We start from the raw sequence: 106,977 nt of genomic DNA on the forward strand, positions 1-106,977 counted from the left end.
AACCTGCAGGACACCCGCCCTTGAGGCCTGGAGTTCCCCACCCCTGTGTTAATGGGTAACTTGGGCTCCATTTGTTAAATATAAACCTAATTATCTGTTGACATCCCCGATAAACTGATTGTTAGCATTTAATAAATTCAAAGATCTGCAGGAACTCTGTGGAATAAAGTTTGTCAGGTTCCTTAAATGAGATGTGGAAACTCCAGTGAGAACATTTCAGTTTCAGATTTGCCTCTTTTTTGTAGTGAATCTCAGCTCTAATCTGCATGAAGCAGAGGAACTTGTTTCCTACTTAGTCACCACCACCAGTAAAAGTCTGCTTCAGATCCGAGGTCTGAGGTTTCACCTCACATCATCCAGGCTGCCCAGTGTTCGAGACATCAGCCTCATTTTCGACAAAAAACACTTTGTGGTGCTCAAAGAAATCAAGAGCCTCTAATCCCATTAAAATATCCAAAAACACTCGTGCTTTTTTCATGCAGGGACTATTTTCTTTCTGTTGTCTACATCCGCTCAGTGTGAAGCCTTCATCGCAGGTACAGTTCAGGTAAAACATTAAGAGCTGCAGTTCCTCCAACGGCCGCTTGGAGGCTCCATAAGTCTCCACCTTTATATGAACTTTATTTAATAACTCACCTGTTTGAAGCTTCAGGTTTGGTGGGAGACTCCAGGACATGTGCTGCAACTTCAGTGACGTGCAAATATTTTATTAACCTGTGTCTATGTGTAAACCTCTCCATCCAAATATGGTCATTTAATACCGTTACTCATGTAATACCGCTTTGAACCACAGGGTGGAGCAGCGAGTCAGTGCTGAATGCAATCTAAGGTGTGGGTAGTCATCTGTGCAAAATGCATGTTAGTCAGTGCAGACAGGTCATTTTTATGTGTGAGTGCATCATTTCTGTTTGAAATAGAAATCACTCCCAAGAAACCACACAGATCATCTCAGAGTTTAAATTTAATGACATCCCTTCCAGACGACCTGTTTGGCAGCAGTGTTCAAACTGAAGCCTGCAGCAGCCGACATGAGTGTAAGTGTGCGTCTGCAGACCCGTGTGTCACTCAGCCTGCAGATCCTCGGGGTGATGAATTAAAACCAGTTTTATCCAACAGCTTTAAAAATATTTATTTTAAGAATTTAAATAATTACATCATGCCAGAGGATTTTATTATGAATTTATTATTTAAAACAGACATTTTAAGGTTTTTAAATCAAAATATTAAATATATCCGACTGCACTGAAACTCAAACTGAACGACGTGCTGACTCGAACAAACTGTTTTAAACAGAAATGATGCACTGAGATGAAACACGGAGCTCAAAGCTCGAGCAGACGACTCCAAACCCGAGTGGAGCGTCGCCGCCTCCCTGTGGTCAAAGTGCTCGTTACATTTTTCAGTTGTTATAAAGCAGCAGTGAGTAAACTCAAACATTACTGATCCATGTCTCTCCAAGTAAAAAAATATCCCAGCAGCTGGTGGGCTGCAGCTCTCCGCCCTGCTTGAATGTGGCAGCAGTGGAGCTGAACTCTGAGCAACACGTTAACCATAAAACGGCGAGACGCCCGGCGAGCTTCGGCGAGCTGAAGAGGACATCAGAGACAAACACATTTAAATAAAATAAAACCCAATATGAGCTCATCAGGTGACCCTCACCTGTCCGTCCACTATTAACCCGAGCCCATCTGTGCAGAGGACCTGTGACCTCTGACCCAGAGCAGAAGCATGTGACTGTGATTTCAGGGTGTACCGGCCCTTTAAACACGGGTGAACAGAGTGTCGGGAGAGGCGGGCGTTAGAGAAATCTTTCCTTGTTTTTATTCATCACACATTTAGAAAATGAACCACACTATACAAATGTCCACCGTTCGGTACAGAGACTCCTGCTCGAACCCACCGACCTCGCTCTGACGCGACCTCAGCGGCGGCTCCTCCTCCTCCGATGCAGTGGCGGACTTTAAGTTACAGGACCGGCGTCGATCTGGTGGGCGTGCGGCAGCAGCGGCCCGGGCGACTCCGCTCTTTATGCTTACGTGAGAATCTTTTTCGTGGTCGCTGTGGCGCAGGTAGGCAGTAGCATGCAGAAACCTTTGGATGCGGCTCTCCTCTGATTGGCTGTAGGCTATTTCATCACGCTTATGTAAAGGGGATGGGGGTGGTGATTGGGGGCGGGGCTTGTTTATTCCTCTCAGTCTGTGGTTGGTTTTTTACAGTATGACAACAAGGAAGTGAGCGTTCGAGTCGCACGGATGAGGCGGGGACGGGCGAGCGTGAAGAAGGGGTTCCCCGGTTTCGACAGGAGGGGTGTTTTCGTTCCTTCATCTCTCGAGGCGAGAGGAGCGAGCTGCCCCTCCCCCCCCTCGGGTTTGGTGGCGGTCATCATCAGGGTGGTCACGCTCAGAGGGATCCACACTTTATTACTCAGACATAAAATAAAAAATAAAAAAACAAAACAAAAAAGATAACAAATTAAAATTAAACTAAGGAGAGCCGGCGGCGGCGACAGGCGGGCAGGTGGGAGGGGGGGAGGGCGGGTGGCACTCAGGCCAGGTAGCTGTACGTGTCCTTCTCGCCGTCCACTCGCTCCAGGTACTCCTTCTCGATCAGGATGTCGATGCATTTCTGTCCACGGAGACAAAACACTCGTCACACTCTGAGCTGAACACACACACACACACACACACACACACACACACACACACACACACACACAGGTGTGCGTACCTTGATGACGGGGACTCGCGGTTTGAACCGGGATGACAGCTGGTTCAGGACTTCAGCCAGGAGCTGCTGGTGCTTCAGGACCTTTCTCATCTTCATGATCCTCACTATGGCAGCCTGAAGGGGACACAGCAGCGACGCGTGAGAGCAGGAAGGCAAATCTGACAGCTGGCTCCATCACACCACCACCCTTCTTCGAGTGTGCGTGGAGCCTCGGAGAGTCAGACTGATTCATGCCCAGTCACAGCGCCTTTTACACGTTTACAACATCATCAGATCCCCAAAGACGCCCTTTAACCCATTTTTTAATTTACAGAGTGACCACAGCAGCCGTCTGCAGAGCAGCGGTACACGTCTACAGTTTTCCCGCCTTCACAGGGTCGACCGTCTAGTTTTATGTGTTTGAATCTAATCAGAAAATATTTTAACGTTCACTGTTCTAGTTTCAGATAAGCTCACCGTAGCTGGGATCATACACATCGTTACTTTAATGCAGATAATAAAAATCTTTAGCAAACTTATTTGTTTGGATCAGAGGTTTATGTGCTTCTGTCACACATTCAAACAAACGTTTCCTTGTTTGCTCTTGTTGAACTCTGATTCTGGTTCGGTAGATTCTTGTTGCGCGTTCCTGTCTGCACCTTATGTTTGTGGGTCTGTGACTTTTAGGGGAGCAGAAGCTGCCTTGTACCACTTTATGTCCCTTCACACCCTCATACAGCTCTGCTGGAGACGGAGGAAAAGCTCAGTGTTTTGGTTTTTGTTGCTCTCTGGTCTGTTTTAAACGTGATGCAGAGGGTGGAGTGGAGTGGAGTGGAGTGGGAGCTGCACCTGGATGAGGAGCTTTCGATCCTCCTCGATGTTCTTGTGAGTCGTCTCCTGCTCCTGTTTCTGCTCCGTCTTCATCGGCACGTTGATGTTCACCCTCAGCTTCTTACTGCGCAGCAAACAAGAGCAACAAGCTTCAGCATCCTCCTCAAACTCCAACATCACAGGCACATTTATTTAAGGTGGATTTAAGGTTGATTTAAGGTTGATTTAAGGTGGAGCGTGTCTCACTTCTTATATCCGAGGAAGAGTTTGATGACGGTGTCCGACTTGAACTCCACCTCGTCCACGTTGGCGTTCTCGTCCTCCAAAACCTGACGGACAAAAAGTTTGGATTCAGGATCAGGTCTGCCATTACTAAAGCGTTTCTATGGAAACTAAAGAGCAGTCACACGTGAAGATTTCACCTCCTGACAGAAAGCGCGACTCACCAGCAGCTTCGATTTTAACAGAATCTGAAGAACTTGAACCAAAATGTCCTGAAAACAGAGCAGAGGGGTCAGAGGCGCCTGCTCCGCGGTGACAGAGCAGCGTGAATGAAGGCGTCGATGTTTGTGCGCTTACAGTTTTGATCTGTGTGCTGTCGGTGAGCTGCTGCACCGTGTAGCTGTCCTCTGTGTTGTACTGCAGCAGGATGGCCATCTGGAAGGTGGAGGCCTGCAGCGTGTACCTGTCAACAAGCACAGCGACAGTAAGGAGCGGCGTGGGCTCGGCTCCTCGCGGCCGCCACACGTACCTCACGACGGTGCGCTCAGAGCTCTGCAGGTCTGCTACCAGCCTGAGAGCCACCACAGAAGAAGAATTCAGCACGAGCCTCAGATTCTGCTCCTCTGTGTCACAGATGTCTTAAAACCTTTCAGAGGCACCAAATACTCACTACAGTCCCACGTGTGTATTAATCCGCCTCTGAAAGTAGTCCCTAAAGTGGTGTTTCATTTACTCCAGTGTGAAATAAACTCGGTAAGATACAAAAACACATTTACTGCAAACAAACTCGCCGCGCAAGAATCTCAAATATATTTTTATGTAACTTTCACGGCTGATTTATGAAACTTTACAGATTCACCTGATCACCAGAGCTCACAGCGCCCCCTACCTGTGCGCTCACAGACCGCACGCGTACCTGTTCTTGAAGCAGTTGGTGACCAGCTCTCCTTTGGACAGGTGATACAGCCAGGTGAGCTTCCTGCCGCTGTGCCTGCTGGCGTAGAACGCCGTGAAGCGCTGATAGCTCCGCTCCAGCTGTGCAGGAGGAGAGGGAGAGTGTCAGAGCCGCGGTACTCAACCTGAGGTCTGTGGACCTATAAGGGATCTTCTTATTAACACCATTTGTCACCGATGCAAGCTCAGAGATCACGGCACAAAGCTGTGACCCACTTCCACTTCTGCAGTCGTCTGTCTGCACGTCTCTCCTGTAATCTCACCTCATCGTATTCTGCTTTTTTATTTCTCTGCACCTTCTGGCAGCAGCAGTTTTCTTACTGCAGCTTATAAAGCAGGAAAACAAATACCAGTGAAATGATTTAAACCCTCCATCCACACGTCCTTCAGCTGAAGTGTTGTTGATGTCTGATCACTCAAACGTCCACACTGAGCTTTAAATGTTTAACCCTTTAAGACCTACCACAGAACCAAGTCCACCAGAGCTTATATTATATTTTTACATGCTGTGGAGCCATTTTTGGGAGCATTTCAAGTTGCTATACATCAATACAACCATTACAGCCTAGATTTTAATAATATGTCTGCATTAAGTGCATAGTAATTACATAAATTGCAAAAAAGTGCAATAAACTACAAAAAAATTGAAAATCGTTTGTTTTTTTAACATATATTTCTAGTTAGAGAAAAACGAAAAGAAATATTATAATGCAAATTTGCAAAAAAGCAGCATATGCATCAAAATAAACTATTTCCAGCAGTGCAATATGAGTCCTAAGCATCCCAGAAACCACACAGAAAGTCATAAAGTCAAACATAACTTTTAAAAACACCAGTATAGGCTCATGAGGCCCTGATGGTAAAAAACTACATTTCCACGAAAATGACATCACTTCCGGTTTCGGGCAGGTCATGGCGGACATGCGATAGTTCGCGCTGATGGACGTAGGAAGTGTTACAAACAGCTGATCGGATCGGCAAAGCGTGTTTCTGGAATATTATGTTTTTGTTGTTGCAAGTGCTTTTTATGCAGTTTTTGCAAAGTTATATGTGGAAGGAAACTGTGACCGAGGACAAGCTGATGGCATAAGATGTAAGTACAACTCCTCCGGTTTCATATGCAAAAACAATTATTGCGCTAGCTCACGTGGTTGCAGAGCTACCGGGATTTAAAAATAGTTACGCAAAACGGAGCGTGCTGCTCTGACCGGCTTTAAAGGGTTAATGAGAAAATCAAACTGTCCTTGTTTTTAGAGGAGAGATTTACTGAACTAGAGCTTCAAAAATATACGTTTCAGACGCTGCCGGATCACAAAACCTACGACGTGTTAAATTTTCCAGACACCGAAACATTTATGAGGGAAAAACTTATTTTAAGTTGAGGAGCGATATCGCTTCACTTTCCAAGGTTTGGTTGGAAAAGACATTCATGGATCAATAACTCATAAGAAACATTATGAAAACACCTCCATCTCCTCCTTCATGCCACATCATTAAAGCCGTCGAGCCAGCAGCTCGTTTTCATCACCAGCAGCTGCTTGATCATGTTTTTATGACTTATTGATCCTGTGAGATGAAATGTGGGAATCCTTTTCCAATCGTACCCTGAAAAGGTGGAAGCTTGGAGGGAGGAGAGGTGTCTTTATAAAATCACGACTTTGATCTTCAGAAGTCAGAGTTTTATGTCTGAAATCAGCCAGAATGAAATTAGAAGAACGGATTTTAAAGCGTGCTGGGTTACCTCTGAGGGCAGAGCGAAGGTGCAGGACTGCTGGAAAGGCCACGAGCCGGAGCTCAGAACCTGGATGCTGAAGTCCACTGGAACACAAACACAAACTACGTCCATCTTCACAGACATGTGAGACTTTATTCTGAATGTCTATTTGACTTTAGACAGCTGTGTGTGTGTGTGTGTGTGTGCGCTTACAGTCCAGCGGCTCAGAGTTGGTCAGGTGCTTCTTGAACTGCTCGTTCAGGTCCTTACTGACTCCGATGTCCTGGAACATTCGCTGCAGTTTGGACGTGTACTCAAAGCCACACGCTTGCTGCAGGAGGAAGAAGAAGTCAAAACAACCCTGCAGACGACACACACACACACACACACACACACACACACACACACACACGCTGCCTGGAGTGTCTAACGAGTGCACACGCGTGTGATTCCGACCTTGAGTTTGGAGATCATGCTGGCCTCGGCGTCGTCGCTGGCGCTGTTCTGGTGGACCAGACGTTTGGCCAGCATCTTGGCGTAAAACTTCTGGAAAACGTCTTTGTCCTCGATGTACTTGAACACGACCATCTAAGAGAGGAAACACAGCGGAGTCTTTGGTTTCACTGCAAAACTAAGAGACACAACCTTACAGAGAAGCTCAGGTCACAGCCTCTCACCACTTGGTTCAGAGTGTCCTCCAGTTCAGCCTCCTCTGGGTTTTTGGAGCTGAAACAAAAACAAAATGTTGTTTTAAATCTCATTTGAAGGTTAAATTAAAGACGAGCCAGGCAGATGCTATAATCTTGTTCAGCCTCTGAAGCATGAAGCAGTTCAAAGCATCTTTCTGCTGCTTCTAAGCAGCTTCGTCCACCTCGCCGCGCTTTGAAAAGTGTCTTTTTGTTTTTGTCAGTCAGGATCCAGACGCCACTCAGAGTTACTGAGCCCACAGAGAGCGCAGTCCTGCTGGGGAGAGTCCCACAGTGGATCCACTGATCAGGAAACAACAGCTGCACAAACAAACCCTCCTGGTGCACTTCTGTTTGTCACAAAGCTTTTCATCGTTTGTTAATGTTTCACTTTTAGGACTGAAAGTGTCGACTCAGTTTGAAACAGATCAGATTCAGAGGAAGAACAAAGAGCTGACCAGAGCACATTTAACTTGATTTAAAAGAAAGCGGCAGAAGGAGGAGTCATGCTGAGCCGTGCGGCTCGCGTGTGTCGTGCGCGTCACCCACCTCTTCTTCAGTAAAGAGTCGCAGTATCTGGCCAGCAGCTCGGGAGACTTGCTGGACGACTGAGCCATCCTGGTGACGGCGTTGTTGTTGATGAACCGACCGCACGCCTTCAAAAGACAAATCCACGAGTCTAAACATTCACCTGCCTGTAGGAATCCAGTGGATGACATCACAGTGTCTGCTGCCATCTGTTATCTACAGTCTGTGGTTACTGACCTTGTCGAGTGCCGCCACGAAGCCGGCGTCGTTGTTGAAGGCGGACATGACCAAAGCGTTGTACTTCTTATGGACGTCCAGGGTGGTCTGCACGTACACTTTGGGGTCCTGGAAACACACAAACACACACACACACACACACACACACACACACACACACACACACACACACACACACACACACACACACACACAGGCCACACGTTCATCATCTCACTGCTGACAGACAATCGAAGCTGCAGAGCCTCCTCTCCAGTCGACTCGTTACATTAAACTAGTGAAACACTGAGGTGAAAAACAAAAGTCCTGCGTACGTTGAGCGCTGCCTCGCCGCACTTCTCAATGGCGGCCAGGCCCTGGTTGTGGATGTGGGTCTCTAGAAGCTTCTTCAGCTCACCCAGACCGTCTGTGATCCGCGACACCAGGTTGTACATCCTGCCCAGGTCTGAAACACAGAGACAAAGCTACATCTGTGAAACACCAGGTCATCGTTACTGCAGATAAAAGCTTCGAGTTATCAGGAAAAGTTCGAAAAGTTCACACACACCAGAGTCCAAACGGTTAAAGTTCCTTTTAAGCGTGCATTGGGGTTCAGAGCTGCAAAAATATTGGTGCCGTCTCTCCATCTAGCAGGTAAACCAACGACCCCAAAAAGCCCAAACCAGGTGGAGACAAACGGTTACCTTCGTTCTTGTCAGCGTCCAGGAGGTTCTGAAACTCCGTGTGGAAGATCTCCAGATGCTTCTCGATGAGGACTTGCTCGCACTTTCGGGCCAGTTCGTCCTGGGTGGATTCATGGAGGTAAACCTGCACGCGCCGCTGCTCCTCCAGGAGACGGGCCTCCGCCTGAGGAAACGCACACGCAGACACACTCTGGTCACGACTCTGCGTTAAAAGCTCCGCGTCTCTGCTCGTTCACCCGCAGCTGTTTGCAGCTGTTTGCAGCTGTTTGCAGCTGTTTGCAGCTGCGCGGCGCCTACCTTCTTCATGTACTCTGTGACGGGGTTCTGCTGCAGGAACTCGGTGCTCTCGCGCGTGTAGAAACGTTCTGTGTCAGTGAGGAACTGACATTCGAAGTACTCTTTGTACACGGACAGCGTGGGGCCTTTGGCGAAGGCGTCCTCCTCGTTCAGGCCCAGCTCGACTGCAGGAGGACAGAGGTGGGATTAATGAAAGCTGGTCGACACGGAAACATCCACATCCCTGTTAATACACCCAAAACAAAAGTGTCTACACATCGAATTTAGTCTGAAACGATCCTTTCATGTTAAATCTTAAACATAATGTACGTGTGACCTTTGCAGAACAGATGTTAGGTCACTAACTCTGAAATCATTCAACAAAAATCAGTCAGAAAAATCTCCAGCTGTGTTTAATTAGTCAGATTTTCAGCTCCTGTGAACACGTGTGCAGACTGCAGCATCTTCACAGCTGGTGCATGGCTACATTTCATTTATTCATATAAGTGAGACAGGTGAAACCACTGCACTGTTAAACCCAACACATGCTCAGAGTCTCCACAGCTTCTGTTCAGAGCTCCCACCAAACAAAGAATCTCACATTAGCCTGAAAGTTACCCACAGCTCTGCGTCTGATCATTGTTACTCCTCCGTTGCACTCGAGGACCTACCATAAGACTGGACAACACCGCTGATGAGCCGGGTGTTGATGGTCTCACCGTTCCTCTCTCTCTCTATCAGCTTCAGAACGGCGTTTGTTACCTGACAGGGACAGAGGTTCGCTTCAGTAAACATGCAGAATTCAGAATTTTAATCACTGCGCTGTTTCTTTAAGAAGGAAAACTGCACACCTGTTTGTTGAGGGGTCGGAATAAACACTCCCTCCAGGTCACGAGTGCCAGCTGAGAGGAGGCGGAGTGAAAGAGGAGAAGCACAAGTTTAATAAAACAGTTTGTTTGCGATGAAGCTGTTCCTGCTGCGACCTGGTCAAGTAAAGCTAAATTGGCTTCTCAAGGCCTTCTTCCTGCTGGAACTACATTTTTACTCTGTGGCCATAAAGGAGCTGTCAGACTTACCGAGTATATCTCGTAGATGCCCTTGCGTCCCTCGTCACACTCTCGTCTGACCCAGTGGCGGTTGAGGTAGGCGCAGATCCCGTTAAGGACCTTACTGGAGAAACGGTAGTCCTCCCACTGCTGGGTGTAAAACTTCAACACGCACTCGTCCATCAGATCCTCGCCATCCTGCGGACGATAACGCGGAAAGCAAAGGGAGGAGGAGTTGAAAGGTGTCCGTGGCGCGCTCGGCGAGGCTGCGACTTAACCGCGGACTCACCTTGAGTAGGCTCGTCAGGTAGTTCTTCAGGAACTCCTTGAGCCGCTTGTAGAGCTCCAGGCCTACGAACTGAGCCCCGCCCGGAGTGGTGGACTTTTTGGAGGGCTTCGCTGGAGGCACGGAGCCCCGGCCCTGGCTGGACTGGTGGACGCTGGTGCAATAGTTATATACATGTCTGATGGAAGGTTAAGGTGCACACGTCACATCAGGGTAACCGCTGCATTCCTCACATCTGGCTGCTCGTAACGTCAAGAGCAAGTATGCGAGGAATGTCCTCGGCTGTCGTTCTCTCGTTTATGCATGAAATCACAGCACGTTTGCACAGAGCCCAGTTTAAACCTGGACGTCTGCGGGGACGCCACCGCAGCTTTGAGCTTTCACGGCCGCGTGGATTTTATTTCATACTTCAGGGACACGTGCAACCTTTAGCAGGAAAGGTGCACGAGGGGATAATCGGCTCTACAGACTTTACGCTCACGTCACGTCTCCTGCAGACGCATTTTATGGAGTTAAACTTTTCTTTTACACAGACAAACTTCATTAAGCCTTTTGAAACCAATTTTTAAAACAAAGGTTGGAGAAAAGAATCTGTGGAGGTAAGATTACAGTGTGAACATCAAGCTCAGGGTCAGTGAGTAATCCAAACCCTGCAGCAGCACATCAAAGACAACCTCGTGTTGTCAAGCTCAGATATTCGTTTCCCTGAAGGTCTGTTTGGCTCCGCCCACCATGAACTTCTACTGAGAACAACGTGAACTTCATCCTACATGTTCCCTGTGCTCATGTGTTTGTACGAGAGTCACCAAACCTCCAAACAGTCTGTCACTCAGAACGCGGCACATCGTAACGAACGCTAACGTCAACATCTGATCATTGGACTCTTAAGAAATCTCCATGTTTTTCCCTTTAGTGTCCCTGAAAATGAAATGCAGGCTTATGAATATACTCCACCTATCTCAGCTGTTCAGGCACTCGTACAGCGTCTGCCTTGTTTATGGTTTGTTTCTTGGCTGCTTTGTAAGAAATTTCTAAACGTTTGGAAAAAAATAAACCAAATCTTCTTATTTTCTATTTATTCTTACAGTTCGTTGTAAGTCTGGATAACCGAGCGTCTAATCAAGAGTTAACGGAGCCAAACGTCTTCATCACAAAGTGAAACTCTTTCAAACACAGTTTCTTAAACCACACAAACAAACTGCTCTGAATCAGAGTTTGCTTCCTGTTTGCTCCGTGTGTGAAACTCATTAATGGAACAAACGACTAGAAAAAAAAGTTTGTGCTTCAGAGAACAGGAAGTAACACGTTAGTGAGATTAACCATCTGAAACAAACACACACGGAACATTTGCTGTTAGGTTGTTAACTTTTAGCACTATATTGCAGTTCTTCTTAAGGCAGCCACATTAATCATTAGAGGCATTAAAACAGAAGTTATGGCTGCTTGAATGAAGCAAAAATCCTAATCAGGCTGATTTTGGTTAATAATGTAATTCAATTTTTCATCTGCATTTTGTTTTTAAAGTGCCAAATCACAACAACAGCTGCCTCGAGGCGCTTTATAGTGTCAGGTAAAGACAGAAACCTGATTATTTAACACAATTATTGTTAAACATCACAGTTACTGGACCTGTGGCTTTGTACAGGCGATTTCCTCTAAATAAAACTAATAAATATTTATTTTAAAGAAAGAGGAGAGGATAGTGGGGGTTGGAGGGGAGTCAGAGACAGACTAGGAGGCGTTTCTGACCAAAAACTGCCGTCGAGCCTCCACCTGCAGCAAACACAGCACGGCAGCAAACTGGAGCGACTACAAGCTGACGGCCGCGTCCTGCCAAGAGAGGACCTAAGATCCTGAGCAGGCCAGAGCCAATCCGGAGCAGCTGAAGCCAACCATGAATAATCCTTCCACACCTACGGAAATCTCCAGCTTTGCTGCCTCTAGATAGATCCTGTTACGCCAGTGTCAGAGTGCTACTCCAAATGCTTACTGACTGTGCTGCTCCTAAACGCCCTTCCTGCCTTTTGCTCAGTAACACACTGGTTTATCACACTTCTGGTTTGATCGCACACACACTCAGCAGCAGTCACACAGGATACGTGTAGAGTTCCATGTAGCGTGACTTGGCCATGCTTTGCCGCGTGTACACCTGCTGGATGCCAGCCCGCAGGTCGTCCCATATCTGGTCCAGGCCTATCTGTTTCAGTCCGTGTGGGTTCTGGGTCCTATTTGACGACATCGTGGCGGAGCCCAGTGTCCTCTCCGCTCCCTACCAATGCCCTCCCTTTCCTGCTCCAGCGAGCGTGTGCTCCTCCCCCTGCGCCTCCTCTCCTTCGCTTGATTTCGGTCCCGACTGCCTCGCTCTTTTCTCAGAGTCTGAAGTCCATCTGGGGATGATGGCGGCGGCCTCGGGAAGCTGGTCGTCGGTTATGTGAGACGGGAAGGGGTCCCACTCTGCACGCCTGGGCGGCGCTGTCTGCCACTCCTCCACCTAAAAGCTTCGGGAGTCTTCACCAGATGACCTGCAAAGAAAACAAAGACACAAAAAGCCACCTGATTAACAATCTTTGACTTAAAAACAAATAAAAGCTTCACCAAAACGTCTGTTTTTAAGGATTCACCTCAAACACACGGCACTGAGAAATCACTGCAGCAGGCCCTGCTGGTGATTAGCCAGGTAGGTTACCTGGATTTACCTTGATGACACCTGGATCTGAGCCGGCAGACACACTGCTGACCGGACCCTGGCGTCAGTCAGCTAATGAGATTAGCCACTTCAGCGCCTGCCTAGTTTCCCTACCACAGCCTCACCGTACAAGAACTCCACCTCCACAGTCAATAGTTTTTTGGTTGCTAGGAGAAACACATAAACACAATAACCTACATTTCTAATCTGTGTTTACTTTGGGAATGAACTCTTGGAGATTCAAAATTAATCAGAAAACACTGAACTGTCATCTTGAAGGGCTAAAAACAATTAAACTGGTCTGTTTGGGAGTTTTTCAAACCATTGGCGTACTACTGGACGACTCCTCAGATCATAGTTTGAAAGTCTGGGAAGTCAACAGGCAATTTATAATTAAAAAAAAAGAAAAACAAACACATCAGATAAAAAATTCAGACTGACACATTTATGAGGGGAAACCTTGTAAAGTCTTGTCTTAATTATATGAGTAGAAAAAAGGTGTTGCTGGGTTTTGATCGCGCTTCGTGCGAGGTAGTGAATTTCTTTCCAGCTCAACTTTGGAAGGTGAAGCCGTGAGGTTCCTAGATTCAGGAAAGAGTTTAAAAACCCATCCTGCGGGAAAGACTGAGTCACGACTATCGCACCGCGAGGAGGGCAAACGTCGGCAGGACGGCGAGGCCGGATCATTGGGGATAACAGAGAGACCTACAGCTGTAATTTCATCCCTGCTGACAGGACACGAGCAGGAGGTAAACCAACGCCACGGTTTGCAGCGTCAACATCTCTGAAGCCACAGAGACGCAGAGAGACCGAGACGCCAGGAACAAAGCAACCAGAGGTCTGAACTACAATCCACTCGACTTACTGGCTCTTTGTTTTGATTTACAATCACAAACTGAAGAATATGTATGTTAGGAAATATGCACAGGTAGCAGTATGTAAGCTAATAAGCTTTTTGAGCATATGTTCTGTGTTCGCTGCCATCGTCCTGTCAGGAAACAAAGTCTTTCACCAACTGCAGCCCTTGCAGCTGCGATTGAGTCATCACTTGTAAGGACGTGGTCTAACAGAGACGTGTCGTGAGGGCTGAAAACTTAACTTATAAAGAAGATATGGTGGGACAGAAGGCAGAGTAGATAAAGCTGCTCTTAGTTACAGAGGCCTTCAGCTGAGAGCTGGACACAAAGACTGCACCAGCACATTTCTCTCCAATGTTGAAGTCCCAATTTAAACAATAAAATCTGTCCCTCAAACATCAAGTTCATCAAGTTTGAAGCCACATGAGGCTAATAAACCTATTAATAGTATTATTTTAGTATAAACAGCTCTATTAGTTGGTATAATTACACCAACTAAAGTAAACAAACAGTGTTTTTAACTTTTGTGAACATTAGCTGACCATCCAGGAATAAAAGGTCAGGAATAAATGACTCAATGGATTTTTGAAGCACAGAAGTGAAATAAAGAAAAGCTGCTCGGCACGAACTTTGTGAGTTATTAACATTTAATGTTACGTTTAAAAGAGAATTGTAATCATAAAAAGACGCGGCTCGCTGCTAGCCCATGTTTATAATTCGGATTATTTGAGAACAGACATGAAGAGGGAGAAAACAGACTGAAGCTGCTGCTGTGTGACTGGAGGAGGAAGAGGAGGGTGGACGGGCACAAACTGCTGCCTCGTGTAGGCAAGCGCTGCTATATTTAGCTGGAGCAGGCATGACCACTCACGGCTATCAGGGCCAGATATTCAGGACGTGACACGCGCGAAATCATCTGTTTACTTCCTTCCAACGACCAGTCTGGGTGATTGCAGGTCGTTTCAACTACAGCTCTGCTTCTGAAGCAAAATGAAACACTGGTCTTTAATTGAGACCTTAGGTGAGTGTCTAACAGGCAACTGCTCAGATATAATACGCCGAGCTCCAGAAGAAACAACCGACTCGTGTTGGCTTCTTTCTAGAGCGATAGGACCAAAAATATTTATCACGATATACATTTGAAAATTTGCGATAACGATATAACTGACGATATAATTGACACTAGACAAAATAGTTTACAACTCCACAACTTTATTAGTGCAAAAAAACCCACCATCAATGTATTTTCACTTAAACAAGCAGCTGTTTTTTATGTGCATTAAAGTTATAAAAATGTAACAGTGCAAATGCAAATTCCTCGCTGACAGTTTAACCAAAAGGCATTTCCAGTGGAAACTGGCCGACATATCCTCATCATAACCATGTATAATATCCACAAAACTTAAAAAGAGCTTAAACACACACAATACAGTAATATTATGTTGAAGCACAGTACGTATCACTCCGCGAGGCTCCGCCTACGATAGCCGTAATGCTCCAACAATCCATCAAGCGGTGCGGCTTCGTAGCTTAGCAAAGTCGTACTGAAACATTTGACAGATTTTCGAGCGCCGTGTACATAAAATCGTTTCGAGGTCAGTAAACACAACCAGAGTTCATACATAAGGCACACGGGATTATAAGGGGCTCTGTCGACTTTAAGAAAAATCAAAGGATTGATTTTAAGTGCGCCGTATTTTCTAAACAACACGGTAATAACGACGGCCCGCAAGCATGTGCTACCAAAAATAGTGCTTTGGTGTGTATCTGAGAGACGAAAGCTAAACCAGTTCCTCACCAGTGAAGCTGCAGCATTTTTACAAACCAGTTCTGGTTCATCTGTTTCATTCAACGATCCACTTTCACTCTTCTCATTCTGCGTCGCCGACATGCTTTTTCTGCCATGTGCATATGAAAACAAAAGCACTGTGCATGCGCGTTTTACCCAAATTCTATCGCCAATTTCATTTTCTTATGGTTGCCCAACATTACACCGGTACTACCGTGAACGGTATGATATGGCCCAGCCCTACTTTCTGACTGGAATCACAGTAAAACTCGCTTCTGCACCACCTGAGCTACACCACCTCCTTCACTGCTGCGGGCTTATCAAATTCTAAAACTCTACATCGCCTTCTTCTCAAGTTATCGTATTCACAAGATTTTCCGAAAACTTGTCCTCAGACCTTTTGACCTTGAGGTCGCGTTCACTGAAATTCATGCTCCTACTTGTTCACAAACTTGCACGTCCTCGCAGGTTGATGAAGATGAGCGCTGACGCCACTGAGGAAGATCCTAAACACAGCACTCAGCTCCAGCTCAGCTTGTTTCAGACAGGGGACGTACCCAAGGGGTTATTTTGATGTGTCAATCATGAAAAGCTGCTCTAGTATAACACTAAAAATAGAAATGAGTGTGAAGTCCACTTCACAGCAGCCTCGCGTGTTTGTTTTCCTCCCTGAACTTATCAGCAGTTTCATACAGAGTCAGGCTTTGTAACCTTTTGGCTCCTCTTCAGCAGATCCTCGCTTAAATGCAAAAGGTAGCCCCTACCTGAGCTGTTGCCGTGGCAACTGGGGCAGACAATACCTGTGAATACTCATTGGACCGCAGCAGGTAAGAGTGTAAGAGCGCTCAGTCTCCGCCGTTTCCTGTTCTTGCAGCGGTGAGAAAGGTGCCCTTCACGGCGGCGCTGCGATCAGCTTTCAGATTCCCACAGCAGCAGCTATCCAGTGCCTGACCTATAATCAGCCCCGCAGCCGCGTGACGGCGAGAAACAGGAAACGGAAGCTCGCAGAGAGCTTGTTGTGAAATGGGAATCCCAGCCCGCGGTTATCAACAACGCCTCTGTGTGCAGCAGGAAGGCAGCGGCGCTCAGAGGTCGTGACCCGTGTCAGCGGACAGCTGACCCAGATAAGTCTGAACCACAGACATCACAGGAGTCCACGTCTGTTTATGAAGACGCTTCATGATGAGGAGCAACAAAACGCCGCTCCTCTTCTTTGGACTTTAACTCTAAGGTCTCGATGCAGGAGAACGCCGAAGCGCCACCTGTGGCTTCCCAAGCGCTTTAAGTACATTATGCTACTGGCCGCTAGGCGCGCTAACAAGCACACTGACAGGTGCTGCTTTAACATATTCTTCTCACTTAAGGGCTCTAATCACACGGTTTATGTACAATAATAAGTTGATGTGGTTTATGCTTGCTCTGCCCCTCGCTAATAAGCCGTATGCACCAAAAGTGGCGTCACAGTTGCTGCAGCGCGCTGCAGTTTACTCTGCTTCCTGTTTCAGCTGCTTCTACTCCAATAAAAAAAGCTGAGGTGGACGTTTCTCACTGAGAAGAAACACGCATCATTAGGAGACTGCAGCGAGCGCTCGTGCACCAGAGTGGTCATCAGATGGCATCATGGCAAACTACGTATTTCTAAAATGGCCCTGCTGAACAGCATTCTGGGTAATGCTAACAGTGCGCTGCGGACTGGGCGGAGCTCAAACAGGAACAATGAAGAAATGAGCAGACTTCAAAGAGAGCCATCTCTGCCACTTAAACAGGCAGACTTGTTTCACTTCATTTCTTCTTCTGTCCTGATTTACATTGTGGGCGGGGCTTCAGCACCTCCAGGTAACCAGGTAAGTCAAGAACAACATGTCACTCAAAGTTTTAAACCAGGAGACAGAAAAATCTGTTCCACAAAGGTATTCATTCCTAAATGGAGCTTAATGAGCCAGATGTGAAGAAGTGTGGAAACAGCTGTCTGGGTTACGCCCAGTTTGTTCTCATGTCCACGTTTCTATAACTTTTAGACAACTTGGCTTTGAAATCCTATGTCAGTCCTGTTCATTAAAACCAGCCTTTCCAAAGTCAGAAGTGTATCACAAATACATGTTATTACCATTTACTACTTTGACAGTTGAAAGTCATTTTCAAAAAGTTTCTCCCAAAGTCAAGATTACAGTTACTTCTTATCAGAGACGACTGCAAACGGTTAAATGCTTTAAAGCAGCAGCACTATTAGAGCCGATGAACAAACCAAGAACTAAAGCAGAAAGTCTCGCCCCACAGCACTTACGGCTTCAGTTCTAGTTACACGTCAGCGTCTCACAGACTTTGTACTGAAGAGTTAACAGGTTTATGACACCTCTGTCGGGTCAAGTCCAGAAATATTTGCTGTAAGTTCTTACCCTGCTCGGCTGCTGCAGAATAACTTCAGCCTCTGTGAGCTTTCATATCAACCTCTCTACCTGATGATCACCTGTCCCACAGTGTGGCCGACAGGTAAAGCGACTCCCGAGGTTCACAGCTTACCTGCATTTTTCTGGTTTCTCAGCTCGAGCCGAGCGTGAGGGAGGTTTGCTGAACGGGAAGGAAGCAGGAAGAAAGAGCAGGGAACACGCAGTGCTCAGTAAATCAGATTAGCCCAGTATCAGTGTGTCTGGGACAGACTCCACAACCTATTACCCTACATTTACCAGGAAACAAACCACAGTAAACACACCAACACCTGCCAGCGCGCTTCACACACCACCTAGAGTTCACACAGGAGCTTTACCAACAGAAGCAAACATTAAAAATCAGCCGAATCTGAACCACTGTGACAAAAATCGGCTTCTGATGAGCAAGCAAACAAAACAACTTCACATCCAAGGATCTCAAACATCATGCAGACGAACCCTCAGAGTCCCAGATGACACAACAGGATCATCTTAACTCGTGTGACCAAGGGTACACATTACTATGTGCAGCTATACTTTTAAATCATAAAATGTTTCCTAAAATGAATTCATCATGTTTACAGTAAATGATCCACTGCTGTGGTGATTTTTTTTTCTTTTTTTTTTTTTTTTTTTTAAAGTGAGGACCACCCAAAGAAAATTCCTTGATTTAATTTACATAAGCATGTAAGCATAAGCAAGTTTAATAACCCGCTTGTTAAACGAGGTAAAACTTCAACTCCCAGAGGCCACCTGGGTCAGGAGAACCCTGTACAGATGGCGTTATTTTTGTGCCACTATTCTGAGCGCACGTAAAAAAGTTTCCAGGTGCAAGTGTTGTATTTTGAGGAGAAACTCTTTCTCTACACCGTTATCTTTGTGCCACAAAACCAGCCAATCACAGACTTGGATGCAAAACAATCTGATTGGCTGTTCTGGTCTCCAATCAGCTCGAAATGAAGAAATGCAATATCCCAGAATGCATTTCGTCCAAAACTCAAACGAGGCAGTGGCGGAGTTTGAAATATTTCTCTGTCTGTGTCACAAAATAAACTTTTCAGATATTTTCAGAGGAGAATGTTTCTGTGTAAACTTCAAATATCTGCTCGATTCATCAAGACATCACATAAGTGCTCTAACGTTTTCAGAGATGCCTGTTATCCACCAGCTGACCGCATAGCTGGACCTGCCGTTGGGCATACCGGACATTTGCCCGTTGGGCCGATGATGATTTTTCATGTTTTTGTTTGTTTGTTTTTGTAACGGTATAAACAATGAAAGGTGGTGGATTAGCCAATTGGTCATGATCAACTCTGGGCTGGACCAATTACAACACATCTGTATCGAGAGGAAAAGGAACGCCATTCGTCCCGTACTTCAGCTAGAATGAAAAAAAAGACACAAAGCTGGAGTTATTGTGTCTTTGCTGCACAGCTGCCTCTTCGCCCCCCCTCCCTCTCCTGTTGCTACTTCAATCATGAAACTGATCAATGATCAGCTGATCATCTCTCTTGTTTGTTTATCGCCCACTTTGCACCAGAAACAGGAAACCAGCGGATGTTGCACTAAACAACAACAACAGAAGCACGTTCAAGTTTGATCAGCTGTTGTTAGAATTTATTTAGAATTAATTTCTAGTATCAGCTGATGTTTGCTGGAGCCACAGAAAGCTGCTGCTCATGATGTCGGTTTGGAAACATGAAGGTGATACAAATCATACATATATACCAACAAGACATCACTGTCACAACAGCGTTTGTTTTAGTTCAAAGACTTTATGGTTTTTTCTATAATACCTGCTGGTGTAGTTGGTGATTTTATGTCAGTTCAGCCTTTTATATTATGTTTGACCCGAGTGACCCGGTCAGCTGGTGGATATTTGAAGTTTACACAGAAACATTCTCTCCTGAAAATATCTGAAAAGTTTATTTTGTGACACAGAGAGTAATACTTCAAACTCCACCACTGCCTCGTTTGAGTTTTGGACAAATGCATTCTGGGATATTGCATTTCTTCATTTCGAGCTGATTGGAGACCAGAACAGCCAATCAGATTTTTTTGCATCCAAGTCTGTGATTGGCTGGTTTTGTGGCACAAATATAACGGTGTAGAGAAAGAGCTGAGCGCGCACAGGCAGAAATGTTGAGAGCGCGAGCAACATGTTGTGAGCGAACGCAAATACAAGAATTGAGCGAGAGGGGCTGCTGTTGTGTGTGTGTGTATAACAGCAAACACTAAAATACATTTTTTGCACGCAGAAAAGAATTTTGTTCACTCAAATTCATCTTTTCTTCGCTCAAAATAAATTCCTCAAAATACAACACTTGCACCTGCAAACTTTTTGTGCGTGCGCTCAGAATAGTGGCACAAAGATAACGCCATCTGTACAGATCTATATATAGTTTGGTGACACTGACTGAACTGTGTCACAGACCTGGACAGAAACTATCACCGATTCCTGTCAGTGATGCAGGGTGAGGTTTATTATAGACAAAAGGTATTTCCATCTCTTCTGGTTATTATTATCATCAAGGACATTTTACAGACATTATGAATCAGACTAATTTAGGAAATAATCAGCACATCAGCCAATAATGGAAACATTTGTTCCTTTGTGCTCTCTGCACCGATGCACAGCCTGGATCAGCTTCTACGCTGACACCAACCTAATCACACTGATTATGGCCTTTATTAAATCTATGCTCAGTTCACTTATGTCAGCTCCTCTCAGTTTGAGCTCATGAAACTTTATATTAATATCCTTTGAAGTATGTGGAAAAACACTGATATCAGGCTGGTACACTCATATCTGTGTATGTTCACATGCTGTAAATTTCCAGCACTGATATTAATGTGAACATCACAAATAGCAGGTTCAGTAAATTTAACCAAACATCAGAAATACACGTTTTCTCTTTCCCACCTTTAAATCTCTTTATTAGCCATTTCCAAGTATTCCTAATGACAGCGTCCTGTTTACAAACCGCGTCATGTCCACAGAGATCACGAGTCATCTTTACGCTGCTTTAACAGGCAGATTTCAGGCGTCCATGCTGAGCAGAGAAAGGATGAGACATCTGAACTCAGCATGAGGCAGCGAGCTGTTGTGAAAGAGCCCATCATGAGGAGCAGAGGGCAGCCAGAAGAAATAAATAAATAAATTTACATGCATATTTCCCATCATGTTACACACGGAAAAGCAACATAAGTCTGAAAGCCACCGATCGAGGGATATCCAAGTGCCACAAACAGCTCCACAGCATCGATAAACGTGTCAGGAGGAAGGCACACAGGCTGTGTTTTGGGGTTATTTCAAGCTATAAAGAGGCTGACGGAGCTCAAAATATGACTGAGCATTTTCTTTGTTGTGTTTTGCCCTGTGGCAAATCCACCAAATAACCACGCAAGTGAGGAAGGATGGGTCTGCAGCTTTCATCGTGGTTACTATACAAACCTACGACCTACAATACACCTTTTATGCTGAGTTCTTCCTGTGTGTTCACTCTCAGCACAGCCTGTAACAGCAGGTCTGCAGGTCAAGGTCAGCATCAATATTCAGCACTTGTTAAGTTATTCATCAGTGTCCAGCATTACATTTTCCATATTTCCAGAACATGTTCCATTACACCATATACTCTTAGCTGGCTCCATCTACAAAACACAGCATATTAGTAGATTTTGATGACTAATATAAATAAAACTAATTAGCTACTAAAGCTTTAAGATAAATGTCGTTTAGCACCTTGTGCACCTTTTACACTCGCTAGAAATACAGAGCCGAGGCTTCACGTTGCTTAAAACTGAGCCCAGTTTATTGTTTCTTTTATCTGTGTCGAGCTCCACGGAGTCGATGAAGAGGACAGGAAGTCAGACGCAGAATCAGCAGAGAGAACGAGCTCAATTTTCAAAATAAAAGACCCCAAGCAGACTAAGTTCTTCTGAAACAGCTGGAACATGATTACAAAGCTGGAACAAAACGGCATCAGTCATGACACCAAAGACACACACCTGGTGTGTTTTGGGGGTAAATCTGCCAAATTTACAGATGGAAGCCAAACAAGACGTCTGTGTTTACGGGCAGATTTCATTTCATCTTCCTTTCCAATCCCACAGCTTTGTCACTGTAAAACAAACAGCAGTGGATGGGAACAGCTGAGGAAGAAAAACACTGAACTTCACGTTCAAGCTTGCTGATCAGGTAACACCTGCTGTAAAGGTTTAGATTGTGATCGGTTTCAAGTCAAACCTTGTTCTTTAATGTACGTCTGCGTTCATTTGAACCCTTCTGAAAGCCCACGCCACGTCTCTGAGAGACCGATGGATCAGCTCAGAGAGAAAAAGCCCACCGCCATCAAAACTGCAGAGCAGGACACAAGTGAATAAATGCTGACATCGTCGTCAGGCACTTGCAGAGGCGAGGCCATAGCTCTTAGATTCAACACAAACTTACAGAATTAAACTTTAGCACCATCTTCAGCGATGTAACAAGACTTTTCAGGCTGCTCTTATAAAAGTGAGCCCTGCTCCGGTTTACAGTTCATGCAGATCTACAGTCAGTCACAAATGTGAAACAAACTCTTCGTCTTCTCGCGCTATTTTTCACAACTCTAATAAACATTTCCTTATTTCAGTACCTCAAACACTTCATTTAATGGTAAACCAGCTGATACCGGTTGAAAAAAAAAAAAGGTTTGATTCACAGGTGAACTCAACTGCAAGGAGCCAGCCAATCAGTGAGCTCGACGTCATTTTTAAACTCAGGCCGTCGAGTTTTGTTGAACCTGCACGTGCTGAACAAACAGTGTTAGAAACAAGATGACCTGAACTATCAGACACATTTCAGCTTTAAGCTTTTGCATTTGAGCAAAAGGGTCAGTAAAATCATCAGGACAGTAACAGGTTCAACAAAAGTGTAAATATAACTGCTCTGTTTAGACTCTGAAGATGGTAAAAAGCTTTAATGTCTTTAGTCCACTATAATAAAGGCCTTTTGTCACCTGTTGGTCTAATAATCTGTTTTCTTTTTTAATAAGATTAGGTGACGCCTCACTTATGAGGACAAACTGTACATCAAAATACAATAATTAACACTATTCTTCAAAATAAAAGCCCTGATAAAGAAAACTAGCAGGCCATAAACCCAGGGAAGAAACATCTTTAAAATCAATATAAAGACAAACTCAAAGGAGGAGAAAGCACAGGTAATACGGTGATTCTGATTACACAATTTTAGTCAAACTGAGTCAATTATTTCACAATTACATACTGCCGAAGACGCAGATTTATGGAACAAAGTTTAAAACTTGGACTTTACCATAACTTGAGTCTATTTCGACATCTTAAAACACATATTTAAACACTTCGTGCCATTGTGGGGGGAAAGTGCCATACAGCGCTTCATTTAAACAAATATTTATACAGCAATGCCCTCACTTCTTTATGTTTTTCTCCCTGAGGAGCAAAACAAGGAAAAGGAAAAAAGCATCACTTTTTCTGATTTGTTTAGCTGAATATGTTTAATTTAAAGAATGCAGAAGACATTCCTTCCACTATTTGCCAAAGTCTTGGCATTTCTTGACATGTTGTACAGTGAGCCCTCAAAGAAAGAAATGGATCAATCCAAATTTAAAATTTCTGTTTGCCAACATGTACTGAGGTGAGGAGAGGGCACAACAGTGAGTGTCCACAGCCACTGGGGGCTCCGTCAAGCTCTCAGGATGGACTTCATCCACTGGTGCATCAATGGTCAGAATTATAAACAGAGACGTTTAGGTTACAAGTCACCATGCAATCCCACAGTTACTCATGAAAGCAATGAGCCCACACACACTGTCCATGTAGCAAAGACATATATGATAGAAAAACAGACATTTGACGACTCAGCTGTGGATTCACCTCCACAGAGACACTGAAGCACTGTGGGGTCATGTTGACGGACCAGAACAAAAGACAAACATCCAAAGAAAAGCTCTGAATGTCTGAAGCCTGGAGGACTTTTTAAAAAGTGCTCAGATAACATGATTCAAACTCCTTAGACTTGTAAAAACTCGGATTTTGCCTTATTTATATTTTTATTTTGAATAAATCGCTGCACACATTTCTCATTACTCCAGAAACACACAAAGGAGTGAGGTCTAATATTGTCCTGGATCCTGACAAATTCTAGGACTCCATAAAAGGGAAGAAATAATAAGTGAACTAAACTAAAGAGTTAGAATCCGGTACAATTGTCATCGACTCTTAATATCTCGTTTTAATGATCAGTGTCTAAAATAAGTGCACTATTTAAATGAGGGAGAACTGTGAGGACGTATATCCAGGAATCTCGATTAGTATGAAAACAGAGCTTTTCCAACAGCTGCTTCGCTCCGGCAGCTCAGTGTCAGCACTACCTCTGACTTCGAGCTTCTCCTAATATCTCAGGAAATGAGCGACCGTATCGCTGCTCCGCTTCACCAGTTGTTCCAGGAGTGTGTCCTGTTCGAAGGACCAAACCGCACCGCACCGTCCACAGGGCTGTGCTCGAAAAAAGCCTACCCCCAACGGATACTTGGGTATATTTGGAATATAATGATCCCCGGTGTCTGTTAATTTGGAAAATATTCGCTGTGATTATTCCCCAGAATGGAGTCAGGCGCTGCTACGCAATACTGCTAGCTCCCATTAGCCTCTGAGGCTCGATTAGCCTGGTAGCTTCGTCTGCTGCCCGAACGATGGATGGACCAGCTTCAAATCAAAGCACAGCCTCTATGTGACCCACACTTATCAATCGCTTACACACATGTGTGGTACTGGGACTGTATTCAACATAAAGGCTGTCTTCTTACAGTCAAAGGCAGAGGCCAGGACAGACCAACAGCCTGGTGTAAAATGGCAGCCTAGCTCCTCGAGCTTCTCAATAATGAGTCAGGAAAACAGTTCGCTAACCGCCTAGCATTAGCCTGCTGGCTCTCCGCTTAGCAAGCTGAGAGAGAAAAAATCTCCCCCGGCCCAGCTCTAAAATGTCACCTTACCATTTTAAGGCAGTCCCAGTCACTTTGTAATCGCCGGATGAGTTGTTTTTCAGTCCCAAAATCGGTGTCCCGCCGCCGTCTCCGAGTGTGTTTGCTGTCGGTTGCTAACTACGACTGCTGCGCTGCTTCGTTCGCACAAAGATCAGCTCACAGCGCCGCGGCCACTGACTGCAGTTGCTTTCAGGCTCCCTCGGAAATACGCATACACTCTTTATTATAAAAGAATACGAGGGCTATGAAATACGGACGTTTGTTTCTGCCACTGAAAAAAATATGCCAGATAGAGGTTAGTCAAAATGTCAACTAACCGACTCAAAGTTGAACTTTTAAAATAATAACTTACATTTTTAACTTAACTCTGCCTGGCATTTTTTTCTGTAACTGAAGAAATACGTCATAAATGACACTGTGAAAATAATATTGGAAGGTTTTTTTTCCAGAATATTCCAAAATGAAGTGAAAATACTATTCCAGATGAAATACTAATAATGCAGTCTAAATAAAATCCAAATGCTGACAGTAAAGTTGAAATGCTTATGATTTACCCCCTGATTATTTGGATAGATGTGTATCAGTGGTTTGGTATGAAATACTAGTTAAATTGTGAAATACTTCTCTCTATCTGCAGTTATAACATCTGGAGTTCCACAAGGATCTATGTTGGGGGACTGTTGTTGTTGTTTTTGTTGAACATTCATCCTTCCAGTCAGTTAGCCTGGTGAACTCAAACCCAGGACCCTCTTGCTGCAAGGCAATACTGCTAACTACTTTTAACCAATTTTAAATTTGACAAACAAATAGTTGCACACTTTGTTCTAACTCTAACATTCCCCAAAGATGTGGGGAAAACATGCTTGTTACAGGCTGAACACCTGTTTTGTCAAACATTTACCACCTGCTGATCTCTGAAACTGTGGCTCATGGACAGTTTGTTGTTGTGTGTTTTTTAATGCAAGTATCGATACCATGCTGGTCCATACTTTGTTTCTGTCCTTTAAGTTCAGCATTCATGCACTGAATTGTGTTCATTTGTGTTAAATAAATCAGTAATCAGCAATACTGGCTCTGTATTTATTTGGTATCATATCAATACCATAATCTGCAGCATAGCCCAGCAGCGTGTGTGTAGACGGACCCTGAGAAACATTCTGTTTTTCTCTCTCTATTTAATATAAAATACATTAATTTACATTTATTATGTAAATAACATTTACTTACTTACTAAGAATAAAGTCAAGACATAATTATGAGATTCAGATTTGCAAAAGAACAAACAAAGAATAAAACCTAAACTATTCACCAGGTCGGTGTTTTTCAGGAGATATCTTCATCTTTATAAAACCCATAACAATAAAAACAGAACAGAGGTCAATCGCAGGTCAGGTCTTTTTCAACAATATCAAAGATTACAAATCGTTTGTTAAAGACCCTTCATTGATTTGATGTAATACTCTTGTTAATTTATTACTTTAATTCATTCATTAAACAGCCGGAACAAATGACACAAAATGACATAACTGAATATGCATTGTTTAAATTTAATGAAATACTCAATAAGCCTGTTCTGAGAACCAAAACTTGCTCAGACTTTGTGTTTACAGTCTATTAATGGTACTTATTGTAAATAACTGTGTTTAATGTAAAGAGACGACTGATTTTAGTTTATGCTGAACTTCAGTTAGAGACCCTCCTCACCCTTTTCTTCTTCTTCTTTGGTGCAACCCTATAAATACAGTGTACCCCTGTGGCCTCTCCCCTTTCCTACAATTCCCCTGTGGGAGAGGTTTGTGTCCTTTCTTTTCCAACACTGTACAACACACATATACAGTATGTTTAGCCACCCTGATGTTTCTGATTGTGTTTTTAGTTCTATTATTGTCGTCACTGTGTAAATGTGTAGTTCGTGTGTGCCGCACAGTCAGTGCTAGCATGATTAGATAATTCTTGCTAGCTTGGAGGTTGTGGTGGGTGGAGCTAACCCTCTTCCCTGCTGTTTGTATTTGGTTGTAGGAGCTGGAGCGAGCAGGTTAATGACTTGCTCGTCTTTGTTTCTTTTTACCTTTCATTGTCAGACACAACATAACAAACCTTCATACCGTGTACATTGTAACATACCTATAGATCCATATTTTGTAATATATCTATATTACTGCCAAAGCACTTTCTGGATGGATGCAAACTGCATTTCGTTGCCTTGTACTTGTAACTTGTGCAATGACAATAAAGTTGAATTCTAATTCTAACAACGCAGGAACACACCGGTCACATATACACATGATTTTACAATGTTTTGGGTTTTTAAAACCTTTTTTGCATGCATGTTTGATTTATACTACTGTTCCCACAGCTTGTATCTTGGCTGTGTTTTTGTATTTTATAGCTTAGTCAATATGGTGCATACCTGCCAAAGAGATTACAGATGGAGATTAGCTGGGAGCTAAATCTGGTACAAGGCATTTCCCTGTTGTGTGATCAGTGATTTTGTGCAGGCTCTGTAACATGCAAAAGAATAAAGAATAAAGTTATCCACCAGGCTGCTGTCAGCCTGGTTAAGCTTAACATTGAGTCTTTTTTCAAATTAAACATTAATCTGTGCTCTGCAGCAGAAAACACAGAAAAGACAGCAGAGCTGCGAGTGCTAAAATACACGTACGATACTTTATTTGCAGTTTGTTCAGCATGTGGCTCAAATATAACGAAGATCCAAACCCTAAATGACTTCAAACATGCATGTGTAGGCTTATCATTCAAATCTGGTAAAAACCCGTTTGAAACTCTGGTGTTTTTATCCAAAAATCAAGTTTACAAAGATTTTATTGGTTTAAAGTTCATATTGTTTGTCTTGTCTTTATATAATAGTTTTTACTTTAATTACATTTCTTATATTTTCTCATTAAATGACCAGAAATTTGAATTTTTTAACACTGGAAAAACAAACACAAACAAAAACATTCTAACACTGAAATGTCTGAGCTTCCCCGGATCCCCTGAATGCCGCACCTGCTTCACAAAGTCGCCTCCCTATAAGGACTACAATCATGGCCTCACAAAACAATTACAGCTGCTTCCCTACAGCTGTCACGCATGCGCAAAGGTGGGTTTTAGTTGCCATATGACACATTTTAATTATGCATTCGTGATACAGAAGAATAATGCTGACATTTAGCTTCCTGCCCGTTAATGTGTGTATGTGAAGGTTATGCAAAGAATTCAAAGGGCTCCTCTGACTTGCATTTGACTCATTAATGAAACATTATAAAAATAACCACAGTCCTCAGGTTCACTGTGTCTGTGCTTCTCACTGTGTCTGTGCTGTGATCGTTCTTCATGATGGTGTTTTCCTACTGGAAGCTGAATGCTATCCAGTCACCTTTCCACTGTGTGCAGTGTGGTGGTCAGTCACCGTTTACCCACCCTCAGCTCCGCCACAGCCTCTGAAACAGCCAGAACACGACCTCTGCTGGCATGGGAGGAAACACAAGCTTGGATTCTAGCAAGGAAGCATCCTCATCAGAGTCAGAGGGAAGGTGAATCCTCCCCGGCCATGTCCGCTGATGCTCCTGCTTCACTTTTATCAGTAAATCCTGAGACGCAGGAGGTCAATTAAAGCTTCAGGCGTCACTGATTCTTCACATGTGTGCATACACAGATATATAAAGTTTTACAAAATCTAAAGAAACAATCTCCCTCTCACCTCCAGGTGGTGTTGTGTGTGTCTTCTCCAAGCTTGTATCATCTACCACCTGACAAGTTTTTTATGTTTCTATAGCAGCCAGATGTTGGAGGTTTCTACTGCAGCTGGGCTGCAGGTAACTCAAACTGTTTGTTTATAAAAGAGTTAAAAAATTCTAAATAGAAATCAACACTGGCCAGATTCAGACCGCTGCCTGATCCACAAAGCACCAAAGCCCTACGACCTCTCCTGTGGGTAGAAATCAGAAATCCGGACATGCCTCAAACACCTCGTAGGTGAGTAATAAAAAGAATAAAGAATAACACCGGAAAAACTTTACGATCTTCATCTTGAAGATGAGTTTTTCTAAATGTCAAAGCGCACGAGCGCTGCTTTGCACACTGAGCTGTGATGCAGAGAGAAACTAGCTGCTTTAACATTTATTGTAAATATTAAGTGAACATATTTTTATTGTTATTGCGTCACAACTTGTGACTTCCTGTCCTCTGTGCTGCGGTGTGGCCACAGCCCGTTTATGTCAGTTCTGCTCTGTTGTGTTTGAATTACGTAAGAGTGGAGAGTGGCGTGATGCGTTCACAGGCCACACCTCGCAGTCGGTCAGAAGTGTTACCTGAGTCTGCTTGTTGCAGCAAACTTTTTTATTTCCGGTGTTTGCAGCTTGAACACACGGACTCGGTCTGTTGGACACGTGGCTGCAGATTTAATGAAAACTTCAAACAAAATAAAAACAAAGGTAAAGAAAATACATCAAAATCCTACATAGAAAAATGAATCTAACCAAACACATTGAACAGGTGAAAGACTGGAGTAGCTGTGAGCAGTGAACCAGCTTCTCTCTGTTTATGTTTATCACATTCAGGCCAGAGATGGTTGCATAGTTTGAGCTGCACATATAAGATTCCCCTGATGTTACCGACGTGATGGCTGAAACCTCGGAGGAAGACGTTTGAATCATCGACCTGTTAATAAAGTTATTTCCTATTTAAACTTGGATAAAAAGTACGTTTACATTTGACCACGAAGCTACTCACAGAACTTTGAAACAACCTCTACATGACAACAACGATGACATACGTGAGCTCTGACATTTGTTTGTTCATCTGTAAATATTTCACTAAAAATGCTTATTTAAAGTTTGCTCCTTGAATATGTGATTTGTATGTTTCAGCTGCAGCGAGGAGTCGAGGCAGGAGGAGACGCTCAGCTCGTCAGGACGGACGTTTCCTCCAACACCGGCTTCTTCATCTGAAACGACATCGAGAGAAAAGTAACAGATTTTCTCTCTGAAATCTTCAGTTTAAACGAGCTCAGGCAGAGTTTTAACTTTCACTGGTGGAAGCAGCAAAGAGCTGCGTTCACTGACGACAGTTTTCAGAAGTGTTTCTGATCTCTGAGCGAGCTCCACCACAGAATCAGCTGCACCACCGACAGAGAATCGTCAAAGTATTTTAATGATATTATGAACCGCAGATGATAATTAACTACACTCACTGCTTCATTAGGAGGCAGCTCAGTGTTTATTTCCACTCAACTGCTTGTTGCCAATCACATGAGAACTTCAGTGGATTTAAATTCAAACTGAGCATCAGAACGAGGAAGAGAGATCTTCCCATACAACAGGGGTGTCCAACTCCAGGCCTCAAGGGCCGGTGTCCTCCATCGCTGAGGTTTACTGAGAATGATGGTCCAACAAACCATCTGGGCTCTCTGGGTGAAAATGCCATGATAGTAACTCAAACAATCACTCTGCAGGTCTGCAGAGGAGCATCTTTGGATGCTCAACAGGTCGAACGTTGAAGCAGCTTACCAGATGCTAACCTTGTCCATCCCCGTACGACTCAGTCTACTCGTCTTCCCGCAGGATAATGCACCACGTCACAAAGCTCAGATCACCTCTAAAGACTGGTTTCTTGCCTGTAATCTGGACTAGACTTCACATCATGGACGTCCAGATAACAAATCTGTGTGTTGCTTTCACATCAATAAGGACAGATGAATGTTTCCTTCTCATTGTTAAATCTGTGCTGCAAAGAACTGAAGCAGCTCTGAAGGCAAACAGACGTCTAAGCTGATAAAATGAGCGAGTGTATCAATCAGGGAGCGTTTGTTCACACTTTTAAACACGTTACTGGTGTCTAGGGATGGGTACCGGTATCTGGTGCCATGATGGCACCGGTTCTGTCATAAACGGTAGTAACCAGACCGAAAAGCAGCGCACATTTCGGTGCTTTTTTTCCTGAGCTGTGATACACTTTAGATTCTAGCCAATCATTTTACGTTTCCGAGGATAGTAGGCGGGTCCAGGTACGTACGTTCTTTTAGAGCAGAGCTACAGATTAAAATGCTCAAGGCGAAGCGGTCAAAGTCTGGCTGTACTTCACAGCAAAAGATGCAAACTCAGCAGCTGCAACAAGTGCTTTAAGCTGATACTGTGATACTGTCAAAGGAGGTAACACCTCAAATCTGATGAAACACCTGGCGACGCATAGCGGTTTTTTTAAAAGCTGAGAAATGCGCCGTATTTGATAGCTTGCTGCAAGACCTCACACCGAGCACATCTACTGCGGGTGTGGTGCCTGTTATCGACCCGGAGTTAGCAACATCCCCCAAAAACCCGAAGAGGAGAGTCCTGGCCCCTAGCCCTGCCAGTGTAGCAGAAATGATGAGGATGATGATGCAGCAGCAGCCGTTCTTCTCTGCGTGAGTAGCTTAATGTTGTTCGTGTGTAATTTACGTTGAGTAGGCTAACCACGTTATTACATTAATGCATGTAAGGTGAACTAGCAAACACCATCATAGCTACATGCGGCTGTCTTCTTGTTTGATGGCAGATACTCCCTTCACCCTGGACAAAAAGGCTAAAATGACCAAAGAAAAAGTGGAAAACAGTTAAACATGAGAGGTTTTTGGACAAAGTTTGTGTTTTTTCCATTGTTTAAGCACTGCTTCCAGCCAAGAGTGATACCATATATGCCCCATAGCTGCAGAAAAGGCTAACATTGTTATCTTTTTACAAAAAATAGCTGAACATGAGAGGTTTTTGGACCAATTTTGTGTTCTCCATTCTTTAAGCACCGGTTTGAGCACCGTTTAAGCACCGGCACCGTTTCAAAAGTACCGGTTTGGCACCGGTATCGGATAAAACCTAAACGATACCCATCCCTACTGGTGTCGAAGTCAAAAGATTAAAAAACAAAATCATTTTAAAGATCGTTGAGATCACATCTTACAGACGTCTCAGTGTCAGCAGAGTAGTTTGCTCTCTGATCGCAGGCTTAGTCCCAGTACTTGGTTTCTATAAGTAAACTGGGAAGCCGCGCCTTTCTGAGTTTAATGTGCTTTACTGCTGTTGTTTCCAGTTAAACACGAGCTTTGACTACTTTGCAAATCCACTTCAAAGCTTTTATTAGAATTGAAGCGGATCGCCAAGTAGTTTAACTTGAATGTTTTAGTTTGTTTTTCTTCTCTGCGTTTCAGGAAGTTTCCTGTTTTGTGAGAAGGCGGAGCCTTTGAATCCCACGTGGGATGGGCCAGCTGTTCAACATGACAAACAAATAAGACAATCAGCCGTCAGACCGGTTTCTGCTTCTTCTTTGCCAGCATCATTTCCTGCTGCTGCTTCGAGCGTACTTCCTCCAGACTCATGCAGCCGCCTGTCAGCGCACAAACAAACAGTCAGCGAAAAAAACTACTTTAAATATAACAATTAGATCCGCAGGCTCCGCCTCCTCACCAACAGTGCTGGGGTTGATGGAAACGTACGCCATCGCTCGGCTCAGACGCAGCTCCTCTAAAGCGGCGAGCTCCGCCTCCGCCTCTGCTCGGCCAATCAGACGTCACAAAACAATTATCAACAGCGAAAATGACGATTTAAACAGCTGTGAGACAACGCTGAGGAAATACGACTCACTTTTCTGGATCTCTCTTCTCTTCTTGGGATTTGGGGGGATGACGGTGAAAGCTTTGCTACTGGACAGGAAACACAAACTGTGGTTTACGCTCTTTACTTCACTTTCCACGACTTTTTAAACACAAACACAGAATGTGAGAAGAAAAAGTGGATCTCTAATCTGCTGATCAAGTAATAACACTTCAGAAATCTCTTATCAAACATAAACTCTGATAAAACCACAGAAACAAATCTGCTTCTCTTCTGATGGATGGGCGGGTTCACGCCACACTTCTGGCTGTGTTGGATTGTGGTCAGGTTGTTTATGTCGTCGCAGCCACAACCAGGCCGAGCATGAAGGCTCGAGTTCTCTCAGCCGCCGAAACATTTCAACAGGATGCCACCCGACATTCACGGTTATTTATTTAAGCAGAAAAAAACGAAAGTGTGGAGGAGCCACGCAGACGCACCTGCTCAGGGCGGTGAGAGGACTAAACAAACCACCAGGACCTTCATCCTGAAAGGAAAGAAAACTAAAGCCCCGCTGAGGAGGAGCAGGAATCAGAAGATGCTACAGCCCAGCCTCCTTTAAGCAGGGGCAGGACTACCATCCATTACTCCACCAGCCGCACCAGAGAGCGACGGAGGAGAGGGTGGAGGGGAAAGGAAATCAATGATCTGCTTCTTCATCCACCTACTATTCTTTCCTCCCTCCTCACTGAAGGAGGGAGAAAGCCGGATGGTCTTTGTTAGTGATTTGATTACATTTAAACTCATATTTCATCATTTAACTGGGATATTTTAAGGTCCATTTATGTATTTGTGCACACATTTTTATCACGTGCAGGATATGGACCCAAATTCAGGAGTGAAGGTAAAACGTAGCTTTGATCTGACAGACTCTAGGACCTGAGGGCGAGGAGACACACAACCACAAGGGACGACTCAACAAAGGACGAGAGGACACTGAGACGGTTTCTACAAACACAGGATAACGAGGGGATGAGTAAGAGAAGGACGGTGTGGGAGGTTAAACTAACCTATAGAGACAAAGGACATTACCCGCCAAATTAAAACAGGAAGAGCAACAACAACAGGAAAAAACATGAGTGATTCAACACAAAGAGACAAACAGCCAGACACGGAAACACGACGGAGGCGAGAACAAAACATAAGTCAAAGTGAAACCAAGAGCAGAACGAGAGCTGAAACTAAAAGCAAACACCCGACTGAAGTGATCCCAATGAGACAACCTGTTCAAATAAAGCATTAAATAATCAAAAGAATCTATAAAACATCAGCTGCAGCTCTAATCTGAGGAAGCTCATTTCCTTCCTCTCTGTGTCCTGCTCTCTGTTCGCTGTCTTGATGGATTTTTTTAATTCCTAAATTGCCTCTAAAGGAAAGAGAAATGAGGAGCCAGAGGAGGCTGCAGGAGGTGCTACAATCAAAGATGCACAGATGTGGTGCGCAGCTGGAAAACAGCGGGAGGAAGACCCTACAAATGAGGTGTTACCTTGGATTAGAAGCTCTTTTATTTAAGCTGATGGGAGAAAAAGATGAAAACAATTTTTTTAATCCAGAAAGAAAAGCAACAAACTCCTGTGGAGATGTCGGGAACGTTTCCTGGAGCCTGCCAGGTGTAAAAATAGCATATTTGAACAACTCGAGTCTTCTTTGTGCTTCAAATCGAAACCCCAAATCTGACACTGTGCGCTGCTGCGACTCTGACATGCAGCAGCTCACCTGCAGCACTGTCGTGCCAGTTGGTGGTAAAACATGCAGGGATTAACCTGCTGCACCAGATGGCTACGTGAAACTTTACACTGCAGGACTACACGTGAACGTCTCCCCCTCCAAACACTGACCTGCACCTCGGAGAGAGACTCAAACATTCGGCGTACACAAGCAGCTTAAATCTGAGGGGAGATTCATTGTCCTGATTCAATAAATAAAAACTTCCAGATTCATACTGAATTATTTCTACTATCTCAGAATTTAAAAAAAGAAAAAGTAGAACTGTTAAACAAAAGTTATGCAAACATCCAAATGTTTTTGCAAAGACAGCAGATATCTCTAAAAATCTATGTTTCTATCTTTAACATGAAACAGTCATAAAACAGAAAAAATGGCATTAAAAACAAAACAATATGAATTCACTCATATCACATCATTCACAGTCCCTCCTCTTCAAGTCTCAGTTTTCACCCCATCTTAGTCCCGCCCACCATAGATGCGAGAGAAGTCGTCAAGGTAACAGAATAAAATGATACTTCCTGCCTTCAGAGTCTCAGTGTGAAGCAGTTAAATACAACATGTTTGGCGCAGCTGTGCTACAGATGGAGGATGGAGCCATCCTGACATATTTCTATTAAATTTACAGCATCGCTCAGTGTGACGAGATAATCTCCACTGAAGGCTCTCACAGCGAGTCGCTGTCCGCCACGTCCAGCTTTACAGCAGAGAGAAGCCTCGATGGATAACTTCCTCCTTCATTCACACTGAACTGGATCTGTGGGCTGTGTTGCTGTTGTCTCTTAAAGCATAAATAAACACAATTACCTCACAAATAATCTGCTTTTGTTTGGTTCAGACCATCATCTGACTTTTAATGAATGATAAGTATTCTGCTTGGATATATTTGGCTGATGTCAGTGTTTACGCATTTCTATTACAAATATGTTTGTTTCTCAAAAGTCCAACAGCTTCAAATATAATAAAAGAAAAAAATCAGGCTTCCCAACTTCCTGTCGCTTCCTGCATGCAAATAATTTTCTTAATGTTTTTAACAGGAGACGCTAAAATATCAAATACGATCGTTCCATTTTTTGATGTTTACAGTTTCTGATGCTGCTTTTCTGTGAGCGTTGGTGATGTCACAGACACACAACCAGCTGCTTCTTGTTTCAGCTTTAACTTCACTCCAAACATGATGTTTGGAAGTGCCTGCTTACATCTTTTCTATACAGTCTACGTGTAAATCTGCAGCATCGCTCTGTGGAGGCATTGAACATTATTTTGAGCATAAAAACATTTTTCCTGTTTTTACTACAGTCAGGAGGATATTTTAAATAGTGTTTCGTTTGTCTTTATTGTAGTCTATTAAATTTTACTGAGCTACTTCTATCTGTGTTTGTTGTGTTTAACTTTATTTTAGATGCTGTGATGGGTATTACAGTATAATAAAGGTGTTTCTCCCTTCACTGCTGTTTGTGAGTGGTGTTACAGATGGATTCACGTGGTCTGGGTGTCCACGAGGCCCCTCTGACGTGTCTCACCTGTGGCTTGTCGCGTACTTGGCCTCAGCTCGCACTGTCCGCTCCTCTCTTTGATATTTGGGCTCCACGGCGGCATGATTGGCCCTCCTGCAGTCCCGGTTCGCTGTGGAGCAGTTCTGTGGAGGTTTGGGGGCAGTGGAGGTGGACCTGGTTCTCCTCTCGCTCCCTGGTTTGGAGGGTGACCCCTGCGGCCCGCCGGTCGGTCTTTGGCACCGCTCAGGCTGCGGGTTTCTCGGACAGCTGGAGGCGCGGCTTTTGCGCACAGCGGGGACTCGGAGCTCACTCTGCGCCTCTTTGGCCGCTTTGGGTCTCTCCTGGGTTTTCCTCGTTGTATCGACTGGTTTGATGACTTTAGTTCCTGGCATTTTTACCTCATTGGGATGTTTCTGTATCCGGTCTCGAAGGTTGGAAGGGACCCTTCATCATCATCCTTTTCTTCTTCCTCGTGTGTTTAAACAACACGAACATTAAAATATCAACTTTTCCTTCACTGGCGAGCCGGTTGCTATGGCGCGCATGCCTTAGCAACCCCCGAGTCAAGGCTGACAGACTGAAGGAAAAATTCTAGTTCATTATTTCAAAATAAAAGCGCCGCAAAAACGCTCCTAACGGGAAAAAATGTCTTGGAGAGAAAAGAAGTCTAAATAATAAAATCTCTTTTACATATACAAGATATATTTTATTTATTTCACGGCATAAATAACAGAAAGTGACTGAAAATAAACGAGTAAAAATGAAGATTGCACAGGGCTGTTGCTAATTACAGAAAGTAAAATATGGTGCTTTCAAATCAGATTATCTATTCAGGAGCTATTCTTAATCAGATTTATCAGATATATTCTTCAAAATCTGCTGCTTTAAAGATTAAATAAAAGGTTCCAAGTAGAAGACACCGAATAAGCAACCAAGTCACATAAAATCAATAGACATACGGGGCAATTTACAAAGTTGAGCTTCTCAAATAAATGTCGAAAATGTATTCAAGAAACATTCTTGATTTGTGGTTTAAAGAAACAGGTGTGTCTGCATTTGTAACATGTCAGAGGGATACTGATGTGTTTTATTATAGGTTGGTTAAACAAGGTTTTGCAAACTGCATCTGTTTTATTTTTGCCTTTTTTCTCCTCCAACATAAAAAATATCATCAAGAAGCAAATGTCAAACATAAAGTTACAGTTTCTAATTTTATTTTGAAATCTGGATGGATTTCCGGTTTTACTCCCTTTCTGCTTTCGCTCGAGGCAGGTGCGGATTAAAGTCAGTGACGCAGCAGAGTATTTGTTGTCAGGTCCATCATCCGATTACTGACACGCGACGCTCCCAGGTCACATGACCACACACACTGGGAGCTTACAGGACACGCAGAGTCACTGGGAAGTTTTTTTCCCGGCTGAATAAATGCAGACAGCTAAATATCTGATCAGGATTACCGTGGATCCCTCCGTCCACGCACCGATGCGTTACATGAAGAACGTGGTTTGTGTGTTGAATAAACAAAGTGGTGCAATCGGAAGTCATAATCCAGCTAACAAAAGTTTTCATGAATGGTCATGATGCAGAAACATGATCATAATTATTCACGGTTAATCTGGGAACAGCTTAGAAAGAGAGTGAGAGCGATTTTATCACTGTGAACAGCTTCTGTCCTCCTGTGTGCTTCATGCAAAGTGTCTGTCAGTGACTCTGATGTCTGTGGCTAAACAAGTGCATGTCGTGGGTGACTCACTGAAACTTTTGGGCGCCTGTTGGGAAAGCACACTTCGGCCCCCTCAGCTGAGCGTTTAAACACCACAGCCCACCTGAGCTGCTGCTGACTGTGTCTGTCTGTTTATAACCACAGTGTACATCTCCTCATGGCTGCTGCTATGAAAGCAGGGTCCAACCCTGGTAGCAGAAAGGTGCACATAATGATCCTGTGAGCGTATATTAGCAGATAAGAAGCAACTAAAGCTTTCAAATCAATGGCATGAAGGAGAAAGCAGCTGTATGCAGAGTGTAGCGGACTTTAAACTGTACTTCAGTAAATGTGCTGAGTTCATACGACTGGTCCAACTCACGATCTCGTCCACCGGCCGCTGCAGGGTTAACTGTAGTGGTGTAAGGTTGTGTGTGAATGGCGGTGCAGCTATCCTTCAGCTGTGGAGCTGTTTCTTTTGCACTCTGCACAGATTCCAGCTGCTGTCATAAATCCTCTCCTCGGCCTGATGTGGGATGGATTCCTGCATCATTAAAATGAGCAGAAAATAAGGCAAACAGGAAAACGTCGTCTTTTTCTGAGTGAATCTGAGTTCGTCATGCTTCACAGAGCTTCCTGCTAATTCTGAGGAAGTCAGAGTCCGTGAACATGACTCATTTACTGTACAAGAAGAAGAAGTTAGCTGATGGTCACACGGCTGAAAGGTATTTGGTTAAACTTGCAAACACACATTCAAATGAAGCCAAACTGAAGTTCTGAATCTGATGCTTTTGTGAACTTGACAAAAAGGTCAAAGGTGAATCCTGTGAACAGGAAGTCTTAATCTTGACTTTGAACTTGACGCATTAAAAACATCAGATGGCAGGCTGTGTAAGTTATTACTGTTCTACTTTCTTCTTCCTTATTATAGCTCATTAAAAATGTCGTAGAGCAGTAGTAGATCAGAAGAACTTGTGTACATTTTGATCATATCAAGGCCAAACGTCTTTGTTGCAGACACAAAGCTCATATTCTTTAGTAAAGAGCAGTTAAATGAACTCTGTGCAGAGAGTCGGTGTTTACAGTGTTCACACTTCTTCTCTGTGGCTACAGGACATCAGCTTCTGCAAGTCCTAAATGCCACAATGACCAAATGAGTGGCCTGAAAGAAACTACACTGTAAAAAAAAATCCTAATATTAAAGTATTTTACAGTTTTGTACTGTTCTTCTAGAATATCATTAAATTTACACCAATAGACTGATTTCACATTTCAAATGTAAATTAACGTAAAATCACTGTAATGTGATAAAACATAATTTCTTGTTTTTTAAATGTATTTGTCTGTACATGAGCATATTTAGATTCCCAAATGTGTCATGATTTCACAAATATTTGTCCGTTATTTGAAAGATTGAACTGTTAAATTCAAATGTAATGCTATGGAAAAATATATGAAATGATTTATATAAACTTTTTCTACGTCAAATAATTATTATCATTGTTGTTATTTAGGGCGATTGTGGCTCAAGAGTTGGGAGTTCGCCTTGTGATCAGAAGGTTGCCGGTTCGAGCCCCGGCTTGGACAGTCTCGGTCGTTGTGTCCTTGGGCAAGACACTTCACCTACTGGTGATGGCCAGAGGGGAATTATAAAGCGCTATATGAATGCAATCCATTGTTATTTAAACTAACTGTATATTTAAGTATTATTATTCATATTGCTGCACTCATTGACCTTGTTTATAGGTGATTTCATTGTTTAATCACATTAAATTGTTCCTAATTTAATGTTTAAAAGCACTTGAAAAAGGTAAAATTAGGGCAACAAATTGTATTTTCATTACTGGAAATAACCGTATTTTTATGAGTAAGTTATTTTCTGTTATTTTACGGTATTATTTTGGCGCCCCAGCTGCTGGAATATTACTGTTTTTTAAGATGTTTTTTCTAACAGTGTAGCAACAGTTCTAAAAGGTTTATTTAACAGGTTTTTAGAAGCTAACGACACTGGAAACAGCAGCAGGAGATTGTGCAGGTAACTCTCTGATTACAGGAAGGTTTCAGCCAGAGGGGGTCCAGAATCAAACTTAGTTTCAAGAAGAGGTGGAGCTGGTATTATCTTTATCTAGAGGCTGTGGAGGATGTCCTGACTGGCCGGAGGAATCCAGAGGAGACTGGGAGAAGGAGCTGCTGAAAGCGGGCAGGCAGGTGAGGATTCCTCGGATAGCTGGTAGCTACTGTGATAACGATTTATGATAACGAATTGAAGTAACAGAAGGTTTGGACTGAGGAATGTCCACAACAGAGGAAGGTCATTAGAAAAATTACTGGAGGCAGATAAGAGCAAAAGGTTAAGCAGGACATGACACAAAAACTTGCCGATTAGCACGATTGTAGTGACACCAATCTGACAGAGATTGAAGACCCAACCCAATCTTTAAACTGTGCTCACTGCTGAGAAAGGCATGTGTGATCAGCAAAGCCTGGGAAACAGAGACTCCTCCAGCCGGCGGCCACAGCGAGGGCAGCCGGCCCACAACTGCACCTGAGAGGAGAGAAACCTGCAGACAGTAATCAGACAGTAATCGGTGCTCCGAGTTCTTCACAGTCTGTCGACGTCTGCTCGTCTACATGCTTTCAAGAACGGATCATTTACCACGGTTTGGTTTCCTGACCATGGATCCAACATGCTGATGTAATGATCTCTGAGCCACTTTTCACTTATGCTCCGTGTTTGAGGCAGGCTAGCACACCTGTAAACGTGCCTCACAAATCTTAGGATTTCCCACAGACGAATGATTTTTCCAGATTTCCAGAACAGTCAGAAGTTGGCTTCATCAGAGAAAATACCTGTGCACCAACCCTCTGCTACCCCTTCAACTTCCTGCAGATTTCCTTTGAGGCTTCCCTGTTGTCCCTCGATGCCTCGCCGTGCCCGCAGACGCACTTGTGCCTGCTCACTTCTGGAACGATGACTCAACCTCACTCTGGAGGAGGCGGTGATCCTGGTGATCCTGGTGATCCTGGTGATCCTGGCGCTCCGTCGTGCTGAAGCCTTCGCAGCAGCTCGACGGCTCTCAGTGAAGCCTGTGATGATTCAGGGAGATTCAGTTTGTCTCAGGTGGAAAATTCACAGAAGTAATTTCTTTGCATGTGAGGCCGTTTTAGAGCTGGATGAGTTTCTTTTGAAGTAACGTTGCTAAAACTGGAAGTTGCTGTGACATCAGCTAACTCACACACTCTTTAATGTCAGGGCCAAAACTTTCTGATAAAGTGAACTTTCATACTGACAAAGCTGCTGCTTGTCACACCCAGAGGACAGTAATATATGAACATAACAACTGAGGCAGCAAAGTTTGCAAAACACAGTGTTGGCTTGACTGTAGTCACAGTTTGTGGGATAGCTGACTGTGAAACAGGCCTGTTCCTGGACATATCACATGGATCAAACAAGTTCAGGTTCTGAAATCCTTGAAGGATCACAGGATCAGTTTTTACACTTTACACTAAACTTTAGGCTGAAACATCCTGAACACCACAGAAGGGAAAATAGTTAAAAATCACCAGATTTCAGCCCAAATCTATGAACTCTGAAAGTATTAATAATATGAAGGCAAAATATTATAACTGTACCGTCAGTATTTTTGCATGGCTTCATAAAAAATACTGAATGTAACGTAAAAAGGAAAATATCAGCGGTGGTCAGATGGGAACATTCTGGATTAAATCAGCGACAACGCTCGGGCTGCGTGAGCAGATGTAACAGAGAGTTTCTGCGTCTTTACCTGTTCTGCAGTTTTTCTAATGCGAAATGTTGAATTCGCAGCATTTTCAGCACCTCGTGCCCCTCAATGACGTCTCTGATCGCGTCTTTGCTCCCGGTGTTGCTCTCATCGCGCTGCTGCGCTGGTATAAACCGTGTTACAGTGTGCAGCGTGCATGCACGGCTGTGTATCGGCGTCTTTGCGGTCCTCCTGAGCTCTGAGTGGTGCTGTCTCGCATCTGTCGCCCTGCAACGACTGCGCTTCCATTGCATTTCTCCAGCAGCGGACTAACCAGGCCCCTCGCAGCCGCTACACGGTGCCCCCGAGCCGGGCTGATTCCCACCGCAGACCCGGGAGGTGAGACGGTGGTGGCACAGCGGAGGACGACGGACTCCATAACCGCTGCGAAGGCCGGATCTACGGCGAGGAAAAGCCCAGGATGTGATGAAATCCTAAACAAAGTGCGACACACACACAGAGACACACACGAGCCCCTGCACATCATAAACGGGCCCGTGTTGCGCTGCAACTTTGCGTTTTTGGCTCTCGGTGGGCGCAGAAGGCGGATAATCATAGAGGTGAGGTCGGGGGAATTATTGTCTGGGGAAGGGTGACGCGCACTTCTCAGCAGCCCCTGCGCTGTCAGACGAGGAAGTGAAGCTTCACACACGCCCATTCGAGCCTGTCGACCCTGCTGAAAAAGCCCGGAGCCGCTCATCAGATAACAGCAACGGACTTTCCAAACATGCGCCCACTTTCGGATGGACGGCAGCGGGAATAACCTGCAGGACGTCGAGCATTTCAGCAGGTAGGCGAGCGAAGCGCTTTGCGCGCAACGTGGACATGACAATTCTTCAAAATGTTATTATCGTGAGATTTCTCCCCTGTGAAGGCCTGTCTCCATCTTTCTTTTTTCTTTTTTATAGTCACATGTATGATCTCTGGCCTAACTGTCACTGTGACTCGTTGCTATCGCCACCATCGTCTGAGGCGGACGCGTTCAGTTAACAGGCTGCGGGCCAGATGTCAGCATCTGCCCGCTGTGCGTGGACGAGCACCTGCCTGCGTGGTGGTTTTGCGTGAATTTAGCTTACTTCTGGCCGCACGCTCAGCTCCCATTTTAACCAGAAAACCGACTTCCCAGAAGATCTCGGCCCTTATTGCGCCCTGATCTCCACATTTTGAACTTCAAACAATGAGCAGAGGCTCCTCGTGTATACTGTCCACAGTGTACACAGATAAATTACACGCGCTGGTTCTAAATGGAGACTAATCGGTTTCAGGGTAATATCAGAGTTATTCATGTGATTTTAAGAAGAAATTTGTCGGTTTGAGTTGATAAAAGAAGTAAACTGAGCTCTGGATGATTCATATAATAAAACGTGGAGTTTACAGACTTTAAACCAAGTTCTGCGAGTTCTTGATGGATTTTTGAGGCTGAAGCAGACTGAAGATAAACAAAGTGATAGACTGAAGAAATTATCTACATATCTTACATATCTTTCCATTTTCCAAACAACAGAGTGCACAAGAGTGCAGATTGTGATCTACGAGGAAATATATTTTGCAGGGAGACCTCCTGGACTTATCCTGGGGCTCCTGTGGTTCAGCAGGCCACAGCACAGGGTTTTTGATCTTGTTGGCTGGTAGTTTTTGTACATTGTGTTAATTAGAGAGCTGGACAAATGGTCAGTTTAGCTTAATCACATCAGTCATTTAAATCCTTCTTCAAACACGTGACTGAAATTTGTTGGTTTCAGCTGAAGGTGATGGTTTAGTTGATTGTCTTGATATTAATCTTTGAGTTCTGTACTGTTGGTCAGACAACAAAAAACAGATTTTCAATTCATATATTCCATAATAATAATGGATTGCATTAATATAGCGCTTTTCAAGGCACCCAAAGTGCTTTACAATTCCACTATTCATTCACTCTCACATTCACACACTGGTGGAGGCAGCTACAGTTGTAGCCACAGCTGCCCTGGGGCAGACTGACAGAAGCGAGGCTGCCATATCGCACCATCAGCCCCTCTGGCCAACACCAGTAGGCGTTAGGTGAAGTGTCTTGCCCAAGGACACAACGACCAGGACAGAGAGCCCAGGCTGGTCGCCCTAATATTGTGTTTATATTGAGTACAGATGCTAGAAAATAAATATCTTACAGGGGAACCTCCTGGACCTCCTCATGTGGTTCTTCGTGTCACTTTTTTGGATAACAACTTAATAACATGGCAAACCACGTAACGTGTCCGTCGTAACTCACTGATGAATCGATAAAATGAAAACCTCAAGAGGAAATTATTTAGAAATCTGACAGAAACTCTTACGTAGTTTAGTGGATGTGTTGTTGGATTCCTACACACTTACACACTTTGAACAGCAAAACAAAATAAAAACGTAGACAAACCTGTTAGTTATCGAGTTGTGTTTGCAAAGGTGGCACAAAGTTGTTGGTGAAATGTTTTTATTCCTCTGTTAGGTCGGGCTTGTTAGTTTTACAAATCAGACTTTTTTTTTGTGAAAAGTGATGGTAAATAAATCAATAAATGTTCGATTTTCATCCAACATGATCAGTTCTCACAGGTTTTATTGCACTAGAAGAAAAAAGGGGGCCTCATGGACCCACACTGGGGCCCCTGTGGTTTCCACACCTGGACAACAAAACGAAAGCACAAAGCCATGTGACACGTTTGCACTGTTATTGGCAGTAAATGTTATTGTTCCTGCATGTGTTGATTTATATTGTTCTTATAAGTTCATTTTTTAACTGTTTCCAGTAGCTGACTTAATATCAAGTCTTTGACTTGCTTTGAATTAGAGATGTTTCCATGTACGCTGGGTTTGTGGGCCTCACAGCCATCAGTCAGTCAGGAAGTAGTAAGGGTGGAACTTGGTCATGTTATAGCTAGCTGTGATCAATATAAACACAATAGTGTGCATCTTTAATATTAATATGAACGTGAAGGGAGGATGCTTTTAAAATGACTGAATTTTAATCATCAGCTAAATGCAGGAAGAGAAAACTGCTGCTGGACTCTGTGTCTACCAGAGAACTCAGCTGCTGCGCTTAAAGGAGTATTCAAACCCCTTATAGGGGACCCGACCTCCTCATTATTTCCTCTCACATGTCTACTGTTCCCGAGGTGGATGTGCAGATTGAATACGGCCAAGTCGATGTAAAGCTCGGGCTTCAAGCTCCTCTAAGCACTCGGTTTTTACCATTTTTTATGGCTACAATAGATATTCATGATGTAATAGAGACAGGATATTTCTAATATAGTCATCTCACACAGAGCAGTCCCTCCTGCCCCGTGCTGACAACGGACGGCCAATCAGAAGAAAGCCTTAACCCTTTAAGGAGGAGCTAAAATGTTTTGTTTTTTCTAAAACGACTTATTTCAGACAGGCGGTGACTGAGGGACCACACCAAGGCCACAGTGAGACAAAGAAGGATTATTCTGAAATTGAAAGACGCTCATTATGGACGTTGATGTCGTGGTCATTTTGAGCAGCAGGAATTATGCCAGAAGCTTGTTGATGCTCACCCGAAGCACCTGGTTAAAGTAAAACTAGCTAATAGGCATTTAATTATATGTTTAAGCCGCTTAGATGAGAGAAAATCTGAAATAAATTCAAACTTATTTTTAAAGTCCTTAGAGATGTTCCACCAAACAACAGCTCAAACAATCATCAAACACCTAAAATGACCATGAAATTCATGACTGTGAACATCTGAGCACAGCTGTGTGCTGCAGAGTCCAAGTATAAAAACAAAGAGGTGCATTTGTCATCTTTTAGTTGTGAAATTATTTATTTTCTACGTTTGTTTTTCTGGTAGAATCTTATCTTTACATTAATCAAGTTTCAGTTCTTGTCATCTAATGAGGTGTTTGCGTTCTGCTCAACTGCCAGCTCACAGTTTACTTCCACGTTCACCTCCTATGTGTCGTAGCCCTCTGTGTCTCTGGCTTACAGAGAAAAAACAATTCAGTGTTACAAAAGTAAAAACTGTAAAACAACAACAACCCAAAACGTGTCTGCTGGAGGCTGGGGAACAGTCTTTAATGTGTGGAATTATATAAAACAAGTAAAACTGTGTTAAAGCTGGGTTTAAGATTAAATTGTGCACTATTAACAGTTACTGCGCTGAACACTAGGAATAACATCACAGGTACAATAAGGGCTCCCAGCCAGAGAGCTGGAAAATAGCACAATATGAATATAAAACTATCATTCTTGTTACACTAATAGATAGAGGTGGGAATCACCATACATCCCACGATACGATATTGTTGCAATTTTTAAAAATATTTTGCGATATTCAGATTCTGTACATAAAGGTAAACTTTATCAATATTCATTTTATCTAATATCAAAGTCTCACACTCAGTCTTTCTCTCATTTCAGTTTTATTGTTGACAAACTGAACGGTTTGTATTACAGTCTAGTCCAACTTAACTGAATCAACCATCTGGTACAATTATAGCTATTCTGAACTATGCAGTTTATGAAAACTATGCAGCCCCTTCAGCAACTGAAGAATTTGAAAGTAAATTAAAACAAAATATAATTTTACATTAAATAAAAAAGTTTTAAACTTAATTAAAATAAAACATGTCTTAAATTAAAATAAGTAAACTGTCATGTTTATTGCTGCCAAAAACAAGTTAAACACATTTGGACAGTGAAGGAATGTCAGGATTCTTGCTCAGAAAAAGGATCAACATGCTCTGAAGTCAGAGCACAAAAACCTTTTTTGTAACAAAATATCGATTTCTGCTGTCCCTGTATCCATACATTATTAGCAAACAAAATATCACGACGCTACACAGTATCAATTTTTTCCCCCACCCCTACTAATAGAAAGCTATTTGTTTTGCTGGGGGACCTCCTGGAACCGCACCGGGACCTCTGTGGTTTTTCAGGCCACACTTCGGACAGTAAAGGAAGTAAGAAAAACATGCAGAGTGTTTGCACTCCTGCTGCATGAAAAGTTACCTACGAGAAACCGAGGGGGCATTCAACAACAACAATGTCAATTTAGCAGTGTTACTGCACACTCGAGTGTTTTATTTAAGGGGAAAAATCCCACCAGCAAACAAAAACAAAGAAATAAAAAGACTAATTTAAAAAATTGAACTGAGTAAAACAAAGCTGACAAAGTCACAGCTAAACTGTGATCATAGCATGTGCGCTGCTCTGTAACATATATGTGGCCCACTTTATAGCACATTTATAGGAAATGTGAAAGATTGTCTTTAAAAGTCGGTGACAGACATCAAGGTCGGAAAACGTGGCTCTGGGATTTTGAGACCTGCTGTGGGTAAAAGTACATATTTATGTAAGATATGACATGTTTTGTTACCTGACTATAACCGCTATCACAGGTGTGGCTTTCTTTAGCACTTATCTACTCTAACTGAGCACTCAAAGCACCTTTTTTGTTACTACAAATGACTGTAATGTGACTATAAATGAAGCCAGGTGGATCCTCCCGCGGGAACCTTTGAGATTCAGTCGTTTTCTGGGGACGTTTACAGCAGCAACAAAACTCAAAAATCCGGCACAATAACAATGCAACCTTCTGCTAAATAATTAACAACTTCTGTCATTTAAAACAATCTCTGCTGAATCAATGCTTTGGTTTTGTTTTAGGAAGTGACCTGTTTCACCAGCTGGTGAGGTCATTTATGACCTTTTTCAAAGGCTCTTTGGGTGTTTATCATTTCTGTGCCGTCTCCTTTATCTGTGGCAGAGGTTCTGAAATCTTCTAATGTAAAAGTGATTATGGACAAAAATGAGTCTATTTCATGGCATTTGGGGTATTAAATATTAGGGGTGCAACGATACTCGTATCGATATTGAACCGTTCGATACAGTGCCTTCAGTTCAGTACGCATATGTATCGAACAATACAACATTTTAAATTTATTTTATCAACTTTCCTTCTGACGGTGCTGTCTGTGTTGAGCGCTCAGTGGATCTGCGCTCGACAGTGCAGCCTAGGCGGAGTAGTCGAACGTAGATTCACTGAGCGCAGGGCAAGCTAGCGAGACAGAAGCTAAGCTCGTTGCAACATGGCAAATTGAACCTCCCCCACCCTCATTCAGATCTGGCCTTTGGAACTATTTTGGTTTTCATGTGACGTATGACCCTGAAGGTAAGCGCGTCATGGACTAAAGTAAAACATAGGGGTGCAACGATACAACAAAATTCACGGTTCGGTTCGGTTCGATACTTTGGTGTCACGGTTCGATATTTTTTCGATACAAAAAAAATGTTGATGCCTTTTTATTAATTTGTCATTTATTAAATTTTCACGGCACATTCTGCACCACATCTCTGTGCGTTCATCATTTGTTTGAAGCCAGCTCACCTCCTGCAACCACTTTTCCGAGAATACGTGCTTCTTTTGTGGTTCGGACTCCTTCTGACATTTCTTTGGAGGTGGAGGAACATCACAGTAATTGCTTAAAGGAGCTTCTTCGACATCTTTAAGAGTTCTAAACAAATGTCTGTCCTCCTCCTGGAAATCTTATGTACGCAAACACGCGTTGCAACTTCTTATCTTGTGCGGGTTTTTATTTTGACAGCGAATGCGCACCTGCGGACCACTTATGTGTAGACCTGGTTATTTAGCTCGTCATATTGCAGCCACAGAAATTCTTTTGTCCATGAAACCATAAAGCTGCACTTTCTTTTTGCCTTATAGTCTGATTTGTCATAACTTTTCCGTTTTGTCACTTCTTCACCCTGACCTGTCTTATTTGGCTCAGCAGAACTAAAATATATATCCTGCTGCTTTTACACACGCACTCACATAACGCTCAGCGATTCTCTGCGCGATCAACCTCTCACATGTTTAAGCTGCGGGAGATTTCACTTGTCATGTTTGCATAGTAAGCTAACGATTGATAAGACGATGTCAGAGGAATTGGTGCGCAAATTATCATCACTCACCAATCAGTGCTGTCGCTCTCTATACACAGTTCACGCGATTGCAAAGTGAAAGCAAAAAACAAGCGCAAATTCAAACGCGATTTCAATATGTCACATATTGACAGTGGCTCACCGATGCCAATGACATAATTACCCAGCTACATTTCCGAAAGAATGCAAAAGCATTGACATATATTTTTCCTTCCTACGATAGGCCGACGGGCAGGGCAGAGATAGATTTTGGTAGCCCGACTGGAAAAAAGCCCCAGGACGTCGGGCTAGCGATTTTGCGAGCCCTGTATCTGATTGAGGAATCACTCATCTTTGGAAAAGAGAGTTTATTATGGAGAAATGTCTCTTTCCAAAATAAAAGCTCTACTATACGCTTCTTCTGGGCTATATTCTCAGCAGCATATTAAACATATCAGGTCCCCATAAGGAGAATCATGTGCTAACAGCTGTCTAAATGACTCGGCTAAAGTTTGTAGCATGCGTGCTTGTTGTTTTTGTCTGCTTCCACTTGTCTTTGCACTAGGATGATGTCGGAGTAAATGTGCAGTCATATTGGTTGTGTTCCCACTAGTGCTGTCAGCGTTAATCTGAAATGACGTTAACGCCACAACACGGCAAATCTCCGTTAACGAGCTACCGCGGATCGCCTCATGAGTGGGGCTGGAAGACGTCAACACATTAACGAGCTAACTGCGCTAACACACTAGTTCCCACCAATTGAGCATTGCTGGCACATCCAACATACTGTTTTACTTTAGTCCATGACGCGCTTACCTTCAGGGTCATACGTCACATGAAAACCAAAATAGTTCCAAAGGCCAGATCTGAATGAGGGTGGGGGAGGTTCAATTTGCCATGTTGCAACGAGCTTAACTTCTGTCTCGCTAGCTTGCGCTGCGCTCAGTGAATCTGCGTTCGACTACTCCGCCTAGGCTGCACTGTCGAGCGCAGATCCACTGAGCGCTCAACACAGACAGCATCGTCAGAAGGAAAGTTGATAAAATAAATTAAAAATGTTGTATTGTTCATACATATGCGTACCGAACCGAAAGCACTGTATCAAACGGTTCAATATCGATACGAGTATCGTTGCACCCCTAGTAAAACAGTATGTTGGATGTGCCACGCAATGCTCAATTACATTGGTGGGAACTAGCGCGTTAGCGCAGTTAGCCGCGGTAGCTCGTTAACGGAGATTTGCCGTGTTGTGGCGTTAACCTCATTTCAGATTTACGCTGACAGCACTAGTGGGAACACAACGAATATGACTGCACATTTACTCCGACATCATCCTACTGCAAAGACAAGTGGAAGCAGACAGAAACAACAAGCAGCATGCTACAAACTTTACCCGAGTCATTTAGACAGCCGTTAGCACATGATTCTCCTTATGGGGACCTGATATGTTTAATATGCTGCTGAGAATATAGCCCAGAAGAAGCGTATAGTATAGCTTTTATTTTGGAAAGAGACATTTCTCTGTAATAAACTCTCTTTTCCAAAGATGAGGGATTTCTCCATCAGATAGATTTTTTTATTACTTTGTTGTTTCAGCAACATTAAATTTAAAAACTGTACTTTTGAGTTAAAATATATATTTATAATTTTAATAAATGACAAATTAAAAAGGCATGAAAATTGTTTTGTATCGAAAAAATATCGAACCGTGAATTTTGTGTAACGTTGCACCCCTATTAAATATGTGTCTCCAGTCTCTCAGCTGCAGTAAATCTTCACAGGCTTCACTACAAGACATCGTAGTGTGTAAAAGAGGAAAATAGCAATAAGTCAAAACGAATAATGTTCAAAAACTAAACTGACAAATATATTTCCACTCTACTTCCCATTCTCCTTGCCACACCAACACGCCAGTTCCTGTAAACACTGTGAAAAGTTGCGGAAGTTCATGATGGGAAACTCGTTTAAATATACAGCTGCTCCTCACTTGAAGCTGAAATGCGTCACATATTCACATCGATGATAAATTCATTCATTTTAATCTCTGTACACCCTGGGAGGTAACAGCTCTCAGCAGGAAACCATAGATTTATACGCCTATAAGCCATTTCATTAGGTACACTTAATTCTTTGTGACCCAGATTCAACAAGTTGCTGGAAACATCCCTCAAAGATTTTGGTCCACATTTCCTGTTCTTACCTGACAGCTTCTGCTGCTGAAGGTTCGGCCTGCTGTGCGTTCAAACCTGCTCTTCTGCATAACTTAGTTTTCATTCTCCTCTGACATAAACGAGCCATTTTCACCCAACAGAGTCTCTTCGCTGGATTTTTCTCTTTTCCTCTGTAAACCTTACAGAAGGCCGTGTGGCTAAATCCCAGCAGATGAGCAGCTTCTGAAACACTCAGACCAACGTCACTAAAATCACCAGAGTAAATGTTGTGATATCAGATGCCCTCCTCCTCCTTTTCCCTCACGGCTCCTTTGTGGTTATACACCTCCCTCTGCTCCTTTCATGTTGTCATTGAAACGAGATAATTGTGCTCTAAATAACTGTGGAGGGGGCACGTGTCCCACCTGTGCCCTGTAACGACTCCATACAGGAGCATTTCAACCTTGGATGAGAGCCAGAAGGCTTTAAGCAAACTGGGCAAGGTCATCATCTAAAATTACATTTAAATCATTTCAATATATGCAAACTCTCGTTTTGCAACATTTGCATGCAGTTTCGCTGCACTGACATGTGGAGGACTCGGGGCTCGGCTGGTGGGAGGACGTTTCTCTGCTATTTATTTATGATGGAAGGATAAGGCCCAGTTTAAAAAACAAACCGGTAATTTTTGTCTGCTTCTTTTGAAGACGTGTAGGGACGTTTGAGCGTCGACAGGATAAACAAACTTTGTTTATCTTCTTGTTCCTGTTTTCTTTTTGGGTGTGAAAGCGTCACGGATCCTGGGTCTGATGCATCAGTTGCAGGTACATGAGCTGCAGCACGGTTACTTTCATCGCTGATTAACATGTCGACCGTTTGCTCAGGTGGTTTTTTTCTATGTAATGTCAGAAAAGTCAAAAAGAAGAAAGAAAATTTTCATACTTGAGTCGTTCAAGCCAGAAGATATTTGGAACTTTTGGCTTAAAAGTGACAGAAATGAATCAGTTAACGGTGTTTTATCTGCGGTCAGATAATCCAATAATTACAGATTGCGGTTTGGAGATCAGGAGACACTTTTCTGTTTTCGTTTTGCAGCGGCGGTTCAGATTAACTGCTGCAGTGGCTCAAATCCAAAACACACAGCTGAAGTTGACACTAAGGGTGTCGTGTTTCACACAGCCGAGCGTTCGGCTTTAAAGAGGCATGAGCAGGTCCTCAGGGGCCAACTAACTCCATCCAAAAATTCAAAAAGGGTGAATCAGAGTCGCCTTTACTTTAAAAATAAAAGTGCAAAGTGGCCTAAACAAATGAAATAGTGTCAACATGAACAAAGTCACATGAACTTAATATATCAAAGCAGAAAAAAAGAGTTAAGTGGACTTTATACAACCTTTGTTTAGCAAATTTTATACTCAGAAAATGTCAGCAGCCTCGATTTTTAAAGACAGTTTTGAGTGCTTGTGTATATTTAATGCTTTAACGTCGGCTTTATTTACTCAAAGTACTTTTTAAACACTTATTTTAATAATTTTCTGCAGTTTTCTGTGTTTTTACTTCCCCAGTTTGTTTCAGTGTTACGCTCAGAACTCAAACTCTCTTTACTTTGTAACAAATGCATTACATGCATTACTTTGTTACAAAGTAATGCATTACTTTGTTACAAACTTTGTTACAAACTCTGTTACAAACACTCAGATTTCAGGCATTCCGTCCTAATATTGTGTTGGTCCCCCTCTTGCTGCCAAAACAACCCTGACCCGTAAAGGCACGCACTCCTCTAGACTCCTGAATGTGTGCTGTGCATCAGGATCCTCTAAACCAGGGCTGTCAAACTCAAATACACAGTGGGCCAAAATTCAAAACTGGATCAAAGTCGCGGGCTAACGTTAATATTCATTGAAAAAAAAATCTCCCTCCAAATATAAGAATGAATCTTTTCTTATGGACTCAAACAAGTTTTGCTGAAAAACTGAATATGGAACAAGCAAAGCTTAATACTAAACAATATATATAACTTATATAAACGTATATATAACTTAATATTGCACACATGCCTTCTGAATTAAATTTTATCATTTATCAGATTTTCATCATATTCTCCCACCTGTCCAGAAAGCTCCTGTTTTCTGCCTTTTTTTTTCCATGTTGGGATAGGTAGCATGGCAGTATTTGCATGGTTGCTATGACTATGGTCAACAGAGGAGAGGGTGCTAATGGGTCCTGTCATGACTGATGCGCCAAAACACCAACAGAGCATTCTGGGAATTGTAGTATTAGCAGTACATGCACTATAGTACTGGCAGGCCAGCTCTAATAGTAATTTGGTATGGCTTCGCGGGCCAAATGTAATTAGGCTGCGGGCCAAATTTGGCCCACGGGCCAGAGTTTGACACCTATGCTCTAAACCCTCTGAGGTGGGGCCTTAGAAACTCACTGCTGTGCTCCTCACACCGTCCCTGAACCACTTTCTTTGTGGCCAGGCTCATTTTCCTGCTGAAAGAGGCCACAGCCGTCAGGGAATACCATTTCCGTGAAAGTGTGTACATGTCCTGCATCAGTGCTTAGGAGGATGGTACGTGTCGATGTTTGGGCAGAACGTTGCTTAAAGCCTTACGCTGCCTCTGCTTCCTTGCCTCCTTCCCATAATGCATCCTGATGGCAGGTGTTCCCCAGATAAGCAACACACTCATCCGGCCATCTATGTGATGTAAAAGAAACGTGGCTCCTCAGACCAGAACACCTTCTGTTTCCTCGTGGTCCAGTCCTGATGCTCACCTGTCTGTTGTTGGTGGTTTTGGAGGTGGATGAGGTCAGCATGGGCGTCCTGACTGGACTGCACCAAACTGTGATGCTCTGTGATCCTCATGAACTTTGAGCTACATTAGCTCTCTGTTGGATCAGACCACACAGGCATCAATGAGCCTTGGCTGCTCATGACCGTGCCGCTGGTTCCCTGCTGGTCCACTTTTTGACAGATACTGACCCTGCAGACCGGGAACACCCCCACAGGACCTGCAGCTTCAGAGATGAAGGCGTCACAGTTTGGCCTTTTGTCAAACTCGCTCACATCTTCACGCTTGTCTGTTTTTCCTGCTTCACACACCAACTTTGGGGACAAAATGTTCACTTTCTCCCTGATGTACAACGATGAAGAGTCAGCGTTATTCACTTCACCTGGTGTCATGCTGATTGGTGTATTTATACTGCTTTAAAAGTCATTTATTACGCTACTAATTACAGCTTTAAGCAGCAGCATCACATTTGCATGTGCTGCTTAACAAAATATCAGAAGTACGTTGACGTGTCTGCTCGAATCTCTGTGTTAATCAGGAGAACACACGGACCGTCTTTCTTTCAGTAACATATTTAAATATAAGAATAAAGACTCTACTTTTGGACAGCCAGTTTTTTTGTTTTCCTGGAGACAAACCAGCAAATTTGTTTGTCCTTAAGCACAACTTTTAGTGTGTTTTGCATGTGCAGCGTGTAGCTTGTAGATCTTTGGGAGAACAGGGTGTATTTTAACCCAAACTGAGTGTTTTTATTGCTTAAACCTAACCAGGTGGCTTTTAATCATAACCCTTTGCAAGATTTTGCATGAACTTTTAAAGCCTGATTGCAAAAGGACCATCGGGTTAAAGAGCGTCTCTCAGGCAGGAGCAAACTTTGTCTTTGTTACGATGACAGTGACATTTGTAAAATTAAATTACGGGTCACAAAAGCAAAGTTTTTGCAAATAGATATTAATGACTTTCCTTCTGCCTCCGAGGCAAGAAGAACACTTCCTACCCAGGAACAAGAGACATGTCTGTGTTTTAAATCAAAAACAAATTTTAAACATCAAACTTGAACTTCAGTCAGGTCCAGATTTATTCCACCAACTGTTCCACCCTCAAAAAGCAGTTTTTCATCCTTTAAGACCAGAATATGTCGATGCAAATCGATACAAATGAGGTGGTGAAGGCAGATGACGTCAACCATCCAAAGCAGCAAGAGAGGTGAAGACGAGAGCGCAGCCAGGGTGGAGTGGGTGGAGACGAGTGTCAGGGGTGATGTGTGAAAGCATAAGAGTGAAAAGGAAGGTTTACAAGATGTAACAGGAGGCTGAAGATGGACAAATCCACCAGAGGGACAGCTCAAAGCTAGAGGCGAGGCTGAGATGGTTTGGACGCGTGCAGAGAGGGAAGACTGGACATGTTGAACAAAAGGGTTGAAGGTGGAGCTGCCAGGCAGGAGAAACAGGGTGTGACAGAGGAGGACAGCAGGGGTGGGATCAGGTCGAGAAGAAGAAGGAGAAAAAATGAGACAGATGAAACAGCCCGTTCTCACTCCCGAGGCGTAACATGCTGACGTTTTGTCACGTCCCGCGGCGTTCCTGAGGAACGCAAAAGGAGACCTTCGGCGTTATGGTACGCGGCGGGTTATGGCCGAAATCCAGTGCAATGACGCTCCCGCGGTAATAGACGTTCCAGCCCTGTATTCCAGCCCTAAACCTAACCTTATCCCTAGCCCTAACCATAACCTTTTTCCTGAGGTTAACCAGGACTTTAATGATGTTAAATAGCGTGTTTCTAAGCGATTTGAAGAAAAAGAGCGAACATGTGTAGATTGAGTCCATACGGTTCTCATATTTCCTCATTTTTCCGAGGTCGTCATTTAGGAACTTGGTGGGTAGCCGAAAACGTAATATGTTGATGATTTGTCACCTAGCGTAAAATGTTACGCTTTGGGAGTGAGAACGTGTTGGATGAAAACTTGTATCCAGAAACGTGACTGAAACTAGAGGCTTTTTTTTTTATTATCTCTTTTATTGGGACAGCTGTTGAACATAACAGTAGTTTGCCTTTTTACACTTTGTTTGCTGTCACATTTTAACTTATAATTGAAAAATAAAGAAGACAGAAAAAGAAGAGAAAAGAAAAGAAAAAAAACTAGGGTTAGGAGGCAGCAGGGCAGGTAGGTTTACGTAGTACTCAGGGTTGTAACATCATATACAAAATCACACCTCATATGTTTAACATAGTCTGTCCATTTAGACCATATTCCGTAGAAGGTATCTCTCTGAAGTTTTTCCATCGTATAGATCTCTTGTACAGAATGTATCCAGTCTTCCATCGTTGGTGGTTCAGGCTTAAACCATCTTCTCGTAAGAGGCTTTTTACTTGCGGCCAGAAGGATACACAGGAGAATTCAGTTTATCCACGGATACATTGCACAAAAATATGGTCTCAAAAGTTGAAGGAAAAACAAATGAAAAAACATTTTGTAAATGATCATGGATTAGAGACCAATACTGGCGAATAACTTTACAGTCCCAAAAGATGTGGAAATGGTTAGCTCCGTCTCCCCCACATCTCCAACATTTATCACCAAGTCCTCGATATCTTTGTTGAGCAGGGCTGATGAGAAACTAGAGGCTTTTTAATGTTGTGCAGGAATCCCCAAAAAGTTGGGGCTTTTGGGGATTTGCTTACCTGGATGACTGAGCGTGAATCAAGACGTTGTGCTGGAACTAATGTGGTTAGAAATGCACAAGTCTGCTTTTGTTACTTGAAAATCAAGCTTTGACTCTGCTTCAGCATCACTCTGGGGTGTCTCGCTGCTAGCTTTGTACAGAACAGGTTAACATGAGGTCGTGTTTGTGCAGATTGTTGGTTTTGGGCTCTTAACTGTTAGATTTGACCTCCAGCTCGTCTGTGGGGGCGCCGAGGCTCCCCCGGTGATCCTCATGAGGAACGTTAGGACTTATTTCCATGTTTTGTGAACAAATGTTCCAGCGAGTTTGTTTTCTCTGGAACTTGAAATGCAAAATATGCAAATTAACTCTGTTTGTGTGTCTGTTTGTGTGTCTGTCTGTGTGTCTGTCCGTGCGCCTCAGCGAGCTTCAGTGTTGAAGGATGGACAGGGAGCCGGTTCGGCAGAGCCAATCAGATCACGGCGAGGCCAATGGAACGAGCCCTGAGTCCTCCACCGCCCCTCCGACCCCCACGCCTCCTCGGCTGACCCCCAACCCCATGCTCCTGGACTCCCCCGCGCCCTCGCTGACGCCCACCACCTCCTCCCCTCCCCCGCCTCTCACCCCCGCTCCCTCCATCACCACAAACCACGGACCAAAGGCGGCAGCAGCAACGGCCAGCGCTCCGTCTCCTCACGTCCTCGTCCCGACTCCCCCTAAACTTACCTCCACCCCCGCCCCCGCCCTCCGCACATACTCCCGACACAACCATTCTTCCAAAATGTCTTCCTCCGTGCAAACCCCCCCTTCGTCCTCCCTTCTCCCTCCCCCTTCGTCCTCCTCCTCTCCTGTCGTAGCGACCGCTCCTTCACCGCTCCTCTCATCCTCTCCGACTTCTTCTGCGACGCACAACAACACCACCATGTCTACCAAGATCTCCACCAGCCTGACCAACGGGAGCGCAAGGGTCCTCTCTGCAACCTCAACGCCGATCACACCGTTTCACACACCGGCCAGTCCACCTGGCAGACAGGTAACGGTCACACACACCTGGAGTTTGTCCAGTTTGTCTTTGTTGGATTGTTGCTCTTTAAACCATATCTGTGTTCACACATTGCACCCATACAGAATAAGGACGCACGTCTCCACCCTCTCATGACCACATCCAAGAATCCCACCATGACAGTGGCTAAAACGTTAACTTTGAGGCTTCGAAAAGGAAACCTGTGGATGCCATCTTTTGTGCACAGTCTATGGGTTACATAAGGAGGAGGCTGTGTTCATAAGACTGACAGCAGTCATTCAACAGGCTGATAACATCAGGATCAAATATTTTTTAGCTTCGTCTAAAAAAGACGCAGTAATGATGCAGAGGACGGGTGTAAATAAAACAGCTTAAGCTCAAAGTTTTATCTAGCCTTCCTGCACTCATGATGTTTACTTGTACTGACGTTTTTACAGAACGCACAGCGAAGACTGAAATCACAGTTTTCCTTCTTTGGATTTGGTGCAAAGGTGCACAAAAAAAATCAACTGAGAAACTGTTTTTGCTTTTTCTTATACCAGCTGTAGCAGATCGGTGACAGTTATGTCTGATATGAAGCATCAGTATTGTGTTTGGATCCCAGACTGAGCCTCAGTGACGTCAGTTTGTGAAGCAGCCACAGGTTTTTTTAGGAACCAGAAGTGACGATCTGTTGGATGTAGTGCTGCTCGATTATGGCAAAAATGATAATCACGATTATTTTCACTGAGATCTCGATTATTTGACGATATTTATTTAACAATAACAATGTGTTGAATAATGACTTTAAAGATTGTCAAAAAATAATATAAAATAGTGCAAATACTGATAACAGTGCAAATGTTTGCAATATAAAAAATAAATGAAAAATGTAAACATCTATGTTTAGTGAACTTTGCAGTGTTGCTCTGTGGTGCAGCTACGACACTGCTCAGCTTTCCGAGCTTCCCTCGGGTCCTCTTAATCAGCGGTCCCCAACCCCCGGGCCTCGGACCGGTACCGGTACCGTGAGTCGTTTGGTACCGGGCCGCGAGAGTTGAGGCTCAGGTGTGAAATGTATAGTTTTCAGGGTTTTTATCGGTTTTCAGCGTTAATTTGTTATCGTTTTTATCGTTTACTCGGTTTTCCTGGGTCTTTTCACGTGTGTTATGAATAAATCTTCTTCTTTTCGGTACCGGTACTAGTTTTATTTTGTTGTATTTATCCGCGACACCTTAAAGGCCGGTCTGTGAAAATATTGTCGGGCATAAACCGGTCCGTGGCGCAAAAAAGGTTGGAGACCGCTGCTCTTAATTGTTGTGACACGTGTTCGAAATGCAGAGAGGTGCGCTCGATTTGCCACACGGAGCAGCGCGAGAGTAAAGCACGAGGGAGGGGCTAATAATCGGCTCAGTCATTTTTAATGATCGTTGATCGTAATCGAGATTAAAATTCGATTAATTGAGCAGCCCTAGCTGGATGTAAGGGTGGCGTGCTAAGTTGATAGCTTTGTTAGCAAGCTTCATCCATAAAGTCAAGCTACAGTAAATAAAAAAGCACGTACAGCACACGACAGTCAACCTGCTTAAATGACTGAATCTGTATTTTATTCATATTTCTGTAACACGTGGTGGTGAGAATACTTTAAGCTGTTTCATTAAATGTTGAAATAACTGTTGAAAGCGACAGCTGACCTTTCAGGACCCGAACAAACGGATCTGATTTAAAAAGAAAGATCAGGAATAATCTAAATATGAGAGTGACAGACAGCTCGTGAGACGACGCCTCCGACCTTTCACCTGTCGGGCTCCATCTGGGTCAGTGTTTGACTGTTTGGGGTTACAGTTTCCTCTTTGTTTGCTTTCATCTGAGTGCGTTTCACATCCTTACACTCGGGCCTCACTCTCTGTTAATTCAGTGAGTGAACAGGCTGAACTGTGAGCGAGCTGCAGAGACGCTGGCGTTCACACTCTGTATGCAGGCGTTGCTGCACAGTCTGCGCTTCCTCACGTTAGAGCTTTAAAAACACGAGCTTGAGATGAAATCATAAACTTCACTAGCTGGATGTCAGCAACAGAAAAGGACAGTCGCTGATACCTGATGGCCACCGCTGCGATTTTAAACGAAACAATCGACTGATTGTGATCGAAGTTCAGACTTTCCGCTTAATCCAAAGAGCTCAACAGAAGTAAGTTTGTGTCTTTCTTCCTTCAGTAACTGAAAAGCTGCTGTGTTGGGTTGAGATCAGGTGCCCGACGTGGCCATTGAAGAGGATCGCGTTTCTCTGCGCCGGGTCGCTTTTGTGGTTCGGCTCATTGTCCGTCTGCACTCCGACGCTCTGTCCGGTCAGTCCTGCAGCGTTTGTCTGAGTCTGAGCAGAGCTTACAGCCCCGCTGCTTCTCTCAGCGATCGCATCATCAGTAAACACTCGTGACCTGCTTCCTCTGTCAGCCGTGCGCGTTTTCTGCTAAAGTCTAATCTGGCTCCTGTTCTCGAGTGTAACCGGTGGTTTGCACCCTGTTGATCCTCCCTGAGAGCATGCTGTGGTCTTTAAAGTCTCGTAGTGTTGCTGAGCTGGCCGATGCACCAGAATGTGGATTTTTTCTTTCTGTCTGATGTTTTTATTTGTTTTATTTGGACTTTTCAGTCGAGTGACGGCCTGTTTGTCTTCACTGACATTTATCTGGACCTCGTGTTGAGAGTTGCTCTGAAAAAGCAAACAAATGAAAATGAAACACTTGCATTTGGTGGCCATGAAAACATATTAAACAGCTGTCTAATGAATTCTGAGCGACTGTGCATTAAAATGGCTGTAATTCCTGAATATTTGAGGGAATACTTTTATTAAACCCCTTTAATTCAAGTCTGAACTTCGGATTTAAAATCCACTCCTTTGCCTAAAAACATGCCAAACAGTTTCTGACAACAAATTTTACAAACCAGTTTTTCAAATCTTTAAATTAAACCTGACAGATGAGATTAAAAGAACTAAAAACAGATGAGCTGCCTGGTGGAGACAGTTTTAATCTGCTTGTGGATGAAGCTGTCCATTGTTAAAGTATTAATTTAGTGGGTTTTTTGTTGAAAAGAAGCATTAAAAACTCGACGTTTTCATTGTTTACTCTGTTGGTTTCCACCCAAACACACTCGTCACTGCTTTGCTATTCGAGGAAATATCACAAAAGTCATCCCTGCTCTGAAGCGCTGCCTTAATTGCTTCCCTTCTCCCCTCTCTTTGTTCCAGGTATCACAGACTCCTGTGGGCACACCTGGTCTTGTGCGAACCAATCAGAACCCCTCCCCTGTCAGGCATCCCAAGGTATCCCAGCAGACATTGCTCCTAGGAAAAGGTCTCAAAGGGTCGGGCCAAGACCAGGTGTTGCTTAGAGCTCAGATGGTAAACACACACACACACACACTCATATATTTCCACATGTATTCTGTTCTGCTGCTCACAGTGAACAGGAGTGTGCAGCTGCAGGATGACGAGTATTAAAATGAGCCAGTTGGCAGGAAAAGCTCTGAGTTTAATGCTGCAAGCAAATCTGAAAACAGACGTTTCAAAGCAGAAATTTCTCCGAATACTAAACAAACATCATGTAAATGATATTAAATGCACCAAAAACCTTGTGAGACGTGATTTGAAACAGTCTGAAAACACAGACGATGAAGCAGCGTTACCAGGTTAAGGCAGCTGTGTTACAGAGGTGCTAATCACCATGGTAACCGATGATGTACATACTACCTGTTTGGGAGAAGATTATGTGTTTGTCGTTTTAGTTTAAAATAATCTTGAAGCACCACATTTTCCTCAAATCTTTGATTTACAGCAGAGAGTACACATTATACACTCAGAGGCCACTTCATTAGGCACACGTTGCTAGTACGAGGTTGAGCCCCGTTGTCCTGCTGAAAGTGACCTTTGGAAGATGGATACAGTGTAGCGATAAGACGATGGACATGTTCAGCATCATTTAAACACCACAGCATAAGAGGCCCAAGCTGTGTGAAGAAAATATTCTTTCAGCACCAGCAGTATGAACAGTCGACACGAAGCTGAAGTCTTAATGTTGCAGAAGTCGAGACTCATCACACCAGGAAACATGTTTCCAGTCTTCTGTTGTCCAGTCTCGGTGAGCCTGTGTGAACTTTCTCTTCTTAGCTGAGAGAAAGGACACTCGTGTGGTTTGAGGTTGGACCAGCTGTTAGCTCAGAGATGCTCTTCTGCACTACGGTTGTAACCAGTGTGTAACAAACCCACAGCAGACCCAGGTGCATCTTTGCAGCATGCTTTATTCTTACAATATTCACACGGTTGCTGTCACAGCTGCCAGCCGTACACATCACCACCAACGACCACTAATGACAACAGCACAGGTGTGACTGCAGACGCTGCTGCAGGTGCGTCCATCTCACCTCGCCACACCGTGGTTATTTGAGTTGCTGATCTCTTGAAGCTATTCTCCTCCGACGTCTGACCTCAGCGAGTCACGTTTGCTGCTCACTGGATATTTTCTTTTTCGGTTATGCGGGAAAATCCCAGCAGATCCTGAAATATTCCGACCATCCCGTCTGGCACCAACAACCTCGTCACATTCAGAGTCACTTAAATCCCCCTTTTATCCACATGCTCAGCTTTTCTTTCATTTAATGAATATTTCTAAACTGCGACATGTGGTCTCCTCAGCTGAACTGGAAAAACTTGTCCATGCATTTGTGTCATCGCGTTTAGATTATTGTAATTCCCTGTTTACCAGCTTGGATAAATCATCTCTGTACTAAACGCAGCAGCCAGACTACGAACTCGCTCTAGCAAGCGAGCTCACATCTATTTTATGTTCTTTACAATAGATTTTAGAATTCGTTTTAAAATGATTGTTTTAACGTACAGAGCACTAAATGGCTCCAGATTATTTATCCAAGCTTCTCACAAAATACACGACTGCTCGCCGTCTCCGCTCACAGACTCAGAGTTTGCTGGTTGCTCCCAGAACACGTCTGACGAAAGGGGGCGGAGCCTTTCAGTCTGTGGCACCAAGGCTGTGGAACAGTTTACAACTGGTTGACTCTGTGGAGTCAACCTTTAAAAAACAGTTAAAAACTTTACTGTTTAAACAAGCTTTCTGTTGCTTTTTACATTTTTAATTGACATTTAAACTCTATATTGTGCATTTTGCTATTTATCGTACTGTTTATTTTAATCTCTGTGTGCAGCGCTTTGTGACTACCTGTCTATGAAAAGCGCTTAATAAATAAACTTTACTTACTTTAACTTCATCACGTCGTCTCGACCGTGTCTACATGCCTACATGCATAGAGACGCTGCCCTGTGATTGGCTGACTGTGTCTAGTTGCATGCATGTAGCTAGTACCTGACTCCCATCACTAAGTTCAGCAACACATATGTTTGTGTTTCATTGTCACTGACATTTGCAGGTCAGAAATACACAAATCTGTTTCCATCCTTGAGCTGAGCACTGCTGCAACTGCAGTTACTAAGAACAAGAGTGAAAACGGGGTCAAGTTTCAGAGCTCTGCTGTGCAGCCGCCACGGTAGAGATGAGTCAACGATAAGATAAATGAACTCATGAATTCACAGCTTTAATGATTTTCTGTCTTATTTGCATCATCAGTGTTCCACATGCTGAATCTTTGTAGATCTCTGTCTGCTCTGATCGTGTCTCTGATGGCAGACGGTGGTGCTCAGCTAAAGAAGAGTCAAACTGAGCCTGATGATGGTCCCCAAATATTACGAGTATTCATGTATAGAAAGAGCAAAGCGGCCTGATTGTGACTGATGAGCTCAAAACTACACATCTGTGAAAAACATCAAATTGTCATTTTTGACATCATTTGCAGAGTCTGATTATTTGCACAGAAACCTATTTTAGACTAAAGGTTATTTATCTGTTCATAAAAGTTCTTTTAACAGTGAAATATTAAACCATGGTTAATCTCACAAATCATTTCCATCATCTAGATCTGACACCTGGATTTAAAACACTTAAATGTGTTGTAAAAATGTCTGTTTAACATTGAAAAACATTGAATATGAAGCAGTTGTATTAATCCACCGCAGAAAATAGTCCCCAGGGTTAAAATCTGATGTTGAGCCGTTTTAAAAAGTAACCATCCTTCATGTTTATGGGTGTTTTATTAGGTCATTAAAAGGAAGCAAAGGGCAAGAAGATGCTTCAAGATCTGTGCTTGAGTCCTGCTCTCCTCTGTTCATCTCCTCCTTCACGTGTTTCCTCCTTTTTCTCCTGCAGCTAATTCTTACGTCTGCTATGCGGCCGCCCCAGCCGTGCTCCTCCTCTTCCTCCTCCTCTGTTTCCACTTCTCCTCCTTCCTCTAACCCCGCCTCGGCTCAGGTGAGCAGCCGAGCAAATGTCTTTATCTGCACGTGAATGCATCTGTTGAACTGACCTGCAACAAGCTGACTTCTTTACACAGTCGTCTGAAACACAGCTCAGACGTTTGAGACTAAATCTACTTCAGAGAGCTTTTCTTTCTGCGGCCTCTAACATACCCGCTCTCGCTGGTAACAGTTGCTAAGCTGTGACTGGATAGCCAACACCTTCGTGGGATCTAACTGAACATCTTTGTGTCCCTTCCAGCTCCAGAGTCTCACCTTGAGGCCTCCTCCCCCCGGGACTCTCGCCATCCCTCCTTCCCTACGCCTCAAGCCCAGCGCCACGGCCCCGCCTCCCCTCTTACGACCTCAAGCCCCCCTCTTCCCGATTCTCAAGCCGCGACCTCAGTCCAACATCACAGCAACGGAGTGTCCGACCACGCCCGGCCGACACCTCGCCGTGCCGCCTCCAAGTAGGTCCCTGAAGGGTGTGATGAGGCCGGATGAGTACGCTCCTCCATGTGAGGGTCTTACATCTAGTGACTAATATATTATCATTAAATTATTATAATGCTACACTCTCAGTCAGCTGATGCTGTGTTTGCAGCTTCCTAAATGTTTTATTTATATTTGATTCTGTTTGAGTTCATTGGTTGGATCCAGCTCTCACCCTGACAGTGACTAACCGGGGGGACTGGAGGGAGGTGTGTTTCAGATTTTCAAAATAAAAGCCATCAGTGGAAGACCAGTATGCTTTAAAAATGATAACAGTTGCTTCAAGGCCCTTTATATTGTAAGGTAGAGGTAAATGTTTTCAACACTCTGAACCTTTCAAAATAAAAGCCTCAAATTACATATTGGATGTTTTCAACACTCTGAACCTTTCAAAATAAAAGCCTCAAATTGCATATTGGATGTTAGCAACACTCTGAACCTTTCAAAATAAAAGCCTCAAATTACATATTGGATGTTATCAACACTCTGAACCTTTCAAAATAAAAGCCTCAAATTACATATTGGATGTTATCAACACTCTGAACCTTTCAAAATAAAAGCCTCAAATTACATATTGAATGTTTTCAACACTCTGAACCTTTCAAAATAAAAAGCCTCAAATTACATATTGGATGTTATCAACACTCTGAACCTTTCAAAATAAAAGCCTCAAATTACATAATGGATGTTTTCAACACTCTGAACCTTTCAAAATAAAAGCCTCAAATTACATATTGGATGTTTTCAACGCTCTGAACCTTTCAAAATAAAAGCCTCAAATTACATATTGGATGTTAGCGACACTCCGAACCTTTCGAAATAAAAGCCTGCAGTTTAAAGCCGTCTGACAACTCTCTCCAGCTGTTCTGGCAGCAAGCCACAGTCTGGTGTTAGCAACAATCACACTGACTTGTGGTGTGAAATTGCACGTTTAATTTTTTTTTCTACAAGCAGTGAGTAAAATAAAAACAATAATTTGTTTCAAAATTAGCGTTTTATATTTTCAATCATTTTTTGTCTTCAGTTTTTAAAGAATTACATTTTTTAAATAGATATTTTTCTTTTTTTACTATTTTAATTTTGGTTACTTTTAAAAAAAAGAAAGGACAAACTTGCTGCATTTAGCTGTTCAGAGCCTTCTTTAGCTGCACTGGTGTGGTCCTGTGTACGGTTTCATTTCAGTGACTTATGAACCAAATAATTCCCCTCTATTACCCGGAGACATCAGAGCTTCGGTTTACCCTCACAGAGCGCTGGAACAAGTCAATTTTCAGCATGTTTGCCGTCGTTGTCTGCAACTGAACTCATAAATCACTGTGAGAAAACTGCACTGTGCTGCAGAACAAAGTAAATTGAATCATGGGTCTTGATATATTTTCCAGCCTTGAGAGATGAAAATTAGAAAACAAAAACATAATAAAATTTGCATTTGATCATCTAAATAATTCAGACTTTTTGGAGCCACTGAAAGGAAATGTTTAAATCTTAGATGTGAGAAAGTTTGAATCCTCGAGCCTCCTGCGCATCAGCAGATTACAGTGAAGCACGTGAGAATTAAACAATCATAACATGCACGAGTGGCCAGTTATCAGATCATTTATTAGTCGTATCCCTCCCTCGTTGTTTAATGGTTTCCTCTTCATGCTCGTCTCCCACAGCTCTCTATTCTCCGGTTCGAGCCGTCCCTCTGAGACCCAGACTTCACTCTCCTAACGGTCACAGGGCGGTGTCACCTCGACAGACCTCGGCCCTCCAACCAATCGCTGCTGCTCCCTCCAGCCAGGCGTCTTCCATCAGCCGGCCGCTGGCGGGACTGAAGAGCTGTCCGTTAACTCACAGCCCGGTATCTGTCTCCAGCGCTCTGTCAGCTGTGCCGCATTTTGAGCGCTCGTTATCTGCAGCGAAGCAGCTTCAGATCATCGCCCTCTCTTCGGGTCGCCAGCCACAGCCGGGAACGTACACGCATGCTTCGGTGCAGCCGCCGCCTCCAGCTGCAGAGTCGCCTGAGGTTTCCGCCCAATCAAAGAGGACTTTGAGCACCGAAGACGTCCTTCCTCCTCCTCCTCCTCCTTTAAACCCCTCGTTGCCAAAAACCACCTCTCCTCTGCCCTCACCTCCGTCCCTTCTGAGTCCAGCCTCTCCGCAGAGTCAAGCTGAGCCGCAAAATCTGACCCAGAAGGTGGAGGTAAAGGAGGCTGAAGAGCAGAGAAAGAGAGCTGCAGCTGTGAGACAGGAAGTCAAAGATGAGGAAAGCATTGCTAAAGACCTGCGAGTGGAGAAAGATGACCAAAGAGAGAAGGTGAAGGAGGAGGAGCCCAGTGAGGAGCGAATCAGCCAGGAGGTGCAGGAAGTTAGCCGAGAGGAGGATCAAATGGAAGTGACAGAAGAAGGCCAAAGTGAGAGAGAGAGGAGAGAGGAAGGCAAGGACAAGAAGATGGAGGAGGAAGAGGAAGGAGAGACTCCAATGGACCAGTCTGAGAACCAGACTGCACAGCTTCCCCATCAGCACCACAACACGGACCCTCTCCCAGGACCCGAGTCTGTTAAAGACTCCACTGTGGACTCAAAACCCATCACGGGTCTCGTTTCAACTCCACTTCCAGTCCAAACTCCAGCACCAGTCCCGGTACCAGAGCCAGCTCCAGTCCCCGAAGCCTCCGCCCAGAGTCAGAGGCTGCCAGAGCCTCAGAAAGACCTTCAACCCGTCAGCCAGGAGGACTTCTGTGAGAACATGTCGACCCAGTCCGACAATCAGTCAGGTACCGTGAACAGCTCAGACTCAGCAACACTTAAAGCTCTGTGTGTTTACATGAGGCTTTACAGTAAAGCTGTCAGGTTGAAGGAGCATCTGTCCGAGCTGTGCTCCCTTAAAGGGGTCCAGGAGTAATTAATGCAGTGGCAGTGGTGCAATAAAGACTCGCTGGTACCTGCTGAACATTAGTGTTCTGCTTTGTTTTCCACTGTAACTTAAAGCAATTCATTTTAATTTCCAGTCAACCCTTTTTTCTTTCTCTGCTCCTCACAGCGTTGTCCAGCCTCTCCTCTCAGTCTCCCCCCTCCTCACCCATCACCACTCCTTCGGCAGAAAACCCTCCTCCTCTCCTCCCGGCGCAGACCGCCCTCCCGACCGACCTCAGCCTACCGCAGCACGAGCCGGCGAAGGTGGACAAAGCAGGTGGCGAGCAGCAGCCGCCCACGGAAACTGAGGCGGAGCCTCTCGGACAATTGGAGGACGAGTCAGAGAGCTTCGGCCAATCACTGAGCAGCCCCTGGGAGCCGAGGCCGTGGCCCGAGGGACGGCAGGTTCTCACCCACCTGGTGGAGGGATTTGTCATCCAGGAGGGGCTCCAACCGTTTCCTGTAAGAAAAAAGGAAGTTAGAATTTTAGGTTTTGATGCTTTTATTCTGAAATAAGTTGGTGTTTAATCTCCTCAGGCTTATTTAAGCATTTCCTAAATAAATTGTGGCTTAGCTGACAGTTTAATCTGGGTTTTACAGTTCATCACCTTTTCTTTCACATGTTAGAGACGTCAAATATTACAATTTTGTTCCTAAAGTGGGGAAAAAACTCAAAACCTTTCTCGTGTATAAACGTAGAATAAGTTCTGGGTGGATGTAAATGGATTCCCTCCTTACTGCGATTTTATACTCACCTTATTTCTGTGGTCCAGGTGAACCGCTCATCCCTGCTGGTTCCAGAGCAGGTGCCCAAACCGCAGGAAGTGAATGGGACCAATGGGAAAGCGGCGCTGCCTGTAACGGAAACGATAAAACAAACGGAGCACTCCACAGATTCGGACGAAGAGGAAGGAGGAGACACGGACGATCCTGGGAGCAGTAAGCAGCAGTTTAACTTTTAAACTTCACACCTGCTCGTTTATCTGCTCTGAGGTCTCGATGCATGAAATTACTGTTGGTAAGAGCTGCAGAACAGACCGGCCACACCCGCATCATACTGTCACCAAATCAACAACGAAGATTCATCCAAGAAAATCAAAACAGAAGCAGGTGACGCATTTTTTAAATGAGAGCAGGGCTTAAAACCTGATGAAATCAGGAATAAAAACATAACTCAGAGCAGAATTCTTGTAGTTTTTATATAAGATTAGTACGTTTAATATTAAAGGAAAATAAATTAGGCTTAAAGAAAATATATAAAAAGGGTTTCTCATGGCTGCACACCAAACAAGGACAGTAAGAGATCTTCTATTTCTTGTCCTGAACGCAGCGATCGGTCCGCTGTCATAACACGGAGGAAAACCGGAGTTTCTGCGTTATGGCGCAGCCTCTGCCCGCCACTGTAAACCTGTCCCGTCATGTTCTGGACCTGCGGGCCTAAACGAGAAAGCGAGTTCAACATACAGCATTTGGCTTCTGTTATTAAAGCTACGACGTCACATGGAAGTGGTTTTAACAGTCGAACCATTCACCTGCAGCTCTGGGGCTGATTTAACACATGAAGATGTGAAAGATAAACACTCAATACAAGCTGAGAGCAGCCCTGTGCAGTGAAAGTGTGGGGTCTAAGAAGTCAACCACTTTTAATACCCTGAAAACTCGGCGGTGAACCTGACGTTTGCCCCGAATCCTGCTCTGCTCACGTCTGTCGCTCTGCTGCTGATGTGGTGAATGTGGCAGCTGCTAATCTTCTAAACGAGCAGTGGAAACCATATTAGACTCTGTGTTTCTCAGCTTCTCTCATTGACTGTGTCCCTCTGCAGGGTCGGGCCACAGAGACCGAACGGTGCTGCACTGCCAGTTCTGCGGGAAGAGGGGCCACGCGCACAACTTCATGCGCTCCAAACGCTTCTGCTCCACTTCCTGTGCACGCGGGTAAGACCTCGCTTCATTGGCTTAAGCGCTAAAGAGGGTGGCTGTGATGTCTCGGGACCTTTAGACAGCGTGGGGGTGACAGGATGTGGTGCGTGCGGCCTGCGTGGAGGCGCGCAGGTGTCAGATGCAGATACGAGTGTGAATGAAAGCAGCAGAACGAGGAAACATCACCACCACGTGTCTCTGTGCTTCCTCCTCCCCCCTCAGGTTTAACGTTCGTCTGACGAAGCGTCTGCGAGCTCTCAGCGCAGGAAGCCGGTCAGAGAAGCCTCGTCCCGCCCTCAACCGGGCGGAGTCGGTCCCTGGGAAACCCCTGCTGCTGCGGCTGGTAGGGACGCTGAACTCACGAACAGCTTAAAAACAGCAAACAGAGACGTGTTGAGATGTTTTAAAGAGCTCCTAAAGTCCTTTTGTGAATGGACACACACACCGGCTGTATTACAGGAGGCTGATTGTCCAAATATTAAACACGTTTTTATGCTTTTATTGATCTTTGTGATGTTTATTTGATGAGTTACGTTCCTACAAAAACGCCACTCTGCGTTTGTAGTTTCATATCTTTTGTAAACTTTTTAAATTTTGTCCCTGACGAATGCTCTTAATCAGAAAAACTAAAAAACACTGAAACTAAACTGAAACAAACACATGCATTAAAAATACTTAGTAGTGTAAAACTACATTAGCTCAGTTAGTCGTGTGCAGTGGATTTTAGATTTGGTCTTATCTGTGGTTCAGTGACAGCCGATGGCCTTTAGAGGGCAGCAGAGAGCCGAGAGTCCAGTGAGACCAGTCAATACAGTTTGACTGATTCCTCACAGTTTACCACCTCTGAAATCAGGAAACTCCACCAACAGACAGAAAACAAACGCTCATTTTTAAGTTATATGCAGCCAGCAGCCACTTTATTCAGTTACACCTTCCTTGTACTGAGTTCAATTCAATTTTCAATTCAATTCAATTTTATTTATATAGCGCCAAATCACAACAAAAGTCGCCTCAAGGCGCTTCATAGATACAGAGAAAAACCCAACAATCATATGACCCCCTATGAGCAAGCACTTTGGCGACAGTGGGAAGGAAGAACTCCCTTTTAACAGGAAGAAACCTCCAGCAGAACCAGGCTCAGGGAGGGGCGGGGCCATCTGCTGTGATTGGTTGGGGTGAGAGAAGGAAGACAGGATAAAGACATGCTGTGGAAGAGAGACAGAGGTTAATAACAGATATGATTCAATACAGAGAGGTCTGTTAATACATAGTGAGTGAGAAAGGTGACTGGAAAGGAAAAACTCAATGCATCATGGGAATCCCCCGGCAGCCTACGTCTATTGCAGCATAACTAAGGGAGGATTCAGGGTCACCTGGTCCAGCCCTAACTATATGCTTTAGCAAAAAGGAAAGTTTGAAGCCTAATCTTGAAAGTTGGAACTCCGTTTGAGTCGAGAACTTTCTTATAACTCACAGATTCAACAAAGTCCCGAGTTGTTCGTCATCGACATGATAGCATCACACAGTTTCTACATATTTATCGTTCCACCACAGCCCACGTGTTCTCTATCGTTTGAGCACAGGGAGTCATTTACAAGTGACCAGTTTGAGATGATTAAGGTGGAGTGTGGGGTTTAAATGATGCTGTTGGTGCTGAAGGGCCCCCACCATCACCCCTGCAGCCCTGAACTGTTGATATCAGGCAGGACGTTTCCCGACTTTTACATTTCTTACACGCTTTGTTTCCTTTCAGCCTCGTGATCTGTGGAGCGCCGGTCAGCGTGAGAAAGACGGAAAAGAAAAAGCGGCGGCGGCAGAAGAGGACGAAGATGAAGACGATATGGTGGGAGGTGGAGGCAGGGAGGAGGAAGATGACGACGGGGGAGAGGAAGATCCCGCTGTCGCCATGACGGCTAGGATGGAGCGTCGGGCGGCTCGGAGAGCGAGGAGGGCGTCGGCGCCGGCCGTGACCACTTCCACGCCTACCACCACGTTTAAGCCGGCCCCGTCGCAGTGGAGCGTGGAGGAAGTCACCGCCTTCATCTACACGCTGCCAGGTAAACACGAGCTGATGCCCCACACGTAGAGCTTCTCCCGGGACCTTTAACCCAAAACTGTCGGTGTGATTTACGCCACTCTCCGCGTCTTAATTGTCAGCAGGCGACGGAGGCGCGCTCGCAGCTTCTTCGTATCCCCCAAGTCCCATTAAAGGTTTCGCAAAATGCTGAAATTAACTGCTGAGTGAAGTAATGTGACAAATACTTTCAACCACACACCGTCAGACTCAGCGAGACTGCTGCGAAACATCTGGGAGAGGAACACTGAACCTCTGTTTCACAGCTAAACTGAGTATTTCACATGAGACGGAGAAACACTGTTAGCTAGCTTTAATATTCATCACTGTCACTTTATTTCTAAGAGAAGATCAGATGTGGATCGTAGAGTTATGCAGATCTCTTCTGGTCTAAACATTCTCCAGATTAGTTTCTGTTAGAAACAAAGTGGATAAACTGATTGTTGGCTAATGATCCTGGATAAACAGTGTGAAACATGTTGGGTCGTTTGTCCACAAACTCCTCCTACACCATCAGGATTTGAGGAACCAAACAAGGGCTCAGGTAGAACTTAGGCTGCTGAAGGTTCTTATCAGAACCTGCATCACATATTATATCATCATGTGGCCTAAAAACCACCAACCAATCATTTAATTGTTGAGTTTATGAACCTTTAAAAAATGTGTTCACAGGAAAGCCACCAAAATCTAATTTGAAACGGTGTCTTTATGCGTTTTTTTATTAGCAGCCACAAAAAGTCCTACAAACACATCACGTGTTCCCACTTCTTTAGTTAAATCTACAAAATAATCCCAAAGTTGACACGTTTGAATGCATTAAATAGCATTTCTGCACAAACAAAGTGATATTAGCCAAAATTAGGATATCTCAGCACAGCGTGCAGTGTGTCTTTAAAAGATTTGAACACAGTAAAGTACCATCAGTACCATGTAATACCTAATCCTAGTCCTAGATGTCGTTGTTACAGCCATCCTCACGTATGGAAGCAAAGCATGGACAATAAACAAGGAAGCTGTAGACGACGTCAGTGCATCAGGGCTGTGGTTCATCAAGAATATTGTACAGCAAAATACTAATGAATGAAAACACCAAAAGATCTTAATATAAAAACAGCAGAGAGACAAACACAGGATACATTATGAGAAGAAGGGGATTGAAATGATGATGTTACACCTGGAACATCAAGGGGACGAGAATCAGAGTGTCATGTTTCGGCTGTGTCCAGGCAGGAGAAGGACCCAAACGCAAAACTCACCACACAGGAATTAAACTCAAAAAGCTGCTTTATTGCAGAATGGCATGAAAAATATAACTAAACTAAACTGGGACATAGATGACTAACACACAGCCATGAGGGAGACGACGACACTGACAAAGAGAAACACAGGGCTTAAATACACAGAGGGATAACGAGGGAATGAGACACAGAAGGAGAGCACAGCTGGGAGTAATCAGGCTGGACGAGACAAGGGAAGCAAAACTAGAAACACTCACATGAGATGTGCACCTTCAAAGTAAAACAGGAAACACACTGACTGAACTCAAAACATGTAAACTTAACAGCAACTGAGACAGAACATAGGGAGCTGAAACATGGTAGACACAACATGAACATAACGACGCCCACAGGGAAAGAGCAAAACAGAGCACCGAAACACAGGACCTCTTTCAAAATAAAATAGGAAACAATGAAACACTGACATGACTACATGAACTTGACAACATAAGAAACAGACATGAAACACATGAAGGATAAAGGAGACTTAACACAAGGGTTGAAAACACAAGGGGAATATAATAAGCAAATGAAGATAGAAATCTAATGAGCAGCAACAGTGAAAGGGGAAAACTGCAGTTCCTCTAATGTCCACTCGAGGCTCCAAAACAGAGTCAATCCCCACAGACTAAACTTTGCAGGAGTTTGGAGGTGTTTTTATTCAAAGTTAAGAGTTTAGATTGTTACACGTGACTAAAGTCAGGGCCATGACTACTTTCTGTGTGACTGAACACAATCGTTTGCTCAGTCAGTGTTTTTAAACTCTCCGCATTGCTGTTTCAGGCTGCAGCGACGTAGCGGAGGCTTTCCGGGTGCAGGAGATCGACGGCCAGGCTCTGCTGCTGCTCACCGAGGACCATCTGATGACCAGCATGAACATAAAACTGGGACCTGCTCTGAAGATCTGCGCTCACATCAACGCACTGAAAAACCAATGAGAGACAAAGAAGAGAAACAAAGTGAGGAAAAGAGAAAGCGCTTAAAATGGAAGAGGGGGAAAAAGGCAATAAAGACGCGAGGAAAAGAGAGAAATCGGCGGAAGTCAAAAGCTGACACCAAGGACGACAGAACAAAGTCACAAAAAGAGATTTGTGGGAATTTATAATTTATGAGATTATAAATGTAGGCGTGGCCTTAGCAGATGGGAACTGGAGAGGAGTGCGGGAGCATGACGACACCAGAGTCCATGAGACGTCTCACCAGTTTTGGGCCCTCCGACTGTAGCAGGAGACGGGGGGGTTTTGTAACTTTGTGTATATTTTACATGCCGCTGGAGAGTGTACATTTGAAGCTATTTGATGAAGGATTTTGAACATTTAATATATAAAATTTGTCTATTTAGTTTTTTTAGAACGTGACGTCAGCAACAAATCTATCCAGTAGCTAAACATAACCCGTGTGTGTAAAAGGAAAAAAAAACAATAATGCGTAGACTTTGTAAGTGATTAATGAAAGTTTAATGTTTTATATCACTATATTCTGGACAAAGACATGTCTGTGTATTAAAAAAGTCACTATCAGGGTAGAGGCTGGTGTCTTTAATCGTCACATTTTTATGGTATCCTGCTTGAAATTATTTAATAAATGAATAATTGATCATCAAACGATTTATTTATCTTGTTTTAAATTAATTCCCAAGTAAAATACCTTTTACTAGCCCAGTGAAAGCGCTCTTTCTAACAAAAATGTGCATAAACACTTCAGAAAATCGACACGTGGAGCAGATGTTCCACTGAGGAACATCGTCGGGCCGGGGTGTGGAACAATTGAGAGGTTCTGGGATCCCCCGTAGTGCAATTTACCCCAGTACCTACAAACTGGCTGCTGCAGGTATAGAAACGGGGCTCTGGGATTAACTTGGACTTCAATTCAATTCAATTTTATTTATATAGCGCCAAATCACAACAAAAGTCGCCTCAAGGCGCTTCATAGATACAGAGAAACACCCAACAATCATATGACCCCCTATGAGCAGCACTTTGGCAACAGTGGGAAGGAAAAACTCTCTTTTAACAGGAAGAAACCTCCAGCAGAACCAGGCTCAGGGAGGGGCGGGGCCATCTGCTGTGATTGGTTGGGGTGAGAGAAGGAAGACAGGATAAAGACATGCTGTGGAAGAGAGACAGAGATTAATAACAGATATGATTCAATACAGAGAGGTCTGTTAACACATAGTGAGTGAGAAAGGTGACTGGAAAGGAAAAACTCAATGCATCATGGGAATCCCCCGGCAGCCTACGTCTATTGCAGCATAACTAAGGGAGGATTCAGGGTCACCTGGTCCAGCCCTAACTATATGCTTTAGCAAAAAGGAAAGTTTTAAGCCTAATCTTGAAAGTAGAGACTTAGAGGATTAGGATTAGAGCAGTCCTAAAAACTATCCTCAGCAGATGAACAACATCCTGGGAGACGAGACGACTATCAAGAAGCCTTTTTTAGCGCTTCATGCTCTGGGGGGCGGGGCTATGGCTCCCCACAGCTTCCAGCAGATCGTTACATGGATAAACCTTTTGAACTCAGGCGCGTTCACGCGGATGCTCACAGACACAAACTATATCTTCCTGTGCTTCTACCTTGAAGCATATCGTGCGCTGTCGGTCTTGTGTGCTGCTCAATAGCATTCAGTATTCAGTAGTTACACGTATCTAGGTCGTTGCTTTGATCTCTGTATTCTGTTGTTCTATTGTTGTTTGTTTTCTTTTTTCTTCTTTTAACAGCTGATTCAACAGATTCTCTCAGTCTTTTCTTTCTTTCCTTCTTTCTTTCCTTCTTCCTTTCCTTCTTTCTTTCCTTCTTTCCTTCTTTCTTTCCTACATTCTTTCTTTCTTTCCTTCTTTATTTCCTTTCTTTCTTTCTTTCCTTTTTTCTTTCTTTCTTTCTTTCCTTCTTTATTTCCTTCTTTCTTTCTTTCTTTCCTTCTTTCTTTCCTTCTTTCCTTCTTTCTTTCCTTTTTTCTTTCTTTCTTTCTTTCCTTCTTTATTTCCTTCTTTCTTTCTTTCGTTCCTTCTTTCTTTCCTTCTTTCCTTCTTTCCTTATTTCTTTCTTTCTTTCCTTCTTTCTTTCCTTTTTTCCTTCTTTCCTTCTTTCCTTCTTTCTTTATTTCCTTCTTTCCTTCTTTCTTTCCTTCTTTCTATCTTTCTTTCTTTCCTTCTTTATTTCCTTTCTTTCTTTCTTTCCTTTTTTCTTTCTTTCTTTCTTTCTTTCTTTCTTTCCTTTTTTCTTTCTTTCTTTCCTTCTTTCTTTCCTTCTTTCCTTCTTTCTTTCTTTCCTTCTTTATTTCCTTTCTTTCTTTCTTTCCTTTTTCTTTCTTTCCTTCTTTCCTTCTTTCTTTCCTTCTTTCTTTCCTACTTTCTTTCTTTCCTTCTTTCCTTCTTTTTTTCCTTCTTTCTTTCCTACTTTCTTTCTTTCCTTCTTTCTTTCCTTCTTTCCTTCTTTCTTTCCTTCTTTCTTTCCTTCTTTCTTTCTTTCTTTCCTTTTTTCTTTCCTTCTTTCCTACTTTCTTTCTTTCCTTCTTTCTTTCCTTCTTTCTTTCCTTCTTTCCTTCTTTCTTTCCTTCTTTCCTTCTTTCTTTCCTTCTTTCCTTCTTTTTTTCCTTCTTTCTTTCCTACTTTCTTTCTTTCCTTCTTTCTTTCCTTCTTTCTTTCTTTCCTTTTTTCTTTCCTTCTTTATTTCCTTCTTTCTTTCTTTCTTTCCTTCTTTCTTTCCTTCTTTCCTTCTTTCCTTCTTTCCTTATTTCTTTCCTTCTTTCTTTCCTTCTTTCTTTCCTTTTTTCCTTCTTTCCTTCTTTCCTTCTTTCTTTATTTCCTTCTTTCCTTCTTTCTTTCCTTCTTTCTATCTTTCTTTCTTTCCTTCTTTATTTCCTTTCTTTCTTTCTTTCCTTTTTTCTTTCTTTCTTTCCTTCTTTCTTTCCTTCTTTCCTTCTTTCTTTCTTTCCTTCTTTATTTCCTTTCTTTCTTTCTTTCCTTTTTTCTTTCTTTCCTTCTTTCCTTCTTTCTTTCCTTCTTTCTTTCCTACTTTCTTTCTTTCCTTCTTTCCTTCTTTTTTTCCTTCTTTCTTTCCTACTTTCTTTCTTTCCTTCTTTCTTTCCTTCTTTCCTTCTTTCTTTCCTTCTTTCTTTCTTTCTTTCCTTTTTTCTTTCCTTCTTTTCTACTTTCTTTCTTTCCTTCTTTCCTTCTTTCTTTCCTTCTTTCCTTCTTTTTTTCCTTCTTTCTTTCCTTCTTTCCTTCTTTCTTTCCTTCTTTCCTTCTTTCTTTCCTTCTTTCCTTCTTTTTTTCCTTCTTTCTTTCCTACTTTCTTTCTTTCCTTCTTTCTTTCCTTCTTTCTTTCCTTCTTTCTTTCTTTCCTTTTTTCTTTCCTTCTTTCTTTCCATCTTTCCTACTTTCTTTTTTTCCTTCTTTCTTTCCTACTTTCTTTCTTTCCTTCTTTCTTTCCTTCTTTCTTTCCTTCTTTCTTTCTTTCCTTCTTTCTTTCCTTCTTTCTTTCTTTCCTTTTTTCTTTCCTTCTTTCTTTCCATCTTTCCTACTTTCTTTCTTTCCTTCTTTCTTTCTTTCTTTCCTTTTTTCTTTCCTTCTTTCTTCCTTTCCTTCTTTCCTTCTTTCCTTCTTTCTTTCTTTCTGTTTAATTTTCTGTCCAATTTGTAATAACTTAAAGTAAAATAAAATAAATAACCAATAGTAATAGAGATCAATCAAGTGGCGTATTATATTGGACAGAAAAACACACAGTGGAACAGCATCATTCATGGATTGGCCTCCCCAGAGTCCAGACCTCAACATTACTGAAGGATCGTGGCGTCGCGTTGGCTGAGAACAGGACAAACACAGGAATCGTTTTCAATCAGATGTTAAGGTTTGGAAAACTTTTATATTTTATTGGATTTTTATATTATATATTTCATTCTTTACTGGGAAACGGTCCAGTCATACAGGAAATGCAAACCCAGGCTGAAAATCACCTTCATCAAATCATTGGTTTAAAATGATAATAAAAAAGAGGGTTTTTTTCTTCTAATATTTAGTTGTGAATCCTTATTTTTAATCAACTGGTGTGAATAATGACAACTTTTTTGTTTAGATTTAATTGTATTTTAAAATATTAATATTAATATTTTTAATGTTTTTAAGAAAGCACCTGAGAACTTCCATATACTTTAAGACCTTTGCTTTACTTTAAGACGTCTCATTCACTGAACATTTCTGGTAGGATGTCCCAAACTAAGTGGACCTGAGCACATTTTGGTGCTGCTGATGGGACTGCGGGACCACCAGCAGAGGGCAACAGAGGTGCAGGTGACACATGAGGACAAATCTGGACGTTATGAGCTAAACTTTGATTTCAGGTCTCAGAGCTCATCAGGGAGGCTTTAGGTGATGCTTGTTTTTCTGTCTGAGCCTGCCTTTCTCCCCGTATCTGGTTTAGGTTAGGATCTCACATGTGCTCCCATTGGCTTTGGAGAGGAGTACGATTTTCACCACACCCTGTGATAAATCTTATTCTGGGCATTTTTCTCGTGGATCAGCTTCAGGCGCACTGACGGAACAGGACTGCTTTTAAATTTAGACTTTTAAGCTTTTTAAACGTTGTTTAAATCAGAGAAAAACTATCTGCAGTTATTTCTGAATATATATCAGTTTGTTTTCCGCTGTTTTGTTGCTTATTAGACAATAACACAGTCATTTATCCGCTTTTAAACTCTTTTTGAGTCTTTGGCCTATAAAATTTTTAATTTTTAAACTTTCGCTAAAACCCAGTCTGGCTTTTTAAACTCCAGCAGAATCTGAATTTAAAAACAGGCTGAATTTCTTTATTTTTATCTTTATTTTTTGGGGCGCTTAAAAACGCACGGAGGCTCACCATGTCACAGATGCGCAGGCAACTCCTTGGCACCGCGGCCAGCGGAGTGGGCTGGGTGGGGGTGATCGTGGCCACGGCCACCAACGACTGGATCCGGACCTGCGACTACACCAAGGCCACCTGCGTCCGCATGGACGAGCTGAGCTCCCGAGGCCTGTGGGCGGAGTGCGTCATCTCCCCGTCCCTTTACCACTGCGTGGGCCTCACCCAGATCCTCACACTGCCCGGTGAGATAAACGCTCTAATACATGATGTGTGTGACGAGATCTTTCAAGTGTGTTTAGCTCACGTTTGCTGCGATAAGAGCGAGTGAGCAGAGTGGCTGCGTGTCAACAAAACAGTTTTAGAGTTGAATTTATTACAGTTAAATATTAATGGTTATTTCACGTTATTAACATTAAAATGTTACGTTGTCGACATAATAACCGGAATTGTTGTTTACCAACAAAATATATTCGTAACAAGATTTTTTCTTTTTTTTCTTTTTACAGTTTAATCAATATGTTTATCGAACATCAGAATACAAATAAAAATAATTGAACAAATAGTTTTTCACAGCGTTTGTGAAAAACGATTTTGTTTTTGTTTGTGCATCAGAACATTTAGGTACTTACTTTATTTTATAGCAGAGTTTATTTAATGAGGAAAGACAGAATTTCCTTTTAAATTGTGAAGATGTTTTAAAGCAAAACACGGTTTTTTGGACCAGAGATAAATAAATCTTACATTTTATAAGAACATCAGTCAAATATCATTTTAATATGAATTTAATTTTTTATATATATATTTATTTTGATGCTATAATCGATCATAAACTGCTTTGACACACCACTATAGACCACTTTAATATACAGCAATCACACGATTTATAACTTTTATTGTGAAAGGAAGGATGGGAAGTGTAGAACAAACACTTTGTGGAAACTATGGTAACTTATAAGCTTTATTTAAAGAAACAAATGTAACTGGTCATTTAAACTCTAAATTAAACAGCTTTATGGTATAAAACATTTTTCATCACATTTCAATAATGTTTTCTCTGTTTATAGGAGTATAGTTCTATTCTCGTACTCAGTATTATAAATACTGACTATTAATTTCACACGTGTTTTATATCAAACTATAAACAACAATGTAAAAGCCAATTTTTCCACTTTTTGAGCTTTTAATTTGTTTACTACCAAACAAACCTGTGCTGATTACAAAAACAACCAGAGTGCTTCTGCACATTTACCAAACAGTGCAGAACATAAGTGAAGGAATTTATCAGCCTTTTATTCACTACTCAAAAACAGAATATATCACAAAGTCAGTTAAACTTCGGGGATTTTAATCTATGTTGTTAGGAAGCATAAAGCACTGAGCATCCATCTCACCCACTTAGTGCAAAAGTAAAGTGCAGCAGGTGGAGAGACAACAAACCCAAACTGGGAATGGTTTAGCAGGTGGTGGTTTCTCCTCCTTGTCCCCGCTGACTGATTTTTATCTAGATGTGCACTTCATCGTTTAGCCTGGATTAACAAAGAAAGTTGATACCAGGCATCTCTGACAGGTGGTTCCAGTTAACAGAGCCAGCTAACACAGAGACGCCTGCCAAAGGTTGAGCTTTCTCCTGGTCTTTTGCACAGTTGTTGAGATTTCTGTAGATCTTAACAGCTTGACAGAAAAATGACTGGGCTTCTTTACATGCTTTAAGTAGCCTCTTCAGTTCTAAACCAGAAGCCTGAGAGTCCCAGGAGTTTAAAACCGAGTGGGGTTTGTCTCTCATGAGCTTTTGGAGAAGTCATTAACACCAGTGTGTTATTACTTTGGATTTATTCTCTGTGTGTTCAGTGAAGACGTGAAGAGTGACGTCAGACTGTGTTTGACTGAGCAAAGAGCAAGATTAGACATTACTTTCTGAGTAAAGTAATCTGGCTACAGAGGTTTTCTTGCATCTTTTTCTTGTCTTCGGTGCATGCTCACATGTGCACATTCCTAACTGTGAGCAGCGCCTCGTTGAGTGCCAGAGGTGAGCTGTGCTGACAACTTTAAAGCAAACAGATGCTCTCTCTCTCCCTCCCTCTCAGCCTACGTGCAGACAGCTCGTGCTCTGATGATCTGCGCGTGTTTGCTGGGTCTCCCCGCCACGCTCCTGATCCTCATGTCTATGGCCTGCGTGAGGCTGCAGAACGACACCTCAGCTGTGAAGAAGCGCCGCGCCCGAGTGGGAGGCGTCCTCTTCATCTTCATGGGTGAGGAGGCCGCACGAGCACGCGCATAACATAACTACTACTTTACTAATACTTACCAAAAACACTAGTTGAGTTTAATGTTTTAGGTTTTGTCAGTGAAATAAAGAGAAATTTCACTTACACTGACTTTCAGTGTTTGCAGTTTATTAGTCCAAAACATCTTTTCCTCGTCACTTTTCCTTGACATCATGAAGGAACGTGTGGAGGAGATTCAGGGAAAAGACTGTCAGAGAGTCTGATTGCACTGAGGTTACTTAAAGGAGTGGCTGATGACTGAAAAATGCAAATCTTACTTTGTTTCAAGTGTTCTGACCATTTTGTTTTATAAAAGCTGGATAGATGAGAACCAAAATCCAGCATAAGGAGGTAGTAAAGAACCCAATGAAGGTGCTTTTCAACCAGCTCTTATTAATGAAATGTTGCCTTAATAGCAGTGCCGTTGATAAATCTGAGGAATGAGTTTGATTTGACAGACTGCAGATTTGATTTGTTATGTTTTTGATTTCAGATAAGAGTGTAGAGGTCAGCACACTGTGAGTAGGGGAGACCGGGGATAGTTGTAACGTGGGTCAGTTGTAACACTTCCAATTTCTCCAATCAGGGCTAAGTTTCATCCTGTGCATGCCCAACTCAGTTCTGCTATCACATGTGAAAAATCAGCACATTTTGTCAAACACAGACAATTTAATACAAAAAAAAAGTAATTTGTATGCCAAAAAGTAAGTTTTCTACTTTATTTCAATTTCTAATAGCATTATCTGCTTTGCAGTTAAACTCATCAAACTTAAATTATGTTATTTGTATGTCTATGGGGATATATTCTGTGTAGGTCTTTAGTGCTAATGTTTTAGCCGTTGGCTGTAATGTTAGCTAGTTCATGGCTATAGGAGTCTGGGTCAGTTGTAACAATAATGCAGATGTTACAACTTACCACACTATTACTTTAACTTATATTAAACAAGTTGGGGCAACGACATCAGCAGAGAGAGGTTCACTGCACCTTTGTATATGCGGTTAATGCCATTGGCAACACAATTCCTCCACTGTTTGTGTTCCCACACATGCATTATGCAGACCACTGTGTCAGAGATGGACCAGTAGGAAGTATTGGTAATGGAAATAAATCAGGATGGGTGCAAGATACAGATTTCCTCATCTTTCTGAAGCACTTTGCAAACCACACCAAGGTAAGCCATGATAAAAAGTAATGGAATTGTGATGCTGGTGCACAACTACATTTTTTCAGCTTCATTGTTATGTTCTAAATTGGTGCAAGAGTTGTGGGTTATAATGCCCACTGAGCCAATGAGGCCAAACTCAAGGAAGACCAACCAAAATTAATGAAATATTCAGTTGCAGAAAATTCCATAATTTGTCTTTTTTGGGGGGTTGACATATGTTCAAAAGCTAGATTTCTGCATTCTGTCACACACACACACACACACACACACACACACACACACACACACACACACACACACACACACAGACACATAAATGGCTCTAAGTGCATTCATGTGTTGAATAAACAAAGATTACATGTTAATGTTTTGTTAGTACCCTTATTTCATTGTGTTACATTTCACCCCAGGATATGTTACAACTAACCCAGACTATGGGGTTAATTGTAACATTTCACTCTTTGTGTTTGAGACCATACCATGCAATGGGTCATTGTGCTGCAGAGAAAATAGCTGCACTATTTAATAGCAGAGACGTGTAAATACTTTGCATTACATTTTGAATCCACTACCTTAAAAGAGCTCCAATTTACAGACAGAAATGTCAAAAATGTTACAACTATCCCCGGTCTCCCCTACACAGTACAGTTTGTGTTTGACATGTGTTACATATTTTTTAGTTTTAGTTTTCATTTTAGAGGGATGTATTTGTGTGTTCAAATAACTTTTTTGGGACAGTTTCAGAGGACAGATTTGATTTCTGAGGGCAGTTTCTCGTTTTAAGAGACTTTCTCTTACTGTAGTGAACTTTGTGTGGCTGTAGCTCAGGACGTAGCGCTGGTCACCTCCTGATCGGGAGGTTGGAGGTTCAAGCCTCCTCCAGTCTGCATGGTAGTATCCTTGGGCAAGATACTAACCCTAAGTTACTCTCCAACACATCTGTCGGAGTATGAATTTGGTTAGACAGCATTCAGTTTAGAGTCTTTAAGTACTCTGGGAGAGTAGAAAAGAACTACATAAGAATCAGTCCATTTACCATTTCAGAGAACCGTTGTTGGATGTTCTGTACTCTGGTCTTCCCGAGTCATTCCCAGCTGTTGCAGGAAGGAGGATGATGGGTCAGGATCTGTCAGGCTGTTTTGCTTCCTGTGAGATAAGACAGGTAGTTCCTGTCCACAAACTCGGGGATGACAACCAGACAGATGGAGGCACCGAGCACAAAAATATAACCTCTTCTTTTCCCTGTTTTTCACCTTTTGTGTTTAAATATGTCTGAAACGCAGCTGTGTGCAGCATCATATCTACCGTCTGGTTCCCCATCGGCGCTAATAAAGAGGAAGATCTGATGTCATTCGGCTTCTCTCTGTACTCTGGCTGGGTCGGCTCCGCCCTCTGCCTCCTAGGTGGCATCATCATCTTGTGCTGCCAGGGCATCGACCCCGGGACCCCGAGTAGGGACGACAGCTTCTACTACTCTGGGAACAGGGGGACGGCCACGCTCCTTGACCCCCCCGCCAACCACGCCAAGAGCGCCCGGGTGTGAAGGAACCAGGCGCTCTATATTTAACCAAGTTTCTCTTTGAGTTTAAAGCCATATTCGCCATCGATGAGACATGCCATTATCTGTTTACTGTTTCAAGACTAAAATCCACAATGAAAATGAGTGTTGGCAGGATGGAGGGATTAATAATAAGCTCACACTCAGAAGATCTTTTGGCCTCAAACTAGGGAAGTCTGGAGAATCTGTGTATGTTCCAGAAAATATCTGTTTCAAAATCAGTAATTGCATCAAACTTACTCCAGTCCTCCAGGACTCCACATATTGAAGCCTCAACTTTAGCATTTTGTTATTCTTTTAGAGATAAAAGTCTTAGTGACGTCTTCAGAGAGACTAAAGGATCAAAACTCAGAATAGCAACAAAAAAAAGGACAAAGTTTTATTATACTGAATGAAAAAACAAGAATGGGGTAGAAAGCCAGGCAGACGAGCAAAACAAGTAGCATGCAAGCATCAAAACACAACAATGTAAGACAAACACTGAGGGGAAGGGCAGACCCACACTGAGGACTAACTGGAGACTGAGAAAAGCTGGTAAACACGACACAGGTTAAAGCAATCAAGACATATTCAAAAGGTGGGAAAGTAAAACTCAAACCAAGGCACAAAGTAAAAAAGGAAACAAAAAACTGAGACAAGAAAGCTCTCACTGATACAAAGTAACACAATGGAAGAAAGAACAATCAGGAAGTCCAAACAGGAATACACAAATCCACTTCAAACTCTGGCATTACAGGAAAAAACTAAACAAACTCAAATGTGTTTCTAAACCAATCACATGACCAGCCCCCGAGGTCATGACTGTGATTGGTCTGTTAGTAGAATTAACCACACGAACATGGTTCGGACGTCCAGTGAAGCGTAGCAGAAAGCTTGCAGCTGTTTGTAATTTCATTTCCTGTATACGTATAAATACATATTTCACATCTTCAGCTACCCAGCCAGGAAGGAAAGCCCCCCCTGTTTGACCGGCTGTGACCATCTGTGCGCGCGACAAGTTAATCACTGTCAGCAGCTCTTTGTTTCCACATTATAAATATCAAACTGTTGTTTTCATGGTCGCTTTAGTGTTTATGATACTTTTAAATTGAGCTCATATTTAATCCCCCACAGTCGGCTGTCACTTTTTTTATCATTTCTTTTTACTTTTATGTAAATGGCATAATCAAAATAAATCATCTGCATACCCACATGGTTAAATTCTTGTCTGTGTTTAGAAAAAAGGCTTTAAAATCGGCCTTGGGTTCTCTGAAAACACCCACACATTTAAATTAAAAGTCATGCTTTCTTAAATTTATGTTTTACTGAATATTGTCACGACCGGGCGGCCAGACAGGTAAGTGGACTCAAATGCAGACACCACACGGAGGCTCGGAGGTAGAGTGCAAACAAACAATTTATCTGGCACTCAAAAACGGCAGACCATGGAGGCGAGAGGGAAAACATAAACCTCTGAACATCGGCTACCTACTAACATAAAGTTTCTGATTAAGGTACTAAGAATCTGTAGCTACAAACACACTGTGATTAGCAAGGGCTAGCAGATAAGCTTTTCCAGGAATGCTGAGAAAGTAAACAAGTCTTGGCTAGACCATCTCCAAAATCATTGTTTAACCAAATTTTGGCCCAAAAGGAAATAGTCTCTTTATCGGGCTGGGCACGTTATTTGGGATTTTCCGGAGCAGGAATACAAGGTACAGGGTCGCAGGGTTTCTCTGAGTCATTGTCTGGGTTGACGGCGAGGCTAGGAGGGGATTAGTGGTCCGAGTGAGGCTGAACCAGTTCGTGTACACTCACTGTGAAGTGTAGTGCAGGGAGGCAGGCCGAGAATAGTAGCAGGCCAGCGACGGGGAGCTGAGTGGTTACAGGCAGCAAGATCCAATCCACAGTGAAGGTGGGTTAGCTGACGTTCCGGCGAGGAATGTTTCAGAACGCTGGTCTTAAGAGCCTCCCAGCAAATTACACACAGGTGCCACAAACGAGGGGTGTGATGACTCACACAGGCAGGCAGGAAAATCCAGCACTCACCCGGACCATGACAAAATATTATTTCTGTATGTTTTCCATTTGATATGAATCCATTTCATATACAATTTTTCATTTGTCTTCTTCTACAGTAGGTATCAGATCATCAAAATTTAGCCTCTTCTGGCTAAAATGAGGCAAAGCTAGCACAGATTAACCGCAAACTACGCTTGGCTCTCTTGTGAGATTCAGAACGTACATCAGAGCACGACAGGCTTTGTCTCATCACTAGTGCTGTGTGATACTGTAATGTTTGGTATTGATCCGATACCAAGTAAATACAGAGCCAGTACTGCTGAAAACAATACTGATACTTTTCACCTATAAAGGCAGCTTATGTGGGGCAGAGAGGTTTGTATGACTCACTGTTATTTTGCAAATTCTGAACACATTTCAATGACCACTTAACACTATTGATATTTGGATTGATCCACTCACCTCTACTTATCCTAGCCTTTGGCTGATGCTAGGAACACAATAATTACTGCAGTTGCCATTGACGGCTCACATAGCTCCTTTAAATTAAGAATGATAACACTTCAGCGTCTTCTACCTGTGAGAGAAGCCGCAATAAAACCCCGATTAGACAAACTGCTGCTTCAAATTCTCTTTATTTCTGCACTTTCCACAACAGACACTGAATAACACCATTCACCCAAAAACAATTAAAGAGTGTAAACGAAGAACTCAAACAAAACCGGAGGAAAAGCTAAAGCAGTGTGTGCTGTTCACTGTCTCTGAACAGACTTCTGTGAACGGCTATGGGAAGCAGAAAAGAAGACAACAAAGACCTGGAAGTGCAAAAGGAAGCAGTGATACTGCAAAGAACCATGTGCAAGTGGCCTGAGTGACCTTTAGGCACAAAAAGTATAAACATTTAATATGAGCATGGTTCAAAGCAAATGCTGTATGGTAATCAGTCCAAATTCTTTTGGACTAATTGAGATATGATGATGTACTACCTGGTGGCTATCTACAAAGCTATGGTTAGGTTAATATAAACACATCAGCACTGGGAAGATGGACAATAAGGGTTAAACTGTTCTCAGTAAAAGTTCACGTTGGCCTGATTGGCAGAGAAAATGTCTTCATACAGCTCGAAGAAGATGCTAAAAAAAGACCAAACTTCAGTAAAGAGAACATCTAAGATGATCCATCCATCACACGAGGTTAGTCGTTAACATGTTTGCGTATGGTTGGGATTAGTCACTATGAAAAGGTCCTGATCTTAAGGTCATAAGCCTTTTGGTGTCTAAAAAGTTAGCCTGAAGACATGCAGCACATGAATAGTGCTAATAAAAATCCAAAAAATGCTTTATATAGTATCGGTGCTTGTGCCTGTTCAAAATAACAGGAAATTAACTTTAAAAAGATAAGCATCTCACTCAAGCATGCTCAGTTCGTCTTGATTTAAACAACAGATGGGCGTCTACACAGTCTGGATCCTTTTGAACCTCTGCTGAAAACTAAAGAATAGAAAAAGAATAAAGTAAGATTAAGGCAGGTTTGTTTTGTAACAACACTTCTTCTCACACAAGTCCAACTTGTTTCATTAACGGTCACTGTCAGGTCGTCAGAGGCAGGTGGGTGTTTGTGTACATTCATACAGGTAGATCTTCAAAGGCAGCTGGACTTCTTTTAAGTTCTCAAACACATTTCACTTCTCGTCCGAAAGGTTGCAGAAGCTGGAGTAAAGAAGTCCAGTTGCTTTCGACCCAAACAGGTTCGACTGTTTTGAAGCTTCTGCTGTTGGCTTCTCTCAGTGCCCTCCTTCCTCCGCTGATATCTGATCCCAGTTTTCATAAAAGCTTCCACAAATATTCAAATATTGCCTCATACGTACGTTTTATTCACTCTTTCATATCACTCAGTTCTCCTCTTCATCATTAAACCCATAATTGGTCCTTCCCTTGGACCTACTGCCTGTCTCCATATACTGGCCTCCTGCTCCAGACTGGTATCCATACTGGTCCCCATTATCTTCATACTGGCTCTGCTCCTGCTCTCCACTCTCTTGGTCCTCGTATTGGATCTCGTGTTGATTTCCCTGCTGGTGGTGGTATCCTCTCTCCTCGGGTGCAGACCACCCCTGATACGGTCTCTCGTCCTGCTCCTGGGTGTAAAGGTCGTCACCGGGGGAGAAGGTGTCATCCAAGTGGTCGTCATAGCGCTGGTAGGAACTGGCATGTGCCTGCTGCTCCCGAGCATTCAGCTCCAGCGTGCTGTGCCACACTCCATAACAAACGTAGATCAACAGACCTGAGGATGGATATGCGGTAGAGGGTGGGTCAGTAGGTACAGAGATCAGTTTGTGTAGGATTGTCAACCTTTATGAAGCGAATATTTGTCACAAAAATGGAGCTCTTACAAAATCCTGGATACACACCTCACATGTAAAGTATTTTCTCTCTTCTTTGTTGTGCTTATTGCATCTTAAAAAAGTTTGTACCAAGCATCAGAGCAACCAAAACACCCAACCAGCGAATCAAAAAGCTAGCCAACCAAACAACTAATAAACCAAGCAAGTAGTCAAGCAGCCAACCAAACAACTTACCCATCAGTCAACAGGTCATGCAACTAACGAGCCAACCAAGCAACCAGATAACAAAACGACTGCTTTATCACCTGGTGTTTTCTCCTTTTAATATATAACTCAATATTTAAATAAACTGATTGTCATTGAATTACTGATTAATGCTCCATTTCAAATCTACAATACTCTATTGTCAAGATTGTTTCAGCTCACCTATGAGGCACCAGATGGTGAACCTTGCCCAGGTGAGTGGAGACAGTTTAAGCATGAGGTAACTGTTGACCAATATGGCTGCTGCAGGGACAAAGGGGACACATGGTGCCATGTAGGGCAGGGTCCTGGTGCTCTCTGGTTGCTGTATGATCATAATCAAAAGCTTCGCTAATGACCCTGCCATCATTGTCGCCATCAGTCCAGAAATCACTGCCCCAGCACCTGTGCCCTGCTCAACCCCAAATATTATGGTAGACCAGAGGAGGAAGGACATGAAGAAGAGGGAGAGAGTGCATCTGGTCACTATGCGGCCGGTGGCTGGGGTTGGTCGAACTGACGCATCAGGCATTCCCAAACGCAGCCGCAGGGTGTAGTAATGACCTCCCAGAAGCCTTTTCAGCAGTGAGGGGTGGCCTGTATGAAAATCAGAGTCATCTCCCTCCCCCTCCGTCCTGCCGGTGTGGTACGAAGACGACCCGTCATTCTCGCTCAAGATCTGATCGTCTTTGGCATCTTCGTGCTTCAGGCCGTCCATGTCCTGAACTTCAGACTCAAACTGATGTGTGTCGGTCTGTTCGTCAGGCTGATAGCGAAGCAGCAGCACGCACACACTGACCAGAGTGTAAGCCAGCAGGGTGCCAATGGACATCATCTCAATCAGGTCCCTGAGGCTCACCAGCAGAGCGAGCACGGCCGCCAGGCTCCCCGACACCACACATGCCACCGTGGGAGTGTGTGTGAGTGCAGTCACGTGAGACAGAAACCTTAAAACACAGACACAAAAACACATCTTATTAAAAGTCCTTAAGCTGACTGTGTGTTTTCATGTACCTCCTCACCTGAACAGCAGTCCGTCCCGTGCCATAGCATAGATGACCCTGGGCATCGGAAACAGGGAGCCAAGCAGAGAGACGGTGAGTCCAGCGATAGAGCCCACAGCCACAGTGTACTTCCCCCACATGAAGCCATGCACAGCAAACATCTCCATGAGAGGAGCCGAGCCGTCGATCAGGTTATAGGGAACCATGAGAGTTAGGATCACACTCACCTGTTAAATAAAAAAATGCAGGGGTGTGAGAGACTCTATTATCATATATCTATTTTTACAACCGTTTTATCAGGAATGAACACTTAGATAAAGGTGATTAAGAGGTCATATGTAATGCAGATATTCTTACAGTTTATCTTTCAACTGGCTGATACTGTCTTAAATCAGGAGATGTGGCTGTTAGAGTCACTGTACCAACTCTCTTAACAGTGTCTGTGACTTTTGGAACATTTGCAATCGAATCATTTCACAAATACAAACTCGTGGAAATACACATACCACAGGGTCAGATCTCTGAGTCTTGTCATTGCACTCTTATTGTAAATACCAGCAGTGCTTTTTTTACAATTTGCATAATGACTGAAACCCATGACCTCCCAGCCCATTGTTCCTTCGGTGGGCTGGTCATTTGGATGAGTGACAAAACGTTTCTCCCACTGAAAACATTGCGTCCAGATTAACAGAGTCATCTTTTGGAGATTTACTTACCTGGATGATTGAGAATGCATCAACACGTTGAAGTTCAGAAGCTTGATGGTATAAAAGACGGTCATGGTGGGGATTGAACCCAGGACAGCATACATGTAAAGCTTGCGCTCTACCACTGAGCTACATCCCCTTAAATGTGCATCTCCTAAGTGTTGCTACATGACACTATCAGTGTAGGTCATAGGTCAGTCATCTAGATCATGGAGTATAAGGAGCTTGGGGGAAAATAAAACCGCTGGACTTCATGAAGTTTTGTAAAGATGTGTCACCTCTCATCCAAGAGGCTTTCTCAGTTCTAAAACAAAATGGTGAAGAGTCCTGGGTATTTAAACCCTAGTGAGATTGTCCCTTAAGGAGGTCGTTGACCCACTATTAATCATGTGCCTTATCACATGAGCCAAGGTGTGGAAAAGGCGTGGGTCATCATCAGAGGTTTAGGGTGAAACCACTTTTTCAAGGACTTAATCAGGTTCTCCATTGAACTTTTCACTAAGAACAACCTCACCCCTGAAAAATCGCCTCACCATATCATGTCACCAACTGAGTTCACCAAACACATAATTTCTTCATCTAAAGGATAGAGGTCACTCTTTTGAGGATGTCAGTGGTTATTTTGAAGGTTTTGTGGTGATTTGGAATCTTTTAGTGGTGATCATCCAGGTAAATCCCTGGATGAGTGAGCATGCATCAAGACGACCACAAAAGACTCACCTATGATTTTGGTAAATCCTAAACTCTGATTGTGTTCATTGACCGGATCAATGGCTCCTGTAGAAGCTTGATGGCCTGGAGATTGAGATAAAACCTGGAGATGCTGGGGATTGAACCCAGGACCTCATACATGCGAAGCACACGCTCTACCACTGAGCTACATCCCCTTGTTGGTGCCACCAGTTTCTGACATTTTTATGGCCTCTGGCATGGTAGGTCTTTGTGGTAATTTAATGTACATCTGTGGTCCTTGAATCTTGTGAACTATTTACTGATGTTTGAGTCTCTTTGTGGCCACTTGTGTCTCTGTGTTTTGTTTTGTTTTTTGAGTCGCTTTGTTGTCTACCTAACAAAGATAGTATTAACTGTAGCATGGAAGCCTATAACAAGACTTTGGCTCAAACCTAATGCCCCGGATAAGTTCTAATGGGCTAACATAATACAGGACATTTCCCAGATGGAAAAATTAACCTACACTAAAAGGTTCAAAGAGTGTTGGTGACATTTAGAGGCTGTTTGTAATTGTCTACGTATGTATCTTGTTGCCACGTTATGTGATGGACATTTTCACTGCGTGGCTTTTTGTTTAGTGTTGATATCTGTGACGTTTTCTCTCAGCACCCAACCACAATTTGCTAACAGTGACCACATTTTATGAAACATCTCACAAGAGCACAGTGTAGACTGACCAGTGTGGGATATGGAACACTCCACTATCCATCCAAAGATGTGCGGCATAAATTTTGGAGATGCTGGGGATTGAACCCAGGACAGCATACATGCAAAGCATGCACTCTACCACTGAGCTACATCCCCTATTTGGCACAAACCTAAGTGTTGCTAGATGACGCTATCAGTGTAGGCTATAGGTCATCTAGATCATTTTAGTATAAGGAGCTTTGGGGAAAATGAAGCCACTGGACTTCATGAAGTTTTGTAAAGATGCGTCACCTCTCATCCAAGAGGCTTTCTCAGTTCTAAAACAAAATGGTGAAGAGTCCTGGGTATTTAAACCCTAGTGAGATTGTCCCTTAAGGAGGTCGTTGACCCACTATTAATCATGCCTTATCACATGAGCCAAGGTGTGAAAAAGGTGTGGGTCATCAGAGGTTTAGGGTGAAACCACTTTTTCAAGGACTTAGGCTCCGTACACAGTAGCCTGGATAGATTTGAAAACGGCGTTTTCGTCTGAAAACGCTCTGCATCCACACTATCGTTTTCAGTCGTTTTCACAGAGTTGTGCGTCCACATTGAAACGGACGAAAACGCTCACGTTCCAGTACTGCGCATGCATGAAACGCAGGAAGATTCGACCTGCCTCATTTCTGTCTGCCGTGTATTTACTTTCCAGCTCTTTGAAACGTCGCAGCAGAATATTTTTTTAAATGGACTAACAATGAGGTGGAGTTGTTGCTGCAAGTAACACAAAAGTACAAAGTTGCAAAAGCGAGTGAGAGTGAAAGAATTTGAAGAAAAGCTCTGTGGAGCATGATTGATATGAATCTCTGATAGGGCTGCTAAACAAAACAACTGCTGTATAATGCCCTCCACTATCTTTGTTTAATTGGTCACATGACTGCATCACATTACTAAAATGTGTCATTTTTTTTCAAAAAGTCTCAGTTTTCCTGTCCACACTGTGACGCAAAAGCACCTTTTTCACATGTATGCGTTTTCAGCCAAAACGGAGAGAAAGCGATGCGCTTTCAAACAAAAACGCATTAGTGTGGATGTAGCCTTAATCAGATTCTCCACTCAACTTTTCACTAAGAACAACCTCACCCCTGAAAAATTGCCTCACCAAATCATGTCACCGACTGAGGCCACCCAACACATAATTTCTACATCCAAAAGACAGAGGTCACTCTTTTGAGGATGTCAGTGGTTATTTTGAAGGTTTTGTGGTGATTTGGAATCTTTGTGGCCGTCTTGATGCATGCGATGTATAGACTGACCTATGATCAACCTTCTGGGATGACGAGGAAAATCCCAAAAGGCTGATTCTTCTCATTAACCGAATCAATGTACGCTGCAGTCCCGTCTGGAAGCTTGATGGCCTGGACATCGAGAAAACCTCTGGAGATGCTGGGGATTGAACCCAGGACCTCATACATGCAAAGCATGCACTCTACCACTGAGCTACATCCCCTTGTGGATGTGTAGCTAACAATTTTATAGCCCGTCATAAGCTCTGGTCTGGTAGGTTTTTGGTGGTAATCTAATGCGCATCTGATGTTTGAGTCACTTTGTGGCCACTTGTGTCTCTGCGTTTTGTTTTGTTTTTTGAGTCTCTGTGTTGTCATAAGTCGCTTGTAGTTATATTAAGTGTATTTCTGATAATTTTATCTTTGAATGTCTGAATCAAGGAGGGGTTCTTAGGACCTTTTTTCACCATCTTACAATGCTGTGACTGAGCCATCTCTCTGGATGGACTCATGGCCATTCATCAATGGTCATGATAATTTGCATTTTAATGTTAATGAAACTGACCTCAGGCCCCATTGTTAGTCAGTGGTGCTAGTTTTGGTCATTATGCAGATATGCTGTGTATAAGTTGGGGAAATCTGCAGTCAGCAGAGACTGAAGAAGTCACTTGGATGAAATGTTTCTCCCGCTGTAAACTCTTCGTCCAGATGAACAGAATCCACTTTCTGGATTTCCTTACCTGGAGTTTTGTGCATGCATCAAGATCATTTTCTAAGTATATTGGGTTGTTTTTTTTAGTTACCTTATATTTCCTAACCACCGAAACATTTGGGACTTCATGAGTCTGTTTACTGATGTTTGACTCTCTTATAGTTGTGATATGCATCCTGTAGTCATTTTGAGCCTCTTTGTGGCCACTTACGTCTCTGTGCTTTGAGTCTTATTTTGTTGTCCTAATAATCTCTTCTACCTATATTAAGTGTATTTGTGATCATTAGAGCTCACCTCACAAAAGCAAATTATAGACTGACCTTAAGGAAATGAAAAACTTCCCTATGCATGTGCAAGACGTGAGAGCTCAAAAGCTTGATGGCATAAAACCTGGAGATGCTGGGGATTGAACCCAGGACCTCATACATGCGAAGCACACGCTCTACCACTGAGCTACATCCCCTTGTTGGGAAAGCAGACTTCATCTGTTTCACACATTTTTATGGCTCATCAGAAGGTTTTGGTCTGGTAGGTTTTTGTAGTAATTTAAGGGCTCTCTGTGATTTAGCATTTATTTGTATCTTAGTTATCCTAATAGTTTTTTTGATGATGAAGCACCCAAAGATTCAGGACTTCTCACACATTTGGTGCCATAAAGCCTTGACACATGTCTGCTGTAGTCAAGTCCAGAAGCTTGATTGCCTAGAGACAGAGGTAAAAACTGGAGATGTTGGGGATTGAACCCAGGACCTTATACATGCAAAGCACACGCTCTACCACTGAGCTACATCCCCATCACACATATGTGCTGCATTACACTGTGTAGTTTTATCACAACTGACATCAGGCTTGAACATATCAGGACTAAAAAGGCAGAAGAAATAATTTGATGGGGAAATTAATTTGGCTGAGTTAAAAAAAAACATGCAGGACTCTGTACAGACCGACACATAGGCAGTGAGGCAGGTGACCAGCGAGACAGTGATGGCGTAAGGGATGGAGGTGTTGGGGTTTTTGGCCTCCTCTCCTGTCGTTGCGATGATGTCGAAGCCAATGAAGGCGTAAAAACAGGTTGCTGCACCTTGCATCACCTGAACAGAAAGAACGGGTTACTAAAACATCTCACAGTTTACATCTTAAAAATGTGGACATATTCTGCTTTTGTTTGGTCTCTGTAATATAAAGATTATGCTGTTCCGATGCTAGATTCCCATATTAAACATGGATAATTGTTTAAAATAATGAAGTCAGTGCATTCACAAAAAATTCTAGTCAGTAAAAGGTTCAGGCTTCTGACTGTTTTTTATCTTTCTGATGTCATAGCGTCTGTGGGTTAGCTTTTTGGGAACAGAAATCAACCTCAGTGCATGTCCCCTTTACAACTGATCAAAATGTACAAGTCTTGAACTGCTCGTTTGTTTGCTTTGATGCTTTTGCTTTTCTGAAACAATGACTAGGTGATCTCTAAACCCAAACTTTAGATCTGAGCAGTTTAAAAATCCCCCAAACCTCAGATCAACAGATATTTGCTCAGTGGGTAAAGCTAACGCTAAGCTAACTCATGCAAGATGAATTTAAGCCTTTGTAATTGCACAAAAGTTGACTCTTTAACTTTCACTTTTCAATCTATTTATAAAATTCAATTTAAAATTTGCATGAATTCACAACACAGTCATCTCAAGATGCTTTATATAGGAAAGAATATTTGACAGGGAATCCCAGCAATCATACAGTTTCCTGTGACCAAGCAATTGGTGACACTGGGGAGAAAGAACTCCATTTTGACAGGTACAGAAGCACATTCAGAGAAAGTCACCCATCTTCCAAAAAAAATGTAACCTCTTGATTGGAAGATGGAAATTAGTTGATAGAGCCCCTTTAGCAAAACAGTTTCTCACCCCTGACCAGCCATACGGGAGGAACTTGCCACCCTCCCAGTTGCTGCTAGAGATGAAGAAGAGTCCGGCGATAATCATGAAGACCCAGACCACCAGGTTGACCACATTCAGGACATTGTTGAAACCCACAGTGTTACGCACTCCAAGAGCGATTACAGCAGTGACCAGCAGGGCAATGAACAAAGCCAGAACGTCAAGATACGTGTCCTCGCCTTTACCTGAGACAGAAGGACAAAGAGTTTAAGCATCAGGTATTAACTATTATTTTTATTATTCAACATAACATAAATTAGCTTAGAGGTAAATCTAGTAAATAAACTGCAAATGGTAAACAAATCACAAAAGCAGTTTTGGAGGCACTGACCGAGGCCTCTGACCGTGCCCAGGTGTTTTATCATGAAGTCACTGATGCTGTGATTGGCCAGCGAGTCGAACATGTTGCTGAGAGCTGAAGCCCCTGCCGCTGTGCCGATCAGGTACTCCAGGATCAGGTTCCAGCCGATGAAGAACGCCACAAATTCTCCAACAGTCACATAACTGTAGGTGTACGCCGAACCGGTCGTTTTGGGGACCCGCACACCGAACTCTGCGTAGCACACACCTTCACGCAAAAGACGCACATGTGGCCAGATTGTTCTAAATCTCTTGTTTGGTTGGTTAGAATGCTTAAAAACTTTTGCTTACCTGACAGTATGGACGCCACCGCTGCAATTATGAAGGACAGAATGACCCCAGGCCCAGCCATCGCGTTAGCAACCAGCCCCGCAACGACATACATCCCTGTGCCAACACAGCTTCCCACACCGAGGGAGACCAGGTCCACAGTGGTGAGGACTTTGGCCAGCCCGACCGCCGACCCCTCTGCGAGCTCGGTGAGGTCGTCTGAGCTGTGGGCCATGGAGCCCACAGGTTTGGTCCTCAGCAAGCGAGAGTACATGTTGTACCAGGCATCCCCCAGTGATACCCGACCAAGCCACGCCGCCATCACTAACCCTGGTTAATACCTGTTAATGTTGGTGAGTTGTGCACTCCTTCCACCTTCCTTTTGTCACTGTCTCATACTTTCACATCATCATGAGTCTCCATGAAACAGAAGTCTAAAGAGGGCGCAGAAACTCTGTGAAAAGAAAAGGAGCAGACTGCAGCACTTCATGGATTACAGTGGAGGGTTTGATAGATAACATGATTGGATCTCTTCATTGTGTTCATTTCTGTTTTCTTTGAGGCTCTTTACGATCATTTAAGTCTGTTGGCAGCAGTTTGAATCTTTTTTTAGTCTATCTGTGGTCATTTGACGAAGCGAAAGATTGCTTGTTTGATTCTACCCCCTGTAGGGTAACATAAGGAAGGGCATCTGCATATAAACTCTGCCAAAACAAAGACACAGAGTTAGCCACTACAGTGACCTGTTATGACAAGGGAGTAGACGAAAGTAGTTTAAACAACAGAGTTGTTTGAATGTCGTTGTGGTTCTTTAAGTCTCTGTGCAGAGATTCTGAGTGCATTTCTGGTCATTTGTTTCTTTTTGTGATTGCTTGGAGTCTCTTAGGCTACGTTCACACTGCAGGCGAAAGCGCATCAAATCCAATTTTTTTGACCCTCTGCGACCCATATCCGATCATGGTGTGACAGTGTGAACGGCACAAATCCGATATTTTCAAATCCAATCTGGGTCACTTTCGTATGTGGTACTGAATCCGATACATATCCGATGTTTTAGAAAGCGACTGCTGTTTGACGGTCAAGTCGCATTAAATCCGTCTTTTACGTCACCGACACAAGACAGACGCCAATTATCAGCGCCGGAGAAGACATCGGGAACGCTTCCTGGCCATCCAGCGTAGATGTTAGTGAAACTGTTGGGAAGACAATGCGAACATTTTATTTGTTCTGTATAATCTGCAGATTCTGACAGAAATCTGCAACTATCCTTTGAAGCACCGCTCCTCTAAAACAGCAATAAGGATCATTATTAGGTTATCTAAATTATTATGTCAATAACAAAATAACTTAAAGCAAAAATTGGGAAACGTAAAGTCCGAAGTCTTTATATTAAGGGCATCAGTCAAACAATAGTTTGCTCTGGGTCTAAACAGAGCGTGTTGTGTGTGACGTCTTCTTTTGCGCATGCGGCCGCTTTGAGCGTTCACACTAGAGCGCGTTTGCTGTCACATTTTATTTGTAGTGTGAAGGAGCAGACAAAAAAATCGGATTTGAGCTTTAAGACCTGCAGTGTGAACGTAGCCTTTGTGGTTAGGAAGTTCCTCAGGTGGTATTTGTTGTTGTTATTGTTTTGAATCTCTTAGCAGTTACTTTAAATCTCTTATTTTGAGTATCATAGTAGTCACTTAGTGTCTCATCATTTCTGTATTCAAGCTTTCCAAAAGAAACATTCACAGCCATTTGAAACTTTGAAGCCTCTGGTCCTGCTGGTGTGTTTTAAAATCGTTCCATGCTAATGAAGCTGGGATACCATCAGCAGTTCTCCTCACTCACTAGAGCGAGACTCCCTCTCTGAAACTTTAATGATGTCCAAGGAGGATCCTGTTTCATGATGGAAAGGTTCGAACATGGAGTCTAAAACGTAATCGTGCACAGGCGAACTTCTACACCTGCACATTGAAAGCTCTCGTCTGTTTTAGAGCTTCATACTCAAACATACAAGTTCAGTCAACACCTAAACTGAAATCAGCCCTACAAAAACAGACTAGCTTCAAAAGAGCAAAGAGACAGTCTGAGGCTTAAAAACTGATAAGAACACAAATCGTGCAGTCTGAACATGCACAGCAGAGCACACAGGTAACACACTCACTTGCTGTTCAGTTTCCCTCCTGAGGCAGATTCCTCCGTCCAATGCAGAGCTGGTGGATATGTGACGAGAGGAGATGGCCTTGTTTAATCATTCAGAGCTGAAACCATGTGACCATTTTGATAAAATATTCAACATCTGAGGCTGAGCGTGGGCGTGTGCATGTAGCTGTCATTGGTCGCTCAAAGAAGGGACGAAACAGGTGCTGTGAGAGTGTGTTTGAGTTGAGCTGATGTTTGTTTCTGTTAGTGTGCAGGGCTGGGAACTCAACAGGTGTGTGTGGAAAGGCATCTGTTTTCAAAGCTTGCAGGAGCAAACTGATGGCAGCTTTACAAAGGTTTAATATATTGGAGGTTGATGGTATAAAACCTGGAGATGCTGGGGATTGAACCCAGGACCTCATACATGCGAAGCACGCGCTCTACCACTGAGCTACATCCCCATCACACATATTGCTGAACTTTGATCAAGAACAATCAAGAAGATCCAGAAGCTTGATGGTATAAACTTGGTCAGGCAACCAAGTTCAAGGCAACTCTCAGCAGCTTTGGGGGGGAAAGTAACTGGACTTCATGAAGTTTTGTAAAGATGTTTCACTTCTTAAGAGGCTTTTTCAGTCTTAAAACAATTTGGTAAAGAGTATTTAAACTGGGGTGGGGGAAAAAATCGATACTATGTAGCATCGTGATATTTTGTTTGCTAATAATGTATGGATACAGGGACAGCAGAAATCGATATTTTGTTACAAAAAAGGTTTTTGTGCTCTGACTTCAGAGCATGTTGATCCTTTTTCTGAGCAAGAATCCTGACATTCCTTCACTGTCCAAATGTGTTTAACTTGTTTTTGGCAGCAATAAACATGACAGTTTACTTATTTTAATTTAAGACATGTTTTATTTTAATTAAGTTTAAAACTTTTTTATTTAATGTAAAATTATATTTTGTTTTCATTTACTTTCAAATTCTTCAGTTGCTGAAGGGGCTGCATAGTTTTCATAAACTGCATAGTTCAGAATAGCTATAATTGTACCAGATGGTTGATTCAGTTAAGTTGGACTAGACTGTAATACAAACCGTTCAGTTTGTCAACAATAAAACTGAAATGAGAGAAAGACTGAGTGTGAGACTTTGATATTAGAGAAAATGAATATTGATAAAGTTTACCTTTATGTACAGAATCTGAATATCGCAAAATATTTTTAAAAATTGCAATAATATCGTATCGTGGGATGTATGGTGATTCCCACCTCTAATTTAAACCCCAGTGAGGGTTGTTCCTGAAGGAGGTCGTTGACCCACAATTAATCATGTGCATTGTCACATGAGCCGAGGTGTGGAAACAGGAGTTGGTCATCACCAAAGGTTATGAGTGAAATCACTCTGAGACCTTACCTCAACCTGTCGTGTGGGGTCGTGTGTGAGGTTGCCGAACAAATGTCTTGTTGAGTCTCTTTGTAATTGACATACGTATGTTGTTGACATTTATGTGACGGACATTTTGACTGCGTGGTTATTTGTACAGTGTAGATATCTTTGAAAGTTCAATTCAATTCAATTTTATTTATATAGCGCCAAATCACAACAAAAGTCGCCTCAAGGCGCTTCATAGATACAGAGAAAAACCCAACAATCATATGACCCCCTATGAGCAGCACTTTGGCGACAGTGGGAAGGAAAAACTCTCTTTTAACAGGAAGAAACCTCCAGCAGAACCAGGCTCAGGGAGGGGCGGGGCCATCTGCTGTGATTGGTTGGGGTGAGAGAAGGAAGACAGAATAAAGACATGCTGTGGAAGAGAGACAGAGATTAATAACAGATATGATTCAATGCAGAGAGGTCTGTTAACACATAGTGAGTGAGAAAGGTGACTGGAAAGGAAAAACTCAATGCATCATGGGAATCCTCCGGCAGCCTACGTCTATTGCAGCATAACTAAGGGAGGATTCAGGGTCACCTGGTCCAGCCCTAACTATATGCTTTAGCAAAAAGGAAAGTTTGAAGCCTAATCTTGAAAGTAGAGATAGTGTCTGTCTCCCGAATCCAAACTGGAAGCTGGTTCCACAGAAGAGGGGCCTGAAAACTGAAGGCTCTGCCTCCCATTCTACTTTTAAATACTCTAGGAACAACAAGTAGGCCTGCAGAGCGAGAGCGAAGTGCTCTAAAAGTGTCTCTCAGCACACAACGCAATTTGCTAATAGTAACCAAAATTTCATGAAACACCTCACAAACGCACAGCGTAGACGTGATGGTCCTTGAGTCTTGTGGACATTTTTTGTCTTACTTTTCCTGAAAGCCAACCACCGAAAGATTCAGGACTTATCATGTTTAGTGCTATAAACCTCGTCACGTGTCATTTTAACCTCAGGTCAAACGTCGATCAACTTCAGAAGCATAAAACCTGGAGCTGCTGGCATTTGAACGCAGGACCTCACACATGCGAAGCACACCTCGCTGCTTTTCTTGTGGACATTTTGTGTTGATTTATTGCCGTCTGAGTCTGTTAGACTTCTTTTGTGATTATAGCGCTATGCCGATTCTTTCCCCACATTTTTATAGACCATTAAAGGGTTTTTGGTCTGGTGGGTTTCTGTGGTAATTTAACACTAGAATTACTGAGCCTTTTTTTCCCTGCTGCAGTCCCTACTACTAGATTTACTAGCATGCGCGAATTTGCGTAAATTCCCCCCGACCCTAACACCTCTTGGCACCCCGCTGAGATTTTCACAGGTCTTCAGCTCCATTGTTCTCCTGCTTTTGTTGTGCAAAGACACCCTCCCCCAACCCCCAACCATGAGAGATTCAGGTCTTTCCTTCCCTGCAAGGCTACTTTCCTTCCTTACCTGCAGCGTACAATACACCATGGTAGCGCTTGTCAATCCTTGTCACTACATTGCATGCCTGTCCATAAACACATATACACAGAGTTGTACATATATTTATACAGCCACACCTTACATATTATGCATAAAGTCTAGTTATACACACACACACACATATATATCTATATGTATATATTTAAATATATATATATAGATATATATGTGTGTGTGTGTGTGTGTGTGTGTGTGTATATATACACACACACCAATATTTTTGAATACACGTGTCCATATTTATGTTTCCAGATTGTTTGTATAGTGCACTTTCTATACCGTGCTCTTTGTACAGTTTCTATTTAGCTGCTTTTGTCTTGCACTGTCCACTTTTTTGCAATGACAATGCAGATTTTCCACTTGTGGGACAAATAAATGCAGATTTGCTGTGTGTGTGTGTGTGTGTGTGTGTGTGTGTGTGTGTGTGTGTGTGTGTGTGTGTGTGTGTGTGTGTGTGTGTGTGTGTGTGTGTGTGTGAGTGTGTGTGTGTGTGCAAACCTCTGTGTTACAAACTACATACAAAAGACACACATTCACAATATATGGGTACACAAGTCTGTTTTATTTCAAAGTGTTTCAAACTTTACAGCGTTTGCAGACCCAGTGTCCATCATCCCTGCATTTGGCACAAGTGAATTTCTGACATGTTGCACAGATAAACCTGCTGCGATTCCTGTTGCAGCTCTCTTGCACCTGGCACTGCGTTGTCTTTACAGTCCCTGGCACAGCAGCTGCAGCAGCTTCAGCAGCCTGCCTCTGTGCTAATATTTCCTTGAGCTGCATGAATCGGCAACGAAGTTGCTGAGATAGAAGACTCAGAAACAATCTTCTTTTGCCTGTCCACCCTGTACATGCCTTGTACAAAATGTAGCCATTCACCGCCGCCAGGTCCAGCATATTGTAGAAAACCGCTACTGGCCACCTGCATGTTGCTGCTCTTACGGATACTTACGGATCTTACATCCGCGCCATTTGGTCCAACACATCTACACCACACTGTAAAAGCAGAGAGAGAGAGTCATGAGTATAGGTTTTTTTTCTATAGGCCTGTATAGCACACATCAGAAAACATTGCAGCACTGGTGTAAAATTGTACACACATTCACATACCTTCATGTGGTTATAGTCTGCTATCGTGTTGGGTTTCCTCTTTCTGCCAGTTTCTTGCAAGTTGAGGAAGTTCACGCCAGACTTTATTCACCGTGCCCAGTAATGTTGTTTTGCGCTGCAGCAGTCTGTGCGACAGTGACAGTGAAGTAAAGAAATTGTCCGTTGTGACGTTTCTCCCATCATCCAAAAACGGCTCCATCAGTTTCATGACCACGTTCTCTGCCAGCCTCTCTCCCTTGTGACGACTGGGGTCCTTTCCTAAGTAAGGAGATGCACTGCAGACATATTTGGTGTCCAAATCCATGGCGATCCAGAACTTGATCCCAAATTTGTCTGGCTTGGTTGCAATATACTGTGTGAATGGACAACAAACCTTGGTAGGGAACAGCTGTTCATCTATGGTCATGTGTTCTCCTGGAGTGAAACTCTTAGCACAGTTCTCGTTGAAGCGTGTCCAGATGTCGGAGATCGCCGCAAATTTGTCTGTTTTCACCCGTTCTGCCCGCGTGTCCCTGTCATCAAATCGATGGTGTTGCATAATTGAAATGAATCTATCTCGGGGCATTGTCTCTTTGATTACTGACACCAGAAATCCTTCTGACCAGCAATCCACAATGGCACCAACAGGACACATGATTGCTCTTACAAACAGGATTGAAATGAATGCCATCAGTTCATGAACTGACAAATTCCAGTCCGGCTCTTTTCTGCGGGCTTGATGTACCGTGCACTCTCTGATGGTCTGCAGCATTCCCACGTCTAACAGGCAAAGGAAGCTTTGGAGCACACTTGTAATCTTACGTTGTCAGAAGATAAACAAATAGAGAATGGTAAATTCACATGAACCTCACCCCAGAATGGGTTTATATAAATATCATATGTAATATGGCAAAGAGGTGTGAATGTGTGTCTTTTATATTTGCAGGTCAGTCAATGTGTGGGATATTTTGTACAGATACGGCAGGCATTTCTGAAAGTTGTAACACAGAGGTTTGGCCTGGCTTGGAGTGAGCAACTCTGAGTAAACAAATGCAAATGTGCCAGGCCTCAAGGATAATGGGTGGTTTGCACAACAAAAGCTGGAGGAGAAACGAGCTGACGACCTGTGAAAATCTCAGCAGGGGTGATTAACACCTCGGGACTTGCACCAGAAAATAAAAAAGCCAGTAATTCTAGGGGGAGTTGGGTTTAGGGAAGTTACGCAGGTTAGTAAACCTAGTGTTAAGGAGATTTGTTTTTTTAAGTTTTTGACCTCATGGTTGTTTGTTCAGTATGATCATCTCTGAACTTTGATCAAATCCTGATGGTGTAAAACCTGGAGATGCTGGGGATTGAACCCAGGACCTCATACATGCAAAGCATGCACTCTACCACTGAGCTACATCCCCTTGTTGAAGTTGAAGAATCGGTAGAATAGAATAATCCTTTAATTGTCCCACAACGGGAAATTTGGGTGTAACAGCAGCGATAAAGACACTTATACAAACAAACAGTACACAGGACAGAAACATACACAATGTTTACATATTTACATCAAGGACAATGGTTCCCAAAAACAGAGTACTGTACAGTTATTAAATTAAATAAAATTAAATACAGATAAGAGGCAAACCCTGGTTATAGTGTGAATCAGTTGATAAAATATTGCAGTTACAGCGCAGATGCAAACATCTGTTTGTTGGGAGCAGTGTTGATTGTACAGTCTGACAGCTGCAGGGAGGAAGGACCTGCAGAAACGCTCCTTCATGCATCGAGGATGCAGCAGTCTGTCACTGAAGCAGCTCTGCAGTTCAGCAACATCTACATGCATGTGGTGGGAGACTCTGTCCATCAGAGATGTTATTTTGGCCTGAGTCCTTCTGTCTCCCACCACCTGCACTGGGTCCAGGGTGCATCCCAGAACAGAGCCGGCCTTCCTGATTAGTTTATCCAACCTCTTCCTCTCAGCTGCAGATAAACTGCTGCTCCAACATACCACACTGTAAAAAACCAGTCAACAACGTCCAGAGTCCACTGTCTGTACTCTGAGTCGTCCTCACCTGTGATGAGGCCGACTGTGGCAGAGACGTCAGAGAACTTCTGTAGGTGGCAGCGTGGGGAGTTGATGGAGAAGTCTGCAGTGTAGAGGGTGAAGAGGAACGGTGCCAGCACAGTTTAGCTCCTCTGAACATTTACTTGGACAAAAGCTACTGTCTGAAGTGGGATTTGAACCCACACCTCCAGGGGAGACAGCAGCCCAACCTCAGCGCCTCAGACCGCTCGGCCATCCTGACTCTTTGCTTCTGTTTTTTAAGATTTATGACGTGTGTGTTTAGTGCTTAAAGGTTCAGGTGCTGTAGGTTTTTGTGGTCATTTAACACAAATAACACTAGACTGAAATATATCAGTACTATTCTTAAATTATAGCTTATCTATGATAACATGCATCATAAATGAAGCATTTTGGAGTCTAGTGTGTTCTGCAGTATTGTGCTTTAAAAACGGGGTTACCTTTTGTAACCTGTAGTTATTTCACGTGATTGACATTTTGACCTCAGGATTATTTGTTTTGTGTGGATGTCTTTGACCAAGTGCAGAAGCTTGATGGTATAAAACCTGGAGATGCTGGGGATCGAACCCAGGACCTCATACATGCAAAGCATGCGCTCTACCACTGAGCTACATCCCCACTGTGAGTCTGTGTGGTCTGTGTGGTGCTGCAGTGCACTAACACCAGGCTTAAAACTTACCAGGACTTCTTAAACTGAAATGTAACTTTGAGAACATGCATCGGAACCCGGAGGTGGTTTTCAAACTGTATCTGCTGAAGAAATAATCTGTTCGGAAACCCTGTACAGACTGACACATAGGCACCGAGGAAAGGGACCAAAGAAGCAGTCAGGGATTCCCCCTCCCATCAGGAGCAGCACCCAGCTGGCCCTCTGAAATAAAACCGTTAGTCTACAGTCTGTGTAGCTGTATATATGTGCTGTTGTTCGTCACCTGATCCACAGAGTCAGATTACAGCGTCACCTGCATACACAGTTGCATGATGGTATAAAGCAGCCGAAACAGGACACTCCACCACTGTCTGTGGGAAACACGGCTGAGCTCAGAGATGTTCACACCTTCAGGAGCAAAACTGAGCCCAACCAAGAGACTCGTTCAGTTAAAAAAAAAAAAAAATTATGCATATTTTTAATGCTTTATTTATCAAGAACACAGACTCAAGTCTCAATTTCAGGATTTACTGACGATCTGCCAACCGCTGAACCAACATTTATCAGCGTTTTCATTCTCTGCTGCTCCCCGTACTATTTTGAGGCAAATATTTGAGTTATCTGCCAGTGTCAATAGTTTCTATGCAGATTCAAATTTACTGTAAACTGTTTTTCCAGAGAACTGTTTCTGTAATAAACACCCACCGTATAAAGATGTGAGATGACACCAGCCGCTGACTGCAGAGCAGATGAGGTGGATTCCTGAGGTTCACGCTTTATATGCAACAGATGAGCAGATGGGAGTGAATCCAGACACGCTGCCAGAGAAAGCAGGAGCAAAATAAAACATCCTTTTCTGTTTACGGGAATAAAGCAGTTATCCCAGGCGCTTCTTGCAGGAGCACAGAGCTGACCCGAGGGGATGGACTCTGTTGGCACGTCCCCCTGAAGCTAGAGCGCAAATTTATTCACTGCTGCTCAAGATGAAAGAAAACAATAGTGCCTGATTAGGACAACTACAGCTCCCGTGAGGCTTTGTTTCAGTGTAATTTGCTTTTTTGCCTTCTTTATGAGAAGATATTGCAATTGAAAAAGACTCTAAACATCTCTCTATTGTAACTTTTTCATAATCCTGGAGGCATTTTTACTGATCTTTGCAGCTCCTTTCTGCTTCTGCTGCAGTTCCTCTAGTGTCCACTTGAGGCTCCAAAACGATTCACTCCTCATAGACTCGCGTGTTAAATGTTGTTTCAAAAGTTTCAGACTTTCCTTTTTTGTAAAGCCTTTTTGTTCTTTTTGAATCTTCATGCAGTACGGTACCTTAAATATGTATGTTACCGTTTTTAAAAATCTCGTTCTGTCTCTTTCTCATTTCATCGCTCTTGGCTTTTGTTTCGTAGTTCGTTTGTACACTACATTACCAAAATCGCTCGTCTGCTATCACATGCATGTGAACCTGAGGGACATCCTGACTTAATCTATAGGGTGTAATTGGATTTTGACCCAGTCTTTGCAGCCATAATTACGGAGCCCCGCAGGGGACATGGGAGAAAAAAGATTAAGACGGACTTTCGCGAGATCTCGCAAAACAAACTCTGGATCTCGCAAAAGTTGAATTCCAACAATGGCGGCAGCTACTTAGTTGTAATATTACTCTTTCTGGGTCACAAAATACACTTTTAAGATATTTTGAGGCGTGAATGTAGCTGTGTAAACGTCAGATACCTGCTCGGTTTACAAGACATCACATATTTAAGTGCATAAAAGTGCTCCGACGTTTTCGGAGATCTGACACCCACTAGCTCGAAGCTAACGGGAGGTCGAGACCTACTACAGCCGGGAGGAACACCGCTTTCCCGGCACATCGTGCCTCGACCTCCCGGTCGGCTTCGAGCTGGCGGCCTCCGAAGAATGTGGCTAAAACTTTTGCGAGATCCCGAGTTTGTTTTGCGAGATCTCGCAAAAATCCGCCTTATTTTTTTTTTCTTCCATGTCCCCTGTGGGGCTCCGTACATATCAGCCTCAACTCGTCAGGAAAGACTTTTCACAAGGTTTAGGGGTGTGTTTATGGCAATTTTTGACCTTCCTTCCAGAAGTGCATTTGTGAGGCCAAGCGCAGGTGTTGGATGAGTAGGCCTGGGTCAGACTCTTCTAATTCATCCCAAAGGTGTTGTGTCAGGTTACGGTCAGGAGTCTGTGCAGGCCTGTCAAGTTCTTCCACACTAAAGTCGCTTATCTTCGTCTTTGTGGACCTTTCTTTGTTCACTGATGCACATTCATGTATGAAGAGTTGGCAGCATGAAATGATCTAAAATGTCTTGGTTGGGCTAAAAGTTGAGCCCGTCTCATGAATATAACCTCACTCTAAACATCCCCTGCACCAAACTTTACACTCAGCACCGTGTAGTCAGACATGCACCATTCTTCCTGACACCACCAAACGCAGACTCACCCATCAGAGACAGAGAAGTGTGATTCATCATGTAAGAGAACAAGTGTCCACTGTTAGTGACCTCTGTTTACCATGTGCCTGAGCGTCCACCGACCTTTACATGGCCTACTAGTTCATGGCTGAGTTGCTGTCGTTCCCAATCATTTCCACTTCACGATAACACCACTGACACACGGCTGGAATATTTAGTAGTGAGGAATCTTTAAGACTGGACTTGTTGCACAGGTTGCATCCTATCACGGTACCACGCTGGGATTCCCCGAGCTCCTGAGAGCGACACACAAATGTTTGTGGAAACAATCTGCAGCCTGATGCTTGATTTCAGTGACTTGCATGGCTGAGGGAATACTTTGGCTAATATAGGGCATCATTTTTTAAAGCAATTTTACATCTTTTGGTGCATCTTCAGTTCTTTTTGTGTCAAGTTTTATGTCTCGTTTTGCAGGCGTTTGTGTCTCTGTGGTAACTCTGGGCCTTAAATCATTTTGAGAATTTGTGCGACACTTTTTTGCGGTCAAGCAATATCATGACCAAGACCTGGATCACTAAGAACCTACACAGACACAATATCATTAAGCTGTATCCCATTATATCACACTGATGCTGCTCATAAACTAAACATGCCAGTGCACCCCCTGGTGGTCGCTTGGCCACCTCCTGTACACCAGTCTGTTTGTTTTTCCAGCTGCTCCCTGTAGGGGTGCACAGAGCGGGTCATCTGCCCAGATCTCAACCTATCGCTGTCACACCAACTCTCGACTGCATCCATGAACTTCCTCTGCGGTTTCCATCTTTTCCTCCTGCACTGCAGCTCCATCCACAGCATCCTTTGTCCAAAATATTCATGATCCCTCCTCTACACGTCCAAACCAGCTCAG

General features: G+C 43.2%; 5 protein-coding genes and 8 non-coding genes across 15 annotated transcripts; 2 read left to right on the forward strand and 11 right to left on the reverse strand.

Moving 5' to 3' along the window:
* Positions 1–1,798: 1,798 nt before the first annotated feature.
* On the reverse strand, positions 1,799–25,097 carry LOC102781140 (cullin-1). The gene is made up of 22 exons (XM_087846565.1): positions 24,941–25,097; positions 12,269–12,691; positions 10,173–10,347; positions 9,914–10,081; positions 9,689–9,739; positions 9,509–9,599; positions 8,859–9,022; positions 8,562–8,724; positions 8,193–8,323; positions 7,879–7,986; positions 7,663–7,769; positions 7,105–7,153; positions 6,884–7,015; positions 6,641–6,758; positions 6,455–6,531; positions 4,676–4,794; positions 4,117–4,222; positions 3,984–4,031; positions 3,784–3,866; positions 3,556–3,661; positions 2,728–2,841; positions 1,799–2,625 (listed from the first exon to the last, which is right to left on the reverse strand). Exons 2-22 carry the CDS (start codon positions 12,406–12,408, stop codon positions 2,545–2,547), a joined length of 2,331 nt encoding a protein of 776 aa, XP_087702691.1. The 5' UTR covers positions 12,409–12,691; positions 24,941–25,097; the 3' UTR covers positions 1,799–2,544.
* A 4,217-nt stretch (positions 25,098–29,314) lies between these two features.
* On the reverse strand, positions 29,315–36,337 carry zgc:194621 (uncharacterized). Of its 2 annotated transcripts, none has more exons than XM_006807446.3 (5): positions 35,802–36,337; positions 32,545–32,600; positions 32,368–32,451; positions 32,211–32,287; positions 29,315–29,879 (listed from the first exon to the last, which is right to left on the reverse strand). In XM_006807446.3, exons 1-5 carry the CDS (start codon positions 36,164–36,166, stop codon positions 29,835–29,837), a joined length of 627 nt encoding a protein of 208 aa, XP_006807509.2. In that variant the 5' UTR covers positions 36,167–36,337; the 3' UTR covers positions 29,315–29,834. The 2 variants fall into 2 exon arrangements, with proteins under 2 accessions (XP_006807509.2, XP_006807508.2); XM_006807445.3 differs by having other exon boundaries at positions 32,545–32,603.
* A 5,073-nt stretch (positions 36,338–41,410) lies between these two features.
* phc3b (polyhomeotic homolog 3b) lies at positions 41,411–73,383 on the forward strand. Of its 2 annotated transcripts, XM_087846566.1 has the most exons (12): positions 41,411–42,048; positions 56,181–56,790; positions 60,005–60,157; positions 63,030–63,131; positions 63,378–63,585; positions 65,266–66,366; positions 66,633–66,967; positions 67,279–67,444; positions 68,329–68,440; positions 68,648–68,768; positions 70,179–70,482; positions 72,560–73,383. In XM_087846566.1, exons 2-12 carry the CDS (start codon positions 56,200–56,202, stop codon positions 72,712–72,714), a joined length of 3,348 nt encoding a protein of 1,115 aa, XP_087702692.1. In that variant the 5' UTR covers positions 41,411–42,048; positions 56,181–56,199; the 3' UTR covers positions 72,715–73,383. The 2 variants fall into 2 exon arrangements, with proteins under 2 accessions (XP_087702692.1, XP_087702693.1); XM_087846567.1 differs by lacking the exon at positions 63,030–63,131.
* Positions 73,384–77,557: 4,174 nt separating this feature from the next.
* cldn11b (claudin 11b) lies at positions 77,558–83,435 on the forward strand. Its single transcript, XM_087845679.1, has 3 exons — positions 77,558–77,856; positions 79,699–79,863; positions 82,328–83,435. Exons 1-3 carry the CDS (start codon positions 77,631–77,633, stop codon positions 82,585–82,587), a joined length of 651 nt encoding a protein of 216 aa, XP_087701805.1. The 5' UTR covers positions 77,558–77,630; the 3' UTR covers positions 82,588–83,435.
* Positions 83,436–86,494: 3,059 nt separating this feature from the next.
* slc7a14b (solute carrier family 7 member 14b) lies at positions 86,495–95,141 on the reverse strand. The gene is made up of 7 exons (XM_006807465.2): positions 94,841–95,141; positions 94,521–94,757; positions 94,157–94,374; positions 93,203–93,349; positions 88,213–88,421; positions 87,374–88,137; positions 86,495–86,886 (listed from the first exon to the last, which is right to left on the reverse strand). The coding sequence occupies exons 1-7, from the start codon at positions 95,139–95,141 to the stop codon at positions 86,495–86,497; spliced, it is 2,268 nt and encodes a 755-aa protein (XP_006807528.2).
* On the reverse strand, positions 89,717–89,788 carry trnaa-cgc (transfer RNA alanine (anticodon CGC)). The gene has a single exon. It is a non-coding gene; the product is annotated as a tRNA-Ala (tRNA).
* trnaa-ugc (transfer RNA alanine (anticodon UGC)) lies at positions 90,366–90,437 on the reverse strand. Its single transcript has one exon. It is a non-coding gene; the product is annotated as a tRNA-Ala (tRNA).
* Positions 91,699–91,770, reverse strand: trnaa-ugc (transfer RNA alanine (anticodon UGC)). The gene has a single exon. It is a non-coding gene; the product is annotated as a tRNA-Ala (tRNA).
* Positions 92,650–92,721, reverse strand: trnaa-cgc (transfer RNA alanine (anticodon CGC)). The gene has a single exon. It is a non-coding gene; the product is annotated as a tRNA-Ala (tRNA).
* On the reverse strand, positions 92,981–93,052 carry trnaa-ugc (transfer RNA alanine (anticodon UGC)). The gene has a single exon. It is a non-coding gene; the product is annotated as a tRNA-Ala (tRNA).
* Positions 95,142–97,335: 2,194 nt separating the features above from the next.
* trnaa-cgc (transfer RNA alanine (anticodon CGC)) lies at positions 97,336–97,407 on the reverse strand. Its single transcript has one exon. It is a non-coding gene; the product is annotated as a tRNA-Ala (tRNA).
* A 4,857-nt stretch (positions 97,408–102,264) lies between these two features.
* On the reverse strand, positions 102,265–102,336 carry trnaa-ugc (transfer RNA alanine (anticodon UGC)). The gene has a single exon. It is a non-coding gene; the product is annotated as a tRNA-Ala (tRNA).
* Positions 102,337–103,544: 1,208 nt separating this feature from the next.
* On the reverse strand, positions 103,545–103,616 carry trnaa-ugc (transfer RNA alanine (anticodon UGC)). The gene has a single exon. It is a non-coding gene; the product is annotated as a tRNA-Ala (tRNA).
* Positions 103,617–106,977: the final 3,361 nt, after the last annotated feature.

Source organism: Neolamprologus brichardi, chromosome 9 (assembly GCF_056152115.1).
Source record: "Neolamprologus brichardi isolate AB-2024 chromosome 9, ASM5615211v1, whole genome shotgun sequence".
NCBI lineage: Eukaryota > Metazoa > Chordata > Actinopteri > Cichliformes > Cichlidae > Neolamprologus > Neolamprologus brichardi.

What these genes read in the sequence shown, in the direction of transcription:
- LOC102781140 (XM_087846565.1), bottom strand. Translation starts at nt 12,408, where the DNA reads ATGTCGTCAAATAGGACCCAGAACCCACACGGACTGAAACAGATAGGC. An exon ending in ACCTGACGAGCCTACTCAAG is followed by an intron (nt 10,082 to 10,172) that starts GTGAGTCCGCGG and finishes TATCGTCCGCAG; the next exon opens with GATGGCGAGGATCTGATGGA. An exon ending in CGCGAGTCCCCGTCATCAAG is followed by an intron (nt 2,626 to 2,727) that starts GTACGCACACCT and finishes CTCCGTGGACAG; the next exon opens with AAATGCATCGACATCCTGAT.
- slc7a14b (XM_006807465.2), bottom strand. Translation starts at nt 95,141, where the DNA reads ATGGCGGCGTGGCTTGGTCGGGTATCACTGGGGGATGCCTGGTACAAC. An exon ending in CGGGACGGACTGCTGTTCAG is followed by an intron (nt 88,138 to 88,212) that starts GTGAGGAGGTAC and finishes CTGTGTTTTAAG; the next exon opens with GTTTCTGTCTCACGTGACTG. An exon ending in CACCATCTGGTGCCTCATAG is followed by an intron (nt 86,887 to 87,373) that starts GTGAGCTGAAAC and finishes ATCCATCCTCAG; the next exon opens with GTCTGTTGATCTACGTTTGT.
- zgc:194621 (XM_006807445.3), bottom strand. Translation starts at nt 36,166, where the DNA reads ATGCCAGGAACTAAAGTCATCAAACCAGTCGATACAACGAGGAAAACC. An exon ending in AAGTACGCGACAAGCCACAG is followed by an intron (nt 32,604 to 35,801) that starts GTGAGACACGTC and finishes TTTCCTGTCCAG; the next exon opens with TAGCAAAGCTTTCACCGTCA. An exon ending in CATCAACCCCAGCACTGTTG is followed by an intron (nt 32,288 to 32,367) that starts GTGAGGAGGCGG and finishes GTGCGCTGACAG; the next exon opens with GCGGCTGCATGAGTCTGGAG.
- cldn11b (XM_087845679.1), top strand. Translation starts at nt 77,631, where the DNA reads ATGTCACAGATGCGCAGGCAACTCCTTGGCACCGCGGCCAGCGGAGTG. An exon ending in CCAGATCCTCACACTGCCCG is followed by an intron (nt 77,857 to 79,698) that starts GTGAGATAAACG and finishes CCTCCCTCTCAG; the next exon opens with CCTACGTGCAGACAGCTCGT. An exon ending in CGTCCTCTTCATCTTCATGG is followed by an intron (nt 79,864 to 82,327) that starts GTGAGGAGGCCG and finishes TCTGAAACGCAG; the next exon opens with CTGTGTGCAGCATCATATCT.
- phc3b (XM_087846566.1), top strand. Translation starts at nt 56,200, where the DNA reads ATGGACAGGGAGCCGGTTCGGCAGAGCCAATCAGATCACGGCGAGGCC. An exon ending in TGTTGCTTAGAGCTCAGATG is followed by an intron (nt 60,158 to 63,029) that starts GTAAACACACAC and finishes TTTCTCCTGCAG; the next exon opens with CTAATTCTTACGTCTGCTAT. An exon ending in AGGGGCTCCAACCGTTTCCT is followed by an intron (nt 66,968 to 67,278) that starts GTAAGAAAAAAG and finishes TCTGTGGTCCAG; the next exon opens with GTGAACCGCTCATCCCTGCT.